The sequence below is a fragment of the Bos indicus x Bos taurus genome, chromosome 7 (assembly GCF_003369695.1).
Source record: "Bos indicus x Bos taurus breed Angus x Brahman F1 hybrid chromosome 7, Bos_hybrid_MaternalHap_v2.0, whole genome shotgun sequence".
In the NCBI taxonomy this organism is placed as follows: Eukaryota; Metazoa; Chordata; class Mammalia; order Artiodactyla; family Bovidae; genus Bos; species Bos indicus x Bos taurus.
The window spans coordinates 42459213-42603391 of NC_040082.1; the positions used below are offsets into that span (position 1 = coordinate 42459213).

Here is a 144179-nt window from a genome sequence, read left to right on the forward strand (position 1 = left end):
TGTTGAAATTAAGTGTGGTACTGCTGCTGCTGCTGCTAAGTCGCTTCAGTCGTGTCCGACTCTGTGCGACCCCATAGAAGGCAGCCCACTAGTCTATAATTTAACAATTCTTTGTCTGGTTACCTACCTCTAAGAAGCTATTTCTCAAGTCCATGTCAGGCCATATATGAGTTTGTTTATTGAAATTTTTTTTGTGTTGCAGGGAGTTGGAGGTAAACTATGTGTTCCATCATTAAGAAAATTGATGGCTCTAATATGGAATATACTATAATGATATACAGCAGTTAGAAACAATGAGGAAAATGTACATATGATAACATAGTTATAGCTCAAGAACATCAGACTGAGTAAGCAAAGAAGCTGAATGAGATCTATGGCAAAATATTTTGTGGGTTTAAAACATAATATACAAAGAAATACTATATATCTTTCAAGGATACTTATATGTCCAATGACATTTACACAATGCATTAAATAAAAACTGGGATCCATGTGGAGATAAAAGGGAGGAGCTGACTCATTGGCTAAGACCCTGATGCTGGGAAAGATTGAAGGCAGGAGGAGGAATGGGCGACAAACAATGAATGATTGGATGGCATCACTGCCTCAATGGAGATGAGTTTGAGCAAACTCTGGGAGAAGCCTGGTGTGCTGCAATCTATAGGATCACAAAGAGTCATACACGACTTAGCAACTGAACAATAACAACAGCAGACCTAAGATGATATTATGCCTTAAACTGTACTATGAAATCAACTCTGTGGCAGTGGGAACCATACACACATTTACTCACACAGAGAACACTTATTCATTCAACAGCACTTACTGAGCACCTATTTGAAGACAAAATCACCAAATCTCACCACATAAAATTAACCATGTTTAACATTTTGTATACCTGTGCTTTTTTCTCCACCTCCTTCTCCTATTTCTGAATTCTTGACTAACAAAGATTATACTATTCTGCTGAAACACATTTTTTCCTATTGAGTGATATCATTCCCAATGCTACAAAACTAGCTTTATTCCCATCCTGAAAAATGACCCATTCTCTTGACCACTATCATCTGCCTTTCTACTTCTGGTATCAAGACAACATTTTCAAATAACTTACTTTCACATTCACTTCTCAAGTTAGGACAGTTGCTACTTCTTCCAAACTTCCATGAAAGCTGTTTTTTTCAGAAGTTGCCAATTTTTTTTTTAATTTTAATAAAGCGGTATTTTCTCTGTTTAAATAGACACAGTTTATATATACCCTGGTATGTAGCATGATAGCAGGATCTAGGTACTAGGGCTACCGGAAGATTTTAGTACAGTCCTTGTGTTCTGGGAGATCACACTCTGGTTGAAAAGTAGACATGGAAATGGATACTTCTATGTGATGTTCTTATTAGAGAAATCAAATGTGACCAGGTGCTCCTGGAACTCACCTGGTAACTTTGGATTCAGGAGGACATTTTGGAGCCTCTCTCAGTCTGAGCATTGAAGGTGAATCCCTTAAATAACATTAAAAAATTCTAAACAAGTAGCTTTCAAACTTAGTTGCACATCTGGCTTAACAAATACTAATACCTAGGCCCTACCCAAGACCAGTGAAATCACAATGTCTGGGATAGAACCTGGGCATGTATTGGAAGTTCCCCTTGAGATTCGAAGGTGCAGCCAGATCTGAGAAGCATGGATCTAGGCTGATAGACAAACATGAGTGAGGTTAAAGGGTGCAGAGTGGTAAGCCATGTGGATAGTAAGTGTCAGAGCCTCCAATCCTGGACTTTCTCATTTCAAAGAATGTTTTCAACCCCTCCTGTTGCTGCTTCCACACGACTGCAGTGTTTTTAGGACACGTGACATCATGTTGCAGTGAAGCAGTTCAGTGGTTTAGAACAATACAGTGCTGTTTGTGTTTCTGTTTGCTTCCATGGAGGGTCATAGTGGAGGAGTTCATGCTTGATGTCATTCTCACCCTGGGACCCAGGCTTGTGGAGCTTCCACTGTTTGGAGCCAGTTCCTCTGTCAGGGGAGGGAGGATAGTGAATTGTACACCAGTTCTCACACTTCTACCTGCATGTGACTCATGACACTTCTGCCTACATGCACAGGCCAGATCAAGCCTGGTGGCCATCTGACATCATGGGGGTGGGGAATGCTCCTTCACCATGAGCCTAAAGTTAGCTGAAACATTTGTAAAGGCAACTATCACCAAGTTCTCTGATATCAAGTTGCGCTTAATTGCCACAGGCAACCAGTTACATTCATCTGCCATTCCACAATTTAATATATCCTGGAAGTAGTGATCTCACTACATTTGGGCCAATTAGGATATCCCCAGGGGAACTGAATGCTGTACTTTTTCTTTCTTACGTCTAATACTTGCACTTTCAAGTTTTTAATCCAAGTTATGAACTTGCCAGAGTTGTGTTTCCAAGATTTCAGCACTTCCTGTATTATTCAGATGGAAACCATCTTAAATCTACAGAGGGTAAGTTTAGACTAACAATGACTCTTTGAAATAACCAGAACATGTATCCACACAGGCTCCATTTCTCCTTTTCTATTTGTGGATTGCCCCCACCCCTCAACCCACCCTAGCCAAGGACAATTTCCAAGGCCTATTGACTCATGCCTATTTCCTCCCATTTTTATTTCCTTTGCTTGTAAATTGAAACAGTGTTTCCTAATTCTTTATGGTTTCAAATAATTTACCCATTAGTAGTTTCATTTAATCCTCCCCAAGTCAAATTTATAGTGAATGGTTTATTCTTTTTTTTTTTTTTTTTACAGATGAAAAAAATGAGGTTTAGAGAGGTGAGATAAGATCTCAGGAGATTAGTTTCTCTTTTTCATGAACCAAAACATTCTTTCATTTATTCACTCAGCAAAAAATTATTATCTATTGGAAGTATTTGGCCAGCTGCAGAGAGAGCATATTCAGGGTCTCTTGTCTTAGAGGAGCGCTCTACTAAAGAAAGTGTTGTGTATATTCTGCATAGTGGGGTCTTTCTTCTCATGGTCATGACTGATCCTAAGGTTCTAACCACAGACCTGCTGCTGCTGCTGCTGCTAAGTCACTTCAGTCGTGTCCAACTCTGTGTGACTCCATAGACGGTAGCCCACCAGGCTCCCCCGTCCCTGGGATTCTCCAGGAAAGAACACTGGAGTGGGTTGCCATTTCTTTCTCCAATGCGTGAAAGTGAAAAAATAAAGTGAAGTCGCTCAGTCGTGTCTGAATCCTAGCGACCCCATGGACTGCAGCCCACCAGGCCGTTCCATCCATGGGATTTTCCAGGCAAGAGTACTGGAGTGGGGTGCCATTGCCTTCTCCAACAGACCTGCTAGTAAACTACAAACTAAGGTCTGACATGGGAAATAAGAACTGGGGGGGACTGGAGTCCTCTTTCAGGGCTATGGAATTTATAATTGAGAGAATGGGTCACTGAGCTTGGAGAGCTGAGGTGAGGTTCACAGAGAGGGGCTGGAATGTGTGATGTGGACCAGTAGCAAGCTGAGGTTATGAGGAAGATGATGAGGAGTGGTTCAGAGAGGTACAGGAAGAGAAGAGCAGAGCAAGTGATGCCTTGGAGGTGCCTGATGGGGCAGTGATTCCTGACCATAAGGGCCCTCGTCAAAAGTCACCTTTTTCCTGGGACAGTATGAGTGACCCACTGTCCTTGTCCTCAAGTAAGCTGTAACTTACTCTCTAGTACACTAGAGAGAAAAAGTTATATTGTGAGTTATATTTTTACCATACCCCCCTTTCTTTGCATACATAATGTAAAAGATAATACTTCTGTACAGGTTTGTAGTTGGGATTATATGTGAACAACACAGTACTTGGCACATAGTGGCAGCTGAGTATTACTTCCTTCCCATTTCTCTAACAAGCAGGGCTCTATGGAGCTAGAGAAGACTACTTGGAAGAAAGATGTAACAGAGGCTTGACCATGATGGATGGTAAATTAAGTGATCTTTCTCTTGACTTTCATTTCCAAGATTCATGATTCCCCGTGTCTCTGAACTAGCCTCTCCCAGTTAACCAATTTTCTTTACCTTGTACCAGTCTCTACAAAAGAATGGTTTAAATGACTGGCTGTACCCATCAACTCAGATGCTGGACTGGATCCACACAGGAAGGGATGGTTCCACAAAGGAAAGGCTGTTGAGTAGGCAGGGACAAGACACACCGTGCAACAGGTCTCTGTGTCTTCTGCTCTCCTCAACACTACCTAAATAGCAGCTACTTGAATAATAATTAACATTTGTTAGGTGTTCACTGTTTACCTGGTACTATGCTAAATGGTTTCCATGGATCATGTTGTTTAATATTCACAGCAGTCCAAGATGTAGGTACTATTATCTCCATTTTAGAGAGATGTAGTCGTGCTAAGGACTTCCCTGTAGCCCAAATGGTTAAGAATCTGCCTGTAGGGAAGGAGATCAGGGTTCAATCCCTGGGTTGGGAAGATCCTCTGGAGAAGGAAATGGCAGCCCACTCCAGTATTCTTGCCTGGAGAATCCCAGGGACAGAGCAGCCTGGCGGGCTACAGTCCACGGGGTCACAAAGAATTGGACACAACTGAGCAACTAGCGCATCCACATTCATCATTCACAGTTGTGCACAGAGAGGTTAAGTAAACTGCTCATAGCCACACAGCTGGTTGTGGTTGAGAAGGAATCCAGGCAGTCTGAATTCCCATCCCACAGAAAATCACAGAAAGTATGGAGGCTAATGCAAGGGTGATAAATGAGAGGAAGCTTGCTGAGGGGGGATCCTCGTTGTTGACAATAAGCAGAAGCTACCCTTTTCCTCCCACTAAGAGAGTCCATAAAAATAGCTCCCTTTTCAGGCTAAAATCATTTCCTGATTTCAAGAGTCATAGACTGTGTAAGTTAGAGGAAATTTAGAGACCTTACAACTAGTTAGCTCTTAAAAATATTTCCCAGTTATGAGTTTTTTTTATAAGTTTTACTTTCAGGTTCCATGATCATACACAAAAGATAGAAATCAACTATATTTCAGTTAAAAAAAGAAAGACAGTGAGTTCCTCTTCGCCCTCATGACTCCTTCATGTGGCTTTTCAGGTCCTTGGTGATCTGACCCCAGCCTGTGTTTCAGCATGCTAACTGGTGCTTCCACTTCTTTCCTCTGATTCAAGTTCAGACATAGTGAAATACACCATCCCCCGCCTCATCCCCCTCCCAACATAAATCAATAATACTTGGATCACTCCATGATCTCATTGTTAGTCTACAAAGCCCTGTGTGGTGGTGGTGGTTGTTTTTTTTTTTTTTTTCCCATCTTTTTCTTTTTGGAGAGAATGTTTAAGTTCTACCTTTTCTTTAAAATATTATAATATGCATGTTTAAGTGTTAGTAGCTCAGTCATTGGAGAAGGCAATGGCACCCCACTCCAGTACTCTTGCCTGGAAAATCCCATGGACAGAGGGGCCTGGTGGGCTGCAGTCCATGGGGTTGCTAAGAGTTGGACACGACTGCGAGACTTCACTTTCACTTCTCACTTTCATGCATTGGAGAAGGAAATGGCAACCTACTCCAGTGTTCTTGCCTGGAGAATCCCAGGGATGGTGGAGCCTGGTGGGCTGCCGTCTATGGGGTCCCACAGAGTCAGACATGACTGAAGCGACTTAGCAGCAGCAGCAGTAGCAGCAGCAGCTCAGTCACGTCAACTATTTGAGACCACATGGACTTTAGCCCGCCAGGCCCCACTGTACATAGGATTCTCTAGGCAAGAATACTGGAGTGGATTGCCATTCCTTTCTCCAAATATACATCTTTAGATAGCTTAAATAATATAATAAACACTTTAATACCTGAAATTCTTTAGTTAGGCTGAAATGCCTTGCAGCTATCACCACTGGTAGGCTCCTTCCTCTGCCTGAAATCCTTCTACTCTACCCCAGTCCTCTCCAATGTCCTTTAGGTCTAGGCTTAGAAAGTGTCCTTGACCGTCTTCTTCCACCTAAAACTTGGGCTAGGAATCTTTTCCTAACACTCCTTTCCCTGTCACATCTTATCACAGTGTTCTCTGTTGTCTGTTAATTTGCTCGTCTCCCATTAGGAAGCACCAGCCTCTGAGCTTGTTAAGGACAAGATTGGCTGGGCTAACATTGCAACCTGACACACAGCGAGAACTCAGTATATAATTTAGAGGTTGACAGTTCTTTACTGTGAAGACCAGATAGTAAACATTTCTGGGTGTGTGGACCATACCGTATCTGTCCCATTCACTCAGTTCTGCCACTGCAGCATGAAAGCAGCCAGATAAAATAAGTAAATGCATGAACATGGTTGTGTTGCAGTAAGACTCTTTTTTGCATGGGCTGGATGTGGTCCGTGGGCCATAGTCTGCTGACTCCCACTATAACTGATGAAGAAATGAACACATTAAAATGAATGAGTGGGATTACATTTAACCAGAGAGGAATTACCACAAGGAGCCCTTTATCAGAAAACGTGGACTCTATTTTCTTTCTGTTACTTGAAAGATTTGTATCCTCTGTGGCTTCCAAGGCCTTGTCTTAAAATGGCGCCTGAAGATACCACCTCTCCTTTAAGATTTGAAACTATCAGGTCCTTAAGAGTAATCTATGTCTTATTTGTCCTTACTCCCAGAGCCCAGAGTCTAGCAGAATTCCCACATGCCTAGAGTAAAATAGGTGACAATCACTAGTTGGGGCAAAGCAGATGATTGGTAAAGCAGATAGTTGGGCTAGATAATAGTATAAACTCCTAAAACTAAGTGTTAGTTAGTCCTCCAGACAAATAACTGCTATGCAGAGGTCCTTTTAGGTTTAGACTTGGGGTCTTTTGGTTCCAAATGATGGAAGACTCAACACAAACTGGTTGAAGCCCAAAGGGAATTTACTGGCACATTGATGTGCCTTGTTTCAGAGGGTCAAACCTTGTCAGAAATCCACTCTAGGGCTCCACTTGCCTTCTGCTTGATTGGTTCTCTTATCAGAGAGGCTTCAGCCATTGGTGGAATGATGACTAATATTGGCTTCATTCTTTTGTCCACACAGTTCAAAGCCAGGTGGAAAACAGGAAAATCCCTATTCTCAAGAGCTCCAGTAAATGTGACAAGACTGTGTGTCCTTGGCTTTGTTTGGGTTGCCTCTCCATCCTTGAGCCAATCACCACAAATGAAATCAATGCCAGCTGAACTTTGTTGACTGAGAAAGAGGGAGAGCTTATTCTCCAGAGGCAAATTGCATGCACATGAAGTGAATACACTGCGTACGCAGAGAAGGTGGCAAACACATGAAGCATCCAGAACTGCTATGGCACCCCTCCCCAAAACAGTATGCTTTCATACGATGATACAAGCTGCTGCTGCTGCTGCTGCTAAGTCGCTTCAGTCATGTCCAACTCTATGCAACCCCATAGACAGCAGCCCACCAGGCTCTGCCATCCCTGGGATTCTCCAGGCAAGAACACTGGAGTGGGTTGCCATTTCCTTCTCCAATGCATGAACGTGAAAAGTGAAAGTCAAGTCGTTCAGTCACGTCTGACTCTTAGTGACCCCACAGACTGCAGCCTACCAGGCTTCTCTGTCCATGGGACTTTCCAGGCAAGAGTACTGGAGTGCAGTGTCATCGCCTTCTCCAATGATACAAGTTAACTATCCAGAATTAGGATGTTTATGAATCCCTGACGTTTGTCCACTGAAGCTATCTTAGGAAGAGAAAACATTCAAGCTTATTCACATTTTCTAATGTGGGCACTTCTAAATACCTAATTACTATTAACATTTTCACTTATAAAATAAAGGTACATGTACTTCTTTAAAAATACACTTAATATATTTTAGAACAGCTTTAGAGTTATAGAAAAATTCTGAAGAGTGTGCAGGGAGTTCCCATATAGCCAATATTTAGTTTCCCCTATTGTTAACATCTTCCGTAAGTGTGGTATATTCATGACAGCTACTGAGTGAACATTGATAATTATTATTACCCAAAGTCCAAAGATTTCCTTAGTTTTTATGTAATGGCCTTTCTCTCTTCCAGGATTCCATTCAGGATACCACATTACTTTCAGTCGCTGTGTCCCATTGGCTCCTCTTAGCTCTAAGTTTTTTTAGACTCTCCTTATTTTTGGTGACCTTCACAGTTTTCAGAAACACTTGTCAGCCCCTTATTTAATTGTGTCTGATGGTTTTCTTGTGTCTAGACTTAGGTTGAGGAGAAGGCAATGGCATCCCACTCCAGTACTCTTGCCTGGAAAATCCCATGGACGGAGGAGCCTGGTAGGCTGCAGTCCATGGGGTTGCACAGAGTCGGACATGACTGAGCGACTTCACTTTCACTTTTCACTTTCATGCGTTGGAGAAGGAAATGGTAACCCACTCCAGTGTTCTTGCCTGGAGAATCCCAGGGACGGTGGAGCCTGATGGGCTGCTGTCTATGGGGTTGCACAGAGTCAGACTCGACTGAAGTGACTTAGCAGCAGAAGCAAACTTAGGTTGTGAGTTCTTGGGAGGAGACCACAGAGGTAAATTGTGTCCCATTTACCTCGCATCTCTTAAACTGTCAACATAATTGATCTCTCTTGACATTTATCTTGACCTCCTGCCTCTGGCAGTGTTTGCCAGGTTTCTCCACTGGAAAGTTGGTCTTTTTCTCTCCCTCTCCATTCTGTATTTTCAGGGAGGAAAATCACCGTGTCCTGCCCACACTCGAGGAGGGGAGTTTTGCTTCACCTCCTTGAGGGGTGAGTATCTACATCAATTATTTGGAATTCTTCTGTGAAGATTTGTCTCTTCTCCCCCACAAACATATTGATTATTTACTATATCAGTATGGACTCACAGGTTTTTATCGTTTACTACTTTGGGTTATAAAACAGTACTACTTCTGTTCGGATTGTTCCAGCTCTGGTCATTGTGAACTCTCTCAGTTGTCTCCTCTGTCCTTTTTTAATAATCCTATTTTAAATTAATGGATTTTTTCTCCTGAGCATTCTCTACTTCCTAGCACTGCAAGAAGCTCCAAACAGATCTTAAATATTTCCTGCCTCACTCCCAGAATCAGCCATTTTCCCAAGATGCTCTAGTTCCTTTTGTTGGAGAGCAATGTTGAAAACTAAGTTCTGGGTGCTAATTGTGCTCAATATGTACATTTAAGAAAATATATTCTAAATGCCATAGAGTATGTTAAATTATTTAGAAGAATCTAGTTATTTTAAAAGACTTATTACTAAAAATATAGTCAATTCCATAATTTCCTTTGCATAAAATTTTAACTTCTTGAGATCTTTCTTTTCTTCTTGAAATATTGTTTTTACATCTGTATTACTATTACTATGCTTATGCTGATAGTGTTTGGTTAATTTAGACATTAAATATTGACCTCATATAAGTGCAAATAGTATTTGCCTCTCTTCCACCACCACCCTACTTTCTGTCTGCCCATCTTCCCATGATGCCATATGACAATTTTCTGTCAAATCAGTAGCAAGATTTTCTGTTATTGTGACCATCATTTCCCCCTCTGACTTTTGGAAGCATTCCTGCATTATTTTCTAGATTATCTATTTAGAAGACCAATGCCTTTCTGATACTAAACACTTTCAATACAATATGTATTTCTTTGTTTTCACTCTGGAGCCTTTTAATATCTTCTTCTTATGTCTAATATTCTCATATTTCATGATAACATACTATTTTTGTGGGGATCTTTTTTCATGAAATTTAAGATTTGGTTGGCCCTCCCAATGAAGACTCATTTTTGTTCGTTACAAAAATTAAGAAAGCTATTTCTTTAATAATTTCCTCCTCTCTGTTTTCTGTTTTAATATTCTGAAACATCCCTAACCATTAGACTTTATAAGTAAGGTTATGTTTTCTAGAAGACTTAAGTTTATTTTTCAAACCTTCCATAACATTTTGGTGTGAGTATAGTCTTTTTAATTTCTAAGATATCTTTCTCTTCTCTGATGTTTTCTTTTTTATAGTTTCTCTGTCCCTTCTCCTTTTTCCTTGAAAGATACTTGTGACTTTTTTTGTTTGTTTGCTTGCTTGTTTTCTTCTGCTTTCTTTGATGTCTATGTATCCTTTTCATATGGAAGACTTTCCTGAAATGTCTGGAGATGGAAATGGCAACCCACTCCAGTATTCATGCCTGGAAAATCCCACGGACAGAGGAGCCTGGTAGGCTGCAGTCCATGGGGTCACTAAGAGTCAGACACAACTGAGCGACTTCACTTTCACTTTTCACTTTCATGCATTGGAGAAGGAAATGGCAACCCACTCCAGTATTCTTGCCTGGAGAATCCCAGGGACAGAGGAGCCTGGTGGGCTGCCGTCTATGGGGTCGCGCAGAGTCAGCCATGACTGAAGCGACTTAGCAGCAGCTGGAGATCCTCAGATGTCTATTTATACCTAAAAGTGAAGGCCTAAACACTAATTAGGAGAGGTGCATACAGGACTTAAACTCATGCTCTGATGGATGGCTTTATTGAAGGGAGGTTGGGTGATATTGTTGGGACAATGAAACTCTCAGTATCTTTGAGTGTTTTATTTGGACCATTCAGTTTATTCAGATTTTATATCCCCCAGGTACCTGGGAATGAGGTGAGAAAGAATTCCACAGTTTAGTGAGCATTGGTCGAAAGGACTTTCTCTGAATCCCTCTATGTTCATCCCTTCCTCCCTGTTCTGCCTTCTCTGAGTCCAGTGTTTCCCCAATATTTGTATATTCATTAATCCTTCAGTGTGAGAAATGTGAAGGTTTAAGGCTCATTTGGTTGGTTACAGTTAAATGAGATATATATATATTTTTTAATTCCAGAACATTTGTGCATCCTTAAATTCCCTCTCTGGGGCTAGATAGGAGCTAGACACTGATATACTTGGTCTTATGGTGTATTGCCCTAAGGGTCACAGATCAAAGGAGTATGCAGTGATTAAGATCAGGGGCTTTGGAGTCAGAAAGTCTTGGCTTGAGTTCTGTTTCTACTATATTTTTGCTGTGAATGTCATTTCTTTAGCTCCCTTTAGCCTCAGTTTCCTCATCTGTTAAATAGGAAAAATATCTATTTCTCAGGGTTGTGAGGATTAAATATAATACATCTACATCATTAGCATTAGCAGAGTGCCTATCATTTAAGCATCCAGTAACTAATGAAATAAATCTATTTTAGAAAACACATCTGATAGGTGAGCATTGATTTTATTCCTCATCTAACTGATTCTGCAGTCCTGGATATATTGCTGAATCCATAGAGTCCAGAAGCGCCATAAGTATCACGAGATTCAAGCCCTGAAATCTGGTTCGTGAATTGTCTTGTGTGCTCTTCCCCATCAAGTGGTTTCACTACAAGTGGTGGAATTGGGCCCAGACGTGGACTTTTTTGTTATCTGAGCCTGTCTGGTATTTATCACCATATGCTTCCTCTATTGAATCTCTTCTTTCCTTGCCCAGTAAACTTTAATGGTATTTTTGGCTCATGTGATGGTTGATGGCAGCCCTGCTTTTATTTCTTTATTTTTTTAATTTAATATTTTTTCTTTAAACTTTTAAATTTATTTTTGGCTGCACTGGGTCTTCACTGCTGCACATGGGCTTTCTTTAGTTGAGGTGAGTAGGGGCTACTCTCTATTGTAGTGTGAAGGTGTCTCACTGTGGTGATTTCTTGCATTGCAGAGATCAGGCTCTAGGGGTGGGTGGGCTTCGGTAGTTGTGGCACGTGGGCTTAGGGGCTCTGTGGCATATGGAATCTTCCTGGACCAGGGATCAAGCCTGTGTCCCCAGTACTGGCAGGCAGAAGCTCAACTACTGGGCCACTAGGGGAGTTCGACCCTGGTTTTACTTCTCCATTATTAGGGCAAGGGGGCTAAGGTTCTGGGAGAGGGAGAAACCAGAATGGCAGCAGAGCCAAATTCCCAAGTTCCCACAGTTTATGAGTGTGCATGTACATAAAATTGGTGCTCATGTACATGTAGGAAACCCCCTGTATAAGTGGACAACGGAGTCCATGCATGTCCACACCATCACTCCATGTGTCTGCACACACACTAATGGCCAGGAGAAATGTACTCAGCACATTTCATCATACATCCCAGATTGAGAGAGGCCATTCAGGAGAAAGAAAGGGAAGATTATGAGGCAAAAAGAGAAATGAAACCTAAAGGTCCCACCCTGTCAGCATTAACTGGAGTATAAGAAATGGAATTCGGACAGACAGACAGACAGACTCCTGACATCTGCAAACAGCCAAAATGTCCAAAGGGCCTCTGATTCTCTGGCTGGTGATTGAACTTGGGCGGCTTTGTCTGAGTAAGTGTTCTCAGTCCTTCCATCCAGGAGTCCCTGTGATGGATTCCCATGGCTGATCTATAAAACAGAAATCCATTGCATTCCTGCATCCACTCAGCTTCTCTTCTTGGAAGGTCTCTCTCCCTTTCTGTGACACAGGGTTTATCCTGAGATTGCTTTGGATGTTTTAGGGTGGGGGTATTTATGTTAATACCAGAAATGGCAATTTAAGAAGAAATATAGATAAGGGATGGGATAACATGGGGAAAAGAAATGTCCTTTACAGGCGTTACTAGCACAGTAAATGCCAGGGGGATTTGTTCTGCTAAGAGCTATTATTATAAATCATATTTTATCTTTATTTTTAGGATTTTTTATTTGCTTCTTGGTTTATTTTGCGGGGTGTCAAGTGTCCAGATAAGATTTACATTGTCCACACATCATCTCTGGCTTTTGGACGATGCAAATGTACACACTTGGTGTGGATTGGTGCAGACACTCACATCCTGAGTTATAGGACGGGATACTGTGGGCTGAGTTGAAGTCACATCTTGGTTATTATCCTTTGACACTGAAGACTATGGCCCTTTCATGTAAGAAAGGAGGGACCTGGATAAGACCAGTTTCCACAGTCTATGACTCTAGGACTAGACAACATCTAGCGACAGGGAGGCCTGGCGTGCTGCGATTCATGGAGTCGCAAAGAGTCGGACACGACTGAGCGACTGATCTGATCTGATCTGATGTGAATGTCCCTTGCAGTTTAAACAGTTCCTAGTTTCTGCACATGAGTCTTTCAGATGTGCTGCATGAGAAAACACCTGTATTTCAAGAAAACAAGCCTTTGTCTTATTGCTCTTTGCTTATTATTTTCCTCTATAACTCCATGCATTCTCAGGTCTCCACCTAAATCAGGCTTTTTTCTGACCACTGGTAGCCTCCAAACTGGTTTCAGTGAGTCTGCTATGAGTTCCTGTCCTCCCTGAAATCTCCCCATTAAAGAACTCATTACCCTGACCCTATAGTAGTTGTTCATTTAACCACCTCTCTCTCCGGATACGTGTGGGAGTTAATGGAATGAAAGCAGTTCCTGTCGCTTTCTTTATCACTGTTTTTGCCTGGCCTTATCTTGTCCTGTGGGCTGGCAGTGTGGAGGGTTTGGTGATGGTTGCTATGGTCACCTTTCCAGCTACTGGCTGGACACTGAGTGAGTGAGCTTCTCCAACCCTACTTGAAGAAGACAGTGCCTGGTGGATGATTTCTTTTGTTTTTTCAATTTGTGCCTTTTCTAAAATGACCCTTTAGAAGACACTGACTACTCAGACTCATTAAGGATCAGAGCTGAATCGCTCTTTAGAGATGCCAAATCAAACCCTTCACTCTGTCAATGATACAATTGAGCCCCAGATTGAGGAAACACCTTGGATAAGGCCACCAGCTAGAGAAGGAACCCAGCTGGTGCCAGAACCTAGACTGTACCCACCATTCTGGGTAATTGCTGAAAAGAGAAATTGATTTAATTTCTTTGTTTCAGGGTAATTTTGGAGCTGGAAAGAACAGTCTCTTTTCTATTTCTACATTCTGATATGCTTGGTGATTTGTTTTAATAGCTTATTTGTTTCATGTGGCCTTTAATGCTCCACCTCATGTGGACCTGAGAACTATTTCTGAGGTGAGCACGATCTCTCCCCTTTGCCGCATGAAGATAATGAGGTCAGGATTATTGTGGCTTTCCTCCAGAGAACACAAAAGCAGTAACTGGCAGAATGAGGTTTTCATTGTAAGCATAATGGGTGTTTTTCTGCCACGCCTGCTTCCTTTTTTTAACATTAATTTTTGACAAATAAGTAATACAGAAATACCCTTGGTGAAACAACTAAATTGTTATAAAGCTAATATCCCCTTTGACACTACTACCCTCAACCCCAGTCTCCAATCAAGGCAATGCTGACTCAGTGAGTTGGATGTGTGTCCTGTCAGCCACTTTTCTATGCATTTACTTTCATATGTCTGTGCCCGCAAATCCTGCAAACATTTTTTTTCAATGGTTTTGTATTTTAAATGTCATTTTGAAATGTCCACTTTTTGTGCATTAATAAGCCTTGGAGTTTTCACACCATTAGTTATCAATCTGTCTCATCCTATTAATCTTGTACGTGTGGCTCAATGGAAGGACGGCGCCATAGGTTAGCCGCTACCCACGTACACATGTTCGTTCCGTCGCACACATATGACCTGGCAGTAAACATTTTCAGATTGCCTTCCTTGTGCATGTGTGCTTTTCTGCAGCAGAAAACACACCATGAAAATTTTCAGGCTTAGTTCCATTTGAGTGTTAACCAAAACTGCAAAATTGCCCCAGAGTGTGGCTGTACCAATTCACATCCCATTTCACTCCAGGTTACTCCAGTCATTTGCTTGATTCCTGACTGGGCAACACTTGATATCATCAGTGTTCTAAATTTTTGCCAGTCTGATAGGGGAAATTTACTGGCCACTCATATTTCCTCATCTGTCTATGAATTGCCTGTTTTGTCCTTTGCCAGTTTGTTTCTATCTGGAAAAGGCTTTCCTTAGTGAATATGGGGTGCCTCCTTCTGTACTGTGATAGTTGGGAAAACAAGCTGTTGAATCTCCAGTGGAAATAATTCTGTCACATATTTTAAAAATTAATTTACCAACTAGTTCTGAGAACAAGCTCATATTTTAGAAATTATTGGTCTTTGGTGCACATGTTCTGCACTGCTATGACAGTTGAGGATGATGACAATTATTCCCCGCCCTGCCCCCCACCCCCCACCCCCTGGCTTCATGGGGTGGGGCAAAATGGGCTTCTACAGCATTTACAATGTGTGGAATATCTACTGTGGTGAGGTAAAGAGACGACAGGTTCAGAGAAGGTCCCAGGCAGGTCTGAATTTACAATGACCTTTCATCCTGAGAGCAAACTTTGGAAAACCCAGCATGCACATCCTTTGGCTTTCTACCTGGGCCACTGTTAGGACTCATGCTCATCTTCTCTCAGATAAGGATAGCTGGAAGTTGCTGACTGCTGTGCCAGGGAGGAACACAGTGCTGCTGGCCACGTCTTACACAATTCAGCCATTGGGGTTAACAGAGTTAGTGAATGGAGAGTCTTACAGGAGGGCACCTTGAAGAAAATAATGAGCAGAGATCAAGGTACTCAAGAAGGAGCAGGATGTCATCCTGACGATCTGGAGCTATGGCCTGCCTGGCTGTCCCTTCAATAGCTTGGTTTGATTGAGAACAATCACTGATGATCAATTAAACCAAAGGGCTTAATATTTGCAGCAGTGGAAAAGTTTCGTAGATTCTCACAGATGGAAGTTATCTTAGAAAAGGCACAGAGTGAGTGTTCAGTGACCTTGGTTGTCATTTGACCTTGACCTTGGTTGTACATTACCACGGGCCTCAGTCTTGAGATTCTGACTCAGGTTGGGCAAGATAACAAGTATTTTTAACAAGCTCCGCAGGCCATGCTGATGATCAGTTGAAATTGGGAAACACAGATATTGCATTTCTAAAATGGTAATATATTCCATTGCATATAGCTAACATGATCAACATAATCTTCTAGCACCTTTAAGTCACATTTGCCATTCTAAAGAATTCCTATGATTCCTCTCCAGTTCTAACTTAAAAAAAAAAAAACCACAAACTTCCACCTTATTTCATATTCTCTAACAACAAACACATGGTCTAGAGCAATTAATTTCTGAGCAAACTCCAGGAGATAGTGAAAGACAAGGAAGCCTGGCATGCTGCAGTCCATGGGGTCACAAAGAGTTAAACACAACTTAGTGACCAAACAACAACAGCCTGTCTCCCTGCCATAGTACACTCTGGGGTCAAAGACAGCGGGAGACCCATTTGAGGCATTCATGTCAGTAGTACATGATCACTGCCTATTGACATACACTGGGTAGAATGCTACTTACACCTGTTTATATGAGAGTACTGTTAGATTGACTTTACTTTCACTTTTCACTTTCATGCATTGGAGAAGGAAATGGCAACCCACTCCAGTGTTGCCTGGAGAATCCCAGGGATGGGGGAGCCTGGTGGGCTGCCATCTATGGGGTCGAACAGAGTTGGACATGACTGAAGCGACTTAGCAGCAGCAGCAGTTAGATTGAAGGGTCAGAATTTTCCACTGGAGAATTTATTTTATTGAATGGTACTCAAGGTCAGCAAATCTGCAAATTAGCAAATTAATCAGCAAATCTGCAGCAGAAATGGGTTCAGACTCATGTAGTCAGCTGCTCCCACTTTATGGATAGCAGAATGTGAAGTTAGGAGCTTAGTGGCAGCAAAGGACAGGCCAGAATTTGGGCTAAAGAAACATACAATACAACCTTCTTCATCTTCCTGGAAGCATCTGCATGCATGATCCCTGTGGAGCATATTTGAGAGATTTCAATACCTCACAACTTAATTTTCTCATCTTTCCTCACAGCTCCGGCAGCATCACAGACTGTTGTGAGAGCATTTTTGGGTCAGCCAGTGACTTTGCCGTGTACATACTCATCCTGGTCTCCGCATAGTAATAGCATGTGCTGGGGCAGAGGCCAGTGTCCCAAGTCCAAATGCGATGACGAGCTTCTCTACACTGATGGGACAAAGGTGGTCTCAAGCAAGTCACCAAAATACCAACTTCGGGGGATTATCCAGAGAGGGGATGTCTCCTTGACCATCATGGACACCAATGAAGGTGACCAGAATGTGTACTGCTGTCGCATAGAGGTGCCTGGCTGGTTCAATGATGTGAAGAGGAACATCCGCCTGGATCTGAGGAGAGGTGAGCACACAGAGGTTGTGTCTGTGGGTGGAGAAGTTCGTGTTGGGTCATGGAGTCAGAGGGTGGTGGCAGAGAGACTAAACTGCTTAAGCAGTGAGTGGACAGATTAAACCTGAGATGTGTTTGTGTCTACAGGAGCCACAGTCTGGAGCAATTGCCTGTGGGAGCTGAGGAACCCACAGAAATGAATGAAAGGGTAGAGGGTGAGGAGTAGGGCATGGGGAAAAGAACCAGTGAAATTCAAGGTCAATATGAAGAGGGCAGCTGCTTCTTGCCTAGGGAACTGAAGAAATTTGGGCCCAGGGCTTTCAGAGCTGCCAGTTTTTATGTGAACTGTATTGATTTTTGCATGTTGGCAAAGATCACAAAACTTTTACAAACACTGAGTGAACAAAATACAGTGTTTTGTTCATGCATTGCTGTTGCTGCTAAGTCGCTTCAGTCGTGTCCGACTCTGTGCGACCCCATAGACGGCAGCCCACCAGGCTCCCCCGTCCCTGGGATTCTCCAGGCAAGAACACTGGAGTGGGTTGCCATTTCCTTCTCCAATGCATGAGAGTGAAAAGTGAAAGTGAAGTTGCTCATTTGTGTCCGACTCCCAGTGACCCCATGGACTGCAGCCTACCAGGCTCCTCCATCCATGGAATTTTCCAGGCAAGAATACTGTGTTTATGCATTAGCTTCATCCATAAACCAACAGTGGGCTACTTCCAGTGAGGGGAAAGGGCAGGAGATTTGGAGACAATCATAAATAGCAGTTTTCAGCTGGTTTTTCCTTCTGCTACTATCAGCTGCTTTTGATGAAATTTGAAATATGGCAAAACTCCTAAAGATTTGAGCTGCATGCATGCATGCAGGGTCTATGGTTCAATTACATAAACAATAATCACCATTCCTGCTAGTCTGGAATGGAGCCTCTCAAAGGCAGCTCTGTGCTCAGCCCGCACCAAAGACCAAGGATTCTTGGGCTCTGTTCTTAATTGGACTGGCATCTCAGAAGGCAAGGTCTCACTAGCCATATGCATAAGAAGCTTCTCAGGTGACTCTCATGGGCTCTAAAATTTGAGAAGAACTGATGTGGATGCTTCTAGTTAGAGAAATTTGATAAGCATTAGTGTATTTTTCTCCCAAAGCAACTTTGTGAGATAGAAGGTATTATTTGGATTTGTTGAAGATAAATGATGCCAATCCAAGTCTTTGCTTTTCAAACCCGATATAACCAGTTATTAATATTATTTTATAAAATACTGGTTGACCTCAATACTCTATGACATCATTTCTCAGCTCACTTGAAACTAATGATGTCTTTCTGGTCCATTAGAGTTAATGGAAATTTGGCATATTTAAGAAAGGGTGGTATGTGTAGAATATCTGTTGCTAATGAACCCAAATTCAGATGTTTAGCAGGTGAGCAGTTTTGGCATGAATCAATCTTTACACTCTGAAATCATTTGTTTTAGATCTTGAGTTTTATTGTGGAAAGAACACCTAGAATAAGGTCTGTTCCCTTCACAGATTTTCAAGTGTACCATAAACAATTGTTAACATGGGTACAATGTGTGCAGCAAATTTCTAGAGCTTATTCACCTTGCTTGACTGAAATGTTATGCTTGGGTTTCCTTTTGATGCAATCATTTATGCCACATTTTTGCAACATCTACTAGGTAGATCTACTGTAGATCTACAAGGAACATCTACTAATACCATGATAGGTATTAGATTTGTAGAAGAGAACAACATAAATTCCAACTTTTCTCTTGTGGAGATTACAATGTACTAGGAGAAGCAGACATTATATAACAATCAACAAATAAATGTGTCTTTAGGAAATGCTACAAAGTCCGCGGTCAAGTCAGTCAGTTCAGTTCAGTTGCTCAGTTGTGTCTGACTCTTTGCGACCCCGTGAATCTTAGCATGCCAGGCCTCCCTGTCCATCACCAACTCCCAGAGTTCACTCAGACTCACGTCCATTGAGTTGGTGATGCCATCCAGCCATCTCATCCTCTGTCGTCCCCTTCTCCTCCTGCCCCCAATCCCTCCCAGCATCAGAGTCTTTTCCAATGAGTCAACTCTTCGCATGAGGTGGCCAAAGTACTGGAGTTTCAGCTTCAGCATCATTCCTTCCAAAGAAATCCCAGGGCTGATCTCCTTCAGAATGGACTGGTTGCATCTCCTTGCAGTCCAAGGGACTCTCAAGAGTCTTCTCCAACACCACAGTTCAAAAGCATCAATTCTTTAGCATTCAGCTTTCTTCACAGTCCAACTCTCACATCCATACATGACCACTGGAAAAACCATAGCCTTGACTAGACTAACCTTTGTTGGCAAAGTAATGTCTCTGCTTTTCAACATGCTATCTAGGTTGGTCATAACTTTTCTTCCAAGGAGTAAGCGTCTTTTAATTTCATGGCTGCAGTTACCATCTGCAGTGATTTTGGAGCCCCAAAAAATAAAGTCTGATACTGTTTCCCTATCTATTTCCCATGAAGTGATGGGACCAGATGTGGTCAAGTATGAGTGTGCAAAAAACATTGTTATTGTAGACTGCGGATGACCTCTTTGCAGAAGTGACCTTTTAGCTGAGACATGAGGTTTAAAGAAGAGTCAGTCTAAGGAAGAGAGGGCCTAGGAAGCAGTCAGTACAAAGTTCCTCCAGAGGGAAGGTCAGTAATATAGTTTAAGAACCGAAGAAAGGCCTGTGGGCAAGGGAATGTGAGAACAGAGTGGAGGCATGGGGTTGAAAAGAAAGATCCAGATCAAGTGGGACCCTGTGGGTGGGGTTAGGGATTGGATCTTCACCAGAAGGGCAAGGAGAACCCAGTTAAAACAAAGTTTTAAGTTGGAGACTGACATAATTTGGTTTGTCATTGTCAAAGATTACTCTAGCTAGGGTGTAAAAAATAGGTTGGAAAGGCCAAGCGTAGATTTTAGAATCCCAGTTTTCCTAGGCATTTTGATGGTCCAGGCTCATGGACCAGGTGAGGCTATAGAAACACAGACAAAGGGATGGATGCCAGCAACACCTGTGGCGTTTCCCTCTTCCTCCGTCTCCACTTGGTACCAGACATATCGTGTATTGGTTACAGCCCCCACAACTACGCCCTCGACAACCACCCGCCGCCCAACCACAACCACCACCACCACCATCGCCACCACCACCGCCATGACAACAGCCACAGCCGTGCTTCCAACAACAGTCGTGACCACCTCTGACCTCACATCCACACCACCACTTCAGATGAGAACTACAGCTGCACTCACAACCACGGCCTCCATGTGCCCTCTGACAACACTGAGCTCCCTTCTGGAGGAAGACACGATACTGCTGACCCTTGAGCCTTCCACTGAGGGGCCCACCCTCACGGCAGGTACTTGGCTCACCTGGCCATTCTTTCCCTTCTGCTGCTCAGGTGTACCTTGGGTCCCTTGGCAAAGGGTTCTCCTACTGAATGGGGCAGCTCAGCAACTTGCTGTAGAGTCTGTGAGTATGTGTGTGTGTGTGTGCGTGCGTGCGCCTGTGTGTGTGCATGTGCATGTGTGTGCATGTGCATGTGTGTGTGTGTGCGCGTGTGTGTGTGCGTGTGTGTGTGTACATATGTGTGTGCGTGTGCGTGTGTGTGTGTGTGTGTGTGTGTGTGTGTGAGTTTGTCAGGGCTGGGCACCACAGACTGGGCATTTTAAACAACAAAAGTTTATTTCTCACAATTCTGGAGGCTAGAAGTCTGAGACTAAGGGGTCAGCAGGGTTGGTTTCTTCCGAGGTCTTTCTCCCTGATGGCTGTCTTCTCGCTTGGTACTCACATCCTCTTTCTCCTTTGTGTATCTGTGTCCTGATCTCCTCTTTATGTGAGAACATCAGTCATATTTGAGTAGGGCTGTCCACATAGTATCACTTTTACTTGTTTAAAGGCTCTATCTCCAAATATAGTCATGTTCTGAGTTACTGGAAATTAGGGCTTTAAATATGAATTTACAAGCAGGGGTGGGAGTGAGGCGGAGGTCAGAATTCATCCCATAACTCTGTGTGTGCATGTGTGTGTGTGTGGGGGGGGTGTAGTTTCATTAAATTGTTCCTTTTCATTGTTTTATGGTTTCCTTTTTTGTTCCTATTTTTTTCCTTTGTGTTTTTGAAAAATCATCATTTTTAGTTCTCAACTTGACCTTCTAGGAGTACAGATACTTAGTAAAGAACCAGGAAATGTCACCCTGGGTCAAAGACCAGTTCCATCCTGCCAGGGCTCAACTGTCTACTTAGGCATTAGAGGAAAGACCTCCAGATGCCTTAAAATATTCCTTGATGGTGAACTTCCTTCCTTCCTTCCTTCCTTTCTCTCTTCTGTCCTCTCCTCCCCTCTTTCTCCCTTTCTCTTCCTCCCTCCCACCCTCCCTCCTGAATCCTTATTGATCCGACACCTTGGAATTCTTACTGAGTTACTAGCTCCATTAATTATGGGCCCTTGTCAAAGCTTTCACCATGTTTCAAACTCTAATTCTGAGGTAAAGATATTAGAAAACAATCATGAGATATCTCGAAGGCTTAGGCATTTCAACTGCCTCAATAAGGCCTGGGTTAATTTAAACAACTTTACAGTAATGAATTGGCTAATTCCATTACGCTGTGAGTACCGACCTAAGGTTCATGAACCCTAAGCAAATTTGTATGTTTTATTCCTTTAGTCCTTAAAATAATCATCTTCAAATACATTTACAGTTCCCTTAGATTCTAAAAATTACTTACAATCCTTGAAAAAAAAAAACTTGAAATATATATGTGTTAGTCGCTCCGTCATGTTTGACTCTTTGCAACCCCATAGACTGTAGTCCACCAGGCTTCTCTGTCTATGGAATTGTCCAGGTAAGAATACTGGAGTGGGTAGCCAATATGTCCCTTCTCTAGGGGATATTTCTGACCCAGGTCTCTGGCATTGTAGGCAGATTCTTTGCCATCTGAGCCAGCAGGAAAGCCTCAAAATATACATAGGGATCAGGATCATTTTTATAGTTGTCTTTGTACTTGCCTAAAATAAACGTAGAAAACTACAAAGACAACTGTAAAAATTGCTTGGCACAAGCACCAACTTTTAGCTGTCTTTTATCAAACTTTTTTTTCTCTTCCAGAATTAGAGCCTGCCCTGCTCCCTAGGACCTCTCAGAGAAGCGTTGAGGAGACTTCTCACCGCAGCACTGCCTTACTCACATCCAAGAGTACGTGTGTGTGGTTCTCTCTTCTTCTTCCCTTGCCCCTTAGGTTGAGGGGAAACACTGAACAGAGTGTCATGGAGTCCGATGACTAGAGACGACTTTTGGGTCCTGTGAGCCATGAAGCCCTCCTAGGACACACTGGTGTCAAGACTGCATTTGTGGCTTGTTCCTTCCTATGGATTTTAGAGAGTAAGGGATACCATTGACCTTGATTCATTGGTTCAGTACTTCATGGTAGATCATCTCTAGAATACTTGCTTGTCCACTCTAGGCTGGGTGGAGCTCTGCTATCTCATCCTATTTCCAAACACACTCATCTTCTTCCTTGAAGCCGCAGAGGGTTTACTCACTTGACCCTGTGGCTCTGTATAGTGGAAGGAGTATTCTTTTGTTCATTTGTCCTTTCTTCCTCCTGCCTGACTCCTTTAGGTATTTATTAATATTAGGGCCCAGGGACAGAAAAAGGGCTCCTTGGGTGTCTCAGTGGTAAAGAATCCACCTGCCAAGCAGGAGATGTGGGTTCGATTCCTGGGTCAAGAAGATTCCCCTGGAGAAGGAAATGGCAACCCACTTCAATATTCTTGTCTGGAAATCCCACAGACAGAGAAGCCTGGTGGGCTATAGTCCATGAGGTCTCAAAGAGTCAGACACAGTTTAGAGACTAATAGCCACAGCAACAGCAGCAAGGGCAGAGAATACCCGGAAATTAATCCACAGCCTTGGAGGTGCTAGAAGGGACTGCTTGGGCTTGATTATCAGCTGCACTACTTTTTCCTGGGGGTCTCTGGCCTTCGTTGTATAACCTCATGCATATAAAAATTTAGATGAGTGTCTGGCTAGCTAGTAAGCATGCAAAAGGTGGCTGTTATCTTAGTAGGTAACAGGAGGATTCTTTACCACTGATTCACTTTTTCTTAGCCCTAAGGTGAATCATTATGCTCATGAACAGCATAAAGTCTAAGCAGTAAAATCATTTCAAATTTCAAGCACCCAAATATGCATGAGGACTTCTCTGTGAACCCAGGAAAACTGGAGAAAAAATTACACCCTCCTCTGGTAATCATCACATTTTCCTTTCTTTGAGATTTTTATAGTAGCTATTTCTTGGTCCCAGGGTTGGATGGTGGGGGTGTGAGGATGAGGGACTTTTACGAGCATTTGTTCTCTTACTGTATCTCTTTATTTAATAAACCAACTCAAGCTTCACAGTCCAGAACAAGCTGGCTTTTCCAGCAAATCAAAGGATTCTCAGAGGGAAAAGTGGTTGGAGATGAGATTTTATATCTTTATCTTGGCACTTCATTTGGATATATAGAAATATATAGCATGATACTTTGGAGAAGGCAATGGCACCCCACTCTAGTACTCTTGCCTGGAAAATCCCATGGACAGAGGAGCCTGGTAGGCTGCAGTCCATGGGGTTGCTAAGAGTCAGACACGACTGAGCAACTTCACTTTCACTTTTCACTTTGATGCATTGGAGAAGGAAATGGCAACCCACTCCAGTGTTCTTGCCTAGAGAATCCCAGGGACGGGGGAGCCTAGTGGGCTGCCATCTCTGGGGTCACACAGAGTTGGACACGACTGAAGTGACTTAGCAGCAGCAGCAGCATGATACTTGGTAAAGGCCTTTCAAATCTGTCATTCATTAAACATGGCTTACCAGGTTACTTCTCTGCCTGCTGCTGCTGCTGCTAAGTCGCTTCAGTCGTGTCCAACTCTGTGTGACCCCAGAGATGGCAGCCCACTAGGCTCCCCCGTCCCTGGGATTCTCCAGGCAAGAACACTGGAGTGGGTTGCCATTTCCTTCTCCAATGCATCAAAGTGAAAAGTGAAAGTGAAGTCACTCAGTCATGTCCAACTCTTCACGATCCCATGGACTGCAGCCTACCAGGCTCCTCCACCCATGGGATTTTCCAGGCAAGAGTACTGGAGTAGGGTGCCATTGCCTGCTCCGACTTCTCTGCCTAAAACTTCTCTGCCTAGAACATATCAAAATGATGAAGTCTTGACCTCTGTCCTTAAAGGAGTGGGAGAGACAAGCTTATGTGGAGCAAACCACTATCCAGTGGGCTTTGTTTTGGGGTAGAAGTATGAGGAGGTGCCCTGGGCACCCAAAGAGGGGAGAGAAGGATTCTAACTGGGAAAGGAGGGCCAGCATGATTTCTCTCAAAAATCCTTGAATTGGTTCTTCATGGATGAGAACATTTCATTGAGCAAAGTGAACAGGCAGGGAGAACAGCCTGAGAAGACATAGGAGGACTTATAGGAGCATGGAATCTCTGATTATTTAAGAGTCTAGTTTAGTCTAGTGGAAACTGGAAGCTAGGAGTGGCCTAGGTTCTTAAAGGACTGATTAATGGGCTGAAGAATTCAGATTTTATTCCAGGGTTCCAAGGAACCAATTCATGTGTTTGGAGTAGAGAATGGCATTTTCAGCTCTGTTTTGGGAAAACTCGGTCTGTAAAAAGTTTTAGATGTACAGGAGAGGAGTAAATCTGGAGGCAGAGAGGCTCCCCAGGAGGCTCCTGCTGTTATTCAGACAGGAAGGAGTGTCTCCACTAGAATGATGGCAGCAGTAACAGCAGAGAAGGGACAGTCAGAGCCATTTAGGGTTGGAATTGAGAGGACTTGATGGGTAGAGTAAGAAGGAAGGATGATTGAGTCTCTGTACTTGGGAGATTAGCTGATGTGATGGGCTCACTGGTAAAGGAACCCCAGGAGGAAGAGTGAAATTTGTTTCAGTGATCTTGAGTTTGAAGTGTCCCTGAGAGATGTCTAACAGGAAGTTGGAAATGTGGGGCTGGGCAACCTACAGATGCCTCGGTGGGGATTGGTGTCTGATGACTGGCACCTCCCTCTGGTCAAATATCATTACTGTGATGATACAGTGTAAGTGCTGAATAGGAACTTGCCACTATACCAAAACTTTCATACATACCATCTCATAGGGGAGAGTTCAGGATTGTCGATATAATTTTGGAAGTCATTGATAACAAATGACAGTTACTGAGTGCTTTTAGGAGAAGGCTGGGCTTGATGCCATCAGTGCATTATCTCATAGTCAGGCATTGTCCAGATATGTGAGGAAGATTGTACTGTTACATTCGTTATAAAGGAGAAGAAATTGAGGTATGGAGAGCTTGAGACATTTGCCAGAGTTTGAACTCCAGGTCTCCTGGCTGTTGAAACTAAGCTCTTAAACCCTTCATCTATTGTCTCATTAGCAGAGGGGATAACTGAAGATCCTTTGGCATTGTCTAAATGCACTACAGGAATGGAAGGATGAAGGCAGACACCCCACCTCCTTACAGGAACAAGTACCATGAGAGAGGATGTAGTGAAGGCAGAAAAGCCAGCTGAGGATGCAGAGAGAGCCAGCAAAGGTAGAAAGGAGTCCAGGAGACAAAGGTTATGGAGTGTGTAGGTAAATATGAGGGGATTCTAAATGCTGGTTAGTAGGATGAGGTGTTTAGACAGTGACCATGAAGGAAACAGGGTAAGCTTGTGGGTGGACACCCTAAAGTCCAAAGCTGAGCAATTGTCAGAGAAGAAATATTAGATGTTCTTTCAAGGAGTTGGAGGGTGAATATTTAGAGAGGAGGCAGGACGAGAGAGAAGGCTTGTCCTGGTATAGGAGAAAGAGAGGCAGTCAAAAATGGGAGAGGCAAGGTTTGTGTCTTGATGTGGAGACGGGAGACAAGGGAGTCAGGTTGGTATAAATGAAAGGGGAAGCACAATCAGATCTCACATTGACCTCCCAGGGAGGTAGGAAAAGACTGGGAAATCTTGAACTTTGGGCTCATCCAGCCCATCTATACCAGGCCAGGCCATGGGCTGGAACCACAGGGAATCTATTCAAAATATAGATGGCCCTACTCTGTCTAAGACTTGCAGAGCAAAGTAAGTCAGAAAGAGAAAAACAAATATTGTATACTAACACATACACGTGGAATCTAGAAAAATAGTACTGATGAACCTATTTGCAGGGCAGGAATAGAGACACAGACATAGAGACTGGACTTGCAGACACAGTGGGGTCCGAGAGGGTGGGATGAATTGAGGAAGTAGCACTGACATATATATATATATACACACTACCATGTGTAAAATACATAACTAGTGGGAAGCTGCTATATAACAGGGAGCCCAGCCCGGCGCTCTGTGATGGCCTAGAGGTGGGGGATGGAAAGGGGGAGAGAGGCTCAGAAGGGAGGAGATACATATATATATAATGTGACTGGCTCACATTGCTGTAAGGCAGAAACCAACACAACACTGTAAAGCAATTATGCTCCCATTAAAGACAAAGCAAGCCAGAACAACAAAAGATTCGAAGAATGAGGACCTCTAAGAGTCTAGGGGTAGGTCCAAGGACCTGAAGCCCAGCCCTGGCCCCAGAGGGCATACAGGAACTGCCAGTGTGGTAGACTCTTTATCCTGCATGGAAGGAAACAGGCACAGAGGCACAAAAAAGATCAAATAGAAGACGAAGTAGGTCACACATAGGACTCTCTTCTGGCTCCTGAATCAGAGCTGTCCCGCCTTCGCTGCACTATTTCCTTGAAGCCAAAATTGAGCCCTGTCAGAACTTGACAGTCTATGGGCCCTCAGTTTATCAAGGGCATAAAGGACTTGTGGGAGGAATTGGCAGCAAGTTCAGCAGAAGGAAGAAACGAAGACAGGGGATGAAGCAAAGCTCATTTTCACTCACAAATGCCGGTGTCAAGAGGGAAGAAATTGGATGCAGCTGATTTCAAAGGCAACATCTTTTGCGAAGCATTAGCTGATTTGTTTTATCTCTCAGGCCCAGTGCTGTTCGTGTGCTGGAATCAGTTAGGAGGCCGGCAGTCTGGGGATAAAGGAAAAAGGACAAAAAGTGGATTCTCAGGATGCTTTTCTCAATAGTGTTACATTCTACCAACCATACAAATGTTTTTTTCTTTCGTTAATAAACTTGGAATTGAATTGTGCAATTCTAGCACGTAACAGTTCGCCTTCAGAAAGGCCAACCATATAAGATGTGTCTTATTTGGAGAGGCATGTCTGTGGTAAGGCAATCAGAGAGTGAAAATGAAATTACATACCAGCCACTGGAACTAGAACTTGGAGCTGGCTCTAAGAGGGTCCTCACCCATGGTTAGCCAGGTGAGCTGGGTGATCACTGCAGACCACAGTGTCCCTTGGACACCAAGTCAGGCACTGGAGACATCCCTGGTTTCACAGGAGGGTGGGATCAGTGGATAAACCACAGCGAGCTCTGTGAAGAGGTGAGGAATCCGTTCTCCCACTGTGAACAAGTCAATGAACAAAGGTACCAATGGTCCTTGGGGAGAACCTCCCCACACTTGTGGAATCTTAACTCCTGTGATACCCAGAAGCAGAAGAGGAGAATGAAGTGGAATTTGTAATCAGACACCATTGTGCTACCTTTAGTAGCATTGGGCACTAGCTTTGCACCTTTGGGCAAAATACGAGACCTCTCTGGGCTTCAGTTTCCTTCTCTTTCAATAATTCTGCCCAAGTTTACTTACCTCATAGATTCATTTTGAAGTCCAAATATGAAAATAAATGTGAAAGTGCTTTGTGCATTTTCAGCTACTTCCCTTATTGTATCAGCAGCAGCAGCAATATCAATAATAATTTTTAGAATCTCTTTCCAGAAACTGCACCCATCTAGACAGCAGTGGGCTAGGGTTCCATTCCAACTGGACCACTTCCCACTGTGCCATGAAACAGCATGGTCAGTCACCCTCCAGCACTGATCTTTTCAGAGCAAGTGTGTATGAGCTCTTGCTATATATTCCGAAGGCAACAGAACCCAGAGCACAAGAGCTTGGGCTCTGCAGGTGGAAAATCCTGGCTCTGAAGTTGCTTTCTGCCTTCCTAGCTGTCAGTTGAGCCAGTCGTCTGACATCTCGAGGCCACAGGACTCCCGCTGTGAGATGAGGACAGTCCTGGTGCCTAGCACAGAACACTCTGAGATCAATCGTGGAAAACACACTGAGCTGGGCGTGAAGTGAGCACTTGGTGCCTGGCACCCACTTATTACTGCTGTTGCTAATAATCCAGAGGGCTCTCTGTGAAATGTGCACCTTGCCCGCAGTGAAGATTTATTGATCAGCTGGTGGGGGCAGAGCAGGGATAGGCATTGCCCTACAGAGAGGAGTCCAGGGATGACGTCTTGTCTGTGTTTCACTGAGACGTGCAGATACCAGCACATGAAAGCAGGAGCCTGAGGTGGTGACTCTGGGCTCTCCCAAGGATGAGGGTGTTTGTGTTGCTGGGGCATCCTGGGAGGCAATGGAAGTTTGAGGCACAGTTTGGAACTGGGTGACTCTTAAATAATGATGTTCTAGAATCTCTGGTGTCCTTCTGTTACCTCACCTGTGTGGAATGCAAAGTCATCGTTTCTCCCCTTTATGAACCACTTTGGGCACTGATACTAAATTTTCTCTCTGTTTCCTTTCAAAATTAAGTAGATCCTACCCAATTTTGCCCTTGGATGTAAGGAACGCCAGATTCACGTAGGTGATGCTCTGTTGATTGATTGAAGTTCATAGTACTCTTGTTGATCATTCAGAGGTCTCCCAAATTTAAAGAGAGCATGTGAATTCAGTAAATGACTCTTTCTATTTTCAAAATGTGTTTTGAAATTCCAGATCTGTCTTAGTGCTGCCAAGTGAGGCCAGAAAATATGGGTTGTGGTCACTCACTTTCATTGTTACTCATCACTGTGAAACCCTGAACGAGTGAAACTGTCTCTCTAGATTTAAATTTTTCTCTTGATTAAAACAAGGGAACCAGAGGAGATAATTTTGAATTTCTTTCAAATCTGAAATATTCAGACTTTGGATCCTTTTGCTGTCCTTTGGATTTTTAAGGCCATACCACAACTAATCCACAAGGGGGCAGCATAAGCCAGCTGCTACCTATGAAAGGTAAGAAACTTTTCCGAAGCCTTGAAGTTGTCTCTTTTAAAATTCTGCTGCTGCGGCAGCTGCTGCTGCTGCTGCTAAGTCGCTTCAGTTGTGTCTGACTCTGTGCGACCCCAAAGAGGGCAGCCCACCAGGCTCCCCATCCCTGGGATTCTCCAGGCAAGAACACTGGAGTGGGTTGCCATTTCCTTCTCCAATGCATGAAAGTGCAAAGTGAGTGAAGTCACTCAGTGGTGTCCGACTCTTATCAACCCCATGGACTGCAGCCTACCAGGTGCCTCCATCCATGGGATTTTTCAGGCAAGAGTACTGGAGTGGGTTGCCATTGCCTTCTCCTTTAAAGTTCTAGGGGTGTGTTAAGATTGTATCATGGAACTGACTTATTTCAGAGTTAAATTTGTTTTAAAAGTAGAGACAGATGAGTCCCAGTGTCTATGAATTCAGTAATGAGTCTGCATATGTAATATATGCACTGAGAAGATAGTGCCAGGTAATTTCTGGTATGAAATTCAATGGTTAGAGCATTCATGTTTTCGAATAAGATTTTAATATGCCCTTATTCTTTTCTATTAGAGTGGTTACCATCAGGATTTTTTGAGTCATTCAGCGTTGGGTTCAAATTTCCTTTTATTGTCTGTGTTACCTGAGGTAGAGTGATTTAAATGTTAAGCCTCAGTTTATACATCTGTGAAATGGGTTTTATAAGCACCAAAATGAAATAAGTTACATGAAGTGCTCATCCCTATGCTAGGCCTGCTAAGGTGCTCAGTAACTGATTCTGAGAGAAAGGTTCTAGGAATTTTGAATCACATTTCTGCTAAAAGACTAGAAATAGGGGCAATTTTCAGAATGGATTCTCAAAAATTTTTCTAGCCTAAAAATTCAGTGCCATTCCAGAACTGCACAAAGCACATGATTTTATTTGAGTGAGAAAGTGGGGTCTAGTCTACCCCCTCAGACATAAAACCACCTTGAAAGGAACTCTCTTGTCATCTTAGGGTCTGAAAGGCTTTCAAAATTGTACTCAAAACTCATGGCATTCCCTGCTTCCACAGACACTGTTTCTGGACTGGTAGATTCGCTTACCAGTAGTCAGCAAACTTTTCTCTGAATGGCCAGCTAGGACATCTTCAGGCCTCACAAGCCTCCGTGCTGTCCTCTGCCTCAGCTACTTACCCCTGCCCTAGCACTGCAGGAGCACTTGGAGACAGCACATATGCAAATGATGCCTCCAGGCTTCCACAGCACCGTATCAATGGACAATGAAATATAAATTGCCTGCAGTTTTCATGTGTTCTGAGTTCTTCTTTTGATTTTTTCCCCCCAACCATTAAAAAATATAAAAAGGATGCTTGACTCTGAGGCTGTGCAAAAACAGGTGGCAGGGGGATCTGGCCCTTAGGCCACCCTTGCAGGGCTCAATCTAGACTGTCCAGATAGTAGATGCATTTCTCAGAAAGGGCAGCTGTGAGTTTATTTCCATAGGTTCATTTTCCAGAGCGTGCACTGAACATCACCCGCTACCCTAATAGATGAGAAGTCCTCTGAAGGGAAAGGCTGTTTCCATGCCATACTGTTAAAGTTTAAACTTTATTTTTCATGTTACAAAAATAAATACATGCTCTTGTAAAAGAAAAAGTTAAAACTATAAAATGGAAGTTTCTTGTTTTTCAAATATTTCCCCCAATCCTCGCCCTAGTGATTGAGATCAAGGGATAATTACTGTAACAGTTTGTGCTATGTCCTCTCAGATCATTTTTTTTTTCCTTAACAACATAGTATAACAGCAATTAAAAAAAAATTCAAATTGTTTTCAGAATCATTCTCTCTATATTCTTTTAAATCATGCTTTAAAGTTCATTCAACATTTTTTTTCAGTAAGTCTTTACTGCCAGGCTACTACATATCATGCATAGATCACATAGACCTATATAAAATGGCTGGTATTTAAGCCATTAAAAAAAAAAAAAAAACTTTTTATTTTGAAATAATTTTGGACTCCCACAGACTTGCAGAAAACAGTACAGAGAGATCTATACGTTCCTCCAGCTTCCCCTAGTGGTAAGATCTTACATTACAGTGAATTATCAAAAAGAAATTTACATTGTTGCAATACGATTAACTTGACTACAAATTCTACTTGGATTTCACCAGTTTTTATATGAACCCACTATTATAAAAAGCATATTTGACCTGTAAAAGCAACTAATATATACATCCTATTTCATCTTTCTATTCCTCAGTACTCAGATCTTGAGAGGTACCTTTTTTCTAATAGCACCACAAACCCTTTCTTTGGCTGCGGGTGAATGAGTTTCTAACAGCTATCTTCAAAGTTTCACTTAGAATGTCACTGTGGTCTGGCTTCAAATAAATGACACACACCCCAACAGTTTTCCCTTAACTCAGGCATTTTGCAAGGTTTCTAGTAATTAACACAAGATACATAGACTATTTTGAGCTTCCCTGGTAGCTCAGTAGTAAAAAATCCATCTGCCAATGCAGGACACAAGAGTTCAATCCCTGGGTTGGGAAGATCCCCTGGAGAAGGAAATGGCAACCCATTCCAGTGCTCTTGCCTGGGAAATCCCATGGACAGAGGAGTCTGGCGGGCTACAGTCCACGGGGTCGCAAAGAGTCAGATAGGACTTAGCGACTGAACAACACAGAACATTTTATAAAGTTTTCACATTTGAGAAAGTTTAGAAATCATTTAAAGTATTAATTTTAAAAATTGAATTGCCTACAATATCTCCACTCACAGTCAGCTGTAGTTAGCCTTTTGGATTTCTTTTTAGGTTTCTTTGGGGAACAAGAGGTATGTATGTGTTTGTATATATATTTTGAAGTATTTATGTACTCATTCCCTATACTAAGTATAGCTTTATATCCTTGAAAAAATTAGTATGTAATGATAATTTTCTCAGGTCATTCAAATACTTTGTAAAAAATTATCCAGAGATATAAAGGTTAAATGGGACATAACAAAATCAGTTGGCGAAATAGCAGCATTTTCAGATGAATAAACTGTGGCTTAGAGAGAGAAAATATCTTGCCCAAGGTCACAGAGCCAGGAAGCCTGGGGGAAATATTTAGTGGTGGTAAAGCGTAAGGGAGGCTGATTGGCAGTCTCACTGTGCTCTGAGGTCTAGGGTTGATTTTTTAACAGAAATTCCATTTTATCAGAGTACCCATGCATACCCAGAACTTAAGAGCCTAAAATTAAACCAGCTGCGACAGCTGCTGCTGCTAAGTCGCTTCAGTCGTGTCCAACTCTGTGCGACCCCATAGACTGCAGCCCACCAGGCTCCCCCGTCCCTGGGATTCTCTAGGCAAGAACACTGGAGTGGGTTGCCATTTCCTTCTCCAATGCATGAAAGTGAAAAGTGAAAGTGAAGTCGCTCAGTCGTGTCCAACTCCCAGCGACCCCATGGACTGCAGCCTACCAGGCTCCTCTGTCCATGGGATTTTCCAGGCAAGAGTACTGGAGTGGGGTGCCATTGCCTTCTCCAAATTAAACCAGCAAACCATACTAACTTACAGTGAGAATCAAGCTGCCAAGGGGTCCCAATTATGGTATTTTTTTGTGTAAATACGTTCTCACCTTGTAGGAAAATCAGGTATTAATCAGAAGCATCGGTGAGTACATTGACCTGGGAAAAGCATGGTTAATTTTTAAGATTCTTTTGTTGTTGTTATTACAATTTTACTAATTTAAGATAGATACTACACATATGTGGCCAAAGCACAAAGAACTTGTAAATAAAAAGTAACTTTCCTTTCATCCCTTGTGCAGACCCACTCTTGTCTAGGAAGATCTTAGAGGCCAGTGTCTCTGTCTTAGTTTTCTGTTGCTGTTATAAGAATTTACCAGAATGGTAGTCCCACGGACAGAGGAGCCTGGTAGGCTGCAGTCCATAGGATGGCAAAGAGCTGGACATGACTGAGTGACTGAGCATGAGTGGCTTAAAACAGCACAGATTTTGTTTACAGCTCTGGGAGGTCAGAACCTAAAATCTCGATTGGGCTACTTGGCTTCTGAATTCTCTAGGGGAGAATCGAATTCCTTGTCTTTTCCAGCTTTTAGATGACACTTGCTTTCTTTGGCTTTGGACCCATTCCTCCATCTGTAAGTCAACAACATAACACCTCCAAATCTTTCTCTCTGACCTTTTCCCATCATCACGTAACCCAATTTTGGCATTTTGACTTTCCTCTTATAAGGATACTTGTGATTGCACTGGGACCACTGGCTAACCCAGGATAATCTTCCCATCTCAAGATCCTTCACTTACTTGTATTGCGAAGTCTCTTTTGCCATGTGCATATCACAAATTTCAAAGATTAGAACATGATAACTTTGGGTGTCGTTACTCTGCCTACCATAGTCTCCAAGCAACTCATTCTTTCCCTCTTGACCAGAATAACAATGTATTACAAGCGGTAAAACATTTATTGACAATTTGTTCAACATACCTCCACCTAGCATGTACATGCTGAAATATATCCCTCCCGGATAAATGTTGCAACGATTCAATTTAATTAAATACAAACAGGAGCTCTCAATTTCCCCACTCCCAGTGGATGGCCTTGCACAGCCCAGGTGAGCACCGAGCTCTCTCTGGAGACCACTGTTCTGGCCCATCCCTTTTCTAGATTGAATGCAAATCATTATACTGAGCATTCCTTCTTGCCTCAGCGCAACATGCAGTTTACATGGTCCAGTTGTGCTTGAACTCCACTGTAATAAGGTTGTTAAGAGCATAGATGTTGGTGTCCATCTGACAGGTTCAAATTCCAGCCCCACCACCTTCGACCTGTCTGACCTTGGTCACGTTGCTCAACCCTTGGAACCTCAGTTTTTTCACTGGCAATATGTGACAACGTCTTCCCTGCAGGGTTGTTCCTGATGATTAAATTTTCAGTGGAATGCTAGTAATAATATGATATTAGATTAATGCTCTTTTGAGCTTAAATGCCAGGCCTTTCAATTCCATTTAGTCTTCTCACATGTGCTCAGCACCCATTTCCTGATTCCTTCTTAGGCTCTCTCATCCTTTGTATGTCGGTTCCCTTTCATTCCTGCATCAGGTTCCCAGGACTATGGTAATAGTATCACAAACCACGTGGCTTAAAACGACAGAAATCTATTCACTCACAGTCCTGGAAGCCAGCTGTCTGAAATCCAGGTGTCAGCAGAGCCCCGTCCTCTCTGAATTCAGGCTCTAGAGGAGAATATTTCCTTGCCTCTTCCAGCTTCTGGTGCTGTAGGGATTCCTTGATTGATGGCAGCATCACTCCCATCTCTGCTTCCGTAGTCACGTGACCTTCTCTGCCTGTGTCTCCCTGTGTCCTCTTCTCTTCCTAGAAAGATACCAGCCATTGGTATCTTTGAGGGCCGCTCCTCAATCTCGGATGACTTCATCTGAAAATCCTTAACTAATTACATCTGTAAAGACCCTCTTTCTAGATAAGGTTGCAAGATGAGGTTCAGCTTGCACATGATTGTTGAGGCAGTCAGGTCTGCCCACTGTGTTCGCAGTGCCCTGTTATCTCTGCTCTTGGTTCTTAAAGAACTCACTCCCTTCTGAAATGCCCCAGATCTGAAAATGTGGGCACTGCCAGCATAGTGGGCCAACCTGACCGTTTTAATGGGTTAATAGCCGATTGTTATAGTCTCAAGACAAAGAAAATTCCTGCTGGAAGGTTGGAGTTAGGTGATTGGTTGGGGCACTAAAGGATGTTTACTGGAGTGTGCATCTTTGCCTACCTGAAAGTCAGGAAGCTTGTTAGTGATGATCAGGGGTGCTTTCGGCAATGGTTACAAAGGGGCTTAGTCAGTTTCAGAGGTCACCTTGGTCTGGGCTCTGCTTCTGTGGCCTTGGTGCAACGCCTTGCACCTGTGGCCTGGGGCAGGACTCAACAAGATTTTGGGAGGTGTGGGGACAATATTCCACCTACTACAGTTGCCCCCTGACAGAATTGCTTTTCTGGCAAGTTCTGGGAGTCCCCTGCCTTCGCCTGAATGTGCTCGTGGCAGGATTCAGGGCCTTGAGAATGTAAAGCCAGCATAACACAGAAGACAAGAAACATCTGTTTAAATTTGGTTGTCTGTCCTAAGTTATAAGGGACTTACTAAAGAGCCTTTACTGGTGGCTCAAAGATAAAGAATCCACCTGCCAATGCAGGACACAAGGGTTTGATCCCTGGGTCAGGAAGATCCCTTGGGGAAGGAAATGGCAACCCACTCCAGTATTCTCGACTGGAATTCCCATGAACAGAGGAGCCTGGCGGGCTGCAGTCCATAGGATCACAAAAGAGTCAGACAAGACTTAACAACTAAATAACAACTAAGTTGTAAATTCCATTGAGAAGGTCGATAGTATGGCTAGAATAGTGCATGGCCTATTATAAACGCTTAATAAAAATTTGTTAACCGACAGACTGAAAAATTTTCTTTCAGGATAAAAGTCCTGAATTTACTACTGGTGGTTAAAGAAAATTTGGATTCAATTGCCTGGTGACTAATTGCCTAGTGACTCACTCTACCCATCTATAAAATGGAGATGCTCCTGGGGGATAATATTAGACAGCAGATGAGCTTTAGATAGAAACACATCAAAATAAAAATGGCTGTGATGGGTAAAATAAAATTAAAAAAAAAAGGAAAAAAAAACTATACCATAAGTATTTGTTAATGTCATTAAAGATAATTTGAAAATAAAAAAATAATAAAAATAAAAATGGATAAATAAATTAAGCAAAAAAGGAAAACCAGGATTAAAAGATTAAGCACATCAACTAAATTGTTTCAGGATGTAGCATTTTATTCTCCCATACAAAATATAAGCATTATTTTCTCTTTCTCCTCAGCACCTGAGACATCATTTCTTGTGCAAAATGAAGTCGAACCAGAACAGGTAAAACTTTGTGTGAAGTATTTTGAAGCATATGACTTAGAGTTTTAAAATCCACAATAAACGTTTGCAGAAATGGATTAGGGGGAGCATATCTATCCAAGGGCAAAATGCATTACAACTGTTATGAAATAGTGGAGGATTTGTAGACACTCATGGCAGAAATTACATTGATATCATCACTTCTATATGTATAGATGCTTTGAAAAGAAAAAAAGAATTATATATATATATATGTATGTATTTATATATATACATATATATATAAACATTGAAACTATTATGTGGTCCCTCTGGTGGCCCAGGATTAAGGACATCCTACAGCATCAACACCTGTTACCAGCATTCCTCTTATTTTCTGAGCTTATTCGTCATTCATTTTTATTATTACAAAAGTGATTCACCACAGCTTCATGGGAATCCTTCAGGCAGTAAAAACAGCCTATAAAGGAAAAGTGAAGGTCTCATCCCTTCTTCCTTCTTCCCTTTCTCTCTCCTCAAAGAGAGGTGATTGTGCCACGTTTACTGCCTTGTAAGAGAAGGGACTGGAAGTAGAAGGGATGCAGCCTGGCCTGGCCAATGGGACATGGTGTAGCCCCCAGGGAACTGGATGCTGCCCATAGAGTGGTGCTTCTCAGACTATTTGGTGTCAGGACCCCTTTATATTCCTAGAAATTAGAACTGAGAAATTAAAAACAATATGAATTCATTAAAAGGGATAACAAATATGTTAATGCAAATAATATTTTATGAAAAATAAGGACATTTTCTCAGGACTTCCCTGGTGGTAGAGGCATTACGACACTGTGCTTCCAATGCAGAGGGCATTAAGTTTGATCCTTGGTTGGGGAACTAAGATCCCACATGCTTTGTGGTGTGGCCAAGAAAACAAAAACAAATAACCTAGTTTTTCCTGAATGAAAAAAAAATATTAGTGAGGAAAGTGGCATTGTTTTACAAATTTACAAGTCTTATTAATGTCTGGCTCAGTAAGGGATAGAGGATCTCACGTCTGCTTTCATATTACATCATCAGAGCCTCAACACCTTCACATCACAGATCATGCGATTGAAACCTCCGGGAAACTGCAATGCAGGTCTCATGAAAGAATGACAGTAAAAATAGCAAATAATGTGTCCTGAAAATCATTTTGATCTCATGGAGGGATCCCCTGGCTATACTTTGAGAATCACTGCTGCAGAAAATTTGAAATCGAGTTCCACTTTCTCTTTTACCTGGTTACCTCTAGAAGTCTAAGTCAGCCAGGAGAAGAACTGAACAGGGTAGGTTGAACTGAAAGGATTTAGGCGATGGCCGGCCAAGTGATTCGACAGTGGAGAGCACAGCTCACAGCAGTCTGCCTGATGCTTAAGAGTTAGGAAAATTTGGGGGCTCTGGGTAAAACATTTCAGATTCTCCAAGATTTTTTTTTTAAGTTTAACTTTTGTAAGGCTGGCTTTGTTCTTGAAATGCACTGGGCAAAATGTGGTGGGCTGCAGTGAGAGGGTGACTGACAGGCATGCTGGTGATGGCAAACAGGGAGGATGATGTTGGGAAATGAGTGGCCAAGGGGCTTCCCTGTGTCTCACCAGATAAGAATGACCAGCAACTACGATCTGCTCATGATCATTGCTCCGTCCCTGGGATTCGTGCTGTTGGCATTGCTTCTGGCGTTTTTTCTTCGAGGTAAGGAGGGCAGGACCAGGTGGGGTAAAGCCTTTCAGAGTTTTGGAAACTCCAGGAGAATCTAAGAGCGGATGGATTTTGCTTCCTGCCCCTGTCTGCTCTCCCCCGCCCCATTCCTTAGAGCCCCACTTCTATCATTGCCCTCACCTATCAAGGAGGATAACAGGTAAACTCATTCTCCCTGAGATGCCAAAGGCTTTGAACATCATCTGATAATGTTTATGTTTTGAGAAAGAAAAACAACATAAAATAAGAGCACCTTTGTTTACTAGACACTTACTCTGTTTGTTTTCTGATGCTGTATTTTTGACATCTCCTAATTCATTTCATCCTCCTGACTCCCTTAAGTGGCAAGTACTGTCTTATCACTGTCTTGGGGTGGAGGACTCTTCTGGTTGGGAATGCCTCCAGGTAGAGAGCCATGAGTCATCCTAGTCTTATTTGTTTGCTTAAAGTAAAACTTCCTCACCTAAGATCCAGAGAGAGAACTCCAGGGAATCAGTAAAATCCTCGAAATGTTCACATCTTTATTTTTCAGGGGGTAGGGGCCATGATTGTCATTAGATTCTCCAGCTGGTCCACAACCTTGTATCTGCCCTCCCCCATCTTCAAAAAAAAGTTTTAAAGCAACGCATGAGGAAGTCATGAACCAGGGTTTATCGTTTCATGCAAAGTACAGGCACATAAAATGGTCCTGTAAAAATGGGGGAAAAAATTTCTCTATAGTCATTAATAGAAGCTGGTAATGAGGATCTCTGACTAGCAATAATCATCTCAGCCTGTTTGAACAACAATAGTGAAATTTACGTGTCTCTACACCTATCCCTAGTGAACATTGCAAAAGGAAATTTGGAGCTTAGTGGACATTTGCCATTAACCGTCATACAAAGTCATGTTACAGTTTGGGAAATTCTGGGTGTATGTCCTAAGGAAGTGTTTTAACACCCAAGTGAGTAATTGAATTTAAGTAACTTAAGAATAAATCAGCTTAGGGAATTCCCTGATGATCCAGTGGTTAAGACTCTGCACTTCCAATGCAGAGTGCACAGGTTCAAACCCTGGTCAGGGAACTAAGATCCCATAAGCCATGCTGCATGGCCAAAAATAAGGAACTTAAAACTATTGTCTATAATGTTGGAACAATCTTGTAACTGGTGGGAAGTAATGAGAGGCCAAAAGAAGCAATCATCTGATCTGGGAAGGGAGTGGCTTTCTCTGCCAAGTCCAATTCCTAAGTTTCCACCTCTGGACCACCTCTGCTCTTCATAAGTTGCTTTGTGCTTCCCCAGCATTTCATTCACATAAGTACAGCTGCTCTGCTTCTAACATGGCCTTGTCTTTTCAGGGAAATTCGTGAAAGCCAATTGTTTCCAGAAACACACCAGGTAATTCATCTTGCATGACTGATTGCTGTAATGATTGTACAAGCTGTTGCAAATGATCAGATACTACTCAGTGATTTAATGCCTTGGGCTTGCATTCTGATTAAATATAGAGCTGGAGAGATGTGGCCTTAGAGGTAAAAAAGTTGTGGGGATTCAGCTTGCATTAACCTCCGTCTTGGATAACACTGTGGTATTTGTCCAATATGCAAATATACTAGCAGCTTGCATTAGCAGAAGTACGTCACACAAAAGAAGGAAAGTGATACGCCATTCTACCCATTACTTGCTCAACTCTGGGTGACTCACTTCAAAAGGTCATTGTTAAACTGGAGCTCATTGAAGGAGTGTTGGCAGCATGGAAAATGACAAAAACATAAACAGTTTCATTCCTGGGATTTAATTCCTCTACCAAATTTGGCCACAGGACCAGTTTTTTGTTTTGTCTTTTTGTTTCTGTTTTTTTTTTTTTTTAAATTTTATTTTATTTTTAAACTTTACAATATTGTTTTGTCTTTTTAAAAAAACAGTTTGAAGAGTCTCTGGAAAGTGATTTTGCGTATCTGTCCTGTTACATAGATTTTTTGGAAAAGAAATGAAAGGATTTTGTGTAAACTGTGATTAAGAACTGGTTTTCACTTAATAATTGTATAATTACTACAATATCTATAAATAAGTAAATATTAGTAAGTTGGAAAATTGAGGGTTTAGCAAGGTAATTCTAAGTCATACTTGGAGATCCTCCTGGTAAACAAACACATTTAGATAATGTTTTTATGTTTTGCTAACACAAGAATTTTAAATCTCCTTATTATAATAGATAGGCAAAGAGCCTTTTATCTCCTGTGGCCTCAGTTTTCCCATCTGTGAAATAAGAGGCTTGGACTGGATGGACTCTGGGCCATTTTAACTGCTTGGTTAGTCATTTTGTAATTTAGCAGCATCCATTGGTTGCTGGTCTTGGTGTTCTCATCAGCAGGCTCTCTTCTCTCTTTATAGGCTAGACAATGTTGGAGAAGGTAAAGATGTCCTCAGTGGAACAGAAGATGAAGATGGTCTTTTCACACTGTGATGTGCCCCTTTTTCTTAGGACTGACGATGTGGGTATGACACGTGAATCATCAAAATAAGTCTTAGAGTTTTTTTCGAATCCGTCTATTGCACTGGTGTCACTGACGCGTCTTGCTTTAGTTTCACAAGTGACAGTTATCTTAGAGACCACACTGTCTCTGTCTCATGGTTTAACCTCTGTAGTGTCACTGCTGTCGTAGTGACACTGTGGACTTGCTGTGTCACAAGTCCACAACATACTTGAATGCCTTCAGTGACAGTGAACTCACTATTGCACCTAAGGAAGTCCATTCAATCTCAGGGCACTTCTGAGACTTAAAAACATTTAAAACAAAGTCTGTGGAATCACACCATCATTCTGATGTACCTCTAAAAGGCCCAGATTTTCTATTATTTTCCATTCACAATTATGTATCTTTAAAGATGGTGGCTCAGAGGTTAAAGCGTCTGCCTGCGTCTGCCTGCAATGCGAGAGACCTGGGTTCGATTCCTGGGTCGGGAAGATCCCCTGGAGAAGGAAATGGCAGCCCACTCCAGTATTCTTGCCTGGAGAATCCCATGGACAGAGGAGCCTGGTGGGCTGCAGTCCACGGGGTCGTGAAGAGTCGGACACGACTGAGCGACTTCACTCGCTCAAAGATGACCATAGTGTCACATCTTAATTCTTGCTTGGGGAATTTGATTTTGGAAACAGGCAAGAGTTCATCACAGTAAGGTAAGGTGAATAACGTGGATGTTCAAACAGGGCCAGTCCCTGGATGATGTGACTGAGGCAGTCCAGATCAGTTTCTCTAAGTACATAGTCCATAGGAACTGGCTCCTCAGTAAGAACAGGTTTATTTAAACACTTTCAGAGCAGTAGCATGAGGAACCATGGAGAGAGGTTAAAACAAGCAGTCATTGACTGAAAGAAAGAATGTGCACCTCAGTGAGAGGCCTCTGGCTGGGAAGAAATGTGGAAAGTCAGCTGGGGCTGAAAGAAATTTGCCGGAAATACTTCCTGGTATGTTTGGGGCAGTAGACACACTCATGAAACAGGTGCACAGTCTTTCCAGGTAGCCATGCTTTATATTTTGACTCTCTTGACATTACTTTAAGAGAGGGAAAAAGTACCAGTCTTATCACTTGACCACTACAGCCTCTAGATCCCTCCATTGTTAGTTCACACAAATAGAGCAGTTAATAAAAGCACCCCCTCTCACCCAAGCACTTGGAGAACCACCTGCCCAGGGCGGCCAGCCCTCTGCCTGGCTCACCTGGTGCCAAGAGGAGAGGCAGGGTTGGACTAGTAAGGAAGGAAGGAAGGAAATAACTAGCAGCACACGGGTTGCTTCTTTATTAGGCTTGGCTTTCCGCTCTGTGTTAACTCAAAATACTGGAAATGACCAGCAGGCTCAATTGAGATTTAGAACCTGGGGATGGGTAGGTGGGGGGCGATGGATCTAGAATCAGGTACAGGGCTTCAGTGTCTCCATCTGGAAAATGGGGTGGGACTAGATGACCTTGTACAGATGGTCAGGTTTTAATATTTTCTGGGTTAATGAGACACCCCATCCTAACTTAGCTCATGCTCCTTACCCACCTTCCCAAACCACCACCAATACCACCACCGACTTGGGTCTGACTAGAAAAGATGACAGCAAATACCATGCTCCCTAAACCTAATATCTCACCTCAGTGAGTATATTTGTGTCTTGCCAGGAGCCATCTACTATCTTTTCCCAAGTATGTTTCTGACCTTTGATCAGATTCAGAAACACTTAAATGAGTAATCACAGTATTTTACAAATGATAATGTCCTCCAGGAGCCTCTAGATAGTAGCATTCAACCCTATCTGAACACTGCAATTATCTGGGGAATTTTTATGTTGATTCCTGGGTTCCACCCTTTAGGAGGTTTCTTGGTAATTGATCTGGGGTGTGTGACCTGGGCATCTGATTTTATTTTTTATTTATTTATTTTTAATGCTCCGAGTGGTTGGTGAGAACCACTGCTCTCGCTCTGTGGTTCTGAAACTGGGCACTTCAGACCAGCAACCTAAGCATCTCCTGGAACCTGTTAATCCCACGCATTCTCCTCCCCACCTCACACCTACTGATTCAGAAACCTCAGAGAGGAGCCCAGACATCTGTGTTTTAATTTGCTGTAAGTTAAGATGTGCCCTAGACTTTGAGAACTATAGTAGTAGTAAAAGTCGATCAGTCGTGTCCGACTCTTTGCAACCCCGTGGACTGTAGCCTACCAGGCTTCTCCGTCCATGGGATTCTCCAGGCAAGAATACTGGAATGGGTTACCATTTCCTTCTCCAGGGGATCTTCCCAACCCAGGGATCGAACCCGGTCTCCTGCATTGGAGGCCGACACTTTAACCTCTAAGCCACCAGAGAACTATGGCAGCATATAATTTCTAACAGCAAGGTGGAGATTTTAAGAAAAGACTCTTCTGTAACCAGGGCCCAGTGATGATTGGCATGGCCACAGAGGTGGGGGGGGGTGGGGTGTTAGTTTCCAGCAGCCAATGGCCAAGGTCCCAGTGGAGTCATCAGCCCTCAGTCAAGCTAGCATTACTTTCTGCTGGATTCTTAGGGTAGCTTCTAACTACACTCACCAACTAAGCTCCTTTCCCTCTCCAATTTGTCCTCCATGCTGTGGCTGAGGAATCTTCCAAATGCAGAGGTGAGATTCCTGTCTCCTATTTTCCACTCAAGGGCACTTAGAGGAAACACCCTTAGGCTCTGCCCCAGGCTGCAGTGGGGAGCTCAGAGGCCAGGCAGCTGATAGGAGGAATGAAGAGGAGTGAAGTAGCCTAAACTGACATGGAATGTTGTGTGTCCACTTGCAGGCACTCACACCACACTTAGTAAATAACATCCTCGAACTGGATGGCCACGAACTGAAACAAGGCAGCCAGTGTGAGATTCAAAGGTCTAGGGGGTGGAGGATGGGAGTCACAGGATAAAGAATGAATACATCCAGAATTCTTACCCTGAGACTCATTGATCAGAGCAGGCGGTTGGGGTACTGGTTCCTCTTTCCCTCTCTGTGCCATCAGGATGAATTGGTAGCATCTACAAACAACCCCCTAGTATCTACTGTGTGGTTGGCCCAGAGGAGAGAATCACTTCCCTCAAGAAGCCTAAAAATTTTAATGTGACAAAACCCACATAGGAACCATGTGTCATGTTTGCGTTTCCACAAGGAAAGACTTTAGTGGAGACAGAGCTCTGACAGCTGTTTTTACACGGTAGGACCACAGTCAGACCTTGAGGATTTAGAGCAGCCTAATTCTGCAACCTGGACCTTGGCCTTTCTAGGCTAAGTGAAAGAGATCACATCTCATCCTTAGAAGCATTTGCTGTGTTCCAGGGTCTCTACCACATTGAAACATATACATTACCGTGTGTAAAATAGATAACTAGGAGGAAGTTGCTGTATAACACAGGGAGATAAACCCTTAGTCTGTGTCAACCTTGACAATCAAGAGGGGACATATGTGTGCTTATAGCTGATTCTCTTGTTCTATGGCAGAAACCAACACAACATTGTAAAGCAATTATCCTCCAATTAAAAAAATGAAGGCAAGATCACTGGATCCTCACAGCCACCCAGTGAAACAGGTATATTATTCTCGAGAAAACAGAAAAACAAAAAGAGCTTTGCTCATACCCCTTTGCTCATACCCCTTTGCTCATAGTCTACCCCTGTGACAGAGCTGGTCTGGAACCAGGCCTGAAGGACTCCATGCTCTAACCACTACCCCATCCTTCACCATGACAGCCCTTGTAAGATTTCACACATTTAAAACTGAGGCATTGACCGGAGTTGGTCTGAATTAGACTTTAGTTGACTCAGATCCAGGGCAACCTGAGAGTTATGATGGTTCTCCAGTGCCAACCCCTTTATAGCTCAGTCTTCCCCAGTCCCCATATTATTTACTCAGAGTCTATTTGCATTTGTGGAGGAAGCTGCTAGTGGAGAAGCTGGCAGGAACCTTAATGAAGCCAGGTGGGACCCATTGAAATGGGAATGTGTCGAACTAAGTTATGAAGAAATGAAGCCAGCTGTCAGCAGGCTTAATGAAAGGTTAACAGAAATCCTGCAATGGGTGGCTGGGGAGACTCTGTCTCTCTAAAGAAAACAAAAAGTTGAGAAGTGGGTTCCCTGCTTGGAGGCAAGAGCAGAAGGAGGAAGCCGCTTGTAACCCGAAAGGCTGGGTCTGAGATAGAGTTTCATTTAGATTTGTAAACATGTTACAGTCTCAAGAAAAAAAAAGAAATAAAGAACTGTGAGTTCTCAGCTCTCTGAGCATCAAAGGCCAGCAAAGGGAAGTGTTCCTGAATATGAGGAAGCTAACGCTGCTGAGCAGTATCCTGGGAAGCCTTGGAGATGGCTGCTCCCAAAGCAGAAGGTGGGTTCACTGTCTGTGCTGTTAATGTGTACTTCTGCAGAGGTAGCTTTATTCATGTTGCATAAGTCATCGGGGGACGGGGAAGCAGGAAAAGCCCTTCACATCCTTCGATTGAACTCCCATTTCTTAGTTGCTGAACCTGAGGCCCAGAGAGGAGGAACTGGTTACCAACGGGGCTATATAGAAAGCCAGTGCTAGAACAGAGAGCTAAACCACAAACCCCAGATTCATCTGTACATACTGCGTGCTGTGCTCACTCATGTCTGACTCTTGCAACCCCATGAACTGTAGCCCATCAGGCTCCTCTGTACATGGGATTCTCCAGACAAGAATACTGGAGTGGGTTGCCATTTCCTTCTCCAAGGGATCCTCCTGACCCAGAGATCAAACTGTGTCTCCTGAGTCTCCTGCATTAGCAGGCAGATTATTTACCACTGGGGAGCCCCAGGTGATAGGATAAGAGTATCTATGGCCATATGATAATCTTCTCAGAATTTTCTAATTCCACTTGGATCTGCTTGCTTCTTTACTCTTTTGAAGTCACATTCTTTAAGCTCTTATTGGGCCTACAACTCACATTTCTTTCCCTTATGCTTGTCTTTCCCAGCACACACTTGACCCTGCTGGACTCCCTCCTGTTCCTAGAAAGGAGGAATCGGATGCTGAAGTGCAAAGCTTGACTGTTGCTTTCTTAGAGCTGCTGCCATTAACTAGAGTGACCAATTTGTCCCAGTTTTAAGACTGAAAATTCTGGCACACAAGAACCTTACCACCTCGGTGTCCGACAAACTGGGATGGTTGGTCAGCCCAAGTACAAGCAACACTCCTTTGAGTTCCTTAATATAGTGTCCCTGCACTTGGCTTTACTTCAGGCATTATTTTTTTTTTTTTTTCCTGTGACTTTGCAATTGGACCCAAGGGGAGTTTAATTTCGGAATGGTGGCCCAGACTGTAAAGAATATGCCTGCAAGGCAGGAGATCCTTTGTCAGGAAGATCCCCTGGAGGAGGGAATTGCTCCCCACTCCAGTGTTCTTGCCTGGAGAACTCCATGGACAGAGGAGCCTGACAAGCTATAGTCCATGGGGTCTCAAAGAGTTGGACATGACTGAGTGACTAACACTTTCACTTCCAGCGTTATAGACTACTAAATTTATATTCTAAGACCCTTGTTCTGCAAAATGTGGGCCTCAGACAGCTGTTTTCATCACCTGCGAGCTTGTTAGGAATGCAGAATATCAGTGGCACCCCAGACCTTCAGAATCTGCATTTAAACAAGACCTCTGTGTGATTCATATGCACATTAAAGATCAAGAAGTACTTGTCCAAAGCACTGATCTTCAAACGTGTCTGTACACTAGAACATTGTGGGGAACTTAAAAAAATCCTGAAGCTGGATTCCCCTCTGCTCTCCTGGTTTAATTTCCATGGGGGAGACCTGGGTTTCAGGAGTTTTGAAAGCACCTCAGGTAATTCTACTATACAGCCATGTTTGCAAAGCACTGGTCTACAGGGAGGGCAGCTTTGCACCAGAAAGCAATATTGCTAATTAATCAGGATAACTCTTGGCCTAAGTCACAAGTTAATGTGGGTCTAGTACCCCCATGTGAGTTTGCTCCAAGAAATGATCAATAAAATTTCTCAAGAAGATCTGCAATGACAAGATAATGACCTCAGTGTCCCATTTACTGTGGACAAGGCCCATTAAAGTAATTAAAAACCAAGATATAATATTTGGTCTGTGGAAAGTGATAATGAGAAAACAGCAAAGATAAATAGAGAAGGAATGTCTGGAGGGGCAAGGTGATGCTATTAATCTGTTAAGAGATATCAGAGGGATAATGAGATGGCAGTAAGATGACAAGGGACATGTGGAGAATGGGTTCAGTGGAAGCCTTTCTGTCGAAGAAGCAACTTGGTCAAAGGCAAGCCTGTGCCCTTTGGCACCTAATTGCAACAGGAGTCCCCGTGTATGTGTGAATTTGGTGACAGGAGTACAACCACCAAGCACACACCTTTGTAGAAGGCCACTGCTAGTTACAGGGAATGGATATCTTAGCAGTGACACCAGGTTACTGTTGATCACAAGGAACAGTTAATGGTTTTAGTGCTTTTCTAAGTATGTGAAGATGCAAGAATCCAAGTTCATAAAAATTTCCCCCTGAAAATATCTAATTATCAGAAGGCCTGTTCCTCCCTTTTCCCCAGAGAACAGAGCACCTCATTCCTGATCTCTACCCTGAACTTCCTTTGGATATGTTAAAGATCAGCAGCCGGAGGGCCAGTTACTCAATCCTTGTTGAGCCAGATGGGGAGTGACATTTTTTAGTTGACGATGAGATGTTAGAGTCTTTGTGACTTTCCTTGACTCTACCCTCTTGATCCCAAGATGGCTGCCACAGCTCTAAAATACCCTTCCACAAAAGCATCACAAGCAGGAAGGAAGAGGTAGATGGGAAATGGGAAATGGGACTTTCCCCCTGATATGATACTTACCTTTTTTCAAAAAGGGAACTATTTCCTAGAATCAACCAGAGAACTTCCCCATATATTTCACTGCCCATACATTTCACTGGGTCACAGACCCATTCTTTAGCAAGGGGAACTGAAAGCTGTCTGGGACCAATTTACACCAATTATTATAGGCTACGCACACTGCCATTCAGGCAAAACTTAGGATCAGTCTGCATGGAGAAACTGGGAATAGTTGTTTGGTAATGCTGAAGAAGTGGAACGGTTCTATGAAGACCTACAAGACCTTTTAGAAATAACACCCCCAAACGGTGTCCTTTTCATTATAGGGGACTGGAATGCAAAAGTAGGAAGTCAAGAAACACCTGGTATAACAGGCAAATTTAGCCTTGGAGTACGGAATGAAGCAGGGCAAAGGCTAATACAGTTTTGCTGAGAGAACGCACTGGTCATAGCAAACACCCTCTTCCAACAACACAAGAGAAGACTCTACACATGGACATCATCAGATGGTTAGCAGCAAAATCAGATTGATTATATTCTTTGCAGCCAAAGATAGAGAAGCTGTATACAGTCACCAAAAACAAGACTGGGAGCTGGCTGTGGCTCAGATCATGAACTCCTTATTGCCAAATTCAGATATAAATTGAAGAAAGTAGGGAAAACCACTAGACCTTTCAGGTATTAACCTAAATCAAATCCCTTATGATTATACAGTGGAAGTGAGAAATAGATTTAAGGGACTAGATCTGATAGACAGAGTGCCTGATGAACTGGTCAGAGGTTCGTGACATTGCACAGGAGACAGGGATCAAGACAATCCCCATGGAAAAGAAATGCAAAAAAGCAAAATGGCTGTTTGGGGAGGCCTTACAAAGAGCTGTGAAAAGAAGAGAAGCGAAAAGCAAAGGAGAAAAGGAAAGATATTCCCATTTGAATGCAGAGTTCCAAAGAATAGCAAGAAGAGATAAGAAAGTCTTCCTCAGTGATCAATGCAAAGAAATAGAGGAAAACAACAGAATGGGAAAGACTAGAGATCTCTTCAAGAAAATTAGAGATACCAAGGGCACATTTCATGCAAAGATGGGCACAATAAAGGACAGAAATGATATGGACCTAACAGAAGCAGAAGATATTAAGAAGAGGTGGCAAGAATACACAGAAGAACTGTACAAGAAAGATCTTCACAACCCAGATAATCATGATGGTGTGATCACTGACCTAGAGCCAGACATCCTGGAATGTGAAGTCAAGTGGGCATTAGAAAGCATCACCACAAATAAAGCTAGTGGAGGTGATGGAATTCCAGTTGAGCTATTTCAAATCCTGAAAGATGATGCTGTTAAAGTGCTGCACTCAATATGCCAGCAAATTTGGGAAATTCAGCAGTGGCCTCAGGACTGGAAAAGGTCAGTTTTCATTCAAATCCCAAAGAAAGGCAATGCCAAAGAATGCTCAAACTACTGAACAATTGAAGTCATCTCAAAGTAATGCTCAAAATTCTCCAAGCCAGGCTTCAACAGTACCATGAACTTCCAGATGTTCAAGCTGGTTTTAGGAAGGGCAGAGGAACCAGAGATCAAATTGCTAACATCCGATGGATCATGGAAAAAGCAAGAGAGTTCCAGAAAAACATCTGTTTCTGCTTTATTAACTATGCCAAAGCCTTTGACTGTGTGGATCACAATAAACTGTGGAAAGTTCTGAAAGAGATGGGAATACCAGACCACTTGACCTGCCTCTTAAGAAACCTATATGCAGAAGCAACAGTCAGAACTGGACATGGAACAACAGACTGGTTTCAAATAGGAAAAGGAGTACGTCAAGGCTGTATATTGTCACCCTGCTTATTTAACTTATATGCAGAGTACATCATGAGAAATGCTGGGCTGGAAGAAGCACAAGCTGGAATCAAGATTGCCGGGAGAAATATCAATAACCTCAGATATGCAGATGACACCACCCTTATGGCAGAAAGTGAAGAGGAACTAAAAAGCCTCTTGATGAAAGTGAAAGAGGAGAGTGAAAAAGTTGGCTTAAATTTCAACATTCAGAAAACGAAGATCATGGCATCTGGTCCCATCACTTCATGGGAAATAGATGGGGAAACAGTGGAAACAGTGTCAGACTTTATTTTTTGGGCTCCAAAATCACTGCAGATTGTGACTGCAGCCATGACATTAAAAGATGCTTACTCCTTGGAAGGAAAGTTATGACCAACCTAGATAGCATCTTAAAAAGCATAGACATTGCTTTGCCAACAAAGGTCCATCTAGTCAAGGCTATGGTTTTTCCAGTGGTCATGTGTGGATGTGAGAGTTGGACTGTGAAGAAAGCTGAGTGCCAAAGAATTGATGCTTTTGAACTGTGGTGTTGGAGAAGACTCTTGAAATTCCCATGGACTGCGAGGAGATCCAACCAGTCCATCCTAAAGGAGATCAGTCCTGGGTGTTCATTGGAAGGACTGATGCTGAAGCTGAAACTCCAATAATTTGGCCACCTCATGCGAAGAGTTGACTCATTGGAAAAGACCCTGATGAGGGATTGGGGGCAGGAGGAGAAGGGGACGACAAAGGATGAGATGGTTGGATGGCATCACTGACTCAATGGATGTGAGTTTGAGTGAACTCCGGGAGTTGGTGATGGACAGGGAGGCCTGGTGTGCTGCAATTCATGGGGTCGCAAAGATCGGACATGACTGAGCAACTGAACTGAACTGAACTGAACTGAAACAGTCTTGATTTCAAGCACATTCATTCATCTAACAAAAGTGTGCTGGATGTCTCCTATGTGCCAAAGGTCCTATTGGATGCTGGAGTCTAAGAATGAACTAGAGAGGCCTGTTCCTCATTCCAAGACACTTATAGTCTCTAAAGCCATTTCTGTCTTTATTAGGCTAGGCGCAAAATATAGAGACTTGAATCACTTCTAATGTACCTGAGAGGCAAAAAGAATGAAGAGAGGTTAAAAGAATGAAAGTTTGGAATTCTGCCTGCACACTTCCTTGCAGCTGTGACTTTGATGCCAGTGTCTGGAGTCAATGGAGGAAGGAGGAAACAGACACTGCCCTAAGCACTGTACGTGCATTGTTTTATTTCATCATAACAATCACTCTGTGAGGGAGCTTCTAGTCTTATCCCTGTTTGAGAGATGAGGAAACGGAAGCTCAGATACAGAGTAACTCCTCTGCAGTCGAGCTGGGACTCAAGCTGTGGAACAGCTCCAAAGCCGAAGGCTCCACCCTGTACTCTGGCCCCTCCAGGCACACAGAGTGTCGGGTGATCTCCCAGGGGTTATGCTAGTGTGTGAGGTGAGAAGGACTAGTCAGCTGGGAGTTGTAGGTCTCCCCCTAATAACCTCAGTAAAATCAGGTGTTCTCCCTGCATATGTTTGTCTGAATACGACCAACCTAGAAATGGGGGAGTGGAGAAGGCAATGGCACCCCACTCCAGTACTCTTGCCTGGAAAATCCCATGGACGGAGGAGCCTGGTAGTCTGCAGTCCATGGGGTCGCTAAGAGTGGGACACGACTGAGCGACTTCACTTTCACTTTTCACTTTCATGCATTGGAGAACGAAATGGCAACCCACTCCAGTGTTCTTGCCTGGAGAATCCCAGGGACGGGGGAGCCTGGTGGGCTCCCGTCTATTGGGTCGCACAGGGTTGGACACGACTGGAGCGACTTAGCAGCAGCAGCAGCAGAAATGGGGGAGGGGCATGATGCCATGATGTAAAGGACATGATGCCAGAGGGTCTTGAGCCTGGGTCTCACAGTCTTGAAGAGACTGGTTTAGATTTACCAGCAAATGTGCTATGTTTTCAGGCACAGAGACTGAGTGATCAGAATTGAACCTTTAAGGTATACTACAAATATACTACAAATATGGCCTCCTTTCTCCCTTTTAAGATATATTCTGAGAGACAAACGAGAAAAAGAAAGACAGAGTCCTGGAGAGCCTGCAGAGAATCCAGTCTTCCTCCCTGGCCTTGCCTCACCCTGCCTCTTATCTCTGCTCTCCACCCGGTTATCTCTTCCTTCTGCTTGGTTCTCTTTCCCAACCCAGCCCCCTTTCCCTCTGAGATGCCTTCAGTGTCTTATCTTCCTTCAGCAGCTCCATCAACAAAGTTCTATCATTTTTTCCCCTTGTGATTCAGGATGCCTCAGCATCATTTTAATCTATTCCTCTGAGCTTTGGTTTTCGATCTCTTCCCAAACTTAATCTCAGACCCTTCTTCACCGAAATGAAAAAAAAAAAAAAAAAATGGCCGAACGAGATTACATAACCTGACAATCCCTTCTGGCTGGGGAATCAAAATGATTAGAGAAGACAGTCCTGTTTTGCTTATCCGTAATGCCCTGGGCTTGCCATGGTGAAAAAGGTTTTTCCCATTGATCAAAGACTCAGCATCAACTAATGCTAAAACCTCCTCTTCTATCCCCTACATTTTTAAAATAATTGTAGAAACAGTTTGTAAACTGTGGTACATGGAAAGAGCATAGGTCTTGGAGTCAAACTGGCCCAGAACCTGAAGCTGCTCCAGCCTGGCCAGGAGGCCCAGGATATGCTGCTTTGCTTCTGTTAGTCTCAGCTTCATCATCTGTAAGCTGGGACTGATCATGGGACTCTCCTCATAAGTAAACATTAAATGTAGCAATGCCAGGAAAGCATGGCACGGGGTGGGTGCTCCATAACTAGTAGGTGCTACTGTCATAGCTCCCTCTCCAGCTGCACAAGCTCAGAGTCTGTTTATTAAAACTTGCTGGGAGGACCTGCAAACTCCCAGTGTGGATCAATCCCATGGGCTAGTGTTGAACCTGGAGAAGGCAATGGCACCCCACTCCAGAACTCTTGCCTGGAAAATCCCATGGACAGAGGAGCCTGGTAGGCTGCAGTCCATGGAGTCGCTAAGCTTCGGACATGACTGAGTGACTTCACTTTCACTTTTCACTTTGATGCATTGGAGAAGGAAATGGCAACCCACTCCAGTGTTCTTGCCTGGAGAATCCCAGGGACGGGGGAGCCTGGCGGGCTGCCGTCTATGGGGTCACACAGAGTCGGACACGACTGAAGTGACTTAGCAGCAGCAGTGTTGAACCTGGGGACTGGTGGTCTATCTCAGAAGCTGAGTGAATGATCTGTAGTTATCACAATTTAGAGAGTCTAATCACAAATTAGGAGCCTAATTTTACTTTACACATCTGAAGTAAAGTGAAGTAAAAGTCGTTCAGTCATGTCCGACTCTTTGCGACCCCGTGGACTATACAGTCCATGGAATTCTCCAGGCCAGAATACTGGAGTGGGTAGCCTTTCCCTTCTCTAGGAGTTCTTCCCAACTCAGGGATCAGACCTATGTCTCCCACATTGCAGGCGGATTCTTTACCAGCTGAGCCACAAGGGAAGCCCAAGAATACTGGAGGGGGTAGCCTATCCCTTCTCCAGTGGATCTTTCTGACCCTGGAATCAAACTGAGGTCTCCTGCATGGCAGGCAGATTTTTTTTTTACCAACTAAGCTATCAGGGAAGCCTATAAGAAGCATCTAGGAACAATGCTAAAATGCATAGTTTGTGGTTCAGTCACTAAGTGGGATCGAACTGGTTGTGTCTGATCCCAGAGACTGCAGCACACCAGGCTTCCTGAATTTTCTCAAACTCATGTTCATTGAGTTGATGACATTATCCAACGATCTCATCCTGTGTTGCCCCCTTCTCCTCCTGCCCTCAATCCTTCCCAGCATCAGGGTCTTTTCCAATGAGTCGGCTCTTCACATCAAATGGCCAAAGTGTTGGAATTTTAGCATCAGTCCTTCCAATGAATATTCAAGGTTGATTTCCTTGAGGATTGACTGGTTTGATTTCCTTGCAGTCTAAGGGACTCCCAAGAGTCTTCTCCAGCCCCACAATTTGAAAGCATCAGTTATTCAGCACTAAACTTTCTTTATGGTCCAGCTCTCACATTCATACATGACTACTGGAAAAATCATAGCTTTGACTAGATGAACCTTTGTCAGCAGTTATCTCTCTGCTTTTTAATATGCTGTCTGGAGATGCTGATTTAGTGAGTCTGGAATTGTGTCCTATTACTTGTGTTTTTATAATTTCCCTCAGTAGAGCTCTGAATCAGGGTGCACGAGACCCTCCAGGGAGGCTCAGAGGCCACATTCACGTAGTGCTCCTATTACCCTGCCCAACTCCTGACCTCTCTGCCTGGACAGCCTCTTCTGAACGCTGACCTTGCTTTATCTTTATCTTTGTGCCTGGTGCTGGCCTCTGATTTTGCTCTTCTGTGGTCTATCATGGTCAACCCCAGGGCGTTGTCCTCTTGTCTGTGGTTCTTTCTCTCAGCTATCACTCCTGGTTCACAGCTAATTTTCTTGAGCACCTCTGAGGTTTGGCTTTTGACTTAATTCTGTTTTCCATCCTAAATTCCCCCAAGGTAATGCTGGCCCTCTTGTGACTTCAGTACACCTACTGATGGTTGTCATTTGCTGTCCTTTCCTGCCTCGCATTTGTGCCTTTGGTACCTAACAGCCACCCCTTTGGATTCCCAGTATGATGGAGAATTTTTGACTATGGTAAGAGCACCTTTTTGAACTATTTTAAAAGACCAAGAATGTGGACTGTAGACAGTACATTGAATGATTATGTTACTCTATGCTGAGTTATTTTTTATTTGAATTTTAAATCCATCTTTTATATCTTGGTCTATTATGGGGGTTTTCCACCCCTACCAAGTGGTGAAGACTATAAGAAAATTGCTCTGGTTTCTATCTGGATTCTTTCTTTAAAAAAAAAAAATTGTCATTATATATATATATATACATATATATATATATACACACACACGTATATAACATAAAATTTGCTATTTTATCCATTTTAATGTATAATTCAGCAGTATAATTCCATTCACAGTGTTGTACAATAATACGTAAATTATATATTTCCAAAACTTCTTAATCATCCCAAGCAGAAACATGGTAACTGTTAGGCAACAACTCCCCTTTCCCCCTTCCCTCAGCCCCTGGCAACTGCCTTCTACCTTCTGTCTCTCTGAATTTGCCTATTCTAGATATTTCATGTAAGTGAAATCATATGATATTTGTCCTTTCATATATGGCTTATTTCATATAGTGTAATGTTTGTAAGTTTCATCTATGTTGTAGCATGTATCAGAACATCATTCCTTTTTATGGATAACTCATATTCCATTGTATGTATACACCTGTTTTGTTTATCCATTCATTGCTGATGGATACTTGGCTTGTTTTTACTGTTTGGATATCGTGAATAATGCTGCAATAAACACTGGTGTACAAGTATCTGTTAAAGTCCCCGCTTAATATTTTTGGGGGTGTATGTCTAAGATGAATTGCTGGGAAATATGGTAATTCTACATTTAGCTTTTTGAGGAATGACCATGCCATTTTCCTCAGTGGGTGCACCATTTTATATTCCCAGCATCAACATACAAGCATTCTAGTTGTCCTACTTTCTCACCAACACTCTTTATTTCCTTAAAAAGAAACAAGCTTAGCCATTCTAGTAGGTATACAGTGGTATCCCCTGGTTCTGATTTGCATTTCACTAATGGCTAATGACGTTGAGCCTATTTTCATATGTTTATTGGTCATCTGTGTATTTTCTTTGGGGAAGCATATGTTTAAGCTCTTTTCCTATTTTAAAATTGGATTTGATTTTTTGTTATTGAGTTGTAGGCATTCTTTATATATTCTGGATATTCATTTCTTATCAGATACGTGATTTGAAAGTATTATCTCCCATTCCATAAGTTGTCTTTTCACTTTCTTGATAATGTCCTTTGCACAGAAGTTTTTAATGTTGATGAAGTTCACTTTGTCTATTTGTTTATTTTGTTGGTGGTTACTTAGTGTCATCTTTAAGAATCCATATCCAAACCCAAGGTATGAAAACACACCCCTGAGTCTTTTGGCTTAGTCTTTTGTTGTTGAGATAGAGTTGATTTACAATATTGTGTCAGTTTCAGGTGTACAGTAAAGTGGTTTAGTTACATGGACATATATTCCACTACTTGACGTCTTTTCAGCTCTTTTTTTGTTGTTCTTTGTCTCTGTGGGTTCTTACTCTTGTTGTCTTAATTTCTTGTATGCCTGGCTATCTTGATTGTGTGAGCCCCAGTATAATGTGATCTTCTCCAGAAAGAACTTTTTGAATTTGCTTTTTCTAGGCTTTTTGTCACCAGTCTAGGGTTACCATAACTCATCCTCAAAGCTTGAAGTTTCATGAATGACTTAGATGACTTGGTGACAGTTGCAAGCCTGTTTGACCACAGGTTCATCCTTATCCTGAGGGTATAGCCCATTTTGTCCTAGTTTATGCTGGATAGTGCTTTATCAAAATCCCTAACTTTGGTGAATTCTAGACCTTGACACTTTCTCTCTGACTTAATCAGGCAGCCCAAACAAAATTGCAGATATCACTTCCAGATCAGAAGATGCTTCTATGGCAAAAGAAGCTTCAAGTTGTACTATTATGTCTCTGGTTTGGCATATTCTTTAGTTTTAGATCTAGTGGTTTTTCATTCATTATTTTGAAATAATAATGCTCTTTGATATTTTAAAGATATTTTTAAATGTTTTGTTCAGGTTTTTTTGTGTCCTCAACTGGCTGGTTGGTGTGAGTTACCTAATTGATATTACTTAATCAACTGTCCTTGAAAATGTTTATTTTCCCCAGTAGTCCTGCCAGTGTTAGTAATAAGACCAGTTTCTTTGAAACAAAGGTAAACAGCACAAAATGTTATGTTTAGTTTCACAATAAGATTATAAAATCTGCTTAATAACATACCTTGATTTATTCTCAATCTAAAAAGTCTATTTCCTGGTATGTTATACATTTAATGTAGAGGACAGCAGATCAAAGGAGATTCAATGTCTATCTACAAAAGAGTTGAAGAACTGCCAGTGGGAAGAGAAAATTGTCTTGTTCTATGTGATTCCAGAAGGCAAAGGACTGGGAATGGAAATTCCAAAACTCAATTTACATCTAATTAAAGGATTGCTTTCCTAGGACAAGTTAGAGTAATGGTCAGTGGTGAATATTGTGTAGAATAGGATTTTGGTCACTAAGCATTCATTTGTTCTGCTTTTCTATGTGGACCGATTCCTTCAGTACCTCTCTTCTTCCCTGTCATTACCATTCCCTTGCAGCTGACTCATCCCCCTGCCAACTGTGGCATGTAAACTGAGCCTGGAGTATCAGAGCACTGCACAGACCTGCCCCACTTCTCACAATAATGAATGAATCAGGGACGGGCACAGCCCAAGTTAGGCCAGTTAGAGCTAAAAACAATTCTGGGTTTCTTTGAATTATCGAGGTGTGGATCTTTACCTACTGGCTCTGAAGGACAAAACAGAGGGCTGCAGCTGCCATTGGGGCACCACAAGGGGAGTCCCCTTGAGAAGAAGAGGAGAGCTCAGAGCAAATATGGGAATAAAGATTAAACCCTGGTGACATTGATGGAGTCTTGATTATGCCAAGACTGAAAGTATGAAGTTAGATTATTCATATTCTGAGCTATGATGCAATAAACCCCCATTTTGCTTAAGCTAGCTTGAGTTGAGTTTTCTGCCACTTGAAATAGAAAGAGCTTTATCAAAAATGGGTAGTAAAGCCCCCACTCACAGCATTTACGCTGAAGAGGATGACCAGCCTTCGGAGTAAGTTGGAAGGGGCGCCCAGGTTGTGTGAAAGGTTGGCTTTGACGACTTTTGGCTTTCAGTCCTTGGCTTCTCCAAAACTCTCCATTATTTGCATTTGTTCTACTCAGTAGGCTGGTAGTTTCATAGAGACTCCTAGAGGACTGTATTAGCTATCTCTCAGGGCTGACTAATATAGAAGTTAATACATACCTAGGCCTGGGATGCATATTTAATGGAGAAATCCATAATGTTTAATCCTGAAATGAATGATTTATAGAGAGTTGGGTTATTCACTTTGTTCTTAATTTACTTGTCTTGTTTAGCCAAAGTATGGCTTCCTAACAGGATTTTCATCATAGCCTTGGCTGAGTAATGAGTTTCTTTGCCAAGATGAATTATTGATTAAACCTTTGTATCATCTGCCTGGCAAATTAAGGAAACTGTTTCATTTTAAAGATGTCCATATTTAGGCATATATGCACAAAAGAAGTTTTGAGTATTGTCATTTACTTCTCCATCATTTAATCATCAAAGGAGTATTTATAGAAACTGGATCTGAGTTATATCATGGTGTTGTGTTATTTTTAGATCCCAAACAAGTAATAGTCCCCATCTGTGGATATAAATGTTTTCTCTCCTTTTGTTGTTATAATTATATACATTTTAGGTCCAGATGTTTAAAAATAGGAAAATTTCTTTTCAAATCAATAGAATACCAAGTACTTAATAATGATGACAACACTTTTATGATGTATTTATTTTTTTAAATGTTTTATCTCAATTTCCTCAATGTTTAATAGCTAATTAACACTTAGCATGTACCAAGCATGTTGCTGGGAACATTAGATGGGTTATGTTATTTAATTTTCATGCCTTCCTACAAACTACCTACTATTATTATCCCCATCTTAAAGTTAAAGAAATGGAAGGACTGAGAGCTGGGAGGGTAGCTAGCTTACCCCAAACCACACAGGCTCACATAGAGCTAGGGTGTAAACCCAGATGTTCTGACCCTGGAACCCAGTCTTTTAACCAATAGCCTAAACAAATTCCACAAATCCCATGGTTATTAAAAATATATGGCCATCTGCATGGGAATCTCACATACTGCCAGTAATCTTTGTGAAGTTATGTCCTTATTATCTCTATTTGTCAGAGGAGGAGAGTAAGACACACAAAGACAAAATGACAAGTAATCACACTGCTTTCCATTTGACTATAATTCCTTTCATTATCAAGCGAAATCAAAGTGTTAGCTTTAGATTAGATACGACTTTCACTGAGGCGAGAAATCATTATTTTGAGTCCCTTCACAATACTTCATACAGTTATAATAGAAACAAAATTTAAACAATAAGTGCAGATATAAAACAAAATCAAAGCATTTCATTTTCTCTAAATCAAACTAAACCTATAACCTAGGAGGCTGTAGGGAGAGTACATGTCAGTCATTTCTGGAGGCTCCATTCCCTTTCCCTCAGTCACATCCAAGTTTTGGAGACATGAGTTATTGCTGGAATGTGAGATATTTCTTTATTTTCAATCCATCCAAGACTGCACTGAAATCCCCATTACCAAGTCTGAGTGGGGAAAGTGGAATCTCTTGAAGACAAATGTCTCAGTTCCCTTTGTGCCAAGCTTATTCCAAGAATATTTGTTTACCCAGGTGAGATCTTCAGGACTGGAGTCCAACTCCCCCGGTCCCCTCAGGCAGGCACTCCACTCTCCAAAAACAAACCATGTCTATTGAATCTAACACAGCAAAGGCCTCCACAACGTTGTGGATTATCTCCATCTCCTGCCCATACTTGGGGCATCTCGTCTTTTCTTTCCTCTTGCTTTAGCGTTTCTATTGATTGGCACTGCCCTATCTCTGCTTTTTTTGCATGCGTGCATGTTAAGTTGCTTCAGTAGTGTCCAACTCTTTGTGACCCCATGGACTGTAGCCTGCCAGGCTCCTCTCTCCATGAGATTCTCCAGGCAAGAATACTGAAGCAGGTTGCCATGCCCTCTTCCAGGGGATCTTCCTGGCCCAAGGATCCAACCCTTACCTCTTATGTCTCCTGCATTGACAGGCAGGTTCGTTACTACTAGTGTCACCTGAGAAGCTCTCTGCTCTGCTTGCCACCCTACAAGTTTGCCAAGTACTAGATTCTGGAAAAGAGAAGTTAAGAACGTTCAACTTCTCTTAACTTTGCAATGCAAACTTCCCCAGAAGCATGGGAGAACGAAAGTCCCATTACCTGGTCTGAGTGTCGTGGTGAGACAAACAGAAAGAACAAAACATGAACTATATCTCAGTAAACATCCTGCCATATGATGTGATCCTTTCACTTCCTTTCAAAGAAGGGAACCAGCAAAACAGCCCTAATTAAGTCCTGCCCTATCCCACTTCCAGAATATTGATTTCAAGTCCAGGTGCTATGCTTTGAAAGGGTTGGGAGCCTACTAAAGAAATGCTAAACAACATCTTAAGAGGAACTGGGAATGCTTAATTAGGGAACAGAAGCTGAAAGGCTATGCTAGAGAAAAGGGGTGCTGAGGGGCTTTGTAAGGAAGAGACAGTCCTGGTAGGTAGAAGACCAGAAAGTTGCTCTGTGGTCCCTAACCTTAGGGAAACTTCTAGAGAGCAAGTGGAATGGTGTGGCTGTTATTGGTTTTACTAATAATGGTGATATTCAGAGCCTGAAGGACAATATGTCAGAATATTATAAAAGCGATATTTAAATATAATATTTTTGACTTCTCTGGTGGCTCAGTGGTAAAGAATTCATCTGTCAATGCCCAAGACTCGGGTTCAATCCCTGGGTCAGGAAGATCCCCAGAAGGAAATGGCAACGCACTCCAATATGTCTTGCCTGGAAAATCCCACGAACAGAGAAGCCTGGTGGGCTACAGTCCCTGGAGTTGCATAAGAGTTGAACAAGACTTAGCAACTAAACAACAACAAAAATATAATTTAGGGCACTTGATCTTTAAGGATCAAGTTTAAGGAGACATTTTACCCCAGGATTCTGTGTTAACAATAATCGTCTGTATTGATAGCCACTGTTGCTTGTGTTTATCCCTAAGTGGCAAATACAAAAACAGCTAAACTATTTCATCTTCACAGATTCTATATGTGTACATGTGTGTATGTTATCCTTCTTTCTTGGAAGGGACCAGGTATATTGAGGAAAGCTCAGACTTTAAAAAATCTGTGTCTTTAAAGTTACTAAGAAAACTCGCAGAAACCGAGTCCGAGAAATGCAGACCAGCAGGCCCCAAGTAAACTTAGAGTCTTGTGGCAGAGTGATGGGTGGGTGGCTTAAGACAACCAGGGAAGTCAGAAAGAGCTAAAGAGGCTTTTCCCACAGGGGCCCTGTGCAATCCAGGGATTAGTAAAGGGGGGAGATGGGAGGGCATTTTTATCTGTGATCTAGAGACCTCTTAGTGGAGATTCTTTTTCTCAGTGAGAGAACTATAGACCATCACTGCCTAGGCAAAGGCTGAGAAGACTGTCTAGTTCTGAAGTCTTCGTGTTACTGATGAGGAATGTGTGATCAGAAAGGACAGAGGATTTGCTGACAGCAGGCCAAGTTCGAGATTCAGCTTTCATTGCAGGTTTCCCCACCTTTCTTCCCTGGATGCACGGTGAGCTGGGGATGCTATGCTTCTCTGCAGGAGTATCTTCCCAAAGTCAAGATATGAGAAAATAGTAAGTTTTGAACATTTTGTAAGGTGAGGCTGAAAAGGGGAGGGCCTCCACCTCTTTCCTGCTTCTTTGAATTCAATGCAGCCAGCGTTTCCCATTCGTGCTGCTCACCCTCAGTGCTCCTCACACTGTGTGTGCCTGTGCGTTGCTTGAGCCCAGACTCAGCCCTCTGTTCTCCAGCCTCCTAAGGACCTGCATCTGGTGGACTCACCTGAGGGGAGGCGTCGAGGGGGCACGGATCTCACGTGAACTCATTAGGGGAGGGTGAGGTGGGGCAGCCATTTTCAGTCAGTCCGCTTCTCTTTCTGCAGAGAGAGCTGCCCAGGTCAGAGTTTTGGTAACAAATCTCCTGTTGGATGTTCAGAAGAGGCTCCAGGTAAGTTAATTTGGCAGCAGCTACTGTCGCCATTTGTTCCTACTTCATTTAATTCTCCAGTCTCTCAGATACTATGACTTAACAGTGTTTGTTGCGTGGAATTAAGGCAAATTCACAGATCGAGGCTTTGGGGGCATCCTTCCTATGCTGTACAATCAAATTGAGTGTGTCAGACCTTCAGACTATTAATGCTTGCCTTTCCCCTCTCTGCCCACCCTTCACCCCACCAAGAAAACCTATTTGAAGCCCACAGAAGTTTGTTCTGAGAATTTCATTATCACTGTGCATTCATAATTCACTGCTTAACCTCTGTGGATGGCAGCAAGTGCGGTTTTGAACAGTCCCCACTGGAATAAAATCATCGGGTTAATAATCTCTGCTCTTTGTGAGTAATTGGAAAAATGGTATCCTGGAAACAAGCCATTAGCAGAAAACTGTTTTTTAACAAATTTCCATAGAATAGAAGAAGTCATACAGTGACTAGAATAATTTCATTGTAAATGTTTCCCCTGACGTGTGCAAATCTACGGGCACTGCATTTCTGAGACTGACCACTTAAAATTTAAAAACAGCATTCAGCCAGAGCTGTTTGATAAAAGTACAGCCACCTACAGCCCCTTTCCTAGCTGAAAGAGTGCAGTACACAGCACTCTGTGTTTTTCTTCTTTGTGGCACTGAGTGTAGTGGTGGTTCCATCCCAGCAGGCATAGATGAGCTCCATTGATCTTTCTTTTAAGTGTTGAATGGTGCTGAACGGCATGGAGAGTCCGTAATTGAAGAACCACCACAAATTGGGTGGGCTTTTTGGATGTTCCCCGGTATTTTGAGGAATCCTTAGGAATATATGTGCTCAGTTGTATCCGATTCTTTGTGGCCCCATGGACTATAGCCTGCCAGGCTCCTCTGTCCATGGAATTTTCCAGGCAAGAATACTGGAGCGTGTTGCCATTTCCCTCTCCTGGGGATCTCCCTGAACCCTACGTGGCACATCTCTTGTGTCTCCCGCATTAGCAGGCAGGTTCTTTTACCAGTGGGCCACCTGAATGGTGCTGAACTGTATGGAGTCCATAATTGAATAACCATCACAAGTTGGTGGACTTTTTGGATGTTTCCCAGTATCTTGAACTTGCAGTTTCAGAGAACAGAGTGGGAGACACGGAGGACACTCATGGTTCCCTGAAGCTAGATGAAATAACAGTCTGGGTGAAAGCTGGTCAGACACAAAGTTTTTGGAATTATCTAGAAGTTCTCACTGAGAGAAGAGGTTTCTCCCAAAGTGGGAGCCGTGAAGACAGAGGGGAACTAAGAAGGCTGTTGTGGAGGCAGAGGGATGAACCACCAGGGTTGAGGTTCTGGGAGATGGGCTGAGAGGCTGCGGCAGAGTACAGTGCTCTCTCAGGGCTGGGGGAGAGCTGCTGTGGCATCAGGGGCAGCATTCACGAGCTAGCAGTGTCTTCACCTAGGGAGAGGGGCCCTAGGGTATCAGGTTAACCTGGCAACTGGCTGGCACTGTTGCTGAGCAACCCAGGTAGAAGGGGAAAGCTTTTGCTAAGGGAGGGAGGCTGGGAATACGTAGAACCATTTCCAATCCTGGCTTACTGAGCAGGGCTGCTCCTAAGAGCCAGCTGTGGGTTTTGCTCTGTTTTTGCAGCAGGTTGCATACAGTTTAGTTGTGTGGATGAATCTGCTGTTTCAATACCTCATATATAGTTAAAGCGGTCTGAAGTCTGGCGGGAGCCTGGTGAATTTTAGCTCTTACTTGGGTTCTGAATTTCCAATAGCATGTTACCTGTGTTAGCCCTCGTGTTCTGCTGTTGCAAGAAGCTGTGTCCAAATGTCATTCCTGAATGCATGTTCCAAGCAGAGCATCTTATGCCTGACCTCTCCTTCTGGGGCTTCCTCATATCCATCATCTCTCACCCTGCTGGCTCATCCGCTTCAGGCCCTCATTACACATTGTCTATCACAGTAGCCTCCTGACTGGCTTCTCTGCCTATGGTGCTTTCCCCCTCCATTGGTTCATCAAAGACCAAGGCTTACAGAGAACTGTTTAAACTACCACTTCAGTCAAGGTCCTTACTTTCTTCAAAACCTTTGATGGCTCACTTTGCCCGGAGATACCATCACCATACCTGAGCTGGACATTTAATGGGTTCTGTGGGCTATCTGTCCACCCCCCTCCCTTTCTAAGCAGATATCTTTAAAAAAAAAAAAAAAAAAACTTTTGTATTGGGCTATAGCTGATTAACACAGTTGTGATAGTTTCAGGTGAACTACCTCTTATCATTTCCCCCAGTGCCTGTTACTTTACTTGACCCTAATGGTGAGAATAAAGTCTAAAATCCAGGTCCCCATCCCTGCCTTTCTGGTTTATCTCATTGCTCTTCATTCTATAGGACAGACAATTTCAAAAACAAACTACACATCTTTAATAAATCAGAATATATGAGTATTGGCATTTTCCGAAATAATTACCTTTCCTATGTCATTAAAATTTTCTTCTTCCCTCAACCCACACTCAAATCACAAATACCTCATCTGGATTTTGTTCATAAAAAGCCTTCCAAATATACCCTTCTGCTCTCTTATCACTTGCCAAGGTGACCAAGAGAAAATGTTACTAGAACAACATTCTGAACCTCACTGAATAAGACTCCAGGTGGAGGAAACTTGAAACGATTAAGCTTAAAGGGACCTGACCACCTTCAGAATTCCTTTTCACATCAGATATGTAAGCTGAAGAATTGATGCTTTTGAACTGTGGTGTTGGAGAAGACTCTTGAGAGTCCCTTGGACTGCAAGGAGATCCAACCAGTCCATCCTAAAGGAGACCAGTCCTGAGTGTTCATTGGAAGGACTGATACAGAAGCTGAAACTCCAATACTTTGGCCACCTGATGCAAAGAGCTGACTCATTTGAAAAGACCCTGATGCTGGGAAAGATTGAAGGTGGGAGGAGAAAGGAATGACAGTGGATGAGATGGTTGGATGGCATCACTGACTCAATGGAGATGAGTTTGGGTAAATTTTGGGATTTGGTGATGGACAGGGAGGCCTGGCATGCTGCAGTCCATGGGGTCGCAAATTACTCGGACACAACTGAGTGACTGAACTGAACTAAACTGATGTAAGATGTTTATATTTTATTGCAACGTAGCTCCCTTTTGGGGCTCAGGAAATGGTAAAGAATCTACCTGCCAATGCAGAAGATGCAGGTTCAATCCCTGGGTTGGGAAGATCACTTGAAGGAGGGCATGGCAACTCACTCCAGTATTCTTGCCTGGGAAATCTCATAGACAGAGGTGCCTGGTGGGCTACATACAGTCCATGGGGTCTCAAAAAGTTGGACATGTTTTGGTGACTAAACAATAAGCTCCTTTTCTAAATAAAGAAATGTCATCTTTAGGGCACAGTGTGTGGGAGCCATAGGAAATCCTGAATCCCTGTAGCTATCACATACTTCTATGGAAAAGAGAAGAGAAAGAATTTTTGAGCTAACAGGTTAAGACAAGAACATAAAACAGGCTTGCGTTCATGACTCTTTTCCACATTAAAACTAAATTGATGAAAAGAAAAACCCACAAAAAACAAGCAGGTGCTCACATACATGACATCCATCCAAGAAACACCCTTTTTTTTTTCACGGACTTTTTAAAAATTTGTCACACTTCTGTCAAAGCAAACCAGAGCAGACAGCAGTTAAAATGCTAAAAACATATTTACTGAGGAACTATTGCAGCAGGTAAACAGAGACATCAGTGTAGTTGTGTTCAATTCTAAATTGGGTTAGGGTTTAGAATTAAGGGGCTGAAAGGGAGTCAGTGGGTGGGAGGTTACTAAAAGTCAACATCAGGGGCCAAGAGGGATTTCTGGCTAGTCCCATTTAATAGGATTTTTGCTGAATGCAGGCCTTAGTGATGCCTTATCACCTGGTAGATGGAAGGGGATGAGTTTGATCAGAAAACACTTATCCTCAGAGGATGGGAGGTGGTTCTAAGAGAGTTAGCGAGAGTCTCGCTCTTGACAACAAGATGCTTGGATGAGGCTGAGCTAAGAAGGGCTTAGAGGAGCTTGAGTGCACTTTGGTTAAGAAGAGAGTCTCTGTCAGTTTCTTGCCTTTTTGTCTGCAATGTTTGTGATGACTCTTTTTCCAAAATGGCTTCCTACTTTTCCCTGGATATGAATGTGAACAACGGCCCCCCTTGAGTATGTATATATGTATGTGCGTGCTAAGTCCCTTCAGTTGTGTCTGACTCCATGTGATGCTATGGATGGTAGCCCGGCAGGCTCCTCTGTTCATGGGATTCTCCAGGCAAGAATACTAGAGTGGGTTGCCATGCCATCCTCCAGGGGATCTTCCTGACCCAGGGATCGAACCTGTATCTCCTTTGACTCCAGCATTGCAGATGGATTCTTGAACTCCTGAGCCACTAGGGAAACCCCATGTATGTGTACACACACACATTTTGGTGTCCTAAGGCCTTGCCCAGGCCTCGTAATACACTAATGTTGGTCTCAAAAGAATACAAAAAGGATTTTTTTTCTTGCTTGAGGATTTTGGTTATTTTCAATTGGAGGAATTTGAGATCTTCCTTTATTAGTCAAAGAATATTGAAGCCAAACTGAATTTGATTCACTTAAGAGTTTTGCCAAGAAAATGCACTGGTCATAGCAAACACCCTCTTCCAACAACACAAGAGAAGACTCTACACATAGACATTACCAGAGGGTCAACACCTAAATCAGATTGATTATGTTCTTTGCAGCCAAAGATGGAGAAGCTCTATACAGTCAACCAAAACAAGACCAGGAGCTGACTGTGGCTTAGATCATGAACTCCTTATTGCCAAATTCAGACTTAAATTGAAGACAGTAGGGAAAACCACTAGACCATTCAGGTATGACCTAAATCAAATCCCTTATGATTATACAGTGGAAGTGAGAAATAGATTTAAGGGCCTAGATCTGATAGATAGAGTGCCTGATGAACTATGGACTGAGGTTCGTGACACTGTACAGTAGACAGGGATGAAGACCATCCCCATGGAAAAGAAATGCAAAAAAGCAAAATGGCTGTCTGGGGAGGCCTTACAAATAGCTATGAAAAGAAGAGAAGCGAAAAGCAAAGGAGAAAAGGAAAGATATAAGCATCTGAATGCAGAGTTCCAAAGAATAGCAAGAAGAGATAAGAAAGGCTTCCTCAGCAATCAATGCAAAGAAATAGAGGAAAACAACAGAATGGGAAAGACTAGAGATCTCTTCAAGAAAATTAGAGATACCAAGGGCACATTTCATGCAAAGATGGGCACAATAAAGGACAGAAATGGTATGGACCTAACAGAAGCAGAAGATATTAAGAAGAGGTGGCAAGAATACACAGAAGAACTGTACAAAAAAGATCTTCATGACCCAGATAATCACAATGGTGTGATCATTCATCTAGAACCAGACATCCTGGAATGTGAAGTCAAGTGGGCCTTAGAAAGCATCACTACGAACAAAGCTAGTGGAGGGGATGGAATTCCAGTTGAGCTATTTCAAATCTTGAAACATGATGCTGTGAAAGTGCTGCACTCAGTATGCCTGCAAATTTGGAAAACTCAGCAGTGGCCACAGGACTGGAAAGGTCCGTTTTCATTCCAATCCCAAAGAAAGGCAATGCCAAAGAATGCTCAAACTACTGCACAATTGCACTCATCTCACATGCTAGTAAAGTAATGCTCAAAATTCTCCAAGCCAGGCTTCAGCAATACGTGAACCGTGAACTTCCTGATGTTCAAGCTAGTTTTAGAAAAGGCAGAGGAACCAGAGATCAAATTGCCAACATCCGATGAATCATGGAAAAAGCAAGAGAGTTCCAGAAAAACATCTATTTCTGCTTTATTGACTATGCCAAAGCCTTTGACTGTGTGGATAACAATAAACTGTGGGAAATTCTGAAAAAAATGGGAATACCAGACCACTTGACCTGCCTCTTGAGAAATCTGTATTCAGGTCAGGAAGCAACGGTTAGAACTGGACATGGAACAAAGGACTGGTTCCAAATAGGAAAAGGAGCCTGTCAAGGCTGTGTATTGTCACCCTGCTTATTTAACTTATATGCAGAGTACATCATGAGAAACACTGGGCTGGAAGAAGCACAAGCTGGAATGAAGATTGCCGGGAGAAATATCAATAACCTCAGATATGCAGATGACACCACCCTTATGGCAGAAAGTGAAGAGGAACTAGAAAGCCTCTTGATGAAGTTGAAAGTGGAGAGTGAAAAAGTTGGCCTAAAGCTCAACATTCAGAAAACTAAGATCATGGCATCGGGTCCCATCACTTCATGGGAAATAGACAGGGAAACAGTAGAAACAGTGTCAGACTTTATTTTGGGGGGGCTCCAAAATCACTGCAGATGGTGACTGCAGCCATGACATTAAAAGACGCTTACTCCTTGGAAGGAAAGTTATGACCAACCTAGATAGCATATTCAAAAGCAGAGACATTACTTTGCCAAAAAAGGTCCATCTAGTCAAGGCTATGATTTTTCCTGTGGTCATGTATGGATGTGAGAGTTGGACTGTGAAAAAAGCTGAGCACCGAAGAATTGATGCTTTTGAACTATGGTGTTGGAGAAGACTCTTGAGAGTCCCTTAGACTGCATGGAGATCCAACCAGTCCATTCTGAAGGAGATCAGCCCTGGGATTTCTTTGGAAGGAATGATGCTAAAGCTGAAACTCCAGTACTTGGGCTACCTCATGCGAAGAGTTGACTCATTGGCAAAGACTCTGATGCTGGGAGGAATTGGGGGCAGGAGGAGAAGGGGATGACAGAGGAGGAGATGGCTGTATGACATCACTGACTCGATGGACGTGAGTCTGAGTGAACTCCGGGAGTTGGTGATGGACAGGGAGGCCTGGCATGCTGCGATTCATAGGGTCGCTAACAGTCGGACACGACTGAGTGAATGAACTGAACTGAAGCCTTGAAAACTCTTCTGTCCACCTTCTGGCAAACTTTTCAAAATAAGATCATTTACTCCTTTACCAACTGCAGTTTGCAGCAAGACAACACCCCTCTCCCTGTTTTCTGATGACTACCTCTTGGGGATGGAGTCCAGGCCTTGGGGAGGAGAAGAGTGAAATAGCGCTGTGGATTGAGAGGTGACTATGTTTAAGCAAACCAAATAGATGCCAATAGCATATTTACAAATATCTCATCATGAGCACACTTCATCCCCAGAGGGGAAATAATTGAGTTGAAGATCCACCTTATTGATTTTTGTCTGATGCAGTTATTTTGATTTGTGTCCAATTTGTTATTGTTTTTTCACCACCAGAAAGTTTTACTTTGCCAGTATGCTTCACAGGAAAGTACTGAAATCGAGTTGGGGATGTGGAAAAAGGAGTAATGCATTGTTTTATGGTATAACTTTACTGTAGAACAGTAGGTGTATAACTCAATCACTTCCAGGCATTTCTCTTTGAGGGGGAGGGGGTTACGTTTACGCATGGGGATAACTGGTATTTATATGCAAAGTAATTTAAAATAGTTATGACTAGCTTTAAGGCATGCCAGATAACTGCATTTTTTCTAGGGTCTCTCTATTTTTTTTTCTCTCTGTCCTGAATTTTTTTTTTTAAACTGTCTCTAACAGTAAATTTTTCTTTGCCTTTTCCTTGTTTGCCTCAAATATTTGTTGAAGAATAGATTTGGATAAACACATGGGCAGCTCTCAGCTTTACAAAGGGAGAGGAGATGGAAAGGATATCCTTGTGCTTGGCAGCCTTTTTCCAGGACTGAAGCTAGTTTCTCTAGTTCTTCTGGAATATGACTGTCAAAAATAGAAAAGGAGGGACTTCCCTGGTGGTCTCATGATTAGAATGCTGTGCTTCCACTGCACAGGGCATGGGTTCAATCCTAGGTCGGGGAACTAAGATCCCACAAGCTGAGTGGCATGGCCCAAAAAAAGAAAAAAATAGAAAAGGGATTTTTCATAGCTCAAATTTGACCCTCCTTTGGTTTTGGAGGGGAAGAAGGACAAAAATCTTAGTTTTAAGTGTCATATGGTATTAAGAAACATTTTAAAAAATTATATGCCTGGGCAGCAAAACCATAATTGATATTTTAGAGAAATTAAATGATTGTTTCCTAATGAATCCCTAGTAATACTACTAAAAAAATGAAAAAGAGGGACTCCTTGGCAGTCCAGTGGTTTGGACTCAGCACTTTTCATTGCCGAGGGCACGGGTTTAATCCCTGGTCAGGGAACTAAGATCCCACAAGCTATGCGGTCCACAGAAGAAGAAGAAAACTCTGCCATTACAAGCTTATTTGAGGGGTGTGTGTAATATATATATATCTATTTTTTTCATTTTCCCTTGATGGTTATTAGCTATAAATTGGCATTCCCCTTGCAGTCGTACATACTGCTGTTAAGTGCTTTCAGCTAGAAAGTATCCATACTCGGGACCTTAGCTTTGTTCTTTTCACATTGTGTTAAACTTTTGAGTCAAGCTGGTTTGGGTGTGTGTGTTTAAAATTCTTGTGGAAGAATAAAATACTCTGGATGGTAAGAGAGTATTGCTATTAAAATGCAACTCCAGACCTGTTGTTCTACCAAAACTCTGAAAAAGTGACTGGGCATCACTCCATCATTGATCATGTGGGCTTGTTCACAGCACATCTCAGAGAGACCAAAGGAATTAAAAGAGGCTTGTGAATTGCTCTGAAAGTACCACAAGAACACAGAGTCTTGAAGGCTCTGTCCTTTTTCACCTTTGTACAATATTGATGGATCAGGCGTGCGTGAGGGTGAGGGGGAGTCCAAGACACATGACATGAGGCAGGTTTTTCCTTCCTGTTGCCAGTGACTCTGTTGTAGTAGAAAAGTGAGGTGCAAATACCCACTCTTTAATGAAGCATACTTCTTTCCCTTTCTGTTTCCTCTTCTCGAATCTAGTAATGGGGTGGGATATGGGGAGCCATAAACAGGCAAGGGATGAGAAGATTTCACTGTCATATATTATTATTGCTAGGGCGTCCCAGGTGGCTCAGTGGTAAAGAATCTGCCTGCAGTGCAGGAGACCTGCGTTTGATCCCTGGATCCTGAAGATCCCCTGGAGAAGGGAATGGTAACTCACTCCTGTACTCTTGCCTGGAGAATTCTCTTGAGAGCACAGAGCAAGAATTAGAATCCTGCTTTCAGATTCTGATAGGTTACTCCTTGTCCGGTAACCAGTACAAGTGTGATGAGCTTATGGTAATGAAAGCCTGATGAAGATGAAAAAACTTGCTGAACTACATTGTAAGAATGTATCAAGTGCAATCAAAGTATAATTGGGGGTTAATGATTGTTATTGGCATTAATAGTAATAACTTGGTTCTCAGTTGTCTAACAGCTTCAGCAAATTGAAACCCACTGCAGTCCATGGGGTCAGTAACAGTCGGGCCGACTGAGCGATTTCACTTTCACTTTTATGCATTGGAGAAGGAACTGGCAACCCACTCCAGTGTTCTTGCCTGGAGAATCCCAAGGATGGGGGAGTCTGGTGGGCTGCCATCTATGGGGTCCCACAGAGTCGGACACTACTGAAGCGACTTAGCAGCAGCAGCAGCAGCTATTAGAGATGGGTTAAGTTGTATAAAGATAACTAGGATTGGATAGTCAAAACATGCGGCTTCAAAATCAGTCCTTAGTCTTGTGTGACCTTGGAAATCCTGTCACTTTCCCATGTCTGGGCCTCAGTGAACCCATTTGTTAAATGGACTTGAAAAGTGCTTGTTCCAGTCCCCTCAGGTTGTTAGAAATGCAGAGAGGTATTTTTGACTGTCACAATGGTAGGGCACTACATGGCTGGCGTGTAGCTAAGAAGGCAGGCAAACATCTTGCGATACAGGGGACTTGAGTGCACAGAAAGAGTCTCTTGTAAAATGCTAATGGCACCCCAGCTGAGAGACACTGCAATGGTCTAATCTGAGTTGTATTCAGAATAGTCCATGAATAACAGCTCAGGAGAAATGGGGCTAAGGGTTGGAAACAAGAAACCATTGCCAGAGAACTTCTTGATCTGATTTGATTTTTTAAATAAGGCACTTTTATAGGAAATAAGAAAACAACACTTTCGGCCAGCTTTAAAATTCCTCATGGGTTATACTGGCCTCTAAGACATTTGTAAATCCCCTTTTTGTACTTCCTTGTTCTGTTTCTCAAGAAGCACTTGGACTATTTCATGAGACACACATAACCACGATAAAAACAAAGTGCTCTCATTTCCCCTAGCCTGTCCCCGGGTGTGTGGAGATCGCCCCAGCCGTAAAGTGCTCTCATTTCCCCTAGCCTGTCCCCGGGTGTGTGAAGACTGCCCCAGCCGGAGCAGAGTGAGGAGTCCAATGTAAATAGCAGACCCCTGCCTCTGCATGTGGCTAGGAGATTACATTTTTCAGAACAAAATCAAATAATGTTCTATGAAAGCAGTCACCTTGGTTCCAAAATGATGGGCTAAAAATGCTCATTTTCCCAGGAATTGGACAAACCTAAGGTCAGGAATCAGAGAATGGGCAGCATTGTTCCAAAAGCCCATTTCCTCATTTAAGGTAGGGGATTTTATGGTATGAAGGACTTACTTGAAATCACAAGGCAAGTTACTGTACCAAGCCAGCCCAGAATGAGCAGAAGATAGAGCATCTTGGTTTTGTACTATACCTTCTCTAGGTTTCTTCTTAGCAAAGTCTGATCAAGGTGAAGCCCTAACAGCCAAGATCAAGGTGTAAGGGGCCTAGGTGCCCACCAACCAGCCAGCATCTGGTGTCCCAGCAATCTGAAGTTCCCTGGTGCAAGACTGAGGCTTGCAAGACACCAAACAGCCCTGCCTGGTTATCTTTTGGCAGGAGTCCTTGCCTATTTCATGAAGATTGCTGTGGTAAATGGCAGAAGCACAATCAACTTAAATAATTGGGATTCGTTGGCTTGTGTAGTTAGTAAGGATGAGAGGCATTGCGAGATGCAGGGCTCAGGGAAGCCCATCGAGACCCACACCTCTCTCAGTTTGCTTCTCTACTGTCTCTCGCCTCACTGAAGCTGGGCTATGTGTGTCTGCAATGAGCACATTGGTCCAGGAATATTGGCTGTCCTGGACTTAGAGCTTTCTAGTACTGTGGCAGCCAAGTCAAGAGACAACAATTCTTATGAATTTCAGCAGATAGGCTTGAGGGAGAGATTCTGTTAGGGCTGTATTCTGACCCTGAACCAACTGCCATAGCCTTGGATCTAGAGCTGTCTCACTGGGCTAGAGGCTTAATTGGCACCTCAGAGCTTAGGGGACAGGCGGGGCTGTTTCATGGTTTCATCACATGGAAAAAAAAAGTGTTGGTTATCCAAATCTGTGAATATTCACAGATTAATCAAAGCTAAAGGATTGAACATAGGATATACTTAGGACTAGAGTTTAAAAAAATAGAGAATAAGGTATGAATAAATGACGGAAAGCTACGTGGAGGGGGTAGGACTTGAGCTGAAGTTGAAGGTTTGGGAGGGAAGAGTAGAGGCTTTGCGAGAGGAGATTTTGTCAGGATCAGTGAGGGGATGGATCTGATGCTACTGAGTATTATCAAAGAAGACACTTGATCTTATATAGCCTGAATATTTCTAGGTGCCTGTGTTTCTCCTAAGCACATAGTAGATGCTCAGCCATTCTTGTGGTTGAATGCTGATTAGCTATATATTATTGTGGATACTGCCACAGACTTCTATTCAGGCACTGCTTGATTTTTCCTATAAATGGCCACATAGCAAACATTTTCAAATGAGTATCTGAGTATTTCTCAAGTGAGTAAAGGAGCATTTCTGTGAACCCCTGGACTCTGCCATTATAGTGTGACACCAGCCATAGACAGCAGTAAACAAATGATCACATGGCGTTGTGATAAAACTTCATTTACAAAATCGGATGGTGCACTGGACTTTGTCTGCCATTGGTTGATTCTGCTTCTTACTCATCTCTCTGCTTCCCCTCTAACCAACTCCAAGCCACTCAGCTGCCAGTGAGCTCTTTTATAAGGTGTATTGAGAACATGTTGCTGCTGCTACTGCTGCTAAGTCACTTCAGTCCTGTCTGACTCTGTGCGATCCCATAGACGGCAGCCCACCAGGCTCCCCCGTCCCTGGGATTCTCCAGGCAAGAACACTGGAGTGGGGTGCCATTTCCTTCTCCAATGCATGAAAGCGGAAAGTGAAGTCGTTCAGTCGTGTCCAACTCTTAGCGACCCCATGGGCTACAGCCTACCAGGTCCTCCATCCATGGGATTTTCCAGGCAAGAGGACTGGAGTGGGGTGCCATTGCCGTCTCCATTGAGAACATGTTACTCCCTTGCAACTAAGGTGTGTAGTGGCTGCCATGTTTGTTTTAGATAAAAGGCCAACTCTTTCCCATGTGTCTAGAGCCTGGCGTGGCCCTGACTGTTGGACCTCATCTCAGATCCTTTTCCTCCTCAATGATGTGTATCAGCCAATCTTGCCTTGCTCTGCACTTTAGGACTCACACAGCCCTGTCCTGCGTTAGGTCGTCTATGTGTCCAGTGACCTCACCTGGATTGTTCCTTTTGCTTCAGTTCAGCTAGATAGGACTTCCCTACAGGGGCCATTTGTGACCACCCTGTCTAAACTGGGTGAAGGCCCCTTGCCGTTATCTTCTATCTGAATGCTATTAGCTTTTTTCAGAACACTTATCCCATGTGTAATTATTTACTCCTTAGTTTGTTTACTTCTTGTCTCTTCCTTCCATTAGATTGTGAGCTGAAGGAAGGTAGAGACTGTATCTCTTCCATTCACCTTTATGTCCTTAAGGCCTGGAAGTGTACTAGGTATACAGTGAAGTGAAGTGAAGTTGCTCAGTCGTGTCCGACTCTTTGTGACCCCGTGGACTGTAGCCCACCAGGCTCCATCCATGGGATTCTCCAGGCAAGAATACTGGAGTGGGTTGCCATTTCCTTCTCCAGGGGATCTTCCCGACCCAGAGATCGAACCCTGGTCTCCAGCATTGCAGGCAGATGCTTTAACCTCTGAGCCACCAGGTCTTTGATTGATTGATGAGAAGACAGGAGTTTTGTTCCTTATCTCAGTCTCACTCAATTTCTGATTAAAAATAGAGCAGTTTATATCACAAAAATCAGGCTGCCTAGAGCTTCTAGTTCTCATGCCAGCTGTTCTTCTGTCTCAGCAATTTGGGTTTATTTTCAAAATTATGATATTGCAAGTGGAAAGAAAAAGCTAGAGCTGTGTGCATACCACCCAGCTGCTACTATATCCATGTTTGTTTTAGATTTTTCTGTCTTATGAACATTTTAAGTTAATTTTTCAAACTTAGACACTTATAACTCAAGTATAAAATTTTTTAGAGCAATTATTTCTTTTTCCTTGGACTTTGTGTCCTGGAGTAGAAATTGTTTTTGAGCAAATCCTAGTAAAGACCAGGTCTCTCTTTAGCACACAATTCTAGGCCAGTACATATTCTCTTCATTCTAAGCATAGCAGTTTACTATCTTCTGCCTGCTTTTCCATGAAAATATGAAGCCTGATCATAACAAGGCACAGTTACTTCATTTGGGGGAGTTTTCAGTTTTATTGTAAGGAAGAAGCTGGTTGCCAAAAACCTAAGGTAAGGAAACAGACTGAAATTGGACATAAAATTTAACTGAATCTTCTTACAGGCAAGGAAGAAAAAAAAAAAAAACAGGACTGTCTTTCATGATCTCATAAAAAGAAACAGCAGCTCTCCAGAAGTCAAACTGTTTTCCTTCTTTAGCAAAAAGAACAACCTTCATTTGTCCAGTTCTTGCGTTTATTCAGCACTTTTGCCATATCCATGGACAGCCTCCAGGCTCCTTATTTCTCCCCTTTCCCCGTTTTCTTGTTTTGAGGCTGCCCTTCATGATGGTTGTCTGGATAAAGCCCTCAGAATGGCCCCTGCTCCTTTATTAGTCCTGGGGTGAGCAATAGAAAGAAGGTGATGTCTGCAGGAGGGTTACTGTAAAGTGCCCCCGGTACCCACAGGAGGTGATTTTCAGACATTAAATCCTGAAAACTCACAAAGCCTGGCTGAGCCACAAGAGGTCAATATTTAATATTTTCGTCATTTTAGCAGATGGCAGGGTGAACCGCAGAGCAGCTATGACTCTGACACTCAGGAGCTGCCATCAGAGATTTTGATAAGCCTCAACCTCTCAGTCTTGAGGTTGCTGCCTGTGGAGGCACCTTAGATAAACCCTCTCTTGTGTGCATGGAGAAAACTCTTTCACCACAGGAAAATCTGACAGAGAGCCCCAGTATAACCCAGTGGTGAAGACTTAGGCTTAACTCCCAATGCAGCAAAGTACTAGCTGTGTGACCCTGAGCAAGTTACTTAACCTCTGTGTGCTTCATTCCATTTCCTCACCTGTGTGTTAATACTATAATAGGAATGTTAATAGCATCACCTCTTTTGAGTTGCTATGAGAACTGCTTGTGAAATGCTTAGCACAGTGGCTAGCATACTGTGGTCGTGGTGGAGGTTTAGTCGCTAAGTCGTATCCGACTCTTGCGACCCCATGGACTGTAGTCTGCCAGGCTCCTCTGTCCGTGGGGATTCTCCAGGCAAGAATACTGGAGTGGTTTGCCATTCCCTTCTCCATAGCATATCGTAGTCTTGATAGCCATAACTTGACGCCTGTGGCTGCTGTTTGGTGCCCCACCTGCTGTTCTCCCCTGCTACTCACTAGTTCTTTGCCTGGGATATTGGCACAGGAAGCCTAGGACTTTTCAGAGCACCTTGTGAACACACTGGTTTTCCCCTGGGGTTTTTGGATTTCTTGGTTGAGGACCCACAGTCTTGTCCTTCCACCATGAAGTTACCGTTTACACACTACTGTCCTGCACAACCTGGAGTGCATCCTTTCCTTCCAGAGTGGGACGGGGGCAGACTAGCCGACTTTTCTGGCTTGTCCACTGTTGTTTAGTTCCGAAAAAGGAAGCTGCAGAAGCTTCTTGTCTTCCAGAGGACACACCCTTTGCATCTCCGAGGTTTGCTAGAAGGTGGGATCCTGACCTGACTCCCCTCAGCTTGCAGACCTAGTACCAGCAGAAAACGTCACTTCTTGAAATGTGATGCCAACACATCACTTATAGCATCAGATGCCAGAGATTTTCTCACAGGTGTCCTTGGAGGCTGTTAAAAAAAATCTTGTTCATCACCTCACCTTTTTTTTTTCTCTTCAACTCTTTATGCAGGTCCCATACTCTTTGCTGCATATCCCCTGGCAAGTTGACAGCACCATCTAACTTCTTGCTTCTCTCTCCTGGCTTACTGTCTGTTTCTGACAATCTGGCTTCAATCTCAGGCCACCCTGCAGGGGCCCATCCATCACGCCTGCACCACAGGCTGGTGATTCTCCCCAGAACTGGGCTGTTCAGTTTCCATCGGACCAGCCAGGTTCATCTTTTTCTCCTCAAAGATTTCTCCTGTCACATGGCTGCTCTTCTCTTAATCATCTAACCCTAAGTCACCAGGGTTGTTGACATCCCTGATGTGCCCATCATTTAAGGAAGCCAAGGTGTCCCAATATTTATGAAAGTTGTTTTGCATAGATGGGCACAATGGAGATGCCAGACTGAGATAATAAAAATATATACCTATTGACCTTTGACCTGGTTCCTGATACACAGTACCTATATTCCTTGGAATTTCTTGTGTACAGTTGGGGAGGGGTAGCTTGTTTTAATGAGGTGAGTCTTGGTGGGCTCCTGGGTGGAGCTGGTCATCAAAAAGACCAAGCTGCTTTTAGCCCCACCCCTGATTCTCCATAGAGGGAAGAGGGGTTGGAAATGGAGTAAATACTTGACCATGCTTGCGTGAGGAAGCCTCCACAAGAATCCCAGTAGATGGGATGTGGGGAGCCTCTGTGTTGGTGAACCCATCTACATGCCAGGAGGCCTGGTGGTGTACCCCAGCTTCACGGGGACAGAAGCTCCTGTTCTTGGGACCCTTCTGGACCTTGCCCAGTGTATCTCTTCTTCTGGCTGTTCATCTGTATCTTGATTCTATCTTTTATTATGTGATAACCTGGTGAACTTCAGTATTTCCATGAGTTCTGTAGCTGTTCTAGCAAATAATGAAAACCCAGGCAGGGAATCATGGGAACCGCTGATTTGTAGCCAAGTTGGACAGAAGTTGTGAGTAACCTAGGGACCTACTGCTTGAGATTGAGGTCTAAGGTGGGGGGCAGTCTCCTGGGTTTGAGCCCTGGCCTTGTGGACTCTGTGTTAACTCCAGTTAGCTTCAGAATGGAATCCAGTTGTAGGACACCCAACTGGAGTCACAGAGAATTGCTTGATGTGTGGAAAACGCACACATCTGGTGTCAGAAGTGTGGTGGTAGTGTGAGCATAAATGAGAAACTCAGAAATATCTTTTTTACACAGAGGCTTTCTATATTCCTTGGGAAATTTGACAGATTGAGTCGACTATTTATGTAAAAAGATTATTTTGTATTATTTAATCCTATATATCAGGTTTATGCCCTATTGTTTGTATTTAACTTTTTATTTTTTGAACTTTACTTTGTTATTGAAGTATAGTTGATTAACAGTGTTGTGCCAGTCTCTGCTGTATAATGACTCGATTACACACGTAAATACATTTCTTTTTTATTTTTATACATTCCATTTTTATCTTCTTTTCCATATCTTCTCAGGATATTGAATATAGTTTCCTGTGCTGTACATTAGGACCCTGTTGTTTATCCATTCTAAATGTAATAGTTTGCATCTGCCAACCCCAAACCCCTACTCCATCCTCTTCCATCATGCCCATGCCCCTACCTTGGCAACCTCAAGCCTGTTACCTATGTCTGAGTCTGTTTCTATTTTGTAGATAAGTTTATTTGTGCCTTATTTCATATTCCACATATAAGTGATATCAAATGGTATTTGTCATTCTCTGATGTATTTCACTTAGTATAGTAATCTCTAGTTGCATCCAAGTTGCTGTAAATGGCATTATTTTGTTCTTTTTTATGGATGAGTAGTATTCTATTGTATATATGTACTACATCTTTGTCCATTTATTTCTTGATGGACACTTAGGTAATTTCTATGTCTTGGTTATTGTGAATAGCGCTGTTATGAATATAGGGATGCATGTGGACAGATGTTTTCCATCTTTTGAAGCAGTCTACCACCCTGCTTCAACATATTGTCTGGTGATTGAATCTTAAGAATTCTGAAATCTATCATGATTTTCTTACACAGTTTTTGAAGAAAATACCTTACTGTAGGGAAATATTTGCCAACTGTCCTTAGCCTGTGAATCCATATCCCCAGTGATAATTGTTTCTTTCCATCCCTGTGAACAACAAGGGCAGGTCTGATTGAAGAAAAAGGTATTTGTTCAAAGATCTGGGTATGGCCCCAGTTCTACCACTTACTCAACAGGTGCTTCCATTTAAGTCACTTTCCTTCTCTAGACTTAGTTTTTATCATTAATAGGATGAGAACTGCTGAGACTTAAAGGTGGCTAATGAGGTTTAAACGTGATGATATACTCAGCATAATATCTGACATTTAGTAGAAACTCAACAAATGTGAGTTTTTAAACTGGTCCCATGTCTATTCAAAGAGAGGACTGAATATGACGACCTTTAAGACATCTGCATTTCATTGGGTGATGGATTGATTTATCTTTTAATTTTGAGATAAAAACGAACAACTATTTAAAGAATAAAATCAAACTTTTTTCTCACCAATCAGAATTAACATTATTGCCTAGATGGTTGACATCCCAACATCATTTGTACCTAGAATGATTTGTCTAAAACAATCATGCTGACCTCAATTCCCTTGCCAATATTTTATTTAGGAATGAGTATATTTGGCTTGGGAATTGAGTGAGTAATGCAATACTAGCCTTGAAGACCGGAGAAGGCAATGGCACCCCACTCCAGTCCTCTTGCCTAGAAAATCCCATGGACAGAGGAGCCTGGTAGGCTGCAGTCCATGGGGTCGCTAGGAGTCGGACACGACTGAGCGACTTCACTTTCACTTTTCACTTTCATGCATTGGAGGAGGAAATGGCAACGCATTCCAGTGTTCTTGCCTGGAGAATCCCAGGGACGGGGGAGCCTGGTGGGCTGCCGTCTATGGGGTCGCACAGAGTCGGACACAACTGAAGCGACTTAGCAGCAGCAGCAGCAGCAGCCTTGAAGACATAAGGGAAAATTTGTTTGTGGACTTTTATTTACTTTTAAAATTTAATTTTTTTTAGACACCATAAATATTTTGTATTGGGATACAGCTCATTAACAATGTTGTGATAGTTTCAGATGAACAGTGAAGGGACTCAGCCATACAAATACATGTATCCATTCTCCCCCAAACCCCCCTCTCATCCAGGTTGTCACATAACATTGAGCAGAGTTCCATGTGCTGTACAATAGATTTTATTTTTGGTTATCCAATTTAAATACAGCAGTATTTAAATACATGACCTTCCCAAAATCTTTAACTCTCCCTTCCTTTGTTTGGGGAGAAGGAAATGGCTACTGACTCCAGTGTTCTTGCCTGGAGAATCCCAGGGACAGGGGAGCCTGGTGGGCTGCCGTCTATGGGGTTGCACAGAGTCGGACACGACTGAAGTGACTTAGCAGCAGCAGCAGCAGAAAGGCTTTGTAATTTATGGGAAAGAAACATAAGAAATGTACCCTTTCTGTCTGTGTCACTACTGTTTTTGATGTGACGCCTGGGATGCTGGCAGCCATACTGTGCCTATGAAGAGTGTCAGCCTGAGGGGAAAAGCTGCCACACTTAGGGTGGCAGAACAGAGGGATAGAACAAACTTGGTTTCTTGATCTTGCTGTCAAACCACAAAGTTAATCAAACCTGAAAACAACCCTACTTTTGAATTTCTACTGAAATTCAAATAAACCAAAGACTTTATTCAGATTCATCAATTTTTCCACTGGTGTCTTTTTTTCTATTCCCATGTCCAATCCATGATACCACATTGCATGTAGGCCCTTCTCCTTTCTCTCCTCTCCCTTCTCTCCACATTTTTAGAGAATGTCTCTCAGTTTGCATTTGCCTAATGGTTCCCTGTAACTGCATTTGAGTTAAACACTCTTGTCCAGGACACCCAATGAGTGATTCATGAGAGTATCCCATCTGGTAACACCTGATGTCCATCTGTGTTTCCTTTGTAGTGGTAATTTTGATCACTCAGTTAAGGTGCTATCTGATTTCTCCACTATACTATTCGATGTTTCCCCCTTATAGTTGATGATAAAGCCTGTGCAAATATCCTGCTCCTCGTGGAAATTTCCTAAAGATTTAATATTCATGGATCTAATCTTGATTAACATGGTTGCAAACTCAATTTTCTAGCTGCAGCATGCCCTGCATTTTCACTGTTCAGCCCTTAGCATTGTAATATAATTATTCTACTTTATTTCCCTATCGATATTTTATAGAAATGAACTAATAAATTCTCATATTTTCTCTCAGTGGTTTATAATTTATTTCTGTCCTTAATTATTTTGGTGCCCAAAGCTGCTGTCTGTGCCCCTGTTACATGCTTTCATCACTTTTTCCATATTTCCTTACTTTCTGGCTTGTTCCAGAATATTCCAGGTTTATCTTGTCTCAAACTAGCATAAACCTTGGAATCAGAATCAACCATGGTTTCTTTCAGTGGAGAAGGATGTTACAGACCAAGCTCTAAGTGTTAGATATGCCTGTTACTAGTGGATAGTCTTTGCTTCTTTCAGTTATCAGAATGAACTTTAAGTTTTTTGTTTTGCTCTTCCAACTAGAATTTCTGATTTACTATAGAAAAAAATTGGCCTTGGAGTACAAAATGAAGCAGGGCAAAGGCTAACAGAGTTTTGCCAAAAGAGCGCACTGGTCATAGCAAACACCTTCTTCCAACAACACGAGAAGGCTCTACACATGGACATCACCAGATGGTCAACACTGAAATCAGATTGATTATATTCTTTGCAGCCAAAGATGGAGAAGATCTATACAGTCAGCAAAAACGAGACCAGGAGCTGACTGTGGCTCAGATCATGAACTCCTTATTGCCAAATTCAGACTTAACTTGAAGAAAGTAGGGAAAACCACTAGACCATTCATATGTAACCTAAATCAAATCCCTTACACATATACAGTATAAGTGACAAATAGATTCAAGAGATTAGATCTGATAGAATGCCTAAAGAACTATGGGCAGAGGTTTGTGACATTGTACATTACATGAGGTGGTGATCAAGACCATCCGCAAGAAAAAGAAATGCAAAAAAGCAAAATGGTTGTCTGAGGAGGAGAGAAGCAAAAGGCAAAGGAGAAAAGGAAAGATTTATCCATCTGAATGCAGAGTTCCAAAGAATAGCAAGGAGAGATAAGAAAGCTTCCTCAGTGATCAATGCAAAGAAATAGAGTCAAACAATAGAATGGGAAAGACTAGAGATCTCTTCAAGAAAATTAGAGATACCAAGAGAACATTTCATGCAAAGATGAGCACAATAAACGACAGAAATGGTATGGACTTAACATAAGCAGAAAATATTAAGAAGAGGTGGCAAGAATACACAGAATTATACAAAAAAGGTCTTCATGACCCAGACAACCATGATGGTGTTATCACTCACCTAAAGCCAGAGATTCTGGAATGTGAAGTCAAGTGGGCCTTAGAAAGCATCACTACGAACAAAGCTAGTGGAGGTGATGGAATTCCAGTTGAGCTACTTCGAATCCTAAAAGATGATGCTGTGAAAGTGCTGCCCTCAATATGCCAGCAACTTTGGAAAACTCAGCAGTGGCCACAGGACTGGAAAAGGTCAGTTTTCATTCCAATCCCAAAGAAAGGCAATGCCAAAGAGTGCTCAAACTACCACACAATTGTACGCATCTCACAAGCTAGTAAAGTAATGTTCAAAATTCTCCAAGCCAGGCTTCAACAGTACATAAGCTATGAACTTCCAGATGTTCAAGATGGTTTTAGAAAAGGCAGAGGAACCAGAGATCAAATTGCCAACATCCGCTGGATCATCAAAAAAGCAAGAGTTCCAGAAAAACATCTATTTCTGCATTATTGACTATGTCAAAGTTTTGACTGTGTGGATCACAATAACCTGAAAAATTCTTCAAGAGATGGGAGTACTAGACCACTTGACCTGCCTTTTAAGAAATCTGTATGCAGGTCAGGAAGCAACAGTTAGAATGGGACATGGAACAACAGGCTGGTTCCAAACAGGAAAAGGAGTACATCAACGCTATATATTGTCATCCTACTTATTTAAATTATATGCAGAGTACATCATGAGAAACGCTGGCCTGGATGAAGCACAAACTGGAATCAAGATTGCTGGGAGAAATATTAATAACCGCAGATATGCAGATACACCACCCTTATGGCAGAAAGTGAAGAGGAACTAAAGAGCCTCTTGATGAAAGTGAAAGAGGAGGGTGTAAAAGTTGGCTTAAAGCTCAACATTCAGAAAACTAAGATCATGGCATCCAGTCCCATCATTTCATGAAAAATAGATGGGGAAACAGTGGAAGACTTTATTTTCTTGGGCTCAAAAATCTCTGCAGATGATTACTCCAGCCATGAAATTAAAAGACACCTACTCCTTGGAAGTAAAGTTATGAGTAACCTAGACAATATATTAAAAATCAGAGACATTACTTTGCCAACAAAGGTCCATCTAGTCAAGGCTATGGTTTTTCCAGTAGTCATGTATGGATGTGATAGTTGGACTATGAAGAAAGCTGAGCACAGAAGAATTGATGCTTTTGAACTATGATTTTGGAGAAGACTCTTGAGAGTCCCTTGGACTGCAAGGAGATCCAACCAGTCCATCCTAAAGGAGATCAGTCCTGGGTGTTCATTGGAAGAACTGACTGATGTTGAAGCTGAAACTCCAATACTTTTGGCACCTGATGCGAAGAGCTGACTCATTTTAAAAGACCCTGATGCTGGGAAAGATTTGAGGGCAGGAGAAGGGGACGGCAGAGGATGAGATGGTTGGATGGCATCACTGACTCAACGGATATGAGTTTGGGTAAATTCTGGGAGTTGGTGATGGACAGGGAGGCCTGGCCTGCTGCGGTCCATGGCGTCACAGAGTCAGACATGACTGAGCAACTGAACTGAACTGATACTAAATATAAAATAAAAACTTAAAGTTAAAATATCAATGAAATGGAAAATATAATAGAAAAAAGGGAAATTTGCTTTTTGGAAAAGATTAATGAAATTGATAAATATCTGGCAAGACTGATTACAAAGAAAAATTTTCCAGAATAAAGAATGTTTATCATCAGAGGTTTTAGAGGTTTTCAAAATAAAAACATTTTGCTTTCAGATAAAATGTAGAAGGTCTTACGGGACCACTGTACCCATATAACCTAAAAAGATAACTGAATCTCCCCCAGCATATTTAAGATATGGAAGACTTGCAGACGAAAGTAATCTAAGGAAATTAAATTAAAGACAAGTCTAAGGGATTTCTAGGTGAGCAGATACCAGTGGCCAAGTTCTATGCTGCAAAGTCTCCAAGGGGCCAGTGAAAAGCTGAACATCAAGTTTTGCTGAGATACTTGCAAACCTTGTGAGCTGGCATGAATAGACTGAAATCAGAAGCTCCAAATGCAGGGAATTTGTTCTTGCCTGCCAACCTTCCCCAAAAGAGCTTTGCTGAGTGTGTGTCAGGGGCATGGAAGCTGAACTAGAAAGCAGAGGGAGCATTCTGCATCCATCAGTGCTTAGATCGAAAGTCCTACTAGATGGAGTAACTTATAATAGACACAGGACAGAACAAGTTAGTTCTAAAGACATTTGAAAATGTGGAGAGAACCTAACCAAAGCTGTAAGTCAGCCACAATTCAGCTCGAAACTCAATCATATTGTTAAGGCGGACTCTTCTGTAACTTATTGACAAGGGAAAGGACATGCCTTCAGTTGTACAAAATAATATTTACTCCAGGGACTACAGTTTTTTTCATTACACAATTGTGGGAATGCAATAAAAAGCTGTGAGAACAGTGTAGAAGCTATATGATTCCTAATTGAGAGGAAAAAAAACTGTTAGTGGGAGCAGACTGAGGAATGGCTCAGATATTGGAATTAGCAAAGACCTTAAAATAACTAAGGGCTTCCTTGGTGGCTCAGATGGTGAAGAATCTGCCTGCAATGCAGGAAACCCCAGGTTCGATCCCTGGGTCAGAAAAATTCCCTGGAGCAGGGAATAGTTACCCACTCTGGTATTCTTGCCTGGAGAATTCTATGGACAGTGAAGCCTGGCAGGCTGCAGTCCATGGGGTTGTAAAGAGTCAGACAGGACTGAGTGACTATCACTTTTCTTCACTTAAAATAGCTTAAAATATATTAAAGAGATTAGAAGAAAACACAGACAAAATGGACACAAAAAATAGAATTTTAAGAGAAAAGTAAAATTTCTACAATAGAACCAAGTGGAAACTTAAAACTGAAAAATTACCATATATTAAATTAAATGTATTTAATGTATTCAAAGCAGAATGGACATAGCTGAGGAAAAAAAATTCAGTTATTTCATCCAGGTCATAACTGTCAAACTGGTTTAAACCAAAAATAAAGGGAAAAAAATTAAGCACAGACAAAAATTCTGACATGCAGACAGAAAAAAGTAGGTAGGAAAACAAACATAAAATGATAAGTAATTTTCATCAGAAAACAAATATAAGACAAAAGACAACAGAGTTGACTTCTTTAAGTGCTGAAAGAAAAAAAAATTGGAATTAAAAAAAGATCAAAGTCTGTATAAAGACAGTTTTAGATAAATGAAAGCTGAGACAATATGTCCCCAGCTTTTTAGGCTAAAAAGGAACAATCCATGACATCAGCACAGATCAGCGACACAAATCTTCAGACTAGACTAGAAAGATCAACTATATGCAAAAATGTGAAATAATAGTTTTTAAAGTTAAAAGTAAATTACTGGATATTTTTTAAAAACCACTATAAGAACAATACATTGAGTTCATAATACATGTAGAAATAACATGTATGACATCAATAACATAATTGGAGAGAAAAATAAATATAATTGTACCCTTACAAAGTTTTATATTGCTCATGGAGTAGCAAAACAATAATTCAATTATCTTGAAAAGTGAGGTAAAAATTGAGGATGTTTATGGTAATCCCTAGAGCAGTAGTTCTCTACCAGTGGTAATTTTTCTTCCAAAGGGACATGAGCTACTTTTGGCTATTTCATTTTTGGTTGGGCGAGATGGGGATGTTTCTACTGCCATCTAGTGGGAAGAAGCCAGGGTTGCAGCTAAAAATGCTTCAGTGCATAGGACTCTCTCAATAAGGAAATGTCTGGTCTCAAACATCTAAGAGCCTTGAGGTTGAGAAAGCCAAGATATACAGTGGTCACTGAAATAACCATTAAAAAAGGTATGGGTGCAATGAGGGGGTTGGCTTCATCTGGAATAATAAAAAAACACATGATTAATCCAAAAGAAGTCAGAGTAGACAAAGATGGACAAATAAAAAGATAACAGGCCACTAGACATAAAAGTAAATATGTCAATGATTACATTAGAATTTCTTTTAAGGATAAATACTCCATCTATTGGCATAAAGTGGTTCATAATAAGACAGACTAGCAGATAGTCTGGCAGACAATCTTTGCAGACAGACTAGAAAAAAATAAAACTATCTTTTGTTTACAAGATACACTTTAAATGCACAGATAGGCTAAAAGCAAAAGAATTGGAAAAATACACACTCTAACCATAAAAGCTTGTGTGACTATGTAAATATCTGACAAAGTAGACTTTAAGACAAAGAGTATTAATAAAGTAACATTGCATAATAACAAAATGGTTAATCAATAAGATAGCATTCTAAGTACATACATAAATAATATCATTTCAACATGCATGAAACAAAAACTAAAGCCAGATTTGATAGAACTGAGAAGATAAAGACAAACCGACACAGTCAGATGTGTTAACTTATCTCTCTCAGAAACTTAAAGAGCAGTAGTCAATAGAAAAAAGTGTTTAATCAGAATTTAGAGAAGATTTCAAACAACACTATTAACCAATTTGACCAAATAGACGTGCATTTAATATGACAAACAACAGCTTTGGAAAATAGTCTTCTCAAATGCTCAAGAAACATTCTTTAAAATAGATCATATGTTGCTCTATAAAGCCGGTCTCAAAAGTTTAAAAATAATGAACCTGAAAGTGAAAGTTGCTCAGTTGTGTCCAACTCTTTGGGACCCCATGGACTAGTACATGAAATTCTCCAGGCCAGATACTGGAGTTGTTAGCCTTTCCCTTCTCCAGGGGATCTTCCAAACCCAGGTATCGAACCCAGGTGTCCCTCATTGCAGGCGGATTTGTTAGCAACTGAGCCATAAGGGAAGCCCTAAAACAACAAAAGAAGTTTCTTAAAGTTCCCTGCCCAGAAGTCAATGAGAAAGATAACTAGAAAATCTTCAAACATTGTTTGAAAATCAAACAAAGTATTTCTAAAAAACCCTTGAGTTAAAGAAGAAATAATGTTTAAAATCTGAAAATAATTTAAAGGGAAAAACAATACCAATTCAACATGTCAAAATTTATGGGATGAAACTAAAGCAGTTTGGATGAAATTTTATTGCTTTAAATACATATATTAGAAATGTGTTTAAAATAAATTATTTAAGCTTCCTTCTCATAAAATAATAAAATTGGGGCAGGCGGGCAGTGTGGAAAGAAAGAGCAGAAATCAATGAAACAGAAAAGAGACAATCAAAAAAGCAGGAAAAAAAATGAGTTCTTTGAAGAGATCATTAAAACTGAACTTCCTTGTAAGACTCATTAAGAAAAAAATAAAATACAAACTATGACTGTCAGGAGTAAAAAAAATAACACCACTACATGTATTGAAAGATAACAAGAGAATGTTATAAACAACATTATGCCAACAAATTTGTCCAGCTATATGAAATGAACAAAGTGCTTGAAAACACCTTACCAAAACTGACATCAGAAAATAAAGAAAAACGAAGTATTTCTGTATTAGTTATCATTCCACAAAGTAAATTCCTGACTTGATGGCTTTAGTAGTATTTCTACAAACACTCCCATATACATGAATAATACTAGTCTTGTGCCTCTGTGCTAAGTCGCTTCAGTCGTGTCCAACTTTTTTGTGATTCCATGGACCACAGCCCACCAGGCTGCTCTGTCCATAGGGGCTGACACAAAGTTATTCAGAGATGAGAGATCAAAAAACAATTTCCAACTCATTGTATGAGGCCCGCATTATCCAGATACCAATATCCAACAAAATTTTTTATAAGAAAAGAAATGAAAAGATATAAAATCCCTAAAAGAATACATCAGCAAATAGAATAGAGCAATACATGAAAATGGATTATATATACTGACCAAGGGAGTTTTAGCTCAGAAACACAAGGTTAGTTTAACCTTTAAGAATCTATTAAATAGAGATAGATTCCATATTCATAAATTGGGAGATAAATTATTAAGATATCAATTACCTTACCCCCAAAATTAATATATAAAGTCAATGCAATCAGTAACCAAAATCCCAAAAGGCTTTTTTTTTTTTTTTGCAGATATTGACAAATAGATACTAAATTTGTTTAAAATATAAAGATCTAGCCTAGCTATGGGTTTCCCTGGTGGCTCAGACAGTAAAGAATCCATCTGTAATTTCGGAGAGCTGGGTTTGATCCCTGGGTTGGGAAGATCCCCTGGAGGAGGGTATGCCCACCCACTCCAGTATTCTTGCCTGAAGAATCCCCATGGACAGAGGAGCCTGGTGGGCTACAGTCATGGGGTCACAAAGAGTCGAACATGACTGAGCGACTAAGCACAGCCTAGTTAAGAAACTCTTGAGAAAAATAAAAAGTTACACTACTAAATTTCAAGACATTCTATAATATTTTAGCTATTCTGGGGATATTTGGAACAAGAATAGACAAATAGATTAATGAAACAGTCTAGAGTAGAAGGTAGATCTGCACACATATGGTTGCTTTATTTTGCCAAAATTATAGAGAAAGGAAGGCCTATTCAATAAATGATGTTGGAACAACTGAGAAAAAAAAAAAGAACTATACTAATCTACACATAAAAGTTAATTTAAAGTAGATTGTGAATTTAAAGTTGAAAACTATAAAATTCTAAAATAAAACTTTTGTGCATGTCTTCATTTTACTGAGGCAGACAGAAGTTCTTAAACAAGACACAGAGAACACAAATTATTTTTTAAAAAGATATAATTGACAATCAAAACTAAAATCTTGAGCTCATTAAAAGACACCTTTAACAAAGTGGAAAGAAAAGCCACAGATCAGGGGAAAATATTATATATAGATATATATATATATACACACACACACACATAAATATGACAAGAGACTCATGTATAATGTGAAAACTATAAATCAGTAAGAAAATGCTCAATGTTTAAAAAATGACACAAACTATATATAAAATAGATAAGCAACAAGGATATACTGTGCAGCAAAGGCAAATATAGCCATTATTTTGTAATAACTGTAAACAAACTATAATCTATAAAATACTGAATTACATTGTACATCTAAACTAATATCTTATAAATCAGCCAGACAAATATTCTAGAAAAAAATGAGCTTTCCTCCCATCACATTTACTATTTCAAATGGCTTGAAAAGGTACTGTCCCAAGAAGATAGTCAAAAGGCCAATAAACACATGAAAAAATTCTGAACAGTATTCTCAACAGGGAAATTCAGATTAAGGGATACTATTGCATCCATTATTAATGCTAAAATTTAACACATTGACAAAACCAAGCACTGGAGCGTGTGTGGAGAAATTGTGAACATTATATATTACTGGTGGAATATACAGTGGCTCAACCATTCTTAACAACTGCCTATTAGTTTCTCATAATGTTAAATTTATACCTACCCTATGGCCCTCAATTCCATGGCTACATATATTGTAAAAAGAAATGTCATATATCTACAAAAATATTTGTACAAGAAGATTGATAGAAACTTTGTAATAACTTAAAATAAGAAGCTATCTGTCCACTAATAGAAAAATGGATTTAAAATTTGTACTATATTTATATAATGGAATATCATATGGCAGTGAAAATAAGAATACACTACTGATGAATATAACACCAGATGAATCTCAAAAACAATATAGTCAGAAAAAGAAGTCAAACACAAATATATATACTGTTTATATGTTAATATATAAATATATTCTGTTTATATAAAATCCAAGAACAGATAAACTATGATTTTGCTTTGTATATCAGAATAGGGGTTACCTTGGGGGCAGGTGTGAGTATCAACTGGAAAGTTTTATGAGGGAACTTTCTGAAGTGTTAGATCTTTATGTGGTGATTTTTATACATGTATAATCATAGATTAAAAACTTAGTGAGCTATATACTTAAGACTTGCACATTTTACGTTATTTAAACTATACTCAATTTCAAAAGAGATAATAGGAAATCATGAACAACTTTATGCGAATGTATTTGAAAGTTTAGTTGAAATGGGAAATTTTTTCAAAAGTTACATTTTAAAAGTATAAATATTCATCTATCTAATAAAGCTATTTAATATGTAACATAATGTATATGACAAAACTCCAAACCTAGGTGGCCTTTGCCTATGGCTTTCTTCCAAGCATTTAAGGAAGAAATAACCATAATATTACACAAATTTCACCAAAATATGGAAAATGACTACTTTTAAATTGGTTTTATCAAATTAGCATATCTTGATGCCAAAACTTGACAAGGACATTACTAGAAAGCCAAACATTAGGGCAGTGTCCCTCATGTTTAAGATCTTAGGCAAAGAAATTTAAAATTGAGCAAAATAAATACACCAATAAATATATAGAAGATATTACATCATGATTAAGTCAGATTTATTCTAGAAATAAAACTCAGCTTAACATTTGAAAGAGTCGCAAAGAGTAGGACACGACTGAGCGACTTCACTTTCCTTTACTTTCCTTTCACTTTAACATTTGAAAATCAATCATCGTGATTGCCACATTACCAGAAAAAATATCAACTCAATAGATAAGCAAGCACTTTTGATAAAATTCAATACCCATTCATAAATTTATTTTTGACTTCCCAACCTGGGGATTGGCAAAAGCACTGGGAATCCCCAGGGAATCTGATTTTGAAGGACAATGGGATTTGATAACAGGATTCCCACATGAATGTGGGAAACAGAGTCTTGGAGTGCACCAACAAAACCTTGTATGCACCAGGATACAGGGAAAAGGAGCAGTGAGCCCGCAGAAGACTGAACCAGGCCCGCCTGTGAGTGTCTGAGGGTCTCATGCAAACGCATGGGTCAGCAGTGGCCTGAAACAGGAACATGGGCACTGGCAGCAGCAGTCCTGGGAGACACATGTTGGAATGAGTCCTTCTAGAGGCTGCCTTTAGCCATACCATAGAGGCTATAGGCCTTCTCAGGCCAAACAAACAACAGAGAGGGAGCACAGCCTCACCCAACAACAGAAAACTGGACTAAAGATTTACTGAGCATGGCCGTTCCCACCAGAGCAAGACCTAGTTTTTCCCCACAGCCAGTCGCTGCTATCAGGAAACTTGCACAAGCCTCTTATCCTCATCCATCAGAGGGCAGACAGAAGAAGCAAGAACCAAAATCCCACAGCCTCCAGAACAAAAGCTGCAATCATAAAAAAACTAACCAAAATGATGGCATGGATCACAGTGTTGTGTAACTCAATAAAGCTATGAGCCATGCCATACAGGGTAACCCAAGACATGTGGGTCATGGTGGAAAACTCTGACAAAATGTGGTCCACTGCAGACGGGAATGGCAAACCACTTCAGTATTGTTGCCTCAAGAAAACCATGAAAAGGCAAAAAGATGTGATACCAGAAGATGAGCCCCTCAGGTCAGTACGTGTCCAATATGCTACTGGGGAAGAGCAGAGAAATAGCTCCAGAAAGACTAAAGAGGCTAGGCCAAAGCAGAAATGACACCCAGCTGTGGATGTGTCTGGTGGTGAATAAGGTCCAATGCTATAAAGAACAATATTGCATAGGAACTAGGAATGTCAGGTCCATGAATCAAGGTAAATTGCATGTGATTAAGCAGGAGATGGCAAGAGTGAACACTGACATTTTAGGAATCAGTGAATTAACATGGATGGAAATGGGCAAATTTAATTCAGATGACCATTATATCTATTACTGTGGACAAGAATTCTTTAGAAGAAATGGGATGGAGCCCTCATAGTCAACAAAAGAGTCCTAAATGCAGCATTTGGGCGCTATCTCAAAAACAACAGAATGATCTTGGTTCATTTCCAAGGCAAACCATTTAATATCACAGTAACCCAAGTCTACGCCCCAGCCACTAACGCCAAAGAAACTGAAGTTGAATGGTTCTACAAAGACCTACAAGATCTTTGGGAACTAACACCGATAAAAAGATGTTCTTTTCATCATAGGGAACTGGAATGCAAAAGTAGAAAATCAAGAGATATCTGGAGCAACAGACAAACTTGGCCTTGAAGTACATAATAAAGGAGGTTTTTTACTCCAAGAGAACAAAGAGTACAGAAGTACAAAAAAAACTTAAAAGACTTTTGCAAGAAAACACACTGGTCATAGCAAACCCCTCTTTCAATAACATAAGAGACATCTCTACACATGGGCATCACCAGATGGTCAATAACAAAATTAGATTGATTATATTCTTTGTAGCTGAAGATGGAGAAACTCTATACAGTGAGCATAAAGAAGACCTGGGGCTGACTGTGCCTCAGATCATCAGCTTCTTATTGCAAAATTCAGGCTTAAGTCAAAGTAGAGAAAACCACTAGACCATTCAAGTATGACCTAAATCAAATCCATTATGATTATACAGTGGAAGTGACAAATAGATTCAATGTATTAGGTCTGGTAGATAGAGTGCCTGAAGATCTATGGACAGAGGTTTATAACACTGTATAGGAGGTGGTGACCAAAACCATCCCCAAGAAAAAGAAATGCAAGAAGGCAAAATGTGGCAAAACTAATACAATTATGTAAAGTTTAAAAATAAAATAAAATTAGAAAAAAAAATTAAAAAAAAAGAAGGCAAAATGGTTGTCTGAGGAGGCCTTACAAATAGCTAAGAAAAGAAGATAAGCAAAAAGCAAAGATGAAAGGGAAAGATATACCCAACTGAATGCAGAGTTTGAGAGACTAGAAAGGAGAGACAAGAAAGCTTTCTTAAGTGAACAATGCATAGAAATAGAGGAAAACAACAAAATGGGAAAGACTAGAGATCTCTCCAAGAAAATTGGAGATACCAAGGGAACATTTCCTGCAAAGATGGGCACAATAAATGACAGAAAAGGCAAGGATCTAACCAAAGCAAAAGAGATTAAGAAGAGTTGGCAAAATATATAGGAGAACTATACAAAAAAGGTCTTAATGACCTGGATAACCACGATGGTGTGATCACTCACCTAGAGCCAGACATCCTGGAGTGTAAAGTCAAGTGGGACTTAGGAAGCATTACTATGAACAAAGTGCGTGGAGGTGATGGAATTCTGTGTGCATGCACGCTAACTTGCTTCAGGGTGTCTGACACTTTGCAACACTATGGACCATGGCCCATGAGGCTGCTCTGTCCATGGCATTACCCAGGCAAGAATATTGGAGTGGGTTGCCATTCCCTCCTCCAGGATTTCTTTCTGACCTTGGGATTGAATCCATGTCTCTTATGTCTCCTGAATTGGCAGATGGGTTTTCTCAATTTTTTTTTTTTTAACCACTGGTGCCACCTGGGAAGCCTGATGGAATTCTTGCTGAGCTACTTAAAATTCTAAATGATGAATATGCCAGCAACTATGCCATACTCAATATACCAGCAAATTTGGAAAACTCAGCAGTAGCCACAGGACAGGAAAATATCAGTTTTCCTTCCAATCCCAAAGAAAGGTAATGACAAAGAATGTTCAAACTGCAGTACAACTGCACTCATTTAACATGCTAGCAAAATAATGCCCAAAATCCTTCAAGCTAGGCTTCAACAATAGGTGAACTGAAAACCTTCCAGATATACAAGCTGGATTTAGAAAACGCAAAGGAACCAGAGATTAAATTGCCAACATCCAGTGGAGCAGAGAAAAAGCAAGGGAATTCCCGAAAAACATCTACTTCTGCTTCATTGACTTTTTCTCATTTTATATTCTTGCTTCCTTTATCATAAATTGACCATTAAGTGTGGACTTATTTATGGGCTCCCTAGCTTGTTCCATTGATCTATGTGTGTCTGTTTTTGTGCCATTACCATACTGTTTTGATTACTATAGCTTTGTAGGATAGTTTGAATTTAAAGAGCATCATACCTGCAGCTTTGTTCTTTCTCAAGAGTGCTTTGGCTACTTGGGGCCTTTTGTATTTCCATACAAATTTTAGAATTATTTTGTCTAATTCTGTGAAAAAAGTCTCATTCTTAATTTTTTAACACTTTTGCAAACTACAAACAGTAGGAAGCTTCCTTGATTTGGTATTATGTCTAATATCTTAATGATAAAATTCTGAAAAAGTCCTCTTGCTGTGTAGAAATGTACAAATATGTCCACTATCACTGCTCCTATTTGACTTTGTAAAGGAGTCCTGACTAATCAAATAAGGCATATAAAAGAAGCAAACAACATGGAATGTAGAGTGAGGAACTAAAACTATGTAAAAATCCAAAAGAATCTATAAAGTAATAGAATTATTAAGTGAACTTAGAAAAACTGCTGAATACAAGGTCAATATACAAGTTTCTGTTGCATTTCTCATGCAAGCAAGACCCAAGAATGATAAAAAGGAAATATTATGTAATTATATTATTATTTATAACAACATAAAAATAATCATATGTATGGGATAACTAGCAACAGATAAAGTCTTACAGAGAACTATAGATATTGCAAAGAGAAATTTTAAAAGATATAAATAAATAAAAGTAAATAATCCATGTTTGTGCATTAGAAGCTTCAGTGTAGTAAAGACATCTCCTTCTCTCAAACTTATCTACAGATTCAATGGACTCCCTATCAAAATACCAGCAAGTTTCCTTTTTTAAAAAAGAAACTGACAGACTTATTCTAATACATGTGAAAATGCAAAATGCCAAGATAAACTCAAATAAAAAGAATAAAGTTGGAGAATATATTACTAGGTAACGATATTTATTTGAAGTACTAGTAGTTGAAGTATGGAACTGGCACAAGAATATACACACAAAGCACAGAAAGTAAAGAGAATTCCTAAGTAGATCCGCACATTGTTTTGGTTACTAGACTTATAACAAAGGAGAAAAGTATCTTTGAAATGCAGTAAAGAAAAGATAGTCCTTTAATAAACTATGCTAGATTAAATGGATATCCATGTTAATAAAATCTCATGGTTGCCATCCTTTTACCCATTTTATAGAGGAAAATGATGCACTGAAGAGGAGAACGCTGTTAACTAAGACCAAACAGCTGATAAACCAGAGAGACCCAAAAGGTAGTCAGGCCTGGTTACAGGCCAAGAGTTGTATACACATTGTCTCATTTGAATCCTCCAAATAGCCTTGTTTTGTCAAAAGCTTGTACATAAGAAGTTAAGTACAAGTAAGTTAACTTCTAAAACTAGAAGTTAAGTAACTTTCTTCCGACAACCTATGATAGGCAGAGGGAGTGAACCAGTCTCTGAAAAGATGCCCATGTCCTAATCCCCCAGAACATGTTCATATGTTACTTTACATGGCTAAAGATACTTTGCAGATGTGTACGGATCTTGAGATGGGGAGACCATGCTGGATTATCTGGATGGGCTAAATGCGGTCACAAGGGAGGCAGAAGGGTCAGAATCAGAGAAGAGATGTAACCTTAAAAGAGTAAGTCAGAAAGAGTGAGTTGAAGATAGTACATTGTTGGCTTTGAAGATGGTGGAAGGGGCCTCAAGCCCAGGAATGTTCGTGACCTCTAGATCCTGGAAAAGGCAAATAAATGGATTTTTCCTAAGAATTCCTGGAGGTAACAAAGCCCTGATGATACCTTGATTTCAGCCTGCTGAAGACCAGAAGACTTCTGACTTCCAGAATTGTAAGGTAATAAAACTTTGTGTGACTATGTTTGTGTAATTTGCTTCAGCGGCAGGAAACTAATGCACATAACCAGTTAAGATTTGCTTCCAGGTTTCTCTGCACAGCCTGTGCCTTTAATCACAAGGGAACACACCTTAGTGGGATTACTGCAAAAGGAAAGCAAAGCATTTATCAGAATGGTTTGCCCTACAGAGATCTTTGGTGCTATCTAATTGATCATTGATCATGGTGTCTTTGAAATAAGCAGCAAATTACTAAAGCCTTTTTGATTTGTGTAAGAATTACAGGCATACTTAGCAACTGTCAGAATCTTCATCAAGTGAGAGCTCCATGAATCACTCACCTTCCTTTAAAATATATGTAAGTATACAGACATGTGAAAAGTATACATATATACATGCCTGTGTATGCACATGTGTATGTACATCCACACCATACACGTTTGTCAAGATCTGTATAGCTATGCATACAGATACATGTATGTACATACAAATGGATGGATATGTTTGCATGTATGTGAATGAACTGCCCTTGAACAGATACAGAAGAAACTTTATAAAAAGTGCTTCCAAGGAGGATAAATGAGTTCCTAGGGGGTATGGGTTGGAAGCTTTTAATTTTACAATTAGATATCTTTGTGTCCCTTTTAAATATTGACTCATTTAACTGTTTTGCCTATTAAAAGCATACACACGAAATTGTATTTTAAAGGAGCTATTCTATCATATCTCTATCAGCAAGAGTTAAGAGAAACTCCATGTGGTTCCCCTCTCTCCCCCGCCCAGGATCCTTAGTCTCACCCAGCATTCACTTTTTCCACTTGCTGCCTTGAGACTGTGAGACCTCCCTCTTACTGTGTCCTTTGTCCCTGATCACCTGTATGCCACCCAGACCCTCCTCCTAACTAGCCCCCAGCCCCTAACCTCTCATTTCCCATGGCTCCCCACATAAGTCACGAACTTCCCCCTGCCCTTCTTTCCTGGCTTTATTTTTCCCTGTAGCATTTATCAGTATCTGGTACACTGATCTGTAAACACCAGCTACTTCCAAATCTTGATGACTACCTGACCCCTCCACCAGAGAGCATGCTGCACTAGGACAGGGATTCTTGCCTGCCTTGTTCACAACTGCAGCCCAGCACACATTAAAGTACCTGACGTGGTAGGCTCTCGGTAAATAAATACTAGGGAAGGAAATGAGAGAGGGAGTGAGTGAAGGAGTGACGGAAGTTTGAGTGCTTTGCTGGGAATCCCAGTTCTCCTGGCACCACAGTGAAGAAGAGATGAGCAGAGAGAGGTCTATTCTTTATGGCCACCCATCTATCTGTCTGGCATGGATGGGTAGAAAGAAGCAATTTCTATTGAGACATGTGTCCTCTGCTTTAGGTCAGGTCCCCTCCACCCGCTACTGCCCTGTGGTACCTGACGCAGCCAGAGCACAACAAGAAAGATGTGGGAGGTGACCAACCAGCCAAGAGGTAGGGGTGCAGGGTAAGGGGCTCATGGCCTGGTAACCACCTAACTCAGAAAGGGACCACATGACAGTCACATTCAACAGGCCAGCTAGCACCATGAACAGCTGGAAAAGAACTTTCACTTCTCTAAAAGGAGGAACAATCCTGCGGAAAGAGTAACTGAGAACGATGCTTGGAACTTGCTGCATGATTTGTGTTAACCAGGGAAAATGTTTCAGGGGATGAGGCCCGAACTGTTCGCATATACAGATATGCCCCTGGAAGTAGGCTTGTTTCTAAGAATATCACCTGTGGAAAATTACTGCATCTCTTAGTAAATACTAACTGAGCACTCTTCTACATGGGGCACAGGTTTAGTGCCTGAGGACACAACACTTATCAGGACAGAGAAGTCTGTATGGAGCTTTTATTCCAACAGGATAGGCCAGCAATGAAGAAGTCACCCAAATGACAGACACTGTCTTTGAAGGCTGCACTTGGTGCCACAAAAGAGATGCATTGAAAGAAGGTGGGGAGCCCTCTTTGAGGACAGGTGTGCAGGAAGGTGTGGCAGAGAGAAATGGGGTGCCTCCCACCCCTGGCTTCCCCTTGCATGGTGCTCAGGATGCTTGCTCCCCACCAGTGGTCCTCAGAATAACAGTATGGCATTGTGGTATGTGTGTGAGCTGAGAACTGAAGGATGACAAGGAACGGCCTGTGAAGATCTGGGAGAGGCCCTCTCTCAGCTGAGGCAACAGTTAGTGAAAGGGCCCTGAGGCTGGGAAAAATGGGCGACGTTCAAGGATCAGAATCGGGGCCAGCATGGTGGCAGCACAGGAGCAAACTATGCAGACAATGATGGGGAGTGGAAGGTGGGACGAGAGTTGGCATCTGCTGCACTAATGCAGGTGACAGATGCAGGATCCATCCACTGGATGGGCCCTGTGGAAGCCATGCTAGGAGATCAGAGAGGCAGGTGGAAGAGTTTCAACTTTATCTCCTGGCTTGAATACATTCACAAATGGTGAATATACCATGACTTATGACTAATGCCATAAAATTAAGCCTGTTCTCTAATAGTACTTGTCCCTAATATGACTCTGAGCTTCCCAGGTGTTCAAGTGGTAAAGAATACATATGTCAGTGCAGGAGATGCAGGAAGATGATGCGACTCAATCCTGGGTCAGGAAGATTTCCTGGAAGAGGAAATGGTTACCGACTCCAGTATTCTTGCCTGGGAAATCCCATGGATAGAGGAGCCTGGCAGTCTACAGTCCACAGGGTCATAAAGAGTCGGACAGGACTGACCATGTACACACACATATAATATGACTACACTATGGGCTTTCCTTGTGGCTCAGCTGGTAAAGTATCCGCCTGCAATGCGGGAGACCTGGGTTCTATCCCTACATTGGGTAGATCCCCTGGAGAAGGGAAAGGCTACCCACCCACTCCAGTATGTTGGCCTGGAGAATTCCATGGGCAGTCAATGGGGTCGCAAAGAGTCAGACATGACTGAGCAACTTTCACACTCAAACACTAAGGACATAGAAATGGATACACCAGAAACGTTTGGTCCTTACATGAAAACATCTACAAGCAGAAGCAGACAGCTACTTCTGCTTTATTGATTATGCCAAAGCCTTTGACAGTGTAGATCATGACAATCTGTGGAAAATTCTTCAAGAGATGGGAATACCAGACCACCTGACCTGTCTCTTGAGAAATCTGTATGCAGGTCAGGAAGCAACAGTTAGAACTGGACATGGAACTACAGACTGGTTCCAAATTGGGAAAGGAATACATCAAGGCTGTATATTGTTATCCTGCTTATTTAACTCATATGCAGAGTACATCATGCAAAATTCTGGGCTGGATGAAACACAAGCTGCAATCAAGATTGCTGGGAGAAATATCAATAACTTCAGATACGCAGATGATACCACTCTAATGACAAAAATTGAAGAGGAACTAAGCGGCTGCGACCCATGCACTAAGCAAGGGCGGCTGTGCCCAGCGCACTAAGCGCAGCCGAGAGGAGCTACCCCATGTCCGAGGTCAGGGGCAGCAGCCGAGAGTGCCAGGCTGTGACGGCACAGGAATGGAGGAGAGGAGCTACCCAAGTCTGAGGTCAGGGGCGGCGGCCGGGAGGAGCAAGGCCACGTCCAAGGAACGGTGGCTGCGCGGGCACAGGAGGGCCTAGAGGAACTATCCCACGTTGAAGGTCAGGAAGGGCGGCGGTGAGGAGATACCTTCGTCCAAGGTAAGGAGCAGCGGCTGCGCTTTGCTGGAGCAGCCATGAAGAGATACCCCATGCCCAAGGTAAGAGAAACCCAAGTAAGACGGTAGGTGTTGCAAGAGGGCATCAGAGGGCAGACACCATACTCACAGAAACCATGGTTTCTGAAACCATACTCACAGAAAACTAGTCAGTCTAGTTACACTAGGACCACAGCCTTGTCTAACTCAATGAAACTAAGCCATGCCCGTTGGGCAACCCAAGACAGGCGGGTCATGGTGGAGAGATCTGACAGAATGTGGTCCACTGGAGAAGGGAATGGCAAACAACTTCAGTATTCTTGCCTTGAGAACCCCATGAACAGTATGAAAAGGCAAAATGATAGGATACTGAAAGAGGAACTCCCCGGGTCAGTAGGTGCCCAATATGCTACTGGAGATCAGTGGAGAGATAAGGAGCCAAAGCAGGAACAGTACCCAGCTATGTATGTGACTGGTGATAGAAGCAAGGTCTGATGCTGTAAAGAGCAATATTGCAAAGGAACCTGGAATGTCAGGTCCATGAATCAAGGCAAATTGGAAGTGGTCAAACAAGAGATGGCAAGAGTGAATGTCAACATTCTAGGAATGAGTGAACTAAAATGGACTGGAATGGGTGAATTTAATTGAGATGACCATTATATCTACTACTGCGGGCTGGAATCCCTCAGATGAAATGGAGTAGCCGTCATGGTCAATAAAAGAGTCCGAAATGCAGTACTTGGATGCAATCTCAAAAACGACAGAAATATCTCTGTTCGTTTCCAAGGCAAGCCATTCAATATCACAGTAATCCAAGTCTATGCCCCAACCAGTAACTTCAGCTTCTTCAGCTGAAGAAGCTGAAGTTGAACAGTTCTATGAAGACCTAAAAGACCTTTTAGAACTAATACCCAAAAAAGATGTCATTTTCATTCTAGGGGACTGGAATGCAAAAGTAGGAAGTCAAGAAACATCTGGAGTAACAGGCAAATTTGGCCTTGGAATATGGAATGAAGCAGGGCAAAGACTAATGGAGTTTTGCCAAGAGAACACACTGGTCATAGCAAACACCCTCTTCCACCAACACAAGAGAAGACTCTACACATGGACATCACCAGATGGTCAACACAGAAATCAGATTGATTATATTCTTTGCAGCCAAAGATGGAGAAGCTCTATACAGTCAACAAAACAAGACCAGGAACTGACTGTGGCTCAGATCATGAACTCCTTATTGCCAAATTCAGACTTAAATTGAAGAAAGCAGGGAAAACCACTAGACCATTCAGGTATGACCTAAATCAAATCCCTTATGATTATACAGTGGAAGTGAGAAATAGATTTAAGGGACTAGATGTGATAGACAGACTTCCTGATGAACTATGGACTGAGGTTCGTGACATTGTACAGGAGACAGGGATCAAGACCATCCCCAGGGAAAAGAAATGCAAAAAAGCAAAATGGTTGTCTGGGGAGGCCTTACAAATAGCTGTGAAAAGAAGAGAAGCGAAAAGCAAAGGAGAAAAGGAAAGATACAAGCATCTGAATGCAGAGTCCCAAAGAATAGCAAGAAGAGATAAGAAAGCCTTCCTCAGTGATCAATGCAAAGTAATAGAGGAAAATAACAGAATGGGAAAGACTAGAGAGCTCTTCAAGAAAATTGGAGATACCAAGGGAATATTTCATGCAAAGATGGGCACAATAAAGGACAGAAATGGTATGGACCTAACAGAAGCAGAAGATATTAAGAAGAGGTGGCAAGAATACACAGAAGAACTGTACAAAAAAGAGCTTCATGACCCAGATAATCACGATGGTGTGATCACTGACCTAGAGCCAGACATCCTGGAATGTAAAGTCAAGTAGGCCTTAGAAAGCATCACTACCAACAAAGCTAGAGGAGGTGATGGAATTCCAGTTGAGCTATTTCAAATCCTGAAAGATGATGCTGTGAAAGTGCTGCACTCAATATGCCAGCAAATTGGAAAACTCAGCAGTGGCCACAGGACTGGAAAAGGTCAGTTTTCATTCCAACTTCAAAGAAAGGCAATGCCAAAGAATGCTCAAACTACCGCACAATTGCACTCATCTCACATGCTAGTAAAATAATGCTCAAAATTCTCCAAGCCAGGCTTCAGCAATACATGAACTGTGAGCTTCCTGATGTTCAAGCTGGTTGTAGAAAAGGCAGAGGAACCAGAAATCAAATTGCCAGTATCTGCTGGATCATAGAAAAAGCAAGAGACTTCCAGAAAAACATTTATTTCTGCTTTATTGACTACGCCAAAGCCTTTGACTATGTGGATCACAATAAACTGTGGAAAATTCTAAAAGAGATGGGAATACCAGACCACCTGACCTGCCTCTTGAGAAATCTGTATGCAGGTCAGGAAGCAACAGTTAGAACTGGACATGGAACAACAGACTGGTTCCACATAGGAAAATGAGTCTGTCAAGGCTGTATATTGTAACCCTGTTTATTTAACTTATATGCAGAGTACATCATGAGAAACGCTGGGCTGGAAGAAGCACAAGCTGGAATCAAGATTGCCGGGAGAAATATCAATAATCTTAGATATGCAGATGACACCACCCTTATGGCAGAAAGTGAAGAGGAAATAAAAAGCCTCTTGATGAAAATGAAAGTGGAGAGTGAAAAAGTTGGCTTAAAGCTCAACATTCAGAAAACTAAGATCATGGCATCTGGTCCCATTACTTCATGGGAATAGATGGGGAAACAGTGTCAGACTTTATTTTGGGGGGCTCCAAAATCACTGCAGATGGTGACTGCAGCCATGAAATTAAAAGACACTTACTCCTTGGAAGGAAACTTATGACCAACCTAGACAGCATATTCAAAAGCAGAGACATTACTTTGCCATCAAAGCTCCATCTAGTCAAGGCTATGGTTTTTCCTGTGGTCATGTATGGATGTAAGAGTTGGCCTATGAAGAAGGCTTAGCACAGAAGAATTGATGCTTTTGAACTGTGGTGTTAGAGAAGACTCGTGAGATTCCCTTGGACTGCAAGGAGATCCAACCAGTCCATTCTGAAGGAGATCAGCCCTGGGATTTCTTTGGAAGGAATGATGCTGAAGCTGAAACTCCAGTACTTTGGCCACCTCATGCGAAGAGTTGACTCATTGGAAAAGACTGTGATGCTGGGAGGGACTGGGGGCAGGAGGAGAAGGGGACGATGGAGGATGAGATGGCTGGATGGCATCACTGACTCGATGGACTTGAGTCTGAGTGAACTCCGGGAGTTGGTGATGGACAGGGAGGCCTGGCGTGCTGTGATTCATGGGGTCGCAAAGAGTCAGACATGACTGAGAAACTGAACTGAACTGAATGGAAAGAGCCTCTTGATGAAAGTGAAAGAGGAGATTGAAAAAGCCGACTTATAACTCAACAATCAGAAAAGTAAGATCAGGGCATCTGGTCCCATCACTTCAAGGCAAATAGATGGGGAAAAAGTGGAAACAGTGGCAGGTTTTATTTTCTTGGGCTCCAGAATCATGGCAGATGGTGACTGCAGCCTTGAAATTTAAAAATGCTTGCTCCTTGGAAGAACAGCTATGACAAACCTAGACAGCATATAAAAAAGCAGAGACAGCACTTTACTGACAAAGGTTCACGTGATCAAAGATATGGATTTTCCAGTAGTCATGTATGGATATGAGAGTTGGACCATAAAGAAAGCTAAGCTCTGAAGAATTTTTGCTTTAATATGTGGTGCTGGAGATCAAACCAGTCAATCCTAAAGGAAATCAACCCTGAATATTCACTGAAAGGTCTGGTACTGAACCTGAAGATCCAGTACTTTGGCCACCTGATTTGAAGAACTGTCTCTCTGGAAAAGACTCTGACTCATCTAAAGATTGAGGGCAGTAGGAGAAGGGGTAACAGAGGATGAGATGGTTGGATAGGATCATCGACTCAATGGACAGGAGTTTGGAAGATAGTGAAGGACAGGGAAGCCTGGAGTGCTGCAGTCCAAGGGATTGCAAAGAGGTGGACATGACTTGGCGACTGAACAACAATAGGACATAGTGTATACTACATTAGTATATTTTATATGTTACAAAATTGCCACTGCTATTTATGTAAGACCAGTTACTATTTGTCAATATACAAAGTTTTGACAATATTATTGACTATATTTCCTATGCTATACTTTACACCACCCCAGACTTATTTATTTTGTAACATAAAGTCGGTACTTTTTATTCATCCTCACCAATTTCACTCATCCTCCCCCAACTTCCCCTCTAACAACCACCAGTTTTTGCTCTGTGCCTATGGGTCTGTTTTGTTTGTTCATTTGTTGTTTGAGCCTATATATAAGTTAAATCATATGATATTGTCTTTTATGTCTGACTTCTTTCACTTGGCAGAGTACCCTCTAGGTCCATAAATATTATCACAAATAAGATTTCATTCTTTTTTATAGCTGAATAATATTCCATTGTATGTATACCATGTATTCTTTATCCATTCATCTATAGACGGATACTTAAGTTACTTCCATGTCCTGACTACTGTAAATAATTCTGCAGTCAATGTAGGGGTGCATATATCTTTTTGATTTAGTATTTTGTTTTCTTTGGAAAAATACCCAGAAGTAGAATTGTTGGATTATTTGGTACTTTTATTTTTTTCAAGAACCTCCGTATGTTTTCCATAGTGGTTATGCCAATTTACAAATCTACCAACAGTGCACAAGTGAACCTTTTTCTCCACATCCTTGCCAACACCTGTTATTTTTTGTCTTTTTCATAATAGCCATTCTGACAGGTATGAGGTGATATTTCATTGTGGTTTTAATTTGCATTTCCCTGATGATTAGTGACTAGTGGCTCCAGGACTAGAAAAGGTAAGTTTTTATTCCAATCCCAAAGAAAGGCAATGCCAATGATTTTTCAAACTACCCCAAAATTGCACTCATCTCACACGCTAGTAAAATAATGCTCAAAATTCTCCAAGAAAGGCTTCAACAATATGTGAACTGTGAACTTCCAGATGTTCAAGCTGCATTTAGAAAAGGCAGAGGAACCAGAGATCAACTTGTCAACATCTGTTGGATCATAGAAAAAGCAAAAGAACTCCAGAAAATCATCTACTTCTGCTTTATTGATTATGCCAAAGCCTTTGACTGTGTAGATCACAACAAACTGTGAAAAATTCTTCAAGAAATGGGAATACCAGACCACCTGACCTGCCTCCTGAGAAATCTGTATGCAGGTCAAGAAGAAACAGTTAGAACTGGACATGGAACAACAGACTGGTTCCAAATTGGGACAGGAATATGTCAAAGCTATATATTGTCACCCTGTTTATTTAACTTACATGCAGAGTAAATGATGTGAAATGCTGGGCTGGTTGAAGCACAAGCTGAATCAACATTGCTGGGAGAAATATAAAAAACCTCAAATATGCAGATAACATCACTATTAGGGCAAAAAGTGAAGAGGAACTAAAGAGCCTCTTGATGAAAGTGAAAGAGAAGAATGAAAAATTTGGCTTAAAACTCAACATTCAAAAAACTAAGATCATGGCAACCAGTCCCATCACTTCATGGCAAATAGATGGGGAAACAATGGAAACAGTGACAGACTTTATTTTCTTGGGCTCCAAAATCATGACTGCAGCCATGAAATTAAAAGACATTTTCTCCTTGGAAGAAAAGCTATGACCCACCTAGCTGCTGCTGCTAAGTCACTTCAGTCATGTCTGAATCTGTGTGACCCCATAGATGGCAGCCCATTAGGCTCCCCCATCCCTGGGATTTTCCAGGCAAGAGTAGTGGAGTGGGTGCCATTGTCTTCTCCAGACCCACCTAGACAGCATATTAAAAAGCTGAGACATCACTCTGCCAACAAAGGTCCATCTAATCAAAGCCATGGTTTTCCAGTAGTCACGTATGGATGTGAGAATTGAACTATAAAGAAAGCTGAGTGCCGAAGAATTGATGCTTTTGCACTGTGGTGTTGGAGAAGACTCTTGAGAGTTCCTTGGACAGCAAGGAGATCAAACTAGTCAATCTTCAAAGAAATCAGTCCTGAATATTCATTGGAAGGACTGTAGCTGAAGCTGAAACTCCAATACTTTGGCCATCTAATGCGAAGAACTGACTCCTTTGAAAAGACCCTGATGCTGGGAAAGATTGAAGGCAGGAAGAGAAGGAGATGACAGAGTATGAGATGATCGGATGGCATCACTGACACAATGGACATGAGTTTGAGTAAACTCTGGGAGTCTGTGAGGGACAGGGAAGCCTCATGTGCTGCAGTCCATGGAGTCGCCAAGAATCAGACACAACTGATCTACTGAACAACAACAAACAAAAAATGAATCAATTTTTCTGGGTATTCATTTTAGAGTCTATCCCTTTTTAGATATAAGTACTCTATCTAGATAAAAATAGGTTCTTTCTTTAAAAGCCTGTTTCTTCCTTCATATGACTCTCTCTTTTACATCGTGAATAGTTTGCACACAGCCAACCGTGCTGTCCAATGGCTGGGCTGTGTGCTCATCCTCACCACCTCCCAGTGAGAACGCCAGATCAGGAGTTAAGTGAGCTGGAATTGGGAGTCCTCTGCTACCAGCTGCAAGGTCTGGAGTAGGTACTGCCCAACCTGGACTCCCCGTTCCTGCTGTGTCCAATGAAGCTGTCTAGAATCCACTGTCTCTAAAGCCTGTGCCATCTCTCTAAGCCTGGGAACAGCTTTCTCATCCTCTCTGTACTTGGTCTATGAAAGGGGAAAATCCTCGGGGTTGGAGAGACTCCTGCCTACTTTCCCTCCTGTGTTTCTTGCTCCAGCACATTCACAACAGAAAATTCTGCAGCACTGAGAAACTGGCACTCATAGAACTTTCCAAACCTCTCCCAGATCAAGTGAAGTTAAATCTGGATATTTAACCTTTCTGGTCTATACCAAATCCCTCCAGCTATGCTGAAAAGTTCTCCTTGAAATAAAAAAGGGATAGTCACAAAAAATAATCCTAAGCATCTCCTGAAGGACCTTCCCTCATCCTGACAGAGCCAAACAATTAGCCCAGGTTGGCAAATGATCAGCAAAAAACTCCAAGTAAGAAAAGAAAGCATTCAAGTGTTAGCTCAGACATTTTAGCCTATTGTTCTGCAAGTTCCGTATCTTAGCCCACAATTTTGTTTTTCTTTAAGTTTGAGCCAACTAATACATAAATGAGAACATTTTACATAAAAATTTAGATATAATATTTCTCTCAAAAAAATCTGAAGATCTGCCTGTGCTCAGACTCCATCACCTTGCTGACATACAATACCACTGCCTCTTTACCCTTTACCCATTGTTTCCCCAACATGCCACCAAGGAGAACGTGCTTCATCATGCTTGTACAGCCTTTCTGTTGTTGTTTTAAAGCAGAAGAAAATTTGTGTCAACAATGGTAAAGCCAGATATACATCAAATGGTCTGATCAAGAAAAATGGAAAATGATGTTTTTCCAAGCAGAAGAAGAGAGCATTGCTTCTTGTGTGAGCGAATGTGAACCCACATGAATCTTTTATCTGCCTTCCCCTGTGGACATTTAAGTTTGAGAGAATTTGGGAAGCCTCAGGTGTGGGCTTCCCTGGTGGCTCAGATGGTAAAGAATCCACCTGAAATGCAGGACACCCAGGTTCAATCCCTGCATTGGGAAGAGTCCCTGCAGAAGGGAATGGCTACTCACTCCTGTATTCTTGCCTAGAGAATTCTATGGACAGAGGAGCCTGGCGGGCTACAGTCCATGGGGTCACAAAGAATCAGACATGACTGAAGTGACTGAGCATATAGAGTATGAAAAGACAATACTGACACCCAGTGGTCCATTAACCAGCTCCCATTCAGTGTCCTAAATTCCCGAGGAGGGCTGGCTACTCAGACTCAGACAGAACTGTCTTCAGCTTCTAGAAACACAGGAAAGACAAGACCACCAGTAGCTAATGACAATAAAGCAAACAAATAAAAATAGCATGTACTGTTTTGTTTTCTAAACCTTTCTGATGGGTATCTGGTTAAATCTTGGTTTGGCTCAATTATCTCCGTTATACCAAAAGCATTTATATTCAACAATGTATTTCTCTTACAAAACAGAGACTGCTGCTGCTGCGGCTGCTAAATCGCTTCAGTTGTGTCCAACTCTGTGCGACCCCATAGACGGCAGCCCACTAGGCTCCCCCGTCCCTGGGATTCTCCAGGCAAGAACACTGGAGTGGGTTGCCATTTCCTTCTCCAATGCAGGAAAGTGAAAGTGAAGTCGCTCTGTCATGTCCGACTCTTAGCGACCCCATGGACTGCAGCCCACCAGGCTCCTCCATCCATGGGATTTTCCAGGCAAGAGTGCTGGAGTGGGGTGCCATCGCCTTCTCCACAAAACAGAGACAATTATGCTTTTGAAAATGCAAGACTTCTTCCCCAAGAGGTAAAAGCTCAAAAAATCTGAAATCTTCCATAATGATTTATTTTATTTATTAATTAGTCTTCTAGGCACTGAAAAGTAAATAATAAATACCTAAGATTATGCATGTGTGCCGGTCGCTCAGTTGTGTCAGATTCTATGTGACCCTATGGATTGTAGTCTGACAGGCTCCTCTGCCCAAGGGATTTTCCATGCCAAGAATACTGGAGTAGGTAACCATTTCCTCCTCCAGGGGATCTTCCTGATCCAGGGATCAAATCCATGTCTCCTGGATCTCCTGCATCTCCTGCATTGCAGGCAGATTCTTTACCACTGACCCATCAGGGAAGTCCCTAAGCTTATAGGACAGAGAATCTGTTAGACTTGTTTGTGAACCTCCCACCACAGCCCCAAATCCTTCAATCTGAAATAATAATGAGGTTACAACAGGAAGAAAAGCTGAGGTAGAACTGGCAGAAGAATACATTTTGAGAGCTTCTTTGATTTCCAATGGGCTAATAGTCACAGCTATGGTTTTTCCAGTGGTCATGTATGGATGTGAGAATTGGACTGTGAAGAAAGCTGAGTGCCGAAGACTTGATGCTTTTGAACTGTGGTGTTAGAGAAGACTCTTGAGATTCCCTTGGACTGCAAGGAGATCCAACCAGTCCATTCTGAAGGAGATCAGCCCTGGGATTTCTTTGGAGGGAATGATGCTGAAGCTGAAACTCCAGTACTTTGGCCACCTCATGCGAAGAGTTGACTCATTGGAAAAGACTGTGATGCTGGGAGGGATTGAGGGCAGGAGGAGAAGGGGACAACAGAGGATGAGATGGCTGGATGGCATCACCAACTTGATGGATGTGAGTCTCAGTGAACTCCGGGAGTTGGTGATGGACAGGGAGGCCTGGCGTGCTGCGATTTATGGGGTCGCAAAGAGTCGACACGACTGAGCGACTGAACTGAACTGAACTGAATAGTCACCAGAGTTTTAAAATCAGCAAGATCTAAAATGTAACCTTTGGTGACATTTAGTCTGACTGCTGAATGAAAGAAAAATAAGTTAAAAATGTATTTTAATAATTATTGTTTCACATCTAAAGCCTTTGAGAAAAAAAAAAAAAAAGCAACCTGGTCTTCCAATCATAAGCTGACATCTCAATGTAATACTCTAAACTGGACTTCAGAATAATAGCACTGGTGAGAAATGTAGGAAGACATGATGCAAATTTAAAAAATATCTAAAGTTCCTGCCATTTTATTAGAGGAAAAATCACCAGCTTGTATCATGGCATAACTGAAAAGCTCAAGACATATGTTCAGGTCTAGATAGAGGGAACAGATTCAGAGAGTCTCTCTTCTCTCAGAAACAACAAAATCAAGAAAAACAAGTGCTGAAAAGAAATTAACCACAATGAAACAAGGAAATCAAACGTCAAGATCTCTACAAGGCAGAAGGAAGGAAGAAGACTGGCTCCTGTCCTATCCCCAGAGGGTAGTGAAAGTCCTAAGAATGTCCCTCAATTCCCAAATTGGACAAGAAATGCAAGAAGAACGGTATCCTTTTTGTCTCTTTTGACCTCAAGGAAGTAATTAGAGCTTCCCTCATAGCTCAGTTGGTAAAGTATTTGGCTGCAATGCAGGAGACCCGGGTTCAATTCCTGGGTCAGGAGGATCCCCTGGAGAAAGAAATGGCAACACTCCAGTATTTTTGCCTGGAGAATCCCATGGACAGAGGAGCCTAGCAGGCTATAGTCCATGGGGTCTCAAAGAGTAGGACACGACTGAGTGACTAAACCACCACCACCAAGTACTTAGAAATAACACTGGTTAGGAGAAATGAAAAGGAAGTGAACAGTAGTATGGTCCACTGGTGCAGAACCATAGGCTACTGAACTCCACGCTCAAGTGAGGGAATCATCTAGAAGGCATCGCCCTACGCTTCATTAACTGGAGCAATTCCAGGCATAGGACAGAAAATGAAATTTAAGGAAAAGGAACAGAAACCAGTACCTCTAAGAAAGACTGCACCCGACCTCAGCTGAATCCTTCCTCATCACACACAGAATAGAGAGAGGGAGAGGGAACACAGGGCTTGAGCCTTTCAGCTGTAGCTGGAAGATAAGTTAAGTCTCAGGTAATGGTGGAAAGAGGGTGGGGAGAATCCTCTCAGGCTGTAGGCAGTCTACAGAGCAGCTCTTTTAAGCAACAGTCAGGCAACATGGATTGAGGTTTTAATGTGAAAATACCTAAGAAAATACAGCATGAACATGCCCCAGGGATCATTCCCAAGTGCTTTGTCCAGTTGAAAAGATTAATGAGAATAAGATTATTTGGAAGCAATAAACAGAAAATAAAACCCTTAAAGTCCCACCAATACTCTACAGAATTAAATATAAAGGGATATGGCCAATGGAAGAAAAGAAATTAATAACCTAACTAAAATAACACTATTTTAGAACTAATGAGTAAATTAGAAACAGCAAGAAAGAAAACGGGTAAAAATTGAAAGAGAAATTCAGGACATAGAAGAAAGACAAGGTAATCATAGTAGATATGGAGGGGGGAAATGAAGTTTATGAAGAGCAGATATTATATAAGAGAAAGCTCTTTTTATATTCTTTTTAAACTTTCATTTTTTATTAGAGTATAGTTGATTTAAAATGTATTGGTTTTCTGTTGAACAGCAAAGAAAATATATACATACATATATCCACTCATTTTTAGATTCTTTTCCAATATAGGTCATTAGTATATTGAGTAGAATTCTCTGTGCTATACAGTAGGTTCTTATTAGTTATCAGTTTTATATATAGTAGTGTGTATATGTCAATCCCAGTGTCTCAATTTGTCATCCCCTGTCCCAGATTCTCCATCAATTCAGAGGTAAAGAATCCTCTTGCAATTCAGGAGATGCGGCAAGAGCCCCAGGTTGATCCCTGGGTCAGGAAGATCCCCTGGAGCAGGAAATGGCAACCCAATCCAGTATTGTTGCCTGGGAAATCCCATGGACAGAGGAGCCTGGTAGGCTGTTGTCCATGGGGTTACAAAAGAGTCAGATGCAATTTAGTGACTAAATAACAGCAGCCTGTTTTTATATCCTAAAGACAGAAAATCTCTGGAGTAGTGCTGTGGTTTAAACTGTGTTCCCCAAAGAGATATATTAAAGTCTTAACTGTTTAGTACCTAAAAGTACCTAACTGTTTAGTGAATGTGAATTTATTTGTAAATAGTCTTTGTGGATATAGTCAAGTTAAAATGAGATCACACAGTAGGTGGAATCTGACTTTTATACAAGAAAACAGGGACACTAGGAAGAGAATCTGTGTGAAGACAGAGAGACACCTATGGAAGGACAGCCTAGGGAACATGGAAGCAGGGATTTGAGCACTGCACTTACAAACCAGGGAACACCAGGGATTGCCAACCTTCACCAGAAGCTAGGAGAGGAGAAAGGAAAGGAGAGGAGAAAGGAAAGGAGAGGAGAAAGGAAAGGAGATGCCCTCGGGAGAATCAACACCACCAAGATCCCTCTTTTCAGCTAGTAGCCTCCAGAACTGTGGGAGAATAAATTTTCATTGTTGCAAACCACTCAGTTTGTGGTACTTTGTTACTGTTACAGATGTACCAGAAAAATAACACAAGTAACACTGCCTACAAATGGAACAAAAGAATAAATGGACAAGCTGGAATCAAGATTGCCGGGAGAAATATCAATAACCTCAGATATGCAGATGACACCACCCTTAGGGCAGGAAGTGAAGAGGAACGCAAAAGCCTCTTGATGAAAGTAAAAGTGGAGAGTAAAAAGTTGGCTTAAAGCTCAACATTCAGAAAAAGAAGATCATGGCATCCAGTCCCATCACTTCATGGGAAATAGATGGGGAAACAGTGGAAACAGTGTCAGACTTTATTTTTCTGGGCTCCAAAATCACTACAGATGGTGACTGCAGCCATGAAATTAAAAGACGGCTTACTCCTTGGAAGGAAAGTTATGTCCAACCTAGATAGCATATTCAAAAGCAGAGACATTACTTTGCCAACAAAGGTTCGTCTAGTAAAGGCTATGGTTTTTCCTGTGGTCATGTATGGATGTAAGAGTTGGACTGTGAAGAAGGCTGATCGCTGAAGAATTGATGCTTTTGAACTGTGGTGTTGGAGAAGACTCTTGAGAGTCCCTTGGACTGCAAGGAGATGCAACCAGTCCATTCTGAAGGAGATCAGCCCTGGGATTTCTTTGGAAGGAATGATGGTGAAGCTGAAACTCCAGTACTTTGGCCACCTCGTGCAAAGAGTTGACTCATTGGAAAAGACTGTGATGCTGGGAGGGATTGGGGGCAGGAGGAGAAGGGGACGCCAGAGGATGAGATGGCTGGATGGCATCACTGACTCGATGGATGTGAGTCTGGGTGAACTCTGGGAGTTGGTGACGGACAGGGAGGCCTGGCGTGCTGCGATTCATGGGGTTGCAAAGAATCGGACATGACTGAGCAACTGATCTATCTATGTACTAATAAAAATTGTTTAATGAAATCAAATAAACTGGAAAAGTACAGATGGACAGGATATACCATATTCCAGAAAGCCTGAAAGAGCTGAGGGACACCAACGACTACCATGGTTAAACAATTAAACTTCAAGAAGAAAAAAAAAAAAAAATTTCAAACCTGGAGGCAGAAAAAACTCAGAGGCTCTGATAATTTCTGACCCCTTTTCTTAAAGAATAAAATGAAAAATTGTTTCTGATGAAATGATGAAATCCAGCCAATCAAGGCAGAAATCAAAATAGACCTCAGCTATGCAGAAGAAGCTCAGATAAAACAACGTGGGGTGAGTACTGAACCAATTTAAATATAGTACTAATAAAAATAACACTGGGAATTAGGGTTGGGAAATATAAATCTTCATAGAAGTTTTATAAATCTTAGTGAAATATTTTGAATATTATAAAATGTATTGAAAAGCAACTAATGCTTTGAGAGAAGGACACGAGTCAATGCATACTGGATATAATTCAAATATGAGATTAAAAAATAATGAATCTAAACTGTTTAATGTTTCACCTCATTTTATTTATTTATTTTTTTAACATTCAACAATTTTTAACAAATAGTGATCAAGTTTTAGACATTGTGTTTGACACTGGGAAGCCTCTATGACTAAGACACAGTCCCTGACTTTCAAGGTTTATATTTTGACAAAAATAATAAATCTGATGTTTGAACTTTATTAGGTTTTTATATTGGCATCATCATGGTTATCAGGGCATGCCAGGTGACTCAGTGGTAAAGAATACACCTGCTAATGCAGGAATCTTGGGAGATGCAGGTTCAGTTCCTGGGTCAGAAAAAAATCCCTTGGAGTAAGAAATGGCAAGCCACGCTAGTATTCTTGCCTGGAAAACTCCATGGGGAAGAGGAGCCTGGTGGGCTACAGTCCATGGGGTCACAAAGAATCAGACATGACTGAGCATGCATGCACATCATAGGTAACTCACATCCTAGTATTAAATAGACATTGGTCAAAGTGCTTTATACATGTCTTATGGATTCTGTGCAACGGAGCTACAAGAAAGGTACATTATTATCCTCATTATACACTCGAAGAAATATTTACCTAAAGGTCATTAACTTCAAGCTCACCTCTACTTCTTTCTGTCAAGTTCTCCTAAAATTCAATTTAATAGTTTTTTTGTGTGCAAGAATGAAACAGGAGGAGGAAAAGAAGGAAGGGAAGAGAAAAACTGGAATCCAACCTCAGCTCAACTGTTCACTAGCTGTGTGAGATGCTTAATTTTACAAATCAACTTGAATGGGGATGCCCAGATAGATGGTAAAATATTATTTCCATACATATCTGTGAGGGTATCTCTGGAAGTGATTAAAATTTGAATCCGTAGAGTGAAGAAGACCTCCCTCACCAACGCAAGCGAGCATCATCCAACCCATGATCCCAACCAGTGCAGGTGAGCATTATCCAATCCACCCAATAGAACAAAAAAGCAGAGTCAGGGCACATTTTACTCTCTTCTCTTGAACTGAGACGCCCATTTTTTTCCTTCTATTAGATATCTGACTCCTGGCTCTCAGGTTTTTGGACTCAAATTAGGATGTATTGCCCTCCCCACCCCTAATTTTCAGAAGTTTAGATTTGGAATAAGTTATATCACTAGGTGTCCTGGTTCTCCTGCTTGAAGGACAGATTATGGGACTTCTCAGCTTCCAATTCCAAAGAAAGGCAATGCCAAAGAATGTTCAAATAACTGTACAATTGCAGTCATTTCACATGATAACAAGATTTTACTGAAATCCTTCAAGCTAGGCTTTAGCAGTACGTGAACAGAGAACTTCCAGATGTACAGGCTGGATTCGGAAATGGCAGAGGAACCAGAAATCAAATTGCCAACTTATGCTAGATCATAGAAAAAGCAAGAGAATTAAAAAAACATGTACTTATACTTCATCGACCGTGTGAAAGCCTTTAACTGTGGATCACAACAAACTGGAATATTCTTGAAGAGATGGGAATAGCAGACTACATGTCTCCTGAGGAATCTGTATGCAGGACAAGAAGCAACAGTTAGAACTGGACATGAAACAAAAGACTGGTTCAAAATTCAGTTCAGTTCAGTCACTCAGTCGTGTCTGACTCTTTGCAACCCCATGGAGTACAGCACTCCAGGCCTCCCTGTCCATCACCAACTCCAGGAGTTTACTCAAACTCATGTCCATTGAGTTGGTGATGCCATCCAACCATCTCATCCTCTGTCGTCCCCTTCTCCTCCTGCCCCCAATCCCTCCCAGCATCAGAGTCTATTCCAATGAGTCAACTCTTCACATGAGGTGGCCAAAATATTGGAGTTTCAGCTTCAACATCAGTCCTTCCAAAGAACATTCAGGACTGATTTCCTTTAGGATGGACTGGTTGGATCTCCTGGCACTCCAAGGGACTTTCAAGAGTCTTCTACAACACCACAGTTCAAAAGCATCAATTCTTTGGCACTCACCTTTCTTCACAGTCCAACTCTTACATCCATACATGACCACTGGAAAAACCACAGTCTTGACTGGATGGACCTTTGTTGGCAAAGTAATGTCTCTGCTTTTTAACATGCTATCTAAGTTGGTCATAACTTTCCTTTCAAGGAGTAAGTATATTTTAATTTCATGGCTGCAGTCACCATCTGCAGTGATTTTGGAGCCCAAAAAAATAAAGTCTGACACTGTTTCCACTGTTTCCCCATCTATTTTGCCATGAAGTGATGGGACCAGTTGCCATGATCTTAGTTTTCTGAATGTTGAGCTTTAAGCCAACTTTTTCACTCTCCACTTTCACTTTCATCAAGAGACTCTTTAGTTCTTCACTTTCTGCCTTAAAGGTGGTATCATCTGCATATCTGAGGTTATTGATATTTCTTCCAGCAATCTTGATTCCAGCTTGTGCTTCTTCCAGCCCAGCATTTCTCATGATGTACTCTTCATATAAGTTAAATAAGCAGGGTGACAATAAACAGCCTTGACGTACTCCTTTTCCTATTTGGAACCAATCAGTTATTCCATGCTCAGTTCAAACTCTTGCTTCCTGACCTGCATACAGATTTCTTAAGAGGCAGGTCTAGTGGTCTGGTATTTCCATCTCTTGAAGAATTTTCCACAGTTTATTGTGATCCACACAGTCAAAGGCTTTGGCATAGTCAATAAAGTAGAAATAGATATTTTTCTGGAACTCTCTTGCTTTTAGGATGATCCAGCAAATGTTGATAATTTGATCTCTAGTTCCTCTGCCCTTCCTAAAACCACCTTGAACATCTGGAGTTTCAGGGTTCACATATTGTTGAAGCCTGGCTTGGAGAATTTTGAGCATTACTTTACTAGCATGTGAGATGAGTGCAATTGTGTGGTAGTTTGAGCATTCTTTGGCATTGCCTTTCTTAGGGATTGGAATGAAAACTGACCTGTTCAAAATTGGAAAAGGAGTAGGTCAAGTCTGTGTATTGTCATCCTGTTTCATCAACTTACATGCAAAGTACATCATAGGAAATGCTGGGCTGGATGACTCACAAACTGGAATCACGATTGCCTGGAGAAATGTCAGCAACCACAGGTATGCAGATGATACCAGTTTAATGGCAGAAAGTGAAGAGGAACTAAAGAGCCTCTTGATGAAAGTGAAAGAGGAGAGTGAAAAACTGGCTTAAAACTCAACATTCAGAAAACTAAGATTACTACACAACTAATAGATGGGGGAAAAGTGGAAATGGTGTCAGATTTCATATTTTGGGGCTCCAAATTCAATGTGAATGGTGACTTCAACCATGGAATTAAGACACTTGCTCCTTGGAAGAAAAGCTATGACCAACCTAGACAGCATAATAAAAAGCAGAGACCCCAATTGGCCAACAAAGGTCTGTATAGTTAAAGCTATGTTTCTTCCAGTAGTCTTGTATGGATGATGGAGGTGGACCATAAAGAATGCTGAGTGCTGAAAAATTGATGCTTTCGAACTGTGGTGTTGGAGAAGACTCTTGAGAGTCCCTTGGAGTGCCAGGAGATCCAACCAGTCCATCCTAAAGGAAATCAATCCTAAATATTCATTGGAAGGACTAATGCTGGAGCTGAAACTCCAATACTTTGGCCACCTGATGCGAAAAACTAACTCATTTGAAAAGACCCTGTTGCTGGGAAAGATTGAGGGCAGGAGGTGAAGGGGATGACAGAGGATGAGATGGTTTGATGGCATCACCGACTCAATGGATGTGAGTTTGAGTAAACTCCTGGAGTTGGTGATGGACAGGGAGGCCTAGCGTGCTGCAGTCCATGGGATGGCAAAGAGTCAGACACGACTGAGCAACTGAACTGAACAATGTATACGCAACAAGACTGTGTTGACTGTTGTCAAAGTATCTATTTTATACATGTGAAATTCTCTGTAAGTCCTAAAATGTTAAGAAAGAACATTTAAAAATTCTCTTAAGATATGATCTTGAGAAAAGGGTAGTTCTTCAAATGGAATAAATTTAGCTCCATAGAAATGTTCAATATACCTCAGTGTGGAACAGTGAATGCATTTTCATTAAGCAACTAGAACTCCTGAAGCACTGCTTTAGGAGATGCTGACTGGAAAGGTCCTCTAGCCTATGATCCTGAATCAAAATTAGTCTTAATATTTCACTCCACACAAATACAAGTTATTCTACTGAAGAGTTATTAGAAAACAAAACTTATAAGAACCTCCTATTTCCCTGTTAAAGGAAGAGGAAGTTAATACCAAACAGGAAACTCTTATCTCTGGGAACCTACAGGAAGTGATCAAAGGAAGTAGGAACACAAACTCACCTCTTATACTCAACTCTTGAGTGATTATTATATCATTGAACCACCCTTTTTTCTCAATACGGCAGCAATACAAGCCACTGTCAGATGGGTCAGCATTCTTTATGGTCAAGGTCAAATTCCTTTCGCCAATATATCCTCTTAGTTGATAACGTCTGTCCTTCTGAAAAGTGACTTTGTATCCATCAGTCTGGATAATGTCTTCTCTGCAGCTCCACCAAGAACATTCCCCTCGGCCCCAGCATGCAGTTGTGATTTCTCCAGTATATAAGCAGGGTAGCCTGACAGACTCACCGGTTCTTCCAGTCACTTGAGAATAAGAGGTTACACCATCTGTAAATAAAAAGAAACCAAAGCATGAGAACATGAGGTCTCAATATTTTAATTTTAATAATTTTAATTTTTTCATATAGCTTATTTGGTTTGAAATTATGTGACTGTATCATGACTTTTTAGAATTTAGTATGAGCAAATTTCCATGTTAACATGTTCTTCAGCAGCATCACTATTTATTAGATAGGATTGAAGATGAAAGGTCATATAAACATTTTTTTCGATTGATGAAAATGTCCTATGCTTCCCAATAGGACAGATTTTCTAGAGAAAATATCAGGACAAAGGTCAGATATATGTTCAGCCGTTTTGGTGAATATGATCAAACTTTTCTCCAAAAGATTTGATTGAAACAAATGACATCTAGTAATGCATGAGTATGTGGATATTCATCCTGTATTTGACAGGTATCTGTTTATTAAATATATAAAACACACTGGTGGCTTTTCCTTTCTCCTAGATTCAATCACTGTCTTAACTAAAATCTGGTTTTAAAACTCTATTGCATTCAAAGTTTTGATTTTCTCTTTTTATTTTAACTTTCCAATGGCCATTGAACATAGTCACTTCATAATACCCTCTCTTATTTAAATTTTAAAAAAAAGTCTAATATTTTATTAAACATCATTGGCTGGAAAGCAGAAGTCTTGTAAACTCTTTAGAAGTCAGTTCTTAGAAAAATGGGTTTATAATACTTTTAGGAGAAATTAGTTTTATGGGCTTTAGGGTCATTCCAAAAAATTTAAGCAGGGATCCTTTCTTGAGCTCTGTGCAATGAATCACAGTCCACTTACCCAGGCAAAACCAAAAAATTGGAGAATATTCAATAAAATACTAAATTTTGCCTCAGAAACAGGCAGGAAGACTCACCTGTGGCTGTGGCTTAAACACTGCTCATTGGCAAAAAGTTCCTAAAAGAAGTGTGAGACTTAGCTAATCACAGTCAGGACTTCCCTGGTGGCTCAGACAGTAAAAAGTGTCTGCCTACAATGTGGGAGACCTGGGTTTGATCCCTGGGTCAGGAAGATCTCCTGGAGAAGGAAATGGCAACCCACTCCAGTACTCTTGCCTGGAAAATCCCCTGGATGCATGGAGGAGCCTGGTAGACTACAGTCCATGGGGTCACAATCCAATAGGACTAACTTCACTTTCACTTTTCATAGTTAGGACTGGACTGTGGGTCTGGGAAATGCTTTGGGAATAAGACACTCATTGTTACATAGTATAAGAGTATTTTCTTCACTGGAATTCTGATAATATTTAATTTTGCTTAATATCATTTTGTATCACAAAGCTAATACATATTAATTTTAAAAATTTGTTATAGAAGTATAATTTAAAATTGTACTTTTACTCATATTCCACCTGTAAAGATTGTTTTTAAATTTTAGGATATATCTATCACTAATTTTCTCCCCTATCTCATAGAATGTTTTGAATTAATATATTTTATTTATTAAAAAAATTTCCCATACAGCACAGATGGGGAATCTTAGTTTCCCAATGAGGGATAGAACCCACACCCACTACATTGGAAGCATGGAGTCTAAAGCCACTGGAAAGAGGGAAGGTCATTCTCCTTCCCATCCGTCCCCATTCCTTCTTCCCGTTCCCTTCCATGCCATGATAACAATGGTTGCTGTTTACTACATACACGTGAGAAGTTCATGCGTACACATGAACAACACAAATGGCAGCAGATGCATGTGTGCTGTATCATGCCTTGTTCCTCTAGCCATTGATTTTATAATTCTTAGTGTTTAGGCAATTTCTTTGGCTTAAGGTTTCAGCCTTGTTCTTTGCTCACTACTTGACCTCGTTATTTTTAAACAATGCCCTAGAAATCTACCCTGCTCTACCATACCTACATACCCACTATATTCCCCCATCCTCAGGGCTTCCAAAGCACAGCCCACCTGTGCACCTACCTGTCAGAAGGAGTAGGAGGCCCAGGATGGCTACCCAAGGGTGCATGATGCTCTTGGCCTGAAAGAAACTGAAAGTTGACTGGTTTGTATGCTCCCAGGCAGATGGTATCAGGTTGGACACCACTAGATGGCTTTCCAGGGGTTCCAAATAGCTCAGGTTCCTTATGCCTCAGCGCAGAAAAAATTGAGCCAGAGCCTGAGGAGTGATAGATGAGAAGTGATCCATTAAAATAGGATGCTTGTAAGACTTACAAGGAGACAGGTGAGCATTGTGGTGCCTCAAGTACTTAGTGGGTTACATTTGTATAATCAAAGGAAGAAGGAGAGGGAAGAAGACCACCTTCTTTTTCACTGTTAGTCTTCTTGGATGGGAGGATGTTGATCCTGTGTGGTGCATCCGGCACTGTCATGGCACTACGGAAAAATTAGTCCAGGTCTCAGGACAATGAGGGTTGTTCAGTTTGAAATGTCACATATCCAACTCTGGCAAATGTTTTAATCTCACCGATATCAGTTTCTTCTCCTTTATAATGAACGTAATAATAGAATCTACCCCAAACATCTGGACAAGGGCTCACAACAAGATAATGCTCTGAAAGCATCAAACCCAGCCCTTTCCTATAATAAGCACTCAGTAACTATTGCTTATTATCAACGACTCCAAGAATAATATTGATAGTCTGGAATGCTCCCCTATAAAATGATACATATGAAAGCTTTGGAAGTCCCTATTCAGCACTTACACTGTATCATCACAGTAATAATTATTTGATCAGAGGGAGGTGCCAGTCATCAGACACTGTTGAGACCGGCTCGACAAGCAGGGTTTCCGAAAGCGCGATATGGCAAGAGAATGAGAAACAAGACATAAGAATTCAGAGAAAAGGGAGGATCAGGGGACCAACACCGCTCCAAGGTGAAGGTGCAGAAACTGAATCCAAGTCGACTTTATTATACTTTCAGGCGTGAATGAAAGAATATGTGGGGAGACTGGAAGAAACACAAGCTGGAATCAAGATTGCCAGGAGAAATATCAATAACCTCAGATATGCAGATGACACCACCCTTATGGCAGGAAGTGAACAGGAACTAAAAAGCCTCTTGATGAAAGTGAAAGTGGAGAGTGAAAAAGTTGGCTTAAAGCTCAACATTCAGAAAAAGAAGATCATGGCATCTGGTCCCATCACTTCATGGCAAATAGATGGGGAAACAGTGGAAACAGTGTCAGACTTTATTTTTTTGGGCTCCAAAATCACTGCAGATGGTGATTGCAGCCATGAAATTAAAAGATGCTTACTCCTTGGAAGGAAAGTCATGTCCAACCTAGATACCATATTCAAAAGCAGAGACATTACTTTGCCAACAAAGCTTCGTCTAGTCAAGGCTATGGTTTTTCCTGCGGTCATGTATGGATGTGAGAGTTGGACTGTGAAGAAGGCTGAGCGCTGAAGAATTGATGCTTTTGAACTGTGGTGTTGGAGAAGACTCTTGAGAGTCCCTTGGACTGCAAGGAGATGCAACCAGTCCATTCTGAAGGAGATCAGCCCTGGGATTTCTTTGCAAGAATGATGCTAAAGCTGAAACTCCAGTACTTTGGCCACTTCATGCGAAGAGTTGACTCATTGGAAAAGACTCTGATGCTGGGAGGGATTGGGGGCAGGAGGAGAAGGGGACGACAGAGGATGAGATGGCTGGATGGCATCACTGACTCGATGGACGTGAATCTGAGTGAACTCTGGGAGTTGGTGATGGACAGGGAGGCCTGGCGTGCTGTGATTCACGGGGTCGCAAAGAGTCGGACACGACTGAGCGACTGAACTGAACTGAAACTATAACTCATGTGGCCTTCGGGGCCAAAGAACAAAATGATCATTAACCATTGAGTAATTAGGAAACAGTAATCAATAACAAATCAGTAACTAAGACTAACATTCTTATCTATAGATTTTCTACCAGATACGTAAAACATGTGATTTTGAGACACCAGTTGAGAAACAGGCTGGGGTCAGTTTTCTGACCCCAGGATCATATCTTGTTTTCAAGATTATGAACTGTTCCCTCTGGACTTGTTCCAAGAGTCTCATGCCTTATAGCATCGAGTTTATCAATGATTATAAATTTCTTTTGTGGCCTTTGCTGGGGCCTGCTTTTCTTTTATTCTTCCTGTCTCCTACATCTCCCCCTTTTTGATTTTGCACATGATGAGAAATGGTGAGAAATGTTAGTTGCTGTTGTTGGCTTCATTGTCTCTTGATCATTCTTCTCCAGACTATACAGAAACATAAACACATAATTAATAGCACTCCCATAACCAGAGCAATTCCATATCCAAATGTCTTGATCTGTTTTAAGGGATTAAAAGAAAAAAGATTATTAGCAATAGTATCAAGAAAATCTGATCCAGAAATTACATCAAGATATTTATTAAAAGCTTTTAATATATTTTGTTGTAGATATTGAATATCTACAAAAATATTATCTTGGTTCAATAGGTGTTGTTTAACTTTATTCCATTTGAATTCAGTCTTATTATATTTGAAAGCCGTTACACAAAAGGAAGTATAGTTCCAATCACATCTTAGTCTCACCTGTTTTTGTAAACTGACTAGTTGATCTCCTAATAAAATAACAGATTTTTGAAGGTCAGCCACTTGGGAGGCCAGCTTTCCATCAATTTTTTGTTGAGTGGTCCAAAGGAAATCGGCATCTTTATGTCATTCTTATACAAAATGAACTGTTTGTACAGATGTATGAAGAGCCGTTCCAGCTACGGCTGCCGTAGTGGTAATAGCTATAATGCCTAAGATGGCAGCAATTAGCAATCCCATAAAATGTTTAACACGTTTAAGATTTTTCAATATTTCTTCAATAACATATAATGTAGGTTCTTGCCAAGGTCATTGTAAATCAACTGGAACCCATATGCCAGTTCTGGTTTTAAGAATGTAAATACCCTGCCAACTTTCATTAAAAGGAATGGTATTATTTATACATGTATAAAATGAACAGTTAGGACATGTTACTAATCCCAAATTGGGATCATATTTTGCTGGTCTGATCATAAAAACAAAAGGAATTCTTACACAAGTCTGAATAGTGTGGGTAGAATTTTTTGTAAAATTAAAGGTAGCTTTTCGGTCATTTAAAATATATTCAGTATATTGTTCCTTCCAAGCAATTAGTTCTTTTAATGCCATGGGTATTTTTCATATTTCATCATGAATAGGATAATGATCTAAAGGAGGCACAGGGGGAGCTAATCCTATCCCATGCTGTATGAGGAGTTGACTACCATAAGTACTAATTGTCTTATCTTTATATACCCATGGAGAAGACACTTTAGATTCTATAAGTTTAGGGGTTCCTCAGGGTCCATAATCGATAATGGAGCATTCTGCAACATTTAATAATAAGTGACTTTCTGATCCTTTACATAATTTCCATCTTAACCAATTTTCAATACCATGGCTAATTTCAGTAACACAATCAGGAAGGTCAGGTGGATTCATCATGCTGGAAGTTTCTTCTTTTTCTAAAAAAAGTAAGAGCAGTTAACAGAAAGAGGGAAGTCTTATTATCATTTGATTCTTTGACAACTGACAGCCACTTCTGATATCCTGTTTTAAGACATAAACTTCCAAAACCAACATAAATAGGAGTGGCATCAGAGCCAATAGTATAATTTATCAACTGACCATCTTCTTCCTTTAAAGTCTTTTTTAATGTGTCCCAATTTTTCATGTTGGTGACATCTCATATCTGTCTTTTTATTGGCTTTAGATAATACTTGAGCCAGAAGTTGCATTTTATACGGTTCTGACCCAATATCTTGGCAAACTTTAAGATATTCTTCTAGAGGGGCACCCTGTGCTTTGAGAGGCTGAATCACCTTTTTACATTCTGAGTTAGCATTCTCATATGCAAGAACTTGCATCAGCAAATCTCTCAAACCAGGTTGTGCAACTGTTTTATTTAAATTTTGACATAACCTGGCAATAAAATCTACATAATGTTCCCCATTTGATTGTTTAATTTGAGTAAATGAAATCGAGGCTTGTCCAGGTGGATTTATTCTCTCCCAGGCTTTTAAACATATCATTCTCACTTGAGTGAGTAACTGATCATCAAATTGTAACTGAGCTTGAATGCCAAAATGTGCCCCACTGCCCATTAATTGATCAAGTGTTATATCAACTGGCAGGTTGGCTGTTGCATTTCTGCGAGCTTGTGATTTGCTTCGTCTTGCCACCAGGTCCTAAATTGTAAAAATTCTGAGGTGGATAGGCAAATTCTGGCTATCATTTCCCAATCATAAGGAATTAACTGTTCAGCTTGTAAAAGTCCCTGAATTAGTCCCATGGTATAAGGAGAATTAGTTCCATATTAGGTACATGCCTGTTTTATCTCCTTTATAGTTTTAAATGGCATGGCATTATAATCGTAATGCATTCCTCCTTGTGGGAATTGAGGATCTGGTGGGAATTGAGGATCTGGTGGGATTTGGGTTACAGCCACAGGGAGAATTAAAGCGTCTTCATCCCCCTGCAATTGTGCCATACAAGCTCACTTTTGTAAAGGCATCATTTTATTAGGTACATTTATCTGTGGTTTAAAACCAAATCCATCATCCCAAGGGTTTTCAGGATTGAAAGGAGAGGGCTCAACAAAAGGTGCATTTGGTCGAGCAAGAAAGATCTGTTCTTGACTTCTATCATTCTTTTGGCTCTTATTTTTCATTTTTATTGTTTCTCTTCCTCATCACCTATGTTATCATATAAATTCATTTCCTCCGTCTGTTCTTGTATTGTTCTACAGAATCCCCTGAATCTGAGGTTTCAGATTGCAGCAGTCCTAAAGCGGTGCTAATAAGATTCCCTACTGACCATACAGACAAAAGAATCTTTTCGTTGCGTTGGTAGGCACTGCGCAGGCAACGCATAACTTTGTCCCATTCCTCATGCCTCAAAGTCCCTTTATCTGTATCTGCTGCTGCTGCTAAGTTAGTTGCTTCAGTCGTGTCCGACTCTGTGCGACCCCATAGATGGCAGTAGCAGTATTTTTTAATGGCAGAAAACAATTCTTTAAAAGAGGAGTGAGATATCTCGACCCCCGAACTTTTAAACGAAGTTTTTAACACTTGCATATAATCACTATGCTTAGAAGGATTTTGCCCCATCATTACCCTGATTGACAAATCCGCAGGGGTGCACTTACCAAGTACTTTCCTCTTCCGCCTAGCTGGCCAGATTTCCCTACGTTCACCTCGGCTAGGAACTAGCTTCTCAGGCTGGATTTACTTTCGGGTCCCTGTTTCGGCACCACTTGTCGAGACACGCTTGACAAGCAGGGTTTCTGAAAGCGCAATACGGCGAGAGAATGAGAAATAAGACACAAGAATTCAGAGAAAAGCGAGGATCAGGGGACGAACACCGCTCCAAGGTGAAGGTGCAGAAACTGAATCCAAGCCGGCTTTATTATACTTCCAGCCGTGAATGAAAGAATATGTGGGGAGTTAAACTATAACTCATGTGGCCTTCAGGGCCAAAGAACAAAATGATCATTAACCATTGAGTAATTAGGAAACAGTAATCAATAACAAATCAGTAACTAAGACTAACATTCTTATCTATAGATTTTCTACCAGATACGTAAAACATGTGATTCTCAGACACCAGTTGAGAAACAGGCTGTGGTCAGTTTTCTGACCCCAGGATCGTATCTTATTTTCAAGATCATGAACTGTTCCCTCTGGACTTGTTCCAAGAGTCTCATGCCTTATAGCATCCAGTTTATCAATAATTATAAATTTCTTTTGTGGCCCTAGTGGGGGCCTGCTTTTCTTTTATTCTTCCTGTCTCCTACAAGACACCAATCCCCACCGAGGCAATTGTAGGTCCACCCAGCCCCACATTTCCAACTTCCTGTTAGACATCATCCAGGGGCACTTCAAACTCAAGATCACCCAAATAATTTTCATTCTTCCTTCTGGGGTTCCTTTACCAGTGAACCCATCACAACACCTACAATCCCAAGTACAAGAATCAGTCATCCTTCCTTCTTACTCCAGTCACCAGCTCCTCTCAATTCCAAGTCCTAAATGGCTCTGACTGTGTCCCTTCTCTCTGTTACTGCTGCCATCATTCTAGCTGACACACTCCTCTCCTGTCTGAATAACAACAGCAGGAGCCTCCTGGGGAGTCTCTCTGCCTCCAGGTTTACTCCTCTCCAATACGGCTTCCACAGTCTTGCCAGCACAATATTTCCAAAAAACAGAGTTGAAAGTGCCATTCCCTTCTCCAAACACGTGAACAGTTTCTTAGGACCCTGGGGTCAAATCTAAATTCCTAAGTCCATCAATCAAAGCCTTTAAGAACCTAGGCTACTCCTAGCTTCCTGTCTCCATTAGATTAAACTAGACTTAAACAATCACAGAGATTCCATGCTCCTATAAGTCCCCCTATCCCTGCTCAGACTGTTGCCCTGCCTGTTCACTCTGCTCAATGAAATGCTCTCATCCATGAAGAGCCAATTCAAGGATCTTTGGGAGAAATCATCCTGGCCATCCTTTCCCAGTTAGAATCCTTCTCTCCTTCCTTTGGGTCCCCAGGGCACTTCTTCACACTTCTACCCCAAAACAAAGCCCACTGAGTGGTTATTTGCTCCATCCAAGCCTGTGTATCCCACACCTTTATGGACAGAGGTCAAGATTTCCTCATTTTGATATGTTGTGGTCCCTGCATAGAGAAGCAACCAGGTAAGCCATGCTTAATGAACCATAGATTCAAAAGGCCTTTACCGAGTATCATGCTACATATTTCTATGTATCCAAATGAAGTCCCAAGAAAAAGATATACAATCTCATCTGCAACCACTTTTCCCTCTAAGAATCCCTTGATTTGCTGGAAAGGCCAGCTTGCTCAGACCGTGGAGCTTTGGCTGGTTTTGTATAACAGAGATATACGGCAAGAGAACAAATGCTCCTGAGTTCCTCATGCCCACTTTTCCACCATCCAACCCTGAGACCAAGAAAAACCTATTGTAAGAACCTCAAGGAAAGAAAAATGTGACTATTATCAGAGCAGTGTCCAGTTTTCCTGGGTTGACAGCCAAGTCCTCATGTACGTTTGGGTGCATTAAAAACTGCTTGGACTTCATACTGTTGATGAGCATCATGATCCAATTCAGGGCTGAGAAAAAGTAAATCCTGATACTTGAGGAGCAAATAGGAAAACTGCTCTCCAGGAGCTCTCCTGAGAGATAGTTGCTGCCAGTCATGGGACAACAGTAACTGCACGTGGGATCAGAAGCACTGGCCTCTGGGCTCAGCAATCTCCCTGACTCACTGCAAGCCCTCTCTCACCCCACTGGCCTTTTCTGAGCCTCAATTTAATATCAGTTTTTTACTGAAAACATCACCCTCAGGGGTCTATGGGCCCAAATTTAAAGCGTCTGAAACCGAGAAACGAGTCTCAGCTCTCCCTCTGCTTTGCTGCGTGGTCTTGGGAAAGTCACACCATGTCTCTCAGCTCCATTTCTGGGCAGCCACAGAGTGGAGGTAAGGATTTGCCTACCTAGGTAGGGTTTCTTCAGATGATGTCTGCAGACCAAACACATTCAGAGTAAAGGAGGGCCCTGCAGCAGGAGATCCATACTTGGAGATGTCTTATAAATAATACAAGTCAGGAAGCCCTTGCATGGCATACTTGACCACAGCTCTTTTCAAAAAAAAAAAAAATACAATTTCTGAGCCTAAATCATAAAATAGAGCCTCTCTATTGAGTGATGTAAGCAGGAAAAAACAACTGAGAGGCATCAGAAGATTAAAGATGTCCAACCTAGAGAGAAACAAAACTGAGAGTTCTGTAGAGCCATGTAAAAAGGAGTCAGTGGAGCTTTCAGAATCTCAGATTTATTCTAATAGTGAGATTTTTTTTTTTTTTTAAATTTTTGTCTCTTCTCCAAATTTGTAATTTTGCCACTCATCAGCTGTTCTGGTGTGATGAACAGTGAAAAAAAAAAATCATAAAACCAAAAATTGTCTCTGTACTTGGAAGGAACCAAGTCAGCTGGGAGCTGGTAGATGTGGCCTCTTGCTCCCCAGCCAGCCTGGCCTGAGAATGAAGGTGTGTGCATAGGAAGAGCAGCAGAGATGCAGTGAGGAGGGGGGATGGGAGTCCCGCCTGAGGGCTCTGATTCACCACCAGGAATTATGGACCAGGACCGTCCTCATGCATTTCCTAAGTCAACAGCCCTGTGAAACATGTACTGTCATCTCCATGGTACATTTTGAGGAAAGAGATTTAGAAAAGCTTAGCATAAGAACTTGAGATTTTAAAAGAAAAAATAAGGCATACAATGATAGAGCTGAGACTTACTCTTCCCAGCAGAGGTCTTTTAACCTCCACTTGTGCTACCAGAAGTCTTGGAGGGAAAAGGACTAGAAAAAAAGAATTTGGGATGTTATTGAGGTAGTACAAGTGAGGTTGAGGCATAAACACAAGGAATTTAATCTCAGGCCCCTGGATTTTGTTTAGGAAATGACTTAGTCGTGTGCATCTCCTCATGCTGGCTTCAGGCTCCTAACTCAGTAGAGATGTTGAGTCTGAAGGAAATAATTTGGGACCATTTCGCACATCCTGTGGCCAAATGAGAAAAGAAATTAATCCCCAGGCTCAATGGAATGATCTGAGTTCCCATCTAACTGAGGTGTAACAGTTCATATTCGCCTAACAGACTGCATTTACCTGGGTCTAGGAAACCTATGAGAATGTTAATTGTGTTGTTGTTATTGCTGTTTGTTTGTGTTTGAACTCGGTTCCTAATCATTTGGGGCTTTGCAGAATTCTTGGAGAATCTAATAAGAGTTCTAGACTTTTATACTTACACAATTATATGTGTGTGTGTGTTTATGTTTAAAGCGGCCTTCAACCATCCACTTGCCACCCAAAAACTAAAGGAAGAAACTAGGAAGGAATTGGGAATATTTAGCCAAGGTAAGAAAAATCCCACAGAGGCATGCAGGTTCTCTGAATAGGTTGAAAGCACTTTCATGCAAATGAAGAAGTTTTATTCAGTTAAGTGGTTCCAGCGTGTAGATGGGGCAGGGGCACTGTGGCATGATGTCAGAATGGCACCAGAATCGAGCAGACATGAGTTAAATCAAGGCCTGTCATCTACAGGACAAGTTGTGTAACCCTCATGGATTCTAAAATGTAAATGATAATGATATCTATTTCATAATATTTTGTGAAAAATCAAATGAGCTAATAAAAATAAAATGTATAATGTTGAAACAAAGATAGACTTCAGTATGTGTTAGCTTCTCTAATAAACTCTTTGATCCTCCATATCTTTACTTGTAAAGTGGAAATAATATTTGCACCTGGCTAGAAGGTCATTGTGAGATGTAAATAAGAGAATACATGTTAAAACCCTTATACAACAGCTAACACCTACCTAAATCCTTAGTATGGATTATAAATGTTTAACTGCAAATAACATAGGGGAAAAGGAAGGTCAATGACAAAAATATGATGTTTTATTTCAGACTGGAAGATAAGGCAAAATAAAATAATATCTAAAAGTATGGAAGTTCACAGTTCACATATTGCTGAAGCCTGGCTTGGAGAATTTTGAGCATTATGTTACTAGTATGTGAGATGAGTGCAATTGTTGGGTAGTTTGAGCATTCTTTGGCATTACCTTTCTTTGGGATTGGAATAAAAACTGATCTTTCCCAGTCCTGTGGCCATTGCCGAGTTTTCCAAATTTGCTGGCATGTTGAGTGCAGCACTTTCACAGCATCATCTTTCAGGATTTGAAAGAGCATAACTGGAATTCCATCACCTCCACTAGCTTTGTTCATAGGGATGCTTTCTAAGGCCCACTTGACTTCACATTCCAGGATGTAAGGCTCTAGGTGAGTGATCACACCATCGTGGTTATCCAGGTCATTAAGACCTTTTTTGTACAGTTCTTCTGTGTATTCTTGCCACCTCTTCTTAATATCTTCTGCTTCTGTTAGGTCCATATCATTTCTGTCCTTTATGGAGCCCATCTTTACATGAAATGTTCCCTTGGTATCTCTAATTTTCTTGAAGAGCTCTCTAGTCTTTCCCATTCTGTTGTTTTCCTCTATTTCTTTGCATTGATCACTGAGGAAGGCTTTCTTATCTTTCCTTGCTATTCTTTGGAACTCTGCATTCTGATGCTTATATCTTTCATTTTCTCCTTTGCTTTTCACTTCTTTTCACAGCTATTTGTAAGGCCTCCCCAAACAGCCATTTTGCTTTTTGGCATTTCTTTTCCATGGGGATGGTCTTGAACCCTGTCTTCTGTTGGGGATGTCATGAACCTCCATCCATAGTTCATCAGGCAGTCTATCTATCAGATCTAGGCCCTTAAATCTATTTCTCACTTCCACTGTATAATCATAAGGAATTTGATTTAGGTCATACCTGAATGGTCTAGTGGTTTTCCCTACGTTCTTCAATTTAAGCCTGAATTTGGCAATAAGAAGTTCATGATCTGAGCCACAGTCAGCTCCCAGTCTTATTTTTGCTGACTGTATAGAGCTTCTCCATCTTTGGCTGCAAAGCATATAATCAATCTGACTTCGGTGTTGAACATCTGGTGATGTTCATGTGGAAAGTCTTCTCTTGTGTTGGTGGAAGAGGGTGTTTTCTATGACCAGTGTGTTCTCTTGGCAAAACTCTGTTAGCCTTTGCCCTGCTTCATTCCGTATTCCAAGGCCAAATGTGCCTGTCACCCCAGGTGTTTCTTGACTTCTTAGTTTTGCATTCCAGATGTTCAAGCTGGTTTTAGAAAAGGCAGAAGAACCAGAGATCAAATTTCCAACATCTTCTGGATCATAGAAAAAGCAAGAGAATTCCAGAAAAACATCTACTTCTGCTTTATTGACCATGCCAAAGCCTTTGACTATGTGGATCACAACAAACTGTGGAAAATTCTTATACAGATGGGAATACCAGACCACCTGACCTGCCTCTTGAGAAACCAATATGCAGGTCAGGAAGCAACAGTCAGAACTGGACATGGAACAACAGACTGGTTCCAAATAGGAAAAGGAGTACGTCAAGGCTGTATATTGTCACCCTGCTTATTTAACTTATATGCAGAGTATATCATAAGAAACACTGGGCTGGAAGAAGCACAAGCTGGAATCAAGATTGCCAGGAGAAATATCAATAACCTCATATATGCAGATGACACCACCCTTATGGCAGAAAGTGAAGAGGAACTAAAAAGCCTCTTGATGAAAGTGAAAGTGGAGAGTGAAAAAGTTGGCTTAAAGCTCAACATTCAGAAAACGAAGATCATGGCATCCAGTCCCATCACTTCATGGGAAATAGATGGGGAAACAGTGGGAACAGTATCAGACTTTATTTTTCTGGGCTCCAAAGTCACTGCAGATGGTGATTGCAGCCATGAAATTAAAAGATGCTTACTCCTTGGAAGGAAAGGTATGACCAACCTAGGTAGCATATTCAAAAGCAGAGACATTACTTTACCAACAAAGTCCATTTAGTCAAGGCTGTGGTTTTTCCAGTGGTCCTGTATAGATGTGAGAGTTGGACTGTGAAGAAAGCTGAGCACCAAAGAATTGATGCTTTTGAACTGTGGTGTTGGAGAAGACTCTTGAGAGTCCCTTGGACTGCAAGGGGATCCAACCAGTCCATACCAAAGGAGATCAGTCCTGAGTGTTCTTTGGTAGGAACGATGCTAAAGCTGAAACTCCAATACTTTGGACACCTCATGAAGAGTTGACTGATTGGAAAAAACTCTGATGCTGGGAGAGATTGGGGACAGGAGAAGAAGGGGACGACAGAGGATGAGATGGCTGGATGGCATCACCGACTCAATGGACGTGAGTCTCAGTGAACTCCAGGAGTTGATGATGGACAGGGAGGCCTGGCGTGCTGCAATTCATGGGGTCGCAAAGAGTCGGACACAACTGAGCGACTGAACTGAACTGAACTGAAACAGTCTTGATTTCAAGCACATTCATTCATCTAACAAAATGTGCTGGATGTCTCCTATGTGCCAAGGGTCCTATTGGGTGCTGGCGTCTAAGAATGAACTAGAGAAACTGTTCCTCATTCCAAAACACTTATAGTCTCTAAAGCCATTTATTAGGCTAAGCGCAAAATATAGAGACTTGAATCACTTCTAATGTACCTGAGAGGCAAAAAGAAGGAAGAGAGGTAAAAGAATGAAAGTTTGGAATTCTGCCTGCACACTTCCTTGCAGCTGTGACTTTGATGCCAGTGTCTGGAGTCAATGGAGGAAGGAGGAAACAGTCCACCCTAGGAGTTGAAGGCAAATTATAGCAACAGTTCTTAGCTACAGTGAAAGTTGATAAGCTCAGTAGTGAGTGATCAGCTTGGTAAAAGTGCAGTGTTAGTGTAATGGAAGGGACCACTTCTGTATTTCTATGCTGTCTCATGCTTTCCTAAGCATTTTAAAACACACAGCAGTCTGTGTCAGAGGAAGGGCAGAACTCCATTTTATAGAGGAGATAAATGGAAGCACAGAGAGGTCCAGTGACACCCCTGTTTCCCTTGATGGTGAATGAGATAGAATTAGAATCAAGCATCCTGACTCCTCAACCCAGAGGGTCAATATCATCCTCATGGGGTGCCTGCCATATGCACCCAACTTTGCACTTGGACCTACTAACAGGCCAGCAGTCAGACGAACACGATTTGAGCACTTCTGTGTGCCAGGAACTGCCCTAAGCACTGTAAGTGCATTATTTTATTTCATCATAACAATCACTCTGTGAGGGAGCTGCTAGTCTTATCCCTGTTTGAGAGATGAGGAAATGGAAGCTCAGATACAGAGTAACTCCTCTGCAGTCGAGCTGGGACTCAAGCTGTGGAACAGCTCCAAAGCCGAAGGCTCCACCCTGTACTCTGGCCCCTCCAGGCACACAGAGTGTCGGGTGATCTCCCAGGGGTTATGCTAGTGTGTGAGTGGGAAGGACTAGTCAGCTGGGAGTTGTAGGTCTCCCCCTAATAACCTCAGTAAAATCAGGTGTTCTCCCTGCATATGTTTGTCTGAATACGACCAACCTAGAAATGGGGGAGTGGAGAAGGCAATGGCACCCCATTCTAGTACTCTTGCCTGGAAAATCCCATGGACGGAGGAGCCTGGTAGGCTGCAGTCCATGGGGTTGCTAAGAGTCGGACACAACTGGAGCGACTTCATTTTCCCTTTTCACTTTCATGCATTGGAGAAGGAAATGGCAACCCACTCCAGTGTTCTTGCCTGGAGAATCCCAGGGACGGGGGAGACTGGTGGGCTGCCATCTATTGGGTCGCACAGGGTCTGACACAACTGGAGCGACTTAGCAGCAGCAGCAGCAGAAATGGGGGAGGGGCATGATGCCATGATGTAAAGGACATGATGCCAGAGGGTCTTGAGCCTGGGTCTCACAGTCTTGAAGAGACTGGTTTAGATTTACCAGCAAATGTGCTATGTTTTCAGGCACAGAGACTGAGTGATCAGAATTGAACCTTTAAGGTATACTGCAAATATACTACAAATATGGCCTCCTTTCTCCCTTTTAAGATATATTCTGAGAGACAAACAAGAAAAAGAAAGACAGAGTCCTGGAGAGCCTGCAGAGAATCCAGTCTTCCTCCCTGGCCTTGCCTCACCCTGCCTCTTATCTCTGCTCTCCACCCGGTTATCTCTTCCTTCTGCTCGGTTCTCTTTCCCAACCCAGCCCCCCTTTCCCTCTGAGATGTCTTCAGTGTCTTATCTTCCTTCAGCCACTCCAACAAAGTTCTATCATTTTTTTCCCCTTGTGACTCAGGATGCCTCAGCATCATTTTAATCTATTCCTCTGAACTTTGGTTTTCGATCTCTTCCCAAACTTAATCTCAGACCCTTCTTCACTGAAATGAAAAAAAAAAAAAAAAAAAAAAATGGCCGATCAAGATTACATAACCTGACAATCCCGTCTGGCTGGGGAATCAAGATGATTAGAGAAGATAGTCCAGTCTTGCTTACCCATAATGCCCTGGGCTTGCCATGGTGAAAAAGGTTTTTCCCATTAACCAAAGACTCAGCTTCAGTTCAGTTCAGTTCAGTCACTCAGTCGTGTTCGACTCTTTGCGACCCCATGCACGCCAGGCCTCCCTGTCCATCACCATCTCCCAGAGTTCAGGAGTTCACTCAAACTCACGTCCATCAAGTCAGTGATGTCATCCAGCTATCTCATCCTCTGTCGTCCCCTTCTCCTCCTGCCCCCAATCCCTCCCAGCATCAGAGTCTTTTCCAATGAGTCAATTCTTCGCATGAGGTAGCCAAAGTACTGGAGTTTCAGCTTTAGCATCGTTCCTTCCAAAGAACACCCAGGGCTGACCTCCTTCAGAATGGACTGGTTGGATCTCCTTGCAGTCCAAGGGACTCTCAAGAGTCTTTTCCAACACCACAGTTCAAAAGCATCAATTCTTCAGCGTTCAGCTTTCTTCACAGTCCAACTCTCACATCCATACATGACCACTGGAAAAACCATAGCCTTGACTAGACAGACCTTTGTTGGCAAAGTGTCAACTAATGCTAAAACCTCCTCTTCTATCCCCTACATTTTAAAAACAATTGTTGAAACGGTTTGTAAACTGTGGTACATGGAAAGAGTATAGGTCTTGGAGTCAAACTGGCCCAGGACCTGAAGCTAGTAGGTGCTACTATCATAGCTCCCTCTCCAGCCCTACAAGCTCAGAGTCTGTGTTTATTAAAATTTGCTGGGAGGACCTGCAAGCTCCCAGTGTGAATCAAGCCTATGGGCTAGTGTTGAACCTGGGGACTGGTGGTCTATCTCAGAAGCTGAGTGAATGATCTGTAGTTATCACAATTTAGAGAGCCTAATCACAAATTAGGAGCCTAATTTTACTTTACACATCTGAAGTAAAATGAATTAAGAGTTGTTCAGTCGTGTCCAACTCTTTGCAAACCCATGGATTATACAGTCCATGGAATTCTCCAGGCCAGAATACTGGATTGGGTAGCCTTTACCTTCTCCAGGAGGTCTTCCCAACCCAGGGATCGAACCCAGGTCTCCCACATTGCAGACAGATTCTTTACCAGCTGAGCCACAAAGGAAGCCCAAGAATACTGGAGTGGGTAGCCTATCCCTTCTCCAGCGGATCTTTCTGACCCTGGAATTGAACTGAGGTCTCTTGCATTGCAGGTGGATTTTTTTACCAACTAAGCTAGCAGGGCAATGACAACCCACTCCATTACTCTTGCCTGGAAAATCCCATGGACAGAGGAGCCTGGTAGGTTGCAATCCATTGGGTCGCTAGGAGTCAGACATGACTGAGTGACTTCACTTTCCCTTTTCACTTTCATGCATTGGAGAAGGAAATGGCAACTCACTCCAGTGTTCTTGCCTGGAGAATCCCAGGGATAGGGGAGCCTCGTGGGCTGCCATCTCTGGGGTCACACAGAGTCGGATACAACTGAAGCGACTTAGCAGCAGCAGCAGCAAGCTATCAGGGAAGCCCATAAGAAGCATCTGGGAACAATGCTAAAATGCATATTGTTTGTGGTTCAGTCAGTAAGTAGTGTCCAGCTGCTTGTGTCTGATCCTGCAGACTGCAGCACACCAGGTTTCCTGAATTTTCTCAAACTCATGTTCACTGAGTTGATGACATTATCCAACAATCTCATCCTGGGTCGCCCTCTTCTCCTCCTGCCCTCAATCCTTCCCAGCATCAGGGTCTTTTCAAATAAGTCGGCTCTTCACATCAAATGGCCAAAGTGTTGGAATTTTAGCATCAGTCCTTCCAATGAATATTCAAGGTTGATTTCCTTGAGGATTGACTGGTTTGATTTCCTTGCAGTCTAAGGGACTCCCAAGAGTCTTCTCCAGCCCCACAATTTGAAAGCATCAGTTATTCAGCACTAAACTTTCTTTATGGTCCAGCTCTCACATTCATACATGACTACTGGAAAAATCATAGCTTTGACTAGATGAACCTTTGTCAGCAGTTATCTCTCTGCTTTTTAATATGCTGTCTGGAGATGCTGATTTAGTGAGTCTGGAATTGTGTCCTATTACTTGTGTTCTTTTTTTTTAATTTTTTTAACTTTAAAATATTGTATTGGTTTTGTCATATATCAACATGAATCTGCCACAAGTATACACGTGTTCCCCATCCTGAACCCTCCTCCCTCCTCCCTCCCCACACCATCCCTCTGGGTCGTCCCAGTGCACCAGCCCCAAGCATCCAGTATCGTGCATCGAGCCTGGACTGGTGACTCTTTTCATATATTATATTATACATGTTTCAATGCCATTCTCCCAAATCATCCCACCCTCTCCCTCTCCCACAGAGTCCAAAAGACTGTTCTGTATATCAGTGTCTCTTTTGCTGTCTCGTATACAGGGTTATTGTTACCATCTTTCTAAATTTCATATATATGCATTAGTATACTGTATTGGTGTTTTTCTTTCTGGCTTACTTCATTCTGTATAATAGGCTCCAGTTTCATCCAACTCATTAGAACTGATTCAAATGTATTCTTTCTAATGGCTGAGTGATACTCCATTTTGTATATGTATCACAGCTTTCTTATCCATTCATCTGCTGATGGACATCTAGGTTGCTTCCATGTCCTGGCTATTATAAACAGTGCTGCGATGAACATTGGGGTACATGTGTCTCTTTCAAGTCTTGTGTTTTTTATAACTTCTCTCAGTAGAGCTCTGAAACAGGGTGCACGAGACCCTCCAGGGAGGCTCAGAGGCCACATTCACGTAGTGCTCCTATTACCCTGCCCAACTCCTGACCTCTCTGCCTGGACAGCCTCTTCTGAACGCTGACCTTGCTTTATCTTTATCTTTGTGCCTGGTGCTGGCCTCTGATTTTGCTCTTCTGTGGTCTATCATGGTCAACCCCAGGGCGTTGTCCTCTTGTCTGTGGTTCTTTCTCTCAGCTATCACTCCTGGTTCACAGCTAATTTTCTTGAGCACCTCTGAGGTTTGGCTTTTGACTTAATTCTGTTTTCCATCCTAAATTCCCCCAAGGTAATGCTGGCCCTCTTGTGACTTCAGTACATCTGTTGATGGTTGTCATTTGCTGTCCTTTCCTGCCTCACATTTGTGCCTTTGGTACCTACCAGCCACCCCTTTGGATTCCCAGTATGATGGAGAATTTTGGACTACAGTAAGAGCACCATTTTTAACTATTTTAAAAGACCAAGAATGTGGACTGTAGACAGTGCATTGAATGTTTATGTTACTGTATGCTGAGTTATTTTCTATTTGAATTTTAAATCCATCTTATATATCTTGGTTCATTATGGGGGTTTTCCACCCCTACCAAATGGTGAAGACTATAAGAAAATTGCTCTGGTTTCCATCTGGATTCTTTCGTTAAAAAAATTTGTCATTAATATATATATATATATATATATATATACACATACACATACACATACATATAACAAAATTTGCTATTTAGTCCATTTTAACGTATAATTCAGCAGTATAGTTCCATTAACAGTGTTATACAATAATATGTACATTATATATTTCCAAAACTTTTTAATCATCCCAAGCAGAAACATGGTAACTGTCAGGCAACAACTCCCCATTTCCCCTTCCCTCAGCCCCTGGCAACTGCCTTCTACCTTCTGTCTCTCTGAATTTGCCTATTCTAGATATTTCATGTAAGTGAAATCATATGATATTTGTCCTTTCATGTATGGCTTATTTCATATAGTGTAATGTTTATAAGTTTCATCTATGTTGTAGCATGTATCAGAACATCATTCCTTTTTATGGATAACTCATATTCCACTGTATGTATACACCATGTTTTGTTATCCATTCATTGCTGATGGACACTTGGCTTGTTTTTACTGTTTGGATATTGTGAATAATGCTGCAATGAACACTGGTGTACAAGTATCTGTTAAAGTCCCCGCTTAATATTTTTGGGGGTGTATGTCTAAGATGAATTGCTGGGAAATATGGTAATTCTACATTTAGCTTTTTGAGGAACTACCATGCCATTTCCTCAGTGGGTGCACCATTTTATATTCCCACCATCAATGTACAAGCATTCTAGTTGTCCTACTTTCTCACCAACACTCTTTATTTCCTTAAAAACAAACAAGCTTAGCCATTCTAGTAGGTATACAGTGGTATCCCCTGGTTCTGATTTGCATTTCACTAATGGCTAATGACGTTGAGCCTATTTTCATATGTTTATTGGTCATCTGTGTATTTTCTTTGGGGAAGCATATGTTTAAGCTCTTTTCCTATTTTAAAATTGGATTTGTCTTTTTGTTATTGAGTTGTAGGCATTCTTTATATATTCTGGATATTCATTTCTTATCAGATACGTGATTTGAAAGTATTATCTCCCATTCCATAAGTTGTCTTTTCACTTTCTTGATAATGTCCTTTGCACAGAAGTTTTTAATGTTGATGAAGTTCACTTTGTCTATTTGTTTATTTTGTTGGTGGTTACTTAGTGTCATCTTTAAGAATCCATATCCAAACCCAAGGTATGAAAACACACCCCTGAGTCTTTTGGCTTAGTCTTTTGTTGTTGAGATAGAGTTGATTTACAATATTGTGTCAGTTTCAGGTGTACAGTAAAGTGGTTTAGTTACATGGACATATATTCCACTACTTGACGTCTTTTCAGCTCTTTTTTTGTTGTCCTTTGTCTCTGTGTGTTCTTACTCTTGTTGTCTTAATTTCTCGAATGCCTGGCTATCTTGATTGTGTGAGCCCCAGTATAATGTGATCTTCTCCAGAAAGAACTTTTTGAATTTGCTTTTTCTAGGCTTTTTGTCAACAGTCTAGGGTTACCATAATTCATCCTCAAAGCTTGAAGTTTCATGAATGACTTAGATGACTTGGTGACAGTTGCAAGCCTGTTTGACCACAGGTTCATCCTTATCCTGAGGGTATAGCCCATTTTGTCCTAGTTTATGCTGGATAGTGCTTTATCAAAATCCCTAACTTTGGTGAACTCTAGACCTTGACACTTTCTCTCTGACTTAATCAGGCAGCCCAAACAAAATTGCAAATATCACTTCCAGATCAGAAGATGCTTCTATGGCAAAAGAAGCTTCAAGTTGTACTATTATGTCTCTAGCTTGGCATATTCTTTAGTTTTAGATCTAGTGGTTTTTCATTATTTTGTTAGCTCTTTGATATTTTAAAGAATATTTTTAAATGTTTTGTTCAGGCTGTTTTGTGTCCTCAATTGGCTGGTTGGTGTAAGTTACCTAATTGATATTACTTAATCAACTGTCCTTGAAAATGTTTATTTTCCCCAGTAGTCCTGCCAGTGTTATTAATAAAACCAGTTTCTTTGAAACAAAGGTAAACAGCACAAAATGTTATGTTTAGTTTCACAATAAGATTATAAAATCTGCTTAATAACATACCTTGATTTATTCTCAGTCTAAAAAGTCTATTTCCTGGTATGTTATACATTTAATGTGGAGGACAGCAGACCAAAGGGGATTCAATGTCTATCTACAAAACAGTTGAAGAACTGCCAGTGGGAAGAGAAAATTGTCTTGTTCTATGTGATTCCAGAAGGCAAAGGACTGGGGATGGAAATTCCAAAACTCAGTTTACATCTAATTAAAGGATTGCTTTCCTAGGACAAGTTAGAATAATGGTCAGTGGTGAATATTGTGTAGAATAGGATTTTGGTCACTAAGCATTCATTTGTTCTGCTTTTCTATGTGGACTGATTCCTTCAGTACCTCTCTTCTTCCCTGTCATTATCATTCCCTTGCAGCTGACTCATCCCCCTGCCAACTGTGGTATGTAAACTGAGCCTGGAGTATCAGAGCACTGCACAGACCTGCCCCACTTCTCACAATAATGAATGAATCAGGGACGGGCACAGCCCAAGTTAGGCCAGTTAAAGCCAAAAACAATTCTGGGTTTCTTTGAATTATCAAGGTGTGGATCTTTACCTACTGGCTCTGAAGGACAAAACAGAGGGCTGCAGCTGCCGTTGGGGCACCACAAGGGGAGTCTCCTTGAGAAGAAGAGGAGAGCTCAGAGCAAATATGGGAATAAAGATTAAACCCTGGTGACATTGATGGAGTCTTGATTATGCCAAGACTGAAAGTATGAAGTTAGATTATTCATGTTCTGAGCCATGATGCAATAAATCCCCATTTTGCTTAAGCTAGCTTGAGTTGAGTTTTCTGCCACTTGAAATAGAAAGAGCTTTATCAAAAATGGGTAGTAAAGCCCCCACTCACAGCATTTATGCTGAAGAGGATGACCAGCCTTCGGAGTAAGTTGGAAAGGGCGCCCAGGTTGTGTGAAAGGTTGGCTTTGACGACTTTTGGTTTTCAGTCCCTGGCTTCTCCAAAACTTTCCATTATTTGCTTTTGTTCTACTCAGTAGGCTGGTAGTTTCATAGAGACTCCCAGAAGACTGTATTAGCTATCTCTCAAGGCTGGCTAATATAGAAGTTAATACATACCTAGGCCTGGGATGCATATTTAATGGAGAAATCCATAATGTTTAATCCTGAAATGAATGATTTATAGAGAGTTGGGTTATTCACTTTGCTCTTAATTTACTTGTCTTGTTTAGCCAAAGTAAGACTTCCTAACAGGATTTTCATCATAGCCTTGGCTGAGTAATGAGTTTCTTTGCCAAGATGAATTATTGATTAAACCTTTGTATCATCTGCCTAGCAAATTAAGGAAGCTGTTTCATTTTAATGATGTCCATATTCAGGCATATATGCACAAAAGAAGTTTTGAGTATTGTCATTTACTTTTCCATCATTTAATCATCAAAAGAGTATTTATAGAAACCAGATCTGAGTTATATCATGGTGGTGTGTTATTTTTAGACCCCAAAAATAATAGTCCCCATCTGTGGATACAAATGTTTTCTCTCCTTTTGTTGTTATAATTATGTACATTTTAGGTCCAGATGTTTAAAAATAGGACAATTTCTTTTCAATTCAATAGAATACCAAGTACTTAATAATGATGACAACACTTTTATGATGTATTTAATTATTTTAAATGTTTTATCTCAATTTCCTCAATGTTTAATAGTTAATTAACACTTAGCATGTACCAAGCATGTTGCTGGGAACATTACATGAGTTATGTTATTTAATTTTCATGCCTTCCTACAAACTAGCTACTGTTATTACCCCCATCTTAAAGTTAAAGAAATGGAAGGACTGAGAGCTGGGAGGGTAGCTAGCTTATCCAAAACCACACAGGCTCACATAGAGCTAGGGTGTAAACCCAGATGTTCTGACCCTGGAACCCAAGCTTTTAACCAATAGCCTAAACAAGTTCCACAAATCCCATGGTTATTAAAAATATATGGCCATCTGCATGGGAATCTCACATACTGCCAGTAGTCTTTATGAAGTTATGTCCTTATTATCTCTATTTGTCAGAGGAGGAGAGTAAGACACACAGAGACAAAATGGTAAGTAGTCACACTGCTTTCCATTTGACTATAATTCCTTTCATTATCAAGCGAAATCGAAGTGTTAGCTCTAGATTAGATAGGACTTTCACTGAGGCAAGAAATTATTATTTTGAGTCCCTTCACAATACTTCATACAGTTATAATAGAAACAAAATTTAAACAATAAGTGCAGATATAAAACAAAATCAAAGCATTTCATTTTCTCTAAATCAAACTAAACCTATAACCTAGGAGGCTGTAGGGAGAGTACATGTCAGTCATTTCTGGAGGCTCCATTCCCTTTCCCTCAGTCACATCCAAGTTTTGGAGACATGCGTTATTGCTGGAATGTGAGGGAAATATTTATTTTCAATCCATCCTAGACTGCACTGAAATCCCCATTACCAAGCCTGAGTGGGGAAAGTGGAATCTCTTGAAGACAAATGTCTCAGTTCCCTTTGTGCCAAGCTTATTCCAAGAATATTTGTTTACCCAGGTGAGATCTTCAAGGACTGGAGTCCAACTCCCCCGGTCCCCTCAGGCAGGCACTCCACTCTCCAGAAACAAACCATGTCTATTGAATCTAACACAGCAAAGGTCTCCACAACGTTGTGGATTATCTCCATCTCCTGCCCATACTTGGGGCATCTCGTCTTTTCTTTCCTCTTGCTTTAGCGTTTCTATTGATTGGCACTGCCCTATCTCTGCTTTTTTTGCATGCGTGCATGTTAAGTCGCTTCAGTAGTGTCCAACTCTTTGTGACCCCATGGACTGTAGCCTGCCAGGCTCCTCTCTCCATGAGATTCTCCAGGCAAGAATACTGAAGCAGGTTACCATGCCCTCTTCCAGGGGATCTTCCTGGCCCAAGGATCCAACCCTCACCTCTTATGTCTCCTGCATTGACAGGCAGGTTCGTTACTACTAGTGTCACCTGAGGAGCTCTCTGCTCTGCTTGCCACCCTACAAGTTTGCCAAGTACTAGATCCTGGAAAAGAGAAGTTAAGAACATTCAACTTCTCTTAACTTTGCAATGCAAACTTCCCCAGAAGCATGGGAGAACAAAAGTCCCATTACCTGGTCTGGGTGTTGTGGTGAGACAAACAGAAAGAACAAAACATGAACTATATCTCAGTAAACATCCTGCCATATGATGTGATCCTTTCACTTCCTTTCAAAGAAGGGAACCAGCAAAACAGCCCTAATTAAGTCCTGCCCTATCCCACTTCCAGAATATTGATTTCAAGTCCAGGTGCTATGCTTTGAAAGGGTTGGGAGCCTACTAAAGAAATGCTAAACAACATCTTAAGAGGAACTGGGAATGCTTAATTAGGGAGCAGAAGCTGAAAGGCTATGCTAGAGAAAAGGGGTGCTGAGGGGCTTTATAAGGAAGAGACAGCCCTGGTAGGTAGAAGACCAGAAAGTTGCTCTGTGGTCCCTAACCTTAGGGAAACTTCTAGAGAGCAAGTGGAATGGTGTAGCTGTTATTGGTTTTACTAATAATGGTGATATTCAGAGCCTGAAGGACAATATGTCAGGATATTATAAAAGCGATATTTAAATATAATATTTTTGACTTCTCTGGTGGCTCAGTGGTAAAGAATTCATCTGTCAATGCCCAAGACTCGGGTTCAATCCCTGGGTCAGGAAGATCCCCAGAAGGAAATGGCAACGCACTCCAATATGTCTTGCCTGGAAAATCCCACGAACAGAGAAGCCTGGTGGGCTATAGTCCCTGGAGTTGCATAAGAGTTGAACATGACTTAGCAACTAAACAACAACAAAAATATAATTTAGGGTACTTGATCTTTAAGGATCACGTTTAAGGAGACATTTTACCCCAGGATTCTGTGTTAACAATAATCATCTGTGTTGAAAAGGCAGAGGAACCAGAGATCAAATTGCCAACATCTGCTGGATCATCAAAAAAGCAAGAGAGTTCCAGAAAAGCATCTATTTCTGCTTTATTGACAATGCCAAAGCATTTGACTCTTGGATCACAATCAACTGTGGAAAATTCTGAAAGAGATGGGAATACCAGACCACCCAACCTGCCTCTTGAGCAACCTATATGCAGGTCAGGAAGCAACAGTTAGAACTGGACATGGAACAACAGACTGGTTCCAAATAGGAAAAGGAGTTCATCAAGGCTATATATTGTCACCCTGTTTATTTAACTTATATGCAGAGTACATCATGAGAAATGCTGGACTGGAAGAAACACAAGCTGGAATCAAGATTGCCAGGAGAAATGTCAATAACCTCATATATGCAGATGACACCACCCTTATGGCAGAAAGTGAAGAGGAACTCAAAAGCCTCTTGATGAAAGTGAAAGTGGAGAGTGAAAAAGTTGGCTTAAAGCTCAACATTCAGAAAACGAAGATCATGGCATCTGTTCCCATCACTTCATGGGAAATAGATGGGGAAACAGTGGAAATGGTGTCAGACTTTATTTTTGGGGGCTCCAAAATCACTGCAGATGGTGATTGCAACCATGAAATTAAAAGACGCTTACTCCTTGGAAGGAAACTTATGACCAACCTAGATAGCATATTCAAAAGCAGAGACATTACTTTGCCAAGAAAGGTCCGTCTAGTCAAGGCTATGGTTTTTCCTGTGGTCATTTATGGATGTGAGAGTGGGACTGTGAAGACAGCTGAGCGCCGAAGAATTGATGCTTTTGAACTGTGGTGTTGGAGAAGACTCTTGAGAGTCCCTTGGACTGCAAGGAGATCCAACCAGTCCATTCTGAAGGAGATCAGCCCTGGGATTTCTTTGGAAGGAATGATGTTAAAGCTGAAACTCCAGTACTTTAGCCACCTCATGCGAAGAGTTGACTCATTGGAAAAGAGTCTGATGCTGGGAGGGGTTGGGGGCAGGACGAGAAGGGAATGCCAGAGGATGAGATGGCTGGATGGCATCACTGACTCGATGGACGTGAGTCTGAGTGAAATCCGGGAGTTGGTGATGGACAGGGAGGCCTGGCGTGCTGCGATTCATGGGGTCACAAAGAGTCGGACACGACTGAGTGACTGATCTGATCTGATCTGTGGCTTGTGTTTATCCCTATGTGGCAAATACCAAAACAGCTAAACTATTTCATCTTCACAGATTCTATATGTGTACATGTGTGTGTGTTATCCTTCTTTCTTGGAAGGGACCAGGTATATTGAGGAAAGCTCAGACTTTAAAAAATCTGTGTCTTTAAAGTTACTGAGAAAACTCGCTGAAACTGAGTCCGAGAAATGCAGACCAGTAGGCCCCAAGTAAACGTAGAGTCTTGTGGCAGAGTGATGGGTGGGTGGCTTAACACAACCAGGGAAGTCAGAAAGAGCTAAAGAGGCTTTTCCCACAGGGCCCTGTGCAATCCAGGGATTAGTAATGGGGGGAGATGGGAGGGCATTTTTATCTGTGATCTAGAGACCTCTTAGTGGAGATTCTTTTTCTCAGTGAGAGAACTATAGACCGTCACTGCCTAGGTAAAGGCTGAGAAGACTGTCTAGTTCTGAAGTCTTCATGTTACTGATGAGGAATGTGTGATCAGAAAGGACATAGGACTTGCTGACAGCAGGCCAAGTTCGAGATTCAGCTTTCATTGCAGATTTCCCCACCTTTCTTCCCTGGATGCACAGTGAGCTGGGGATGCTATGCTTCTCTGCAGGAGTATCTTCCCAAAGTCAAGATTTGAGAAAATAGTAAGTTTTGAACATTTTGTAAGGTGAGGCTGAAAAGGGGAGGGCCTCCACCTCTTTCCTGCTTCTTTGAATTCAATGCAGCCAGCGTTTCCCATTCGTGCTGCTCACCCTCAGTGCTCCTCGCACTGTGTGTGCCTGTGCATCACCTGAGCCCAGACTCAGCCCTCTGTTCTCCAGCCTCCTAAGGACCTGCATCTGGTGGACTCACCTGAGGGG

The 144179-nt window shown here is 41.7% G+C and overlaps 1 protein-coding gene, 1 long non-coding RNA gene and 1 other non-coding gene across 3 annotated transcripts; 2 read left to right on the top strand and 1 right to left on the bottom strand.

Annotated features, from left to right (window-relative positions):
- The first annotated feature begins 12209 nt into the window (after nucleotides 1–12209).
- LOC113895111 (T-cell immunoglobulin and mucin domain-containing protein 4-like) lies at nucleotides 12210–40371 on the top strand. The gene is made up of 8 exons (XM_027545852.1): nucleotides 12210–12299; nucleotides 16756–17097; nucleotides 20184–20465; nucleotides 22215–22301; nucleotides 36110–36156; nucleotides 37746–37839; nucleotides 39185–39224; nucleotides 40221–40371. Exons 1-8 carry the CDS (start codon nucleotides 12242–12244, stop codon nucleotides 40291–40293), a joined length of 1023 nt encoding a protein of 340 aa, XP_027401653.1. The 5' UTR covers nucleotides 12210–12241; the 3' UTR covers nucleotides 40294–40371.
- On the top strand, nucleotides 38837–38909 carry TRNAG-UCC. Its single transcript has one exon. It is a non-coding gene; the product is annotated as a tRNA-Gly (tRNA).
- A 71888-nt stretch (nucleotides 40372–112259) lies between the features above and the next one.
- LOC113895112 lies at nucleotides 112260–124262 on the bottom strand. Its single transcript, XR_003511760.1, has 4 exons — nucleotides 124017–124262; nucleotides 118803–118860; nucleotides 116545–116874; nucleotides 112260–113763 (listed from the first exon to the last, which is right to left on the bottom strand). It is a non-coding gene; the product is annotated as an uncharacterized LOC113895112 (long non-coding RNA).
- Between the last annotated feature and the right edge of the window lie 19917 nt (nucleotides 124263–144179).

Coding starts and splice junctions, on each gene's coding strand:
- LOC113895111 (XM_027545852.1), top strand. CDS start 12,242: ATGTCCAAAGGGCCTCTGATTCTCTGGCTGGTGATTGAACTTGGGCGG. Junction 12,300..16,755: donor ACTTGGGCGGCTTTGTCTGA/GTAAGTGTTCTC, acceptor CTTTCCTCACAG/CTCCGGCAGCATCACAGACT. Junction 17,098..20,183: donor CCGCCTGGATCTGAGGAGAG/GTGAGCACACAG, acceptor TATTGGTTACAG/CCCCCACAACTACGCCCTCG.